Genomic DNA, 141,008 nt, shown 5'->3' with positions numbered 1-141,008 from the left:
TTCTGTAATTACCCCAAAGATTCATCTTCCATATTCCATCTTTCATATTCCTTACATCATTTATTTGTGTCAGTGTTTGGGAAATTGCAAACTACTTCAGGCTGTTAGGATTTTCAAAAAGGCTACAGCCCTATGTGCAACAGGATTTTCAAAAAGGCTACAGCCCTGTGTGCAACATATCCCTTATCTGTGTCTCCTGTGACTTAAATCACACTAGACCTAGTTTAGGATGCGTGTGATATGGGCCAAAGAACTAAGAAAATTGCAGAGCATTTAGGATGTCAGCTACTTTGTAGTCTAGGGATAAATATTGACTATCGGAGAGACGGGGGTGGTAAGACACATTCAAGCCTGTCTAATCCAATTTGGTCCTGATTGTCTTTAAATGGAACAGCAGTTAACTTAACTCGGAATTTCCAGGCTCATACCAAACTTCCACACTTCCCTCCTCCTTTTTCTGCCAGTCCCTCTGTGCTTTATGCCGCGCTGTTCTATACCCTTCCATCTTAATCCAGTGCTGTTTCCTTCACATTTCTGAAGCTCCTTTAAATGAGTCATTCTGTAACATTTTGCTGTACATCCTTATCTTGCAAAGGTTGAACACATTTGTCCCTACCTTGTGAAGCTTTGGCGTAATGTGAATCACCCAGGGAGCACTTCAGGCTTTCATTTTCTCTGTGGGAGCTCGTGCTTAGTTTATCTTCTTTGCAGGATTCCATGTGAACAGCCAAGTCCATAATTGACACAGGAGGCCTGAAAGGGCTATCAGTGCAGGAGGAGCCTATACATATTTCATCACATTGGCAGGGGTTTCTGTAGGCCTTGTGATCTTTGCAGGGATCCTTATGGGAAATCCAAAGAGGAGAGTCTAGTGAGGAGCTGGAAAACCAGATGCACAGGGACAGCTTTGAGGTGTTTGTGTCAGCAGTGGAAAGGACAGATAATGACATTGAAAAAAAAAAAAAAAAAGAAGCAGGGGGAAAGGTAAAGAGATACAAAAAGCCGCTTTTGAGGTAAAGGATTCTGCAGGAAGGAGCTTAGCTGAAAGATCTGTGGGGCTGTGGCTGGAGAAAAGGAAATGGGGAAGAATAAGTATATTCAAAGTGCTTGTTGGGGGGATAATACCCCAGCAGCAGTGTAAGGAGTGTAACAAATGAGATAATAATTAAGAATAAATAAAAAAGTAAGATGTGGGAAATTAAAACGTTGTTGCAAACTGTGAGAAAGTAGCACTCAGAAGAGTTAAGCGAGCAAGACAGAAAGGAAAAGCCAAAAGAAGGGAAAAAAGGAGAACAAGAACAATGTAAAAAAATGTGCTGAAATACATGCAGAAGAGAGAGGATTCTGTGATTCTCTCATTTCTTCTGGAATTTCAGCTAACATACATGATAAAAAGCTCCACTTTTCCCATCCACATCTCATTGTTTACATATTTGTGATAGCTTTTCCAGGAGGGCTTGACTTAACTTTGTGCCCTGTTCCTCCTTGCCTTGCTCCTTCTGCAGGAACCTCGGGCTCACTGCAGTGAAGGGGAGGCAGTTTCAGATGAGTGTCACAAAACTGGCAAGCTCCCCTCACAGGGCTTTTACTTGCCTCTCTCCAGTTCAGTCCTGCCCTAGAATTTTCCAAGACACCCAAATGTTTTCAGATGATTTTAAACATAAATCATTTTCCTCTGCCAAATCTATTTTACATCTTTATGTAGTCCAAATACGAAGTCTCGAGTCTCTTATTCTCCGAGTTGTTCCCTGTGTTCAAGTCAAATGCTCCCTTTACTAAAATTATCATCCCAGTTCAATCATCTTTCCACCCTCCCTTCTAATCCCACCAGTATCATAGGTGGCTCAACCTCTTATCACCAGCTGAGCCTCCTTCTCTGTTAGGGGCACAAGTCCTTATCATGGAGGAAGCTGCTGCTGAGAACAGGAGAGGAGCTTGGGGTGCACTGAACTCTGCACAAATGTGAGATGGAGAAGGCTCTCCTCAGCTCTCTGTGCTCTTAGATGTGTTTCTGGTCAGTTTTGTAGCTCCTGAGAGAACAGAGAAGGAAATCTTTCTTTCTTTCTTGAATTGGCAGTCAACTAGATGGTTAGGTGGGGAAAAGGTGTGGCTGCATATTAAGAAATAAATGAAAATCTGAAGTCACTGGAATAAAGTTGCATAAAGCCAGAGACTGAGAGATAGAGATATCAAACTCTTTTCTTTATGATTAGCTTTCACCATGATAGAAAATAGGTTTTTCCATTGTGATATTTAAAGTGTTGGGCTTCAGCAAACACATGGTTCAACTGCTTGTTTCTTCTTTCTGTCACAGAGGTCTCTTTCAATAGTAAAATAAATTATCTCTGGGAGAGAGCTTTTATGTTGTAATAATTAGGTTCTTAAATTATTCCTGTAAACTGTTAGTGGGGCATCGATCTTTTCTGTCAAAAAGACTTGCCTCTTCTGTAGCACTAGAAGTATAGTCTGTAAAGGGATCCACAAGCATAAGGAAAGCATTTGTTGGTTGGAAGAAATGATAGACTTTAAAGCTTTTATACATAAGTTACACATTTTCTCCACTTATGTGAGCTGGTCTATTTATTCCTACTAATCTTGTGTTGCTAAAATTACCTGTGCTTTGATTAGGGTGTCCAGTGTGCTTCAAACACTTCTCCAGGATGTTTCCTTGTTTGAATCACCACTGACTGTCTCTTTTGCCATCAAAGGAGTTCCTTTTGCTAGTTTTTGATATAGGAAATGCATTACTCTGGAATCAAAGAAATGTTTACCTCATCTCTGAGCACCTGGAGAAAAACCTTGAACAGCAGTTACTTGTTAAATGTAATATACATATTTATTAACAGCTGGGCAAACTGAGTTATATGTTTGTACATATCTGGTTTGTCAAGTTGTGTTTGTATTGCTGGAAGACTACAGCAATTTCTTTTGTGTATTCCAGATTTAAGACATGCTATCTTTATTTTTTTTTAATAGAGATGTTAATTAGAAAAAACTAATGCATAGAAAATAAAATGGATTTCCTATTATATAATACCATTCAACTGAATGTCTCTAAACATCACAAAAGCATACATTAGTGCTTACAGTGATCTTGTGATTATTATTGTAATTATTACTGGTGAAGTGACAAATGTCACAGTAAAATATTTTATATTAAATATTAAATTTAATATAATAAATATTAAATATCAAATAGGAAGAAATAAATTGAAAACTAGTGCCCTCTTAATCTCAGTTCAATCAGCTTTGCAGCCCCTTCCAGAATTTTTATAGACCTCATTCACTCCAAACCCAGTCAACCTTCTCTGGACTGTGGTGGTCAAAAAGTTGTCTTATGTACATGCACCAATATAGATCGAGTTTGCATGGAGAATCTTCAGAGCTGTCTCCACAGTCACCCTGTATGGCTGTCAGAAGAAAGTTGTTTCCTATTAAGAAAAGCATAGGAGTTCAGCAGCAGGGTGAAGAGCCTGCTGATTCAGAGATCAACCCCTCATTAGTGCCCATTCCAGGAAACCTAAGAAACTTGTACCCATTAGAGGCTAACGAGACAAGCTAGGGTTGCTCCTGGAGACATTCAGAAGAAATCGTCATGGATAAGTCATTGTGAGAAACAGCATTGCCAGGTTTCTGGCTACCACAGCAAACGCCAAAACAGATATCCTGTCTGGGGAGATCTGCTCAGACGTCCACAGCTCAGACACCAGCGAAGGCAGAGACAGCTCCAAACTGCTCCAAGGTGGGAAAACCTGCAGCTCTGAACACCTTACCAAGGATTTTGCCAGAAAGAATTAATTCAGACCTCTTGATTCTGTGAAATAGATAATCTCACAGTAGAAGTTTGTATATTTTGTTTCTTAGGATGACATTGCCAGTGAAAATGTCTAATACTATTTTGAGAGGTAGGATTTGCACCATGTCACTTCACCCACCTGAACGCAAGGTGTCAAGTCTAACTTTGTCATCTGGGCTCCCTCTGCTGTCGGTGAAGAGACACAGGCGCGAGCAGAGGGCTTGGGCACCCTGGCAGGGTGGCTCTACCCTGGAGGTGGCCGTACCTCGCGCTAGCTGCAGAGGCAGCCCAGGCAGATACCTGAGCATCGACACACGCATGAGACTTGCATGAGACGTCTGCAACGAGACGAAGCGAATCCCACCCTGGACCGTTGCCCTCTTGCTAAACTGCACCGTGTGCAGATTGAGAAAGGAGGCTGAATTTTACCAAATGAGAAGCAACAGCACCATTCAGAGAGGAAACATCTGAATTATTATGAGCAAATATAAACCACCACACTGTTATCCTACAAAAGGTTTGCTCTGCTGCTAAATGAACCACAGCTGTTCTAATACTCTAGTGATTTTTTATACTCAGCAACTATTGTGGTGGATCAGCAGCGAGTAGGCTAAACCACATTTTCCTAGAAGAAAAATAATGAAAGAGAAACAGAGAGACAAAGATGTAAAAATGGAATGATAAAACCTGCAGCACAGCAGGAGAGAAACGAGGAGAAAATGGAAGTTTGACAGACTGGAAAGGTTAAGCTGCAGACACAACTCCTGGAGAGGGATCAGGGGGTCACCAGCCCATTGGGCTGGAGTCAAGGGAAGACAAGTTGAGAAGCAAAGTGGAATGATTTAAAAGAAGAGGAATAGTGAGGGGGGGAGATTAGGACAGCAGAGCATACTACTAGAGTAAAGATCTGCCTGATTTGTGTGAAAGGAATTTGGTAGGGTTGTTACAGTCCCAATCTTCTGACTAACTGAATCATTACAGAAGGATGCTGATACACACTTTGAAGAGACATGGTATCTATTTGCATTGAAAACCATCTGAATCTGAGGGGATATATCTCAAGTTAAAAGATATTAAAAAAAATGAATCCTTGGACCAGTACACGCTGCTCTGGCTTTGCAGCCAGGGCAGCTCATCTCTCTTCTCTACTGTCAAACAAGGGATCACTCGGGCACAGCAGAGATGCTGATCTCTGTAAGCACTACTGCTCTTTGGAGTCGCCTCTTAGAAATGTGCCCATCCATGTGAGTAAAGCCTTGTGTGCATGTGTGCTATGCTATACAAATATGCTATACATACCTAAAGTCTACAAAACGTTGGTGGGAATCCTTTTATTTCCCCCATCTACCTTTTTTAAATCTTCCTCAGATTCTTCTCAGCATTTCTTTTTACCCACATCTGTTTTGTTACACAGTTCCCAGTACAGAACTCAGTATCAGTTAAGTATCGGTTAATCAGTGGAAAAGGATTTAAGGACTTTTGATGCATGTTTAATTGATGGAGCATAGATGAGTAATTGAAGAAGTGTTACTATATGCCTACTCCTATATTACATTCTTCTCTCGCTATCCATTAGCAGCCACCGTTAAAGTTGGGAGGTTCTTCTTCACGCTGATGTGATACAGCTTTTCAGATGTTCTTCCCTGGGTAATTGCTTTCCAGAAAATCCATCATTTGGTAAAGGACAAATGAAACAATCATCTGGGATTCTTTTTTACTAGGGAAACAAAAGACCATGTATGTGACATTTTGTTTGAATTAAGACTAATCATATACACACTGCTGCAACTGCTATGTTTTATAATACGGTCTTATTATTTTCTGCACTTTTTTTTTTTTTTTGGTGTGTGTGTGTGTGTGAGAGAGAGAGAGGGAAGTTTTTTCTTCCTAATAAATTGCATATCCATGGAGGATTTTGGGGCACTCAGCCAGTCAATCCAATTTAGAGTGGGATAGCAGTTATTGTAGGCTAAGTCTCTTATCTGTCCCCTTCAGCTGTTTCACTTTTCTGCTATTCACGGAAACATAAAATTAAAAGTGGAAACAACTCAGAGACAAGAGCCCAGCAAGAGACTTAGGAGAAAAAAGTTAAGAGGAGAGATTCTGACTAACTTCATGCAGCTGGGATAATGTGCTGATGTTTCTCTTTTTAAAATATGCATACAGTAGATTTGGTATTTCGCAAATATTGCTCTTTTATTTATCTTCGTGGGTATCAAAGCAAGTATCAGAAGAAAATTGAAATCAGATTGGTAATGAGCTGTTTTTTTAAGAAGTAGGATTTGTGAAATTCCGCTTCACCATGTGCTGTGCAGTGAGAAATGATCAAACTACAGGGAAGAATAGGAAGCTTGAAAATGGATTAGCTGTTCCTATAGGAATAGAAAAACAGTAAAGAGGAACAAGTCACCATATATACTTGATTCCATGCATACGTCGTATTATGTGCACACTAGTGTGAATCAGCAGCTCAGGCTTTTGAATTCAGTGGTTACCATGTTGTAAAACTGATGTAAATATTCAGTCTGATGGAGAAGGCTCTCTGTCATACTTCATAGGATACATAACTGTTTGGCACCCTCTGATCCTGGACCAGAGAGGGCTTTGCATTTCTTCTTGCTTGCTACTTACCAGTGCTTTAAAGGATGAAAGATTTGTATGTCTCCCGATGACCTAGATTGCTGGAGGTGGAGATGAGTCTGGCCAGGCTGCCTTTTTCAAGCAAAGCACTCTGCTGGGCTTCTATTCTGGGGATGGCATTAGGTAATGCACACTGACAGATAAAATCTCTTATGTAAGGAGTTCTCTCAAGGGAGGATCCTCTGCCCCTTGTATCACAGCAATATACATGAAAAAAAAAAAAGAGAGAGAGAGAAAGAAAACTTGCATCTGCTGCTTTCTCAGTCTGGCAGGTCCTTCCCACAATGTAAGTAAGAGAGACCAGCACCAGGGTTCAGGAGAGAGCTCGGCACCCTCACAGAACACAGAGTGCTCGTGACATGCAGACAGTGCTTTGCACTATGCAGCAAAGTGCCTAATAGAGAAATCTGCAGTAAAGGCAGGAAAGAGGAAACTCTGTAGTGTCTGCGGGATAGGTAGGCAAAACCTCTTTTTATTGGATATGATTGTCTTGCCAGGGCCAGTACAGAAGATTTATGGAAGGAAAGATAAAGTGAGCTGGACCTGTTTAGCCTGGGGAAGAGAGTATTGAGAGAAGATCTGAACAATATGTAAAAGTACCTGAAGGGAGAATGTGAAGAGGATGGCGCCACACTCCTCTCGGTGGTGGCCAGTGACACGACCAAGGGGTAATGCGTACAAGGTGAAACACAGGCAGTTCCACCTCTATGTGAGGAAGAACTTCTTTCCTGTGCCCTGGAAGAGGCTACCCAGAGAGGTTGTGCAGTCTCCTTCTCTGGAGATCTTCCAAACCTGACTGGATGCCACCCTGTGCCACGCGGTCTACGTGTTCCCAGGGGGGATGGACTACAGGATTTCCAGACCTCCCTTCCAACTATAACCATTCTGTGATTCTGTGATTCTTGCTTGGCACCCAAGTCAGGCTCTCCCATGCTCAGGAGCAGCCCTGGGTTAGAGTAAGCACATGCCAACGGACAGGCTTCCTCTGCCTTTGGAGGCTCTCCAGAGCCAATTGTGGAAGAGGCTCTTGTGTGGTGTCCCGGCCCCACCAGCTGCCCTCCCACAGCACCCCATGGAAATGCAGAGGTGCTGGGGGTGCAGGGTGGCTGGAAGGGCTCCCCTTTCCCTTCCCACAGTCCCCAGGTTGGGACCCGCCTTGAGCTGCCCCTGGATGGGGACCCCTAGGGCTGTCATCGGCCCGGCCAGCGCATCACAATGTGCCCAGGGGCTCCCGCTGTGACCTCAGCCACGGCCAGCGGTGCCCGTCCCTCAGTTCGGTGCTGTGCCAGCGGGGGAGACACAGGCTCCCAGCTTTGTGGCACTTTTTGGTACCGAACGCTGGTGCTTTCACCAGTTTGTTCCTGCCTGCCCGAGTCATCATGGGTCAGGCAAACTGCTGCGGCAGGAGGGCCGCTCGCGGCCCCGCTCCCGACCCGCAGCCAGAGCCCGGGGCGCCAGGCGCCCGCCACGGGCCACGCAGCAGGAGAGCCTCTGGGCCCCCGTCGCCGCTGAGCCGCTGCGTGTCGCGCAGGGACCCCCGGCTCCTGCGCAGCGACCACGCGTGGGTGATGCGGCACCGGCGGGCAAAGCCCAGGCACCTGCTGCTCTTCCCAGAGGCCGTCGCTGTGGCCAGCGCCAAGTAAGAGCAGCAGCCCCTGCCGCGCTCCCTCCCCGCCACAGCCTGTTCCCCCAGTGCCCTGGGGCGCAGGGCCTGAGCCAGCGTCGCTGCCTTGCTGCCCAGCACCGTGCCGGGACTCCTGGGGCTCCTGGGCGCGCAGGAGGATCCCTGCTCCTGCCCCAGGCTCTGACCCTGCCATGGCTCTGCCCTGGAGGCTGCCGTGGCCACCCCCGCCACAGCCCCCTCCATGGCAGCCCCTGCTCTTGCTCCCGGCAGGTGCCGCGCTGCCTTCTGGCTCCAGCACACGGTGCTGCTGAGCCAGCTGTGGCTGCTGTGCGGCGAGGACGAGGCGCCCAGCGAGCCCCGGGGCAAGAGGCCGCAGAGGAGGCAGGAGGATGAGGAGTGGCAGGAGGCCGAGCCGTTCAGCCTCTCCCACCAGAACACCCTGCTGCTCGTGTGGCCGGGCGGCGCGCGCGTGGTCACCTTCTGGTGAGTGCTGGGCCCTGCGCTGAAGGCACAGCCTGTGCGGGACGGAGGCAGGGAGGCAGGGAGGCAGCCTCCTGCCCGGGAGGAAGGGCAGAACTTGGCCACACACCCCCGGGAGCCCAGGGCGCCTCGCGTGTCCTCCCGGCTGTGTGAGCGAGCCCCTGTCTGCAGCCGAGCGGAGGCGCTTGCTCGCGGGGAGCTGGGCAGGGAAGGGCGCCCGAGCCCCGCGCAGGGCACCCAGGCCAGGCTCCTGCACCATGCACGGCCTGTGGCTCTGCTCAGCCCAGGGACACTGCTGGGGGCAGAGGGGGGGGCTTGGGGGCATCTCAGCCCTTGGGAGCAGTGCCCCGCGGGCCAGACGTGCTGGGGACTGCGTGTGCGCAAAGGGGGAGCCCCAGCCGGGCCTGAGGCTGTTTCTCCCGCGCTCTGCAGGTCGCGCGAGGTGAAGGAGCGCTGGCTGCAGGCCATGCTCAGGTGAGCCCTGCCAGGGGACGCAGCTGCCCGTGGGCGGCACCAGGGCCTGGGGGTGCTGGGGGCTCCAGGGGCAGCTGCCCCCAGAAATGTGGCCGTGGGCTGGGGAAGGGGCCAGCCAGAGCAGAGCCGAGCTCCGAGCTCCCGGGCAGAGCGGTGTCGGGCTCAGTGCCGGGGAAAGAGCTCCAAGGGCACGGAGCCGTCCCCACAGCTCCGTGCGGCCATGGACGGGCAGCCTGAGCTGCCGCTCCGCATTCCCGTGTGGAAGAGGTCTGGAGGAGGCAGGAGCGGCACAAGGGAGTCGCACTCCTGTGCCCTGAGTGTGGCGGGAGGCGCTGGGCGGGCGGCAGGGAGGGAGCAGGGAGGCCTGGGGCTCACAGAGCTCTTCCCTTGTGCCCGCCGGGCCCAGCCGAGGAGACGAGGGGCCCAGGGTGACGCGCCTGCCCTCCCTGCGCTTCCTCATGATGGCCGTCCGCTTCTCGAGTGCTGTAAGTGCGGCCGGCCTCTGCGCCCTGCCAAGAGAGCCCCTGGCCCTGCCGAGAGCCCCTGGGCCGAGCTGCTCACGGCGCCTCTCTGTTCTCTTGCCTAGGGGCTGCCTGCCGAGGCGGTGAAGAAGCTGGTCTTGGCGGATGTGAGCAGAGGCTCCTTCCCGCCGGCCCTGGCCGGCTCCTGGCGGCAGGGAGGGAGGCAGGGAGGGAGGGAGGTGTCATCGCAGGCTGGGGGGGCTCTGGGAGTGCAGGGGGGCCCCGCGGGTGCCGTGCGTGGGAGCCGCCGTGCTGACCACGGCTGCAGCCGAGGCCTTGGCCGGGAGCAGCGCCGTGGGGCACAGAGGCTCTGTCCTCGCTGCACCAAGGGCCTCCTCCGAGGGCAGCTCTCTGAGCAGCTCTGGCTTCTCCCTGCTTGCACACGGGGCCTGGCTGAAGCACCTTGCTCAGGGCCCCTGTGCTGCTGAGGGCGCCTCTGTAACCTGGGCCCGTTTCTCGCAGGCCCAGGCCAAGCAATACCAGGTCCGGCTCCCGGACTTTCTTCAGGAAACAGCAGGTGGCAACTCGACAGGTGAGTTTGCGAAAGACCCTGTGCAGCTGCCTTCTGCCGTGGGAGATGCCTGGTAGCTTGGGTCTCTGTGTGCTCTGTGCCCTTGCCTAAAGGCCACTTGCCAAGTTGTCCTAGTGGGGGTTTGCTGGGGTGGGGTTTCTCCCTCAAGGTGGGCTTGCTGAAAGCTCCTGGGGTAGCCCTGGCTGCTAAACGCGCTGCCGGGAATGGCCTTTTGGGAACCACTGCCCCAAAAGCACCGCAGACATCAGTGAGATTTGGGGAGCCGGCCCCATCAGAGCGGATAGCCTAGGGGCTGCTCTCAGCTGCCTTGGAACGTTTGGTGTTGTCCTTCTGTGAAGTCCCTTTCCTGCCCATTCCTTGGCTCTTGTTCTCCCTAGAGAAGTGTCTGGCTTCAAATGAGGACTTGAAGCCAAACAGCGTGCAACCTCTGGCTTGTCCTTTCCAGAGCTGCCTTCAGACGAGCACCCCCAGGGGACAGCGGAGCTGCAAGGGGAGAGCCAGGAATGTGCAGATCTGGCAAGGTCACCCTCTCCCTTCAGCCCCATCCCAGAAACCTCCAGGGAGGTGGTTGTGGAGGCAGCACCATCAGAGGTGAGGGGCAACGTGGGGGCTGTGGGGAGGGTCCAAAGTTGTCCCACGTGTTCTCGGCCCGCGGTTGCGCTCCTGGGCCCCCCGCAGCACAGCTCAGCACTGCCTTGAGCACAAGTGCTTTGCTGCTCCTTCTTTCTTGCTGCCCTGTTAAGAGGGATGGTGACCAAGGGCCAATTATCTTTCTCTGACCGCTGTGCTCACTGACCACTACGCTGAGATCACTGAGAAAGGTGTTTTATCAAGAAAAGAAGCCTAGGTAGCTTTTCACAGAATCACATGATGACAGAATGGTTGAGGTTGGAAGAGACCTCTAGAGATCACCTAGTCCAAGCCCCCTGCTCCAGCAGAGACACCTAGAGCACGTGGCACAGGGTGGCATCCAGGCGGGTTTGGAAGATCTCCAGAGAAGGAGACGCCGCAACCTCTCTGGGCAGCCTGTTCCAGGGCTCTGTCACCCTCACAGGAAAGAAGTTCTTCCTCACATGGAGACGGAATTTCCTGTGTTTCAACTTGTACCCATCACCCCTTGGTGGTGTCACTGGCCACCCCCGAGAAGAGTTTGGCCCCATCGCAGGATTCCACATTCTCCTCTCAGGTTCTTACACATATTGATCAGATCTTCTCTCAGTCTTCTCTTCTCTCCTTTTGGGGAGTGAAGAGGGTATTTGAGCTGAAAGTACAAAAATGCGCTTTCCTTCACACCTCCTCAGGTTACAGCAGTCGTCAATGGACTGTGCAGCATGCCAGGAACAACGACACACCAGGGGACTGGCAGCAGACACCATGAATGCTGGATTGTTTTATTTTTCTTCTTTTTTGTTTTGTTTTGTTTTGTTGTTTTGAAATACTGGATCCAAGGAATCTAGTAAAACACTCTGTCTTGCTGAAAATTTGGGTGATGAGAGACTGTTTAGGGTAAAGATTAGCTACTTCCTCTCTCCGTACATGGAAATTCATAAACATTCAGGAAATTCATCATCACTGCTAAACGGGACATGGACACAATTAACACTTTTATCTCTAATGGAACGCCAGCGTGAGGAAGTGCATCGGAATGAGAATGCGGCGTGTGTTTCAGAAGTGCATTCAGCAGGCACCACAGAGGTGCACACCCATTCACCATCTTGTTGTGGCCTCCCCATGTCCACAAAGTCCTTTGCACTTTGCGAGAGGACCCTCTCTCAGGCCTTCTGTGGCCGGAGGGGCCCCCGCTCATTGCTGGAGGGAACATGGTGTCTAGTTGCAGCGTGCCCGCATGCTCCTTCTCCCAGGCACTGCTCCTCTCTCGCCAGCTCCTCTCCTGCCACGTCCCTTTGGCTCGTGGCAAGAGCCAGGAAACATCCCACCGCTGAGGCCTCGGTGCCGCTCTCCTAGGAAGCCACCGCTAGAGCAGCAGCATCTCTTGGGAACTTCTCTGCGCGCCCATTGGGACCTGTGGTTGTCCGGTCTGTGCCCTGACTCCCGGCCAGACACACATTTCTTCCCCAAATCCAGCTTGCCGGCTCTCCCAATGGCAACTGCAGCCGCTCTGCTGGGCAAGTCGCACCCCTGCTGCTACGCAGAGATGTCTGCTCACTCCAAGAGAGCTGCTGTGCCCATAACACACTGTAACTGTAGGAATAACACGTGTTGTGCCAAGGGTCTTCAAGAGAGACCGGGAGCCATGGCAAAAAGTGCTTTTTGCAGGGAAGCTCTGTGGGAGTGGATGAAGGGTCTCCCTGCTGTTCCTCCCAGCCTACTCTGATCCCTAACTAGGGGCTCAAGTGCTAAGCAATGCAGTCCCGCTTCCTGCACATACAAGCACATGGCCCTTCCAGGCCTTCTGGCACGCGTAGGAGGGTGCTGTCAGGTTCTTTCTTTTCTATTGATACCATTTTTCTTTCACCAATGAGGAGCTGGCTTAGTTCTTGAAATCTGGAATCCAAGTGTTTGCTTAGAGGATTTTATGACTCAGGTGGTCAGTGTTCTGTAGCTTCTTCATAGGTGTGCGACTTTCCAGTACTGCTCTGTTCCGCCTGGCAGGCTGCACTTCATCAGCCCACCCAAATTGCAGCCTTTCCTGCTGCCCCACAGGCAGTGGTTTGTTCTCATGGCATCTCTTTGCCCGCACAATTCTGCTGCAGAACTGCCTTTCATTTTGCTGTGACAAGAGACCTGGGAGCTTGGAGAAAGCTGTCACTTCCAACTGCCACATGTCTCCAGGTCCCTGGCTTTGGGTTGGTCCTAGAGATTTCCAGTGGTTTGCAAGACAGAAGGCCATGGAGTGCTTTGGGATCTCTGCTAGGGGTGCTGCTGTCCTCTTTGGGCTTGCTGGAGAAAGACTGGGGCCTCTGTAGAAAGGATGTGGGGGTCATTTGTGAAGGCCAGACGGTGTGCCCTTTCTCCAAGGCCCTGTTCTATACATTTAAGGCAGGAAGCTTGTAAGCAACTTTAGTATCTACTGGCAACCGTAGTACCTATGGGCCTCCAGAATTGAGGAAAGAGTAGCTTTCCCTTTTGTGGTTCCCACACCAGGGACATGGACTGCCTTTTTGTGCACTTGGGAAGGACAACAAAAAGGGCTTCTTCAACTCTATCAGTAGCAAAAGGCAGACAAGGGAAAACTGCTGCTGAATGGGATAGATGCTGTGGTTACAAAAGACACAGGAAAGGCACACTTCCTGAACGCCACCTTTGCTTGAGTCTTTCCTAAGGCCAGCCCTCTGGAATGCTAGAGCCTACAGACAAGATATAAAGTCTAGAGAAAGTAAGAGGTGCCCTTGGTTGCAGGAGATGGGCTTAGAGATCACTTATGTAAACTTGACCCCACCAATCCATGGCCCTGATGGGATGTGCCTGAGAGTGCTATGGGAGCTGTTGGATGTTATTGCTAAGCCACTCTCCATCATCCTTAAAAGGTCAAGGAGAAGACGAAGTAAGCCCATGTCATGCAAGTCTCCAAAAAGGGCAAGAAGCAGGGTACAGACAACTGCTACAGACCTGTCAGCCTCACCTCCCTCCATGGACTCTGGATGGAACAATTCATCCTTGATGTTGTCTCTAACATCACGGAGGAGGATATGTCTCTAACACGTGGAGGACAAGAATGTGATCATGAGGAGTCAGCATGGATTCACCAAGGAGAATTTATGCTTTAACCAATCTGATCACTTTCTATGATGGAATAGCTGATGGATTAGATAAGGAGGGGGCAGTGGATGTTGTCTCCCTTGACTTCAGCAAAGCTTTGGACATTGTCTCTCATATCATCCTCATAGGCAAGCTCAGGAAGTGTGGGTTAGATGAGTAGACAGTCAGGTGGATAGAGAACTGGCAGAATGGCAGAGCACAAAGTGTTGTGAGGAGTAACGCAGAGGGAAGTTGGAGGCTTGTAGCTAGCGGTGTCCCCCAGGCATCCATATCGGCTCCAATTCTGTTCAATTTCTTTATCAATGAGGTAGGGGATGAGACAGAGCATCCCTTCAGCAAGTTTGCTGATGATACCAAACTGGGAAGAGCGGTTAATGCACCAGAGAGCCCTGAGCAGGCTGGAAAGATGGTGGTGAAGGGCCTCAAGAAGCTCAACAAAGGCAAGAGCAGGGTCCAGCCCCTAGGGAGGAATAAGCCCCAGCACCTGTACAGACTGGGGCCTGAACTGCTAGAGAGTAGCTCTGCAGAGAAGGATGTGGGAGCCCTGGTGGACAACAAGTTGACCATGAGCCAGCAGTGTGCCCTCATGGCCAAGAAAGCCTGGGGTGCAGTAGGAAGACTGTGACCAGCACGTGGAGGGATTTGATCTTCCCCTTTTCTCAGCGCTGGTGAGGCCATGTCTGGAGAACTGTGTGCAGCTCTGGGCTCCCCACTACAAGAGGGACATGGAGCTACTGGAGGGAGCCCAGCATAGAGCTACAAAGGTGAGTAGGGGACTGTAGCATCTCTTCTATGAGGAGTGGCAGAGAGCTGAGCCTGTTCATTCTGGAGCAGATGGAGAGGGGATCTTACCAGTGTGTACAAAGCCCTTAAGGGCCTTAAGGCCAAGAGGATGGGGCCAGAATGCTTTCAGTGGTGCCCAGCAACAGGAGGAGAGACAACAGGCACAAAGAGAAGCACAGTAAGTTCCACTTGAATTTGTGGAAAAACTTAACTGTGACGGTGACAGAGCACTGGAATGCGCTGCCCAGAGAGGTGGTGGAGTCTCCTTATCTTTAGTATTCAAAACGCACCTGGACATGATGAAGCGCAACGTGCTCTACGTGACCCAGCTTGTGCAGGAGGGGGTTGTACTGGATTCTTCGCCAAGGTCCCTTCCAACCTTAAGCAGTCTGTGATTCTGTGACTGCCAGGCCATGGTACCTTCATTGTTCTCACATGAAGAGCTGTGGTTTCCTTTTCGGGCTCTTCCCAGACTGCGGCAGGGAGGCCAAGGCAGCAGGTCCCCCCGTGTAACCAGAGGCCCATGAAGCTCTGCAGGGGCTGAGTCCAAAGCTCTGCTTCCATCACGACTGCTCCCTATTCCTTAGGATGTGGCATGGAGAATTTTACTTCCCATTTTCCTTCTGAGGAGTAGGGTTTTGCACAGGTGATGGTGCAGAAATATTAGAAATATTCTATTCTTCATACCTCCTCAGGTTATACCACTCATAAACTGAGCATGCAGCATGCCAGGAACAAGGACAGGCCAGGGGACTGCACACTGCATGCGTTTGTTGGCTCGTTTATCTGTTTATTTCTTTTTTGGTGTATTTTCATTTCTTTCGGTGCTTGGAAACAGTATAATTCTCAGCTCTTTACTGTCTCTGTACATGGAAATTCATCAACATATACAAAATCATCATCACTGCTAAACAGAACATGGCCACAAAGGAAATTAACACACAAGAACACTTGCAACTAACAGAACCCCAACGAGAGGAAAAGCATCATAATGAAAATGCAGTGTGTGTTTCAGAGGTGCATTCAGTGAGCACCACCGAGGTGGACACGCATTCACCATCTTGTTGTGGCTTTTCCACTTGGTAGATTTCAGACTCTTCAGGCATTTCCATCACAGTCTCTGAAGAGCCACCAAGAGAAGCAACCGAGGGCTTCTCCTGTCCTGGCCCACAAGGAAGCAGACACAGACACTTGCATTTCCTGCGAACCCCAGGAGGTGGCTACTTGCTGCACCTTGTGAAGGAGTGGACTCAGTCCTTCTGTTCCTTCGTTAGGTATCAACCTGTAATTCCCAGCCATTTACCTCTTTTCTTTCAAGAGGCTTTTAGTGCATGCACAAAGGACGCTTCCTTTCAGCATGATCCTTATGCTTCCTTTCAACATGAATCCCGGAGTTCCCCTGGGCGGTGCAATCAGAGGGACAGCTAGTCTTTGAGCCCCACGCTGGGCGCCATTTGCGGGCGTATTGAGGAGCAGGGTCTCTGTGATGGGGAGCCACAGACCTTTATTGAGGGTTAAACACAACGTATCCAGTTTCTGATCCCGGAGCAGCCCCCGCCCTGCCCGCCCCACGCGGAGCGCAGCAACCAACCAGCCAATCAGGCAGGGGATCACGCACCGACCACGCACGAGGCCGCCCAATGAGCTGCCTGGTCACGCGCGGGCCGCGTGGCTGCAGCTCCCGCCTCTCCCGCTCAGCCCCCATCTGCCGAGGAGACACTAGGTGGCACTGGCACAGGCTGACTGTGGGAAGGAAATGTCCCAGTCCCCTCGTGGCTCTTGAGCCCAGCACAGCCACTTCTGCTGGCGGCTGCCATGGACAGAGCCCTGCGCAGCGGCAGGAGCTCAGCTCCAGCACATCCAAGGCTCTTAAGGCAGACGAGGGGCTGCGGCCAGGAGCCACTTTGCTGTCCCCACCACACGGGGAACCCTGTGGGAAGCAGCGCAGCGGCGCAGCCGGCTGCACAGCCAGAGGCACAAGAGGTACTGGAGGAGGGGAAACAACAGGACAAGGAGACCAAGTGACTCTTTTATTGAAATTGACTAACAGAAGCTGGGGAGCTGATTTCACAGGTTCCTGTTGCACACAAGCATGGTCCTTGCCAGTAACATCTCCTCCCCTGCTTCTTGCATTACCTCTGTCGGCCAGGGAAGGAAGGCTGCGCCTGTACCTACAGGAAAGGGAGAGAAGAAAGACATGAAGAAAGAGGAATCTTTTAGGAGCCAGGAAGGACAGGATCGGGGAGTTGCTTCTCCCTTGCTGCCCTCCAAGGGCAGGCTCCAGGGAGGCACACAGCAGTGCTGTAGAGGAAGCCATGCCGAGCATGTGCAGCTCACACCAGCTTCTGCTCTTCTCTGAGGGCAGGCCCCATCCCTGATCTGCCCAAAGGCCTCGGAGCCTCTGACTAAAGAGTTCCCTCTTATCCTCGTTTCCCTAGGCCTTGCTCTTTGCTCTCAGCGAGACCATTACACGCTGGATGGCCTGGAAGATGCTTTCCTGGGTCTTCTACCTGCTGTATTTGTCAGGTGACACAGGCAAAACACCATCCACACCAGTCAGTCTCTGCTGGCTCACAGGCATCACAAGCTGATGGGGAGCACTGGGGGAAACGGAGTGGGCAGGCTGAGGTGACCGTACCCTCTGGGGCAAAGCTCCCATCTTCTACAGGGCGCCTTTCCCTGTGGCAAACACTTTTCCCTCTTACCACCAGCATTCACTCAGGCTCCCGCGGCTCTTACTCCCTCCTACCTTCTCCTCTTGGAGGTTCCCCTTCCTGCTCCTGCAGGCATTTGGCCACCTTGGCCTTATTGGCCTCAAGATCCAGGCACTGCTCCTTCCACAGATGGGCCAGCTGCTCTTCTGCCTCAGTCACCAGACAGGCTTGCCCCAGCACTGTGTCGGCAAGGAGCTCCAGCAGTGCCTGCAGCTTCTTCTCAAATTCAAACTCCTTAGCGTGGCAGACAGGAAAAGAGAGACAAATGGCCCTTGGTCTTTTGTCCTTTGCCAGCATGTGGGCATGTGGACATGGGGAGGCCACAACAAGGTGGTGAATGTGTGTGCACCTTGTCGGTGCTTGCTGAATGCACTTCTGAAACACACGCCGCATTCTCATTCCGATGTTTTTCCCCTTGCTGGCGTTCCGTTAGAGTTACAAGTGTTCATTGTGTCCGTGTTCGTTTAGCAGTGATGATGAATTTCCTGAATGTTTATGAATTTCCATGTATGCAGACAGGAAGTAGCTAAACTTTGCCCTGAATGGATTTTCATCACCCAAATTTTCAGCAAGACAGAGTGTTTTACTAGATTCCTTGGTTCCAGTATTTCAAAACACCAAAACAAAACAACACAAAAAAGAAGAAAAATAAAACAATCCAGCATTCACGGCGTCTGCTGCCAGTCCCCTGGTGTGTCGTTGTTCCTGGCATGCTGCACAGTCCATTGATGCCTGCTGTAACCTGAGGACGTGTGAAGAAAAGAACATTTTTGTGCTTTCAGCTCAAATACCCTCTTCTCTCCTCAAAAGGAGAGTAGAGAAGACTGAAAGGAGATCTGATCAATATGTGTAAGAACCTGAGGGAAGAATGGAGAATCCTGCGATGGGGCCAGACTCTTCTCAGGGGTAGCCAGTGACACGACCAAGGGGTAATTGGTGCAAGTTGAAACACAGGAAATTCCGTCTCCATGTGAGGGAGAACTTCTTTCCTGTGAGGGTGACAGAGCCCTGGAACAGGCTGCCCAGAGAGGTTGCGGCGTCTCCTTCTCTGGAGATCTTCCAAACCCGCCTGGATGCCACCCTGTGCCACGTGCTCTAGGTGTCCCTGCTGGAGCAGGGGGCTTGGACTAGGTGATCTCTAGAGGTCCCTTCCAACCTCAGCCATTCTGTCATCATGTGATTCTGTGAAAAGCTCCTTAGGCCTCTCTTCTTGACAGAACACCTTTCTCAGTGATCTCAGCGTGGTGGTCAGCGCAGCGGTCAGAGAAAGAGACAAATGGCCCTTGGTCACCATCCCTCTTAACAGGGCAGCAAGAAAGAAGGAGCAGCAAAGCACTTGTGCTCAAGGCAGTGCTGAGCTGTGCTGCGGGGGGCCCAGGAGCGCAACCGCGGGCCGAGAACGCGTGGGACAACTTTGGGCCCTCCCCACAGCCCCCACGTTGCCCCTCACCTCTGATGGTGCTGCCTCCACAACGACCTCCCTGGAGGTTTCTGGGATGGGGCTGAAGGGAGAGGGTGACCTTGCCAGATCTGCACATTCCTGGCTCTCCCCTTGCAGCTCCACTGTCTCCTGGGGGTGCTCGTCTGAAGGCAGCTCTGGAAAGGACAAGCCAGAGGTTGCACGCTGTTTGCCTTCAAGTCCTCATTTGAAGCCAAAAAGGGAGAGAGGGAGAACAAGAGCCAAGGAAAGGGCAGGAAAGGGACTGCACGGAAGGACAACACCAAATGCTCCAAGGCAGCTGAGAGCAGCTCCCAGGCTCCCCCCTCTGATGGGGCCGGCTCCCCAAATCTCGCTGATGTCTGCGGCGCTTTTGGGGCAGCGGCTCCCAGAAGGCCAATCCCGGCAGCGCGTTTAGCAGCCAGGGCTACCCCAGGAGCTTTCAGCAAGCCCCCCTTGAGGGAGAAACCCCACCCCGGCAAACTCCCACTAGGACAACTTGGCAAGTGGCCTTTAGGCAAGGGCACAGAGCACACGGAGAGCCAAGCTACCAGGCATCTCCCACAGCAGAAGGCAGCTGCACAGGGTCTTTTGCAAACTCACCTGTCGAGTTGCCACCTGCTGTTTCCTGTAGAAAGTCCGGGAGCCGGACCTGGTATTGCTTGGCCTGGGCCTGCGAGAAACGGGCCCAGGTTACAGAGGCGCCCTCAGCAGCACAGGGGCTCTGAGCAAGGTGCTTCAGCCAGGCCCCATGTGCAAGCAGGGAGAAGCCAGAGGTGCTCAGAGAGCTGCCCTCGGAGGAGGCCCTTGGTGTGGAGAGGACAGCGCCTCTGTGCCCCACGGCGCTGCTCCCGGCCAAGGCCTCGGCTGCAGCCGTGGTCAGCCCGGCGGCTCCCACACATGGCACCCGCGGGGCCCCCCTGCACTCCCAGAGCCCCCCCAGCCTGCGATGACACCTCCCTCCCTCCCTGCCTCCCTCCCTGCCGCCACGAGCCGGCCAGGGCCGGCGGGAAGGAGCCTCTGCTCACATCCGCCAAGACCAGCTTCTTCACCGCCTCGGCAGGCAGCCCCTAGGCAAGAGAACAGAGAGGCGCCGTGAGCAGCTCGGCCCGGGGGCTCTCGGCAGGGCCAGGGGCTCTCTTGGCAGGGCGCAGAGCCCGGCCGCACTTACAGCACTCGAGAAGCGGACGGCCATCATGAGGAAGCGCAGGGAGGGCAGGCGCGTCACCCTGGGCCCCTCGTCTCCTCGGCTGGGCCCGGCGGGCACAAGGGAAGAGCTCTGTGAGCCCCAGGCCTCCCTGCTCCCTCCCTGCCACCCGCCCAGCGCCTCCCGCCACACTCAGTGCGCAGGAGAGCGACTCCCTCGTGCCGCTCCTGCCTCCCCAGACCTCTTCCACACGGGAATGCGGAGCGGCAGCTCGGGCTGCCCGTCCACGGCCACACGGAGCTGTGGGGACGGCTCCGTGCCCTTGGAGCTCCTTCCCCGGCACTGAGCCCGACACCGCTCTGCCCGGGAGCTCGGCTCTGCTCTGGCTGGCCCCTTCCCCAGCCCACGGCCACATTTCTGGGGGCAGCTGCCCCTGGAGCCTCCAGCACCCCCAGGCCCTGGTGCCACCCGGGCAGCTGCGTCCCCTGGCAGGGCTCACCTGAGCATGGCCTGCAGCCAGCGCTCCTTCACCTCGCGCGACCTGCAGAGCACGGGAGAAACAGCCTCAGGCCCGGTTGGGGCTCCCCCTTTGCACACACGCCGTCCCCAGCACGTCTGGCCCGTGGGGCACCGCTCCCAAGGGCTGAGATACCCCCAAGGCCCCCCGCTCTGCCCCCAGCAGTGTCCCTGGGCTGAGCAGAGCCACAGGCCGTGCAGGGTGCAGGAGCCTGGCCTGGGTGCCCTGCGCGGGGCTCGGGCGCCCTTCCCTGCCCAGCTCCCCGCGAGCAAGCGCCTCCGCTCGGCTGCAGACAGGGGCTCGCTCACACAGCCGGGAGGACACGCGAGGCGCCCTGGGCTCCCGGGGGTTGTGGCTGAGCTCTGCCCTTCCTCCTGGGCAGGAGGCTGCCTCCCTGCCTCCCTGCCTCTGTCCCGCACAGACTGTGCCTTCAGCGCAGGGCCCAGCACTCACCAGAAGGTGACCACGCGCGCGCCGCCCGGCCACACGAGCAGCAGGGTGTTCTGGTGGGAGAGGCTGAACGGCTCGGCCTCCTGCCACTCCTCATCCTCCTGCCTCCTCTGCGGCCTCTTGCCCCGGGGCTCGCTGGGCGCCTCGTCCTCGCCGCACAGCAGCCACAGCTGGCTCAGCAGCACCGTGTGCTGGAGCCAGAAGGCAGCGCGGCACCTGCCGGGAGCAAGAGCAGGGGCTGCCATGGAGGGGACGGGGGCAGGGGCTGCCACGGCAGCCTCCAGGGCAGAGCCATGGCAGGGTCAGAGCCTGGGGCAGGAGAAGGGAGCCTCCTGCGTGCCCAGGAGCCCCAGGAGTCCCGGCACGGTGCTGGGCAGCGAGGCAGTGACGCTGGCTCAGGCCCTGCGCCCCAGGGTGCTGGGGGAACAGGCTGTGGCGGGGAGGGAGCGCGGCAGGGGCTGCTGCTCTTACTTGGCGCTGGCCACAGCGACGGCCTCCGGGAAGAGCAGCAGGTGCCTGGGCTTTGCCCGCCGGTGCCGCATCACCCACGCGTGGTCGCTGCGCAGGAGCCGGGGGTCCCTGCGCGACACGCAGCGGCTCAGCGGCGACGGGGGCCCAGAGGCTCTCCTGCTGCGTGGCCCGTGGCGGGCGCCTGGCGCCCCGGGCTCTGGCTGCGGGTCGGGAGCGGGGCCGCGAGCGGCCCTCCTGCCGCAGCAGTTTGCCTGCCCCATGATGACTCGGGCAGGCAGGAACAAACTGGTGAAACCACCAGCGTTCGGTACCAAAAAGTGCCACAAAGCCGGGAGCCTGTGTCTCCCCACGCTGGCACAGCACCGAACTGAGGGACGGGCACCGCTGGCCGTGGCTGAGGTCACAGCGGGAGCCCCTGGGCACATAGTGATGCGCTGGCAGGGCCGATGACAGCCCTAGGGGTCCCCATCCAGGGGCAGCTCAAGGCGGGTCCCAACCTGGGGACTGTGGGAAGGGAAAGGGGAGCCCTTCCAGCCACCCTGCACCCCCAGCACCTCTGCATTTCCATGGGGTGCTGTGGGAGGGCAGCTGGTGGGGCCGGAACACCACTCAAGAGTCTCTTCCACAAGCGGCTCTGGAGGGCTTCCACCAGCCAGAAGAAGCCTGTCTGTCCTGTGTGTTTGCTCTAACCCAGGGCTACTCCCGGGCACTGGAGGGCCTGACTTGGGTGTCCAGCATGTGAAAATAAAAAACTCTTTTTTTTTTTTTTTTTTGGCAGAGTGCTCCAAAGTGCATTCAGGAAATTTGTTGGTGATATGTAACTGGGAAGCTGGGTAGAGCAGGGAACCCAGGCCATATAGGAGCACTAATGCAGACGGTGTTGAGCACAGCTTCCTGCAGCCTCCTCCTCAGTTCCTGTAGGTGCACATGTGCTAGAGGGCTGCCCGCACTGCACTGGCTGCTGATATGTAGGCAGCCCTCAGCACTCCCTGTGAAGGCCAGCCACAGTCTCTGTTCCTTTGGCATTTGAACACAGAGGCCTTTTGTGTTTAGTGACACTGCTGGTGGGTACAAAATGAAGAGTCAAAATCTTATCCCTGCTGCAGTACCTATTGCAACTTAATCAGCTCTGTACACATACTAGCTTAAAAAAAAACATAGTCAAACTTGCAGGAGGTTTGTATAACAATAGTGTGTCGAAGACATCGATTATGATTCCGTACTTAATAGGCTCTGAAACAGGTTTAGAATAGGGCGCAGTTTCTTATATTTATTTATCTGTAGTTGTTCAGTTTCCAGCCTTTATTCTTGCCTTTCTTAGTCTGGATTTTAGCAGAGAAGGAAAGGATCTCGCTTCACTGCAAGAACAGCAGCACAGGGAAGGTTCCTCATAAAGCAGAAAAGACGAAATGCAGCTGGAGTGTTCCAGAGATTTGCATTTCCAAGGGGTTTTACAGCATCACAGAAACATGGGATCTTATTCTTCAACATATTAACGTATTAATTGTGAGTTAGTGCCGTGTGTGTTTTCTTGTGATTTAAAAAACCAAAATGCATAGAAGTATTGAAAAAAACCTTGTAAAAACCTGTTTGTGACGGCCTCCTATTCTTTGTTGGCATGTATGCTTAAAAGGGTATTTTTCTTTATACCAAATTCCATAAATAGATTATGGAAGTAGATTTAGCCATGTGAATATGTCTTGGGAAACACATTTAGGATCAAAGTTTTTTTTTGCCATTTTACCATGATAACAGACATATACTCAGCAGACAGTCTGGATAAAATTCCATTATATGGATTTGGCCTCAGTTTTGCATTGTATTTTTCTGGCAGATTTAATCCTCTGATGGAGAAAATTCAATATGTATCTGCATTTATAACACAGATACAGTCTTCTGCTAGCCAACAGATAAGCTTTTATCAGCAGCCGTGCTTCTGTGGCACTCTGCTGGGCTTCTGCCAAGCTCTGCATTCACTCTTTCATGAGCAGATCAGTGTGCAAGCATTTGAAAACCCTAAATAACATAATAGATACTTGAATACATGCTCAAAATAAAAAGATTTTGAAACTGTTGTTTCTACATGAAGTACCTAATGCAAATCTACAAAAACAAACAAACCAGGAAAAATGGTATAAACGTTACACTTCCAAAGTGCTCCGCTCCACAGATTATATATGTATTACCTTGGTTCTAACCTGCCATGGAGCCTCCTGCCAAGCCCACCTGCCACATCATGCTTCAAGCAGAACATAAACCAGTATCTAGTAATGGTTGGAAATAATGGTCTAGGTAAAAAGTGCAGTGAAGAAACAGAGAGACCAGACCACAGAGTGACATAATTGTTTGTTATGTAAACAAACAGCAGTGCCAAAGCATGAGGGGTATGTGTGTGTATCAAAACACATACCCACTCATTAGTATAGCAGTCTAAAATTCAGAGATGATCAGCAGCTGCAGCTGCTGTGTCCTCTGTGGTTGCTGAGGGCATCCTCCCCCGATAATTGAGTCACAGGCGTTTGTAAGGACACAGCGAGACTCTTCACCTTACACCGTAACACAAGCTGCTGGCACTCGCCCAGATACACTTTGTCTTTTCTGTTTTGTGAGCAATTCCTTTGTAGCTCTTTTTTCAATGGTATGAGCACCTGTGGAGATAAGAACTTTTTTTTTTTTTTGGCTGTTACCCTTGAAACCATGAGATGTGCTTTGAGGGATACCAGTTAGCAGGAGTGATGCTGAAATTCTGGAATCAAAATGTTCCCCACTGGCGGGGAAAAAGAAAACCGAAGAAAGTGATGTGAAGTAACCTTGGTGGAGAGTTGTTGAGGAAAAAAGCTGGAAAAGGGAGGGTAAACTAGTAGGAAAGAAGGTTAATATGAAGACAACCTAAAATATAAAAGAGTGCAAGAAAAGGAATGGGAAAAAAAACAAATAAAGAAGTTGACACGAGCAATGAAGTAAAGGAGACAAAAAGATGAATCAAATTGCTCTTTACTGAGGGGTTGTATTGCAATATGACTTATCTTTTTTTAAATAAATGTATAAATAAACTCCATTAGCTTTTTCTCTTTCATGCTGATATGCAAGATGCTAATAAGTTCTTGCAGAGGGTAAATAGTTTAAGGGGATGATACTAGTGATACTGAAGCATTATAATAAAGATCAAAGCCACGACTGCCAGAATAGGGTTTCTAGGTTATCCATATACAGCTACAGTTCCAGCAGATTAAAGACTCGTTTGAACATGAAAAAGAAGAATCATACGGATCATCTCCATTTTAAGAATGGCTTCATTACAAAACATAATGAAGGCCAGATTCTATCAAGCTCAGAGTGAATGCTGCTTTATGAATAGCTCCATTGAAATTACTGGGATCTACACCATACGACACGCTCCTTGACAAAAGTAAGTGTGTCCAAAGTTAGTCTTTGGAGTTTACAGGGATCACTAAGTGCCATTTTTCACTACTAACATCGGTTTCTATTCTGGACTCTGAAGTAATACAGGTGATAGCAGCATTTTGATCCTTCTAACATCAATAATACACTTAAAATTAAATAGGCAAGTATTTGCCATAAGAAGGAAAATCTGTGCTCTACAGCCCACTAGAGCATTTACTATTTCATCAGCAATCCATGATGCCAGGTTAAAATTGCATTCGAAGTCTGCAGTTATTTGGAAACCATAACTGTTCTGGGACCAGTAGGATAGGTAAAGTGGTGCATTAGACTACACAGCTCTTCTTCCTATAAAAGCCATAGGTTTCCTGAACACAAACATTTGAGGCAAACTTATGAAATATGTGAAAAAGATCCTCAATGAAGTAAAAGAGACACCACAGGGCAGAGAAGACCAGACTAATTTTCTACATTGGTTTTTGGTTCCACAATCTGCATTTCAAATGTCATCTGTTACGGAAATATGCTCTGAGGTTGTAACAGGTGTGTGGAAAGGATACATAAAGTTCAATTTGAAGGAGAATGGTGTGACTGATCGTGGTTGTACTTCAGAGATGGTAAAGCCTGTTTGGCTTGCTTCCCTGCCGGTTGCCTTTGTGGTGAGGGACAAGCAATATTAGAGTTTTATGTATACTATAGTGTAATGGTCAAAATGGAAATGTAAAATTCACTGTATTAAAGTGCCTATAATGATGAACTGTTTGGATTTGATTTGCCATTCATTTTCACCACTTCCTATCCAATTTGTCCATTTTTATTTGTATCTCTCAGAATTAATAGCACGATAATATACATTATAATCACTGGCACTGAGCACACAAGGAAAGAAAGCAGGCAAAACTCCAGAAACAAAGCTATCATGCCCTCTAAATTATCTTTAGGATTAAGGATTCCAACATTTACTATTAAATTTGTAATTCAGATTCACCTATACACATACAAGAAATATTCGGCATACCTCCACTCCCACTGCTCACAGATGGTGCAACAGAGACCAACGGCTATGAACATAACAACATTTCACCCACAGCTTTTTTCTTACTACATAGTAGCATACGGTGGCTGTGAAATCGATGCTATTTAAGAACATTGCTTGCACTGCTGAGTTTTCTGGGTGGAGGTAGCCCAAACATGCAGTCATTCTAGAAGCTCTGAAACTTGGCATAGAGGTCACAGCAAAGGAAAAGACGCCTGCCGAGCATTCGGCCATTGCTACTTGCCAGAATAGTTTATGTGGGTCAGTGTGATTTCTGTAATGTGCTAGAGGACAACCTTGGACATTCAACCTTGAATTGTGAACTACAAAGCTTTAAAGCCACCCTGGACTTTCCCCCCACTCCATAAGAAAGTCTAGGCAAGGCATTAGAAGGCAAACGGCAGTGAGGAAAGAACAACCCCCTCCCAGAAACCTTGGATATGTTGATACTCTCTGACCCTGATCTTGTTTTTTATGCATCAACAGTTAACAATCTGTCAAGAGCGAAATCTGAAACTGGAATGTTTTTTTTCTACCCAGCGTGACAACATGCTCATAATGCATTAAGAAACAGTATTATGAGAGGTGATGTATTCAATGTGGTTTTTTTTCTTTTTTCATTTGACACCAGTTAGTGCTGCATTTTTAAATAGCAGCCCTGAAGCCAACAACTTGCATTTTGAAACAAGAAGAAAACTTTAGACTCCGTGGATGGCAATGAAGTTAATACAGAAAAGGCTTTTAATCAAGGTACACAAAAAATAAAAAGCCTGGTGAAATCACTCCTATTTATAATCTCATCACTGTGAAAATAAACCACTGTTACCTCCACGTTAAGCATATGGGGAGTAAACAAAACAGATGGGGGATTTCCTACTGCTGGTTTCTTCTGAGGATACTTATTTTCATCTCACAAACTCTCAGCTGTCATCCTCGCTTTATTTTCACAGCACATTTGTATTGGGGTCACACGGCTACTATCATCCGGGGTGATGCGGCCCATTACGTGAAGTCTCCCTGCCCACATTACGCTCATTCGCCTCCTTTTTACCCATGGAATTTGCAGCTGAGATTGGTGCTGCTTTCCTTAACCCCTTCATCCTCCTGCTCTTGAGCAGGGCCTGACATTTGGTGCCTCTCGCTTGCGCTGAGGCCCGACGAGAGACGTGCCGAGACGAAGCACGCTCCGGGTTTTGCGCGGGTTTGCCAGTGGCAGAGGATAACGACATCCCAACACGCTCCCGTAACGTGCAGTGGATTTATTTACACACTCGGAGGCATGGCCGGGTAGAGACCCTTTAAAAATAAATAAATAAATAAATAAATAGGAAGCACCATGTTTTCGGAGCCCCCAGCCCTGCGGCGAGCCGTCACCTATTTGCTGGAGAGGGCTCCTCCCGCCGCTGCCTGCTCCTCCCCGCCGCCCTCCTTCGCTGTCTCCCCCATATATCCCCACCGCTCCGTGCCATGAGCGCCCGGAGCGCCGCGCCGCGCCGCCCGCCCGAGCCGAGCGCCAGCGCGAGAGAAACCCGCGCCCCCTGAGCGGCCCCGCGGGGCGCTGCGCGGCCCGGCCCGGCGCGGCCCGGAGCTGTCTGGCCGCGGCGGGTGCTGAAGCCGCCCGGGGCCGCGGGGATGGGCGCAGGCGGCGCCGCCGCCGTGCCCGCCTGAGTCCGGCGGCGCCCGCACACAAAGCGGCGGCCATGGAAGAGGAGCTCAAGTGCCCCGTGTGCGGCTCGCTGTTCCGCGAGCCCATCATCCTGCCCTGCTCGCACAACGTCTGCCTGCCCTGCGCCCGCACCATCGCCGTGCAGACCCCGGAGAGCGAGCAGCACCTGCCGCCTCTGCTGCACCCGCGGGGCCCCGCGCTGCCCCCCGCCGCTCCGCCGGGGCCAGGGCCTGGAGCGGCCGCTGGCTCTGCAGCCTCGCTGGACGCCGAGAGCGCGGCGGGCGGTGGGGACCACGCCGACAAGCTGAGCCTGTACAGCGAGACCGACAGCGGCTACGGCTCCTACACTCCCAGCCTCAAGTCCCCCAACGGCGTGCGGGTGCTGCCGCTGGTGCCTGCGCCCCCAGGTGCAGCCGCGGGTGCCCCACGCGCTGGCAGCGCCGCCAGCTCCGCGCTCACCTGCCCGCAGTGCCACCGGAGCGCCTCCCTGGACCAGCGCGGCCTCCGTGGCTTCCAGCGCAACCGGCTGCTGGAGGCCATCGTGCAGCGCTACCAGCAGGGCCGTGTTGCGGCCGCCGCTGCCAAGTGCCAGCTCTGCGACCGCAGCCCGCCCGAGCCGGCCGCTGTGCTGTGCGAGCAGTGTGAGGTGCTGTACTGTGCTGCCTGCCAGCTCCGATGCCACCCGGCCCGCGGGCCCTTCGCCAAGCACCGCCTGGTGCCACCACCTGGGCACCCGGGAGCCCCTGGCGGCGGTGGCGGCGAGGCCGGTGGGAAGGGGGCTGGTGGCAGCAGCGGCAGTGGCCGCAAGGTGCCGACGTGCGCGGAGCACGACCTGGAGAACTACAGCATGTACTGCGTGAGCTGCCGCAGCCCCGTGTGCTACCAGTGCCTGGAGGAAGGCCGGCACGCCAAGCACGACGTCAAGGCCCTGGGCGCCATGTGGAAGCAGCACAAGGTAAGGAGCGATGCCCCAGCATGAGGTGCCTGCCATGGCCCCTTCACTCTTGGAGCTGTCAAGTCTGCCCCTGCTGTGGGCTGTTCACAGAGTTCTGGGGAGGCCTCTCTGGCCCCCCCGTCCTCTTGCAGGTGGCTGCAAGCACAGGGAGGGTACAGGATGCTCCTTCTGTTGTGGCTTCACTCCACTTCTACTTCTGTCAATGATGGAGGGTGGCCTCGGGCCACCAGAAACTTTTAGGTGTGAAAGTGTGAAAGGGATACATTGGAGGCTTCCTGACCTCATGTTGTGTCACAGGGCTCTTTGAGGATAGAGGGAGAGGGAAATACTCAAAAGAGGAGAGCAACAGTAGCTGGAAGGTCCTGTCATGACAGAAAAATGTACCAGGAAAAGTAGTATGGGGCTTGGGAGCAGATAAAGCACTTTCTGGCTTACCTAATGTGGTAGTTCAATTCATCCTGCCCTGACACAGGGGCTCCTTTGTGATCCCTGGAGCTCCTCCAGCAGATTGCAGAGTGGCTCACTGGGCAGCAAGTGCAGTTGGCCAAAACCCAGTGAGGTTGTTGGGCTGTTTGGGCACAATCTCCTCTTCAAAAGTCAGACATTCAACTATTGAGTAAAGAGCAAGGCAGAATAAACTTAGAAGTTAAAAAAAGAGTGCAGAAAGTTGGTTCATTCTTGTTAAGAATAGTGGACCCAGGGGCAGTTACCTGTTATTGAATATGAACATGGAGAGGAGACTCCAACACCTCAGTGCCGACGGGGGCTCCGTGGAGCTCCCAGCTGCCCTCTGGGAGAAGGACTTGTCCTACAGGCGGTGTCAGGAACTTGGGTGGCTCTGCTGCCCACAGTGCTGCTTCCTTTTCGCTCCATGGGAGTTGGCAGAAAAGGAAACACTGAGACACCATTTCAGACTCCGCACGAAAGGCCAAGGTCAAGACTGATCCCAGCCATCTTCAGCAACGTACTTCTTGAGCTCAGTTTAACCCAAGATAATTGGCAAGGAAAAATGGCTAAATTTTAAAGCTTTAATTTTAAAGAAAAATAATACCACTTGGTGTGAACTGCACTGTTTGTCCGTCTGAGAAAGATAAACTACTTCAATGTGTTTTTTAGTTGGAATATTTTCTGCCAAGGGCTTAGTCATCTCCTCACCAGCGTGTGATTATTACTTGTTTAGAGCAGAAATTCTCTTGACTGATAAGCAGCAGATCACAAATTCACAGCTTTTGCTACTTATGCTAATGGCAGAATCCAATACTGAGCAGAATTATTTTAATGAGCAGTGACAGAATTCAATGTTCAGATATGGCTAATCTCTTGCAGATTGTGAGAGACCAGCTGGTGTTGTGTTAAGGTACAGTTTGAGTTAAAATAGTTTAATGCCTTTTTGAAGAATGCGATAAACTCTGGGGTAATCTGAATGCATAGTCAATCATTTTCTTTTTCCTTCTTTTTTCCTATTGTCAAAAATTGTCAAAAGAATGAACGATACTGTGCTGTTTTATATTTTCCTCATATTTTTTTCTGGGAGTACACTGTCACACTGTCACAGAATGTGATTTTTCTCTTGATATATATATTCTCAATCTTAATGTGAAAATTCTAGTGAAATAAAAAAAAAAAAAACACCCAAATTAACTAATTTTGTGACTCAAATTGTTCTCTCGTGGTCATAATTTTTTCCCAGAACAATACGCTTGGCAGAATAAATATAATGGAGCCATATAGACAGACAGCCTAAATGGTCAGCTCACATCCCTTCAGATAAATTGCTTTGAAATTAGATACTTGTGCTTGGCAATAGTTCTCACAGACAGCAATTTCTACAAGTTCATTACCTGTAGCAGTTTTGGCCAAGCCGTCAATTACTTACGTAGAAATGTTGTACATTGAATGGTATGCCAAATGTAATTCAGGTTTTCTGCATTCTCGCCAGATAATCCAGGTATACCTGGTAAAGAGGCAAGTATAAAGGCTTGTCCCTCACAAGCACTCTTAGTCCAGTAAATTTAACAGATTGACATTTTTCTGTAACAATATAGTTGGTGATCAGCTGATAGGCATCTGCTTATCGCCTGCCAAGGCAAAGCGACCAGATTTCTTAACCTCGAGAGGGCTTTCAGTACAATTTCCACCCTCCCACAGGGCGCTATTATGCCACAGCACCAAACTTAACAACACAATTTTACTACTGACTCTAGACCTGTTTTTGACAATTGTTGTGCCTGTCCTCAGCCTTTGGAGCCTTTTCAATGCCATCCACCTCTGCATTAGCCTATTGTAGAAACTGTTTGACTACTGCTTTGTCTGAGCCTTATCTAATAATATAGTGGTATATTACAATGTATAGTGGTATATCACAAAGTATGTAAGCTCGTCTGTTTACTGTTTTAGACCATGCAATGAGAAGTGCATTTACACCCTCAGCTGTAGTATTGGCTTCACAGCTGTACAGGGCTAGCTGACTCCTGTTAATGCCACAGGTTTCCCCATTATGCTGCTGTATGCCAGTTCTCTTTTAGAGAAACTAAAAAATGATGCAGATTGGTGGACATATCTAAGCTCTGTCCACTCCATATGGATATATATATACACATATATATATACACGCACACACACATACATGTATAAATGCTGGGAAGGAATAGCATCAGAAGGTCCATCTGGATAGGCCTGTAGAGGTCTGTGAAGGGCAGGCAGTCTAGCTGTCAAAGAAAAATATTGGTGCCAGAGTGCCTCTGTTTTATGCTGACCTCAAGCGTTGTGTTCCCAAAAACATGAAGGTTGTTTCAGGACTCAGCACCAGGATGAGTTTATCTAATCAATAGTTAATCTGCTGCCAGAGAGAGGTGGAAGGAAACAAAGTTAAATGAGCATGAACTGTTTGTTTGAAAAAGTGCGATGGAATTATCTGGCTCATTTTCTAAAATCAAAGGAAGCATGAGTCTTCCATGCCTATCGGGATTTAATTACTTGCTCTCATTATCTCTCTGTCCCTGTATTTGATAGAAGTAGAAAGTTTGTGTCCATCTCTAGAACCGTCATTTTCTGTTGTGATACCAAGTATTAAACTAAAGTAGCAGTATGTAGAATATTGTTTGTCAGGAGTTATTAATTGTGTTAGTCAGTGGAGCTTGCTTGTAACGTTTCAGTTTGGCTTCAAGTAAATATTTTTTCAGCATGGGAGATTGTTCTGAGTGTACAGGGCATTTTTTATGCTTTGCTTGGTTTACTAAGGGCTTAGTCATGTAGCTCCATTTGATTTTAATGGGAAATACATGACTAAATTCCTCTGCTTTGTAAGGTATCTTTTACACATGCTTAGAAAAACAAGGCTATTATCTCTAAGTGGGTTTCATAAATGGAGATCTGGTCTTCTCCTTAGTTTCATGCTGCACTTGCATTAGTGCAACCACAGCTTTTAACGAGAGTGGAGGTTCACTTAGGAGCCCTTTGATCAACGACTTTGTCAGGACTTTCTATTCCAGTTCTGCTGAACGGTAGTGTGCCAGGAAATGAGGGTGACTGTGCTCACTGACATTGGTACCTATGTTGGTTACAGTTCATCTGCGTGGACTCAGATTTCTATGGCTGCTGTCATGACTGTACACATTTTTTGACTCTTTTTATTTTTTTTTCTGGTAAAATAAACTTTGTATCTGATTTCAGAGTGAGGGTGGACGTTGGAGAGGTAAAGTTTTACATTTGCTGGTCCAGTGATTGTCTTCAATGTGAAAGACAGGAGGTCTTGTCACACTGGGATGATTCTGGTGGTCCAGTCACTGGAAGAACATAGGATGCTTTTGCCTGCTATTTCTTTCTCTCTTCCTCCCCTGCTGCTTTGTCATATTCTAGTTTCACCTTGTCATATGCCAGTTTGACAAACCAAACACTCAAGCATGCCTTGTGGATGGAGGGGGGCTGCAATCCAGAAGAGTATGCTTTAAACCTCAGTTAGCTCATGGGGAGCTAGTTTAAAGTCTTGATGGGCTGATCTGGCAGAAAATAAGGACTTTTTCAAGGGATTAGGGTCTGATCCAGTGAGTCCACTAAGCTTTCAATCAAATATGATTGCTTTCCTTTTTTTTTTGTGTGTGTGTATGTAGTGGTAGGAATTTGTGCAAGAGAACATTGAATAAATATTAACAGACAAACACAATAATGGACAATCTTCCCATTACATTTGTTACAAGTGTGTTGTGGTAGAGCATGTTATATATTCAACTTTAGCGCTGATGTACTACCTACAACTGGGCCTAAAGGGGAAAGTTTGTGCAACTATGAGGAAAACAACACAAAAAAAAAACAAGGCTGGCTTCTTTTTTTTTGTAATTGAGTTCTGGTTCACCGTAAAAGTGAGTATATACCTCCTTATAGCACAGCTGTACAGAGTTACCCAGGTCCCTCTTTGCCTGTATACTGCTGTCTACCTTAGGGGCTGAGGTGTGAAACGTGCATTAGGAGCTGCCACACTCCAGTCTTCTTCCTCCTACTCAAATGAGCGAGAGCAAGAGAGGATGTGGAGGAGACATCCAGACTGTCACGAAGCAAGTTCAGTCTTGCCAGCATGAAGAAGACATGAGCTGTGCCCTTTGCAGAGATTCAGTTATTTACTTCCCTTCAGGAACGAAAGGAGGGCAGAGAGTGAATGGTGATTTACTGACTTTCAGTTAGGTCCCCTCTTAGAGGACTTGTAACCTTTGTGCCTTCCCACATACAACATCCTGTCTGAAGGTGCCTTCTACACCTAAGGAATCAAGAGGAGACTCTAAGGTTCTCAAAGTCTGACACTAGAAAAGATGTTTTGCTTTCTGTTTCCTGATGTCAATTGTTAGATCCATTTGCTGTGGATAATTGACTGAGCTTTGGCAATCTGGTAGCTGCCAAGTCTGGCTAAGGAGTAGATGCAAGAAGAGACTAAGTTTCTAACCTGGGACTTAGCACAAGAGTCCAGACCTTGTGTTAGGTGTACTCTGTGTCAGCAAAGCCAGGTATCACAGAGCAAAACCAAAATGGTCTCTTTGACACTGACTGATGAGACTTATCATGTCACCATTAAGTGTATTTTTATAAAGAACTAATGTGCAGTCTGGACTTGTCAAGGGCAGGCATGTGGAACCACATGGTTTCTGAAATCCTCATCAGGCTTGGAGGAAAGCTATGTGAAGAACGGCACTGCTCAGGGGATAGGAGCTCTGGATGTGCTCAGGAGCAGAACGTCAGCTCCCTTCAGATCCTTACAGGCAACTGGGAACCTGCCACTTCAGTCTGGAGATCTCAGCTGCTAGCTGAGCAAATGAAAAGTTTGGTCTTCAATGTGAGCTTACAACAGATACGCTCCTTATCTCCTCGCATCAGGAGATAAGGATGCCAAGGAGATCAGGATCCCAAGAAGGCCAATGGGATCCTGGTCCGTATGAGAAGGAGTGTTGCCAGCAGGTCAAGGGAGGTGATCCTCCCCCTCTGGTCAGCTCTGGTGAGGCCACACCTGGAGTATTGGGTGCAGTTCTGGGCTGCCAAGTACAAGAGGGAGATTGATCTTCTAGAGAGGGTCCAGCATAGAGTGACAAAGATGATTAAAGGACTGGAGCCTCTATCTTATGAGGAAAGACTAAGCAAGCTGGGCCTGTTTTGTCTGGAGAAGAGAAGACTAAGAGGAGATTTGGTCAACACATTCAAGTATCTGAGGGGTGAATGTAGGGAGGATGGGGCCAGGCTCTTCTCCATGGTGGCCGGTGACAGGACAAGGGGTAGTGGGTACAAGTTGAAACATAGGAAGTTTAATCTCCACGTGAGGAAGAACTTCTTTCCTGTGAGGGTGACAGAGCCCTGGAACAGGCTGCCCAGAGAGGCTGTGGAGTCTCCTTCTCTGGAGATCTTCCAAACCCGCCTGGATGCCACCCTGTGCCACGTGCTCTAGGTGTCCCTGCTGGAGCAGGGGGATTGGACTAGATGATCTCTAGAGGTCCCTTCCAACTTCAAACATTCTGTGTGATTCTGTGTGTGATCAGGCAAAAGTTATCCAAAGGGTTCTTTTTAATTTTTTATTTATTTCTGTTTTTCCAGAAATATTCACTCTTTGGTTAGGCTGAGGCATGGAAAACTGGAGCCCCTAGGGGACACATTACTGTGAGGCTTAAAAATGTAGATTTGTCTTTGAGGTTCTAATATGTCTTAGGTGTGGTTGAATCTACCACACTGATAAGGACTGCAAGCTTTGATGGAAAAAAAACACTATTTTGATAAGCTTGGGGATTTTTCAGCATGACAGATGTTACTGTGTAAGTGTAAGACTATTATTTCCTTATATACGTGGGTAGTTGTCTTTTTTAAAGGTATTTTGACTTATTAAGTCATTGCAGTAAAGTGGAGTGTGTAGACACAATAGTTGACCGCCCCCACATGCATATTTCACCTTTATTAAATCTTATTACAATTAAAATCTTAATTATTCTTTTCTAGCACAAACACTCTGTGTGTGTAAGAGAACATGTGACAGCAAGTAAGCCTTTTAGCACATTGCTAATTGTCAAAATCAAGGATTAGTAAGAAACACATTTGCATTTTATCTCTAATATTACTTTTTTTCTTGCAGGCACAGCTATCTCAGGCTTTAAATGGCGTTTCAGATAAAGCAAAGGAAGCAAAAGAGTTTTTGGTTCAGCTGAAAAATTTATTGCAGCAGATACAGGTAACTGTAGAATATTAGTGCTTTGGGTAATACAGTGATCAATAGAGCTGAGTGAATAATTTATTTGATGACTTTGTCTTCTTTGCTGTTCTCATATTTCCTGGAATCATCTAACCTTCTTGAATGTATTTGCTAGACAAAATTATTCATCAAATAATGTCTGCAAATCTCTCTTAGCTTTTAGACCAGTTGTTTTCTGTTTATTGCAAGAAACTGATACTTCATACTGAACATCTGAGCTGTGTTGATTAGTATTTGATTGAATCCATTGGCCATGCTCTAGGCTCCTGCCTGACTGTAATTCCTGAAACTGGGCACTTAGTATAAATTCTTATTTTTACACATTCAGAATTAACTTCTTGTTTTTCATGTAGCATTTGGCTATAAATGTGTTTGTTTCTGGATAAAATCCAGTCAATCTGCTTACCAGAATATTTATAGGAAGTCAAAAAAGAAAAAAGAAACTAATGTTGCCAAATCAATTTGGTCACTTAATGAAGAAGAAGAAATTTTCATGCATGTAATTGGACAGAATTAATAATCAGAAAAGGACTCCTGGTTAGTGCGATAATTGAAGACACAAAACCAAAATGAAACAGATTTCTTTTTCAACTAAATTTGGACTCTTCTGAGTTGAGGGTCAAATGATCTGCAAGTCCCTTCTCACCCTACAGAGTATGACTGAGTTGGAGCTTCCCCACAGTGAGCTTGCAGGGTCCAGGATGTGATGCTTGTTATCTGCAGGAGCACTCTGCTCAGTATGGCTTCTGTGGAATATATATCATCTCCTCTACTGTATGCCTGCTCTGCTGGTTGTCCATCTCTCATCGGTGGGCAAGCCCTGCTTCTGCCACTAACAGAAAGCCAAAACAGAATTTTGAAAATCTGTATTTGGTTTGGAATTTAATCACTGAGAAGTTCCTCTTAACACTCCAGACTATTAATTCGCACCACAAATGCTGCCGAAGTTCTCAAACTGCCTCTCAAACAGAGGTGGCACAAGCCACCCTCATATTCTTCTGTGACACTGCCCAGTGAGAGGGAGAGAACAAATGGAATAAAAGCACATCCTATTGAGAGAAACCAGCATGAGGCTACCAACACGTACCTGCTCCATGACATGTTTTGGAAATGAGAGATTTCTCTACTGACTTTAAATATCTAAAAGTTAAATAGCTCATCTAACCTAGTCACTTAGGCTTCCTCCATTATCCTAGGCTAGACACTTCTATAGAATTCTTCTTCCTATATGCATTGACAGCTATTTTAGGATGGGATAACTCATCCCAAAACAATAATTTGTCACTAATACTTTCCTGAGTCACCTACCTCCATTAAAAATGCATTTTTTTTCTCTCCTGAAATCTAAAGCTGGCCTATTACATCTGTTTATGACTAAGCTGTAAAATCTTTTAATGTGTTTCAATAAAATCACTGGCAAATTGCTCTGCATAAGGGAGCTTCTACTATTAGATCAAAAGACCAGGCAATTCCTTTTATATAGCTCATTGTTTAAATGCTAGAGAAGAACTGAGAAGAGGAAATTGTATCCACTGATTACCCTCTAGAACATAGGTATGTCTGGATACAAAGCTAGATATGAACCTTACATGCTTAGCCAGTCACCAGCATGAATATGAGTGAGGACATGAGTTAATGAGGACAACAAATTTTAGCAAACCAGAATGTAAGGATTAATCTTCTGCACATGTATTATTAAATAAAACAGAGCTAGGGCACAGCCCTGAGTGCTGGATCATGATTGTCCAAACAGTTTAACTCTTAATGAGGTCGCTGGCATAACTTTGTCCCATGACAAATGTCCTTCTTCCAGGTGATGTCTGAGCAGGATTAGGTGATAGCACACATTGGGAATTACTCTCACTAGACAGGTTGCATACAGCCATGCTACTCTGGGGAGAAGAGTTTAGATATGTCACAAGCTGACGTTTGCCTTTTGGCCTATGGGCCAGAAAACAATTCATGGACTGTTTTATGTGGTAGAATGGATATATTGTGTGTGTGTGTAGATTTATATCCAGAATCGTGTGTCTCAGTTCAGGTTAGGACTAATAGATATCTTATTATGGTACCACACACACATACAAACATTTAGCCCTCAGCAAAAATGCCTTAAAAATGTATGTTTACACAAAGGAATGATTCATATATACATTTTATTATCTTGTTTCAATGCAAAGGACAGATAGCCATCCACAGCCTTTTCTCCTCTCTCTGATCTTGCCAGAGCTGCCAGGAACTGTGCCTTTATGCTGCCTGGAGCAATCTGCAAATTCATAACCTACTTTTCTTTTTTTGAGTTTCAGAGATCTGATAGTTTCTGCTCATTTTCCTTCCTTTTTTTTATGAGTCCACTTTTAAAGCTCTTGGTCTACTCTTTTTAGAAACTTCCAGTTCCTTATTGCCTCTGTTGTTTCCTTGTTCTTCCTTGTTGCTGGCATTATCCGATTTGCACATTTTCCCATCTGCTGTAGCAATTTCATCCTTTCTCATTTGAAAAAGGCATACTGCCAAATACCCTGTTTGATGTGTGAATGGAAAACAAGGAGAAAAATGCTGCATCACATCCACTTACTGATTTAGCTTGTACACAGACAGCAGTGCTTCAAGAGTTGCTCATTGGAAGGAAGCTTTAGGGGGAGTCAGGTGTGATGCAAGTGGAGAAGGCAGAGACACAAACATGAAGAGTCTGCAGCAAACCTGTAAACAGTAACTCAGCTCTCTGCTTCCTCCATGCCCCTCTCTCCTCTTGGTGGTAGGTGGTAGGACTTCCATGGAGGCCAGGTCAAGCAGTTTCCAAGGGAAAATGAGCCTTCTTCCCTCAACTGCAGAAAGGGATGCATGGATCATAGTGGGGCGGGGGGAAGAATACGGTGCTGAAAAATTTACTCTCAAAAGAAGGCTAAAGCAAATGAACTGAAAAGAGAAAGGCATACACAAAAACTAGAAGATAATTATGAGTTGGAGGTGTGTGATGGCTTGCCATAAAGATGCATTCTCCTCAAGCATGTGTTTAAAATAACCTCACTTTTAATGCTTTTTTTTTTTTGATATGGTGAACTGTGGGGAAAGCTGGGAGGAGAATTGAAGGTCTGCTGGAAAAAGGAGCCTGAAAGCTTTCTCTGTTTTCTGGTCTCATGAGCAGACAAGGCGAGGAAGAGCCTCTCATTGAGTGAGCGTTACAGTGTGCTTTCCACGGTAGTGAAAGTTGTCCCTAGTAAGTGGGTCAGTACAAGACCTTTTGGTACCATTTACCCACACATCTACAAGTGCAAGCGGGATTCTGTGGCAGCACCATTTTTTCAGAGATTAGATCCCCATTTATGGACAGGTCTCAGCAGGGACCAAAGTGGAATGTACCTGATATCCTGCTGTCTACCTAGCAGGGAGTTTTGTCACAGTGTGAGTAACAGACTGTTTGGTATTTTTCTTTTGAAAAGTTAATCAAATATGTGTTTCCAGAGAAGACACAAGCTAGCTGCATTTGACAAGTGCTGGCTATCTTTTTTTAAAGTACTTGCGACAATAGATACAATCTCAGGAAAAATATTTGTACCCAAGTTACTTCCTTGTAGTGAGACTGTAGATCAGATTCTGGACCATAATTCTGCTAGTTATGTCAAAAGAGTTACAGTAAGGTAATTAAGCAAAATAGGGCTGAATTCTCTTATAATATATATACATACAGGTATGCACTATGTATGTCAGGTTTAGATTTTAAATTGCATTGCATTCATGTGTCTTCCAAGCAACCGTTGTCTGCAAAGTGCCAACAAGTGAAGGTTTTATATAATCCTCTTTTGTAGTGTAACATCTTACAATTTTACTTAATAGTAAGCCATTGTTAAAGGTGCAGCTATAAAGAAAACAAAAAGGGAACAGAATATGCTAAGGTTTTGAAAGGAAATCTTTTCTGAATGGAAAACAGATAGGAGTGACCAAGAGCTTCAGCTGTAAAATACACTTTCCTGGATGAATATGACTCTCACCTTCTTCTAGGAGAACGGGTTGGATTATGAAGCCTGTCTTGTTGCTCAGTGTGATGCCCTGGTTGATGCATTAACTCGTCAAAAGGCAAAGCTGCTCACAAAAGTTACCAAAGAACGTGAGCACAAGCTAAAGGTGAGCACCACTCTCATGAACTGTGAGTATTCAGGTGACTAAAGCTACTGATAACTGGTATTAATGGGCATTTTAAGTCTCCAGTCCTTTGTACAGTGAAAATTCCTCTTGACAAAATCGTAAAGTTACTCAGCATGTTCAAGCTTTGCATTTCCGTAGACCTGTGTTTTTACACTAAAGATTAGAGATATGATTCAGCAATCTGATGAATTAGGCCATTAGTCTTTGCTTGTATGATGTTTTTGGCAACCTTTTAAGGGATGCTGAGCATTGAAACCTGTGTGTGATTTACATTCTCACTACTTCCAAAAGCAAGGAATCCCTCTGAGCAGACTAAGAATACTTGTTCAAGTAAGGTTTTGGATGTCATTTGAAATCTTATAAATCAGACAAGCCATCTTCAGAGATCTTCTACTCAAAAGAAATAAAGAAAATGCAGGAAAGGGAGGGAAAAGGAAGATATAACTGTCTGAATAAAATGACAATAAAGAGATCTCTAAATGGACAAAAATCCTTGAAATATGGAATTTCTTAATATTGAGGTATTATAGTGCTGGTAACAGTAATATCTTAGACATAAGGAAAAGCTGAAGCGAAAAATCTGAAGTGAAAATCGATGAATAAAATTGAGTCAAGATCAGCATTTCAAAAAGCTCCATGCTTAACAGGAAGCAGTATTTGGGATGGCCTGCTAGCAGCACCCATTTATCCTCCAGCTTATGCCTATTAACCCATTATACTCAGGAGATGTACTATTTTACGCAGAACTACTAGGTCTGTTTTCAGTCGTGTAACAGCAGAATGAAATCCCAAATCTGGAAAAGTGAAATATATCTGTCTCATTTCTTAATCCTAGTAGTGCATCCTTAAATAGAACAGTATCAGTTGTGAACTGTGAAGAAAATGATAGTCTATGATTTGCAAGAAGTCACCCCATTATCTTCCTCTACAATACTAGTGTTTAGGTCAAAGATTTATTGAAAGATTGAATTTTAGTGAAAATTTGATTACAAGTGTGAATATTGAAAATGTAAAAACATGTTCTGTGCTCTTTCTGCCCCAAGCAAACGTGAGCTCTGAGCAATTAATCTGCTCTGAAAATTGAGATTCGCTGTGCACAACATTTTGCCAAACTAATTATCGGTATTTACAATACAGAGCAAATGAGTGTGGCTGATGGAGATGTGGCAGTGCCCATATGGCAGCTAAATCAGGCATAGCTTTAACACTCTCTCCCATTTGTTGCCTCTTCTGAAATAATTTATGCAATTAAATGGAAGCTGAGGCAGTCACCAGAACTGTACTGATATTTGTTTTCCAGGTTGTTTGGGACCAGATAAATCACTGTACACTGAAGCTACGCCAGTCAACAGGGCTTATGGAATATTGCCTAGAAGTTATCAAAGAAAATGATCCCTCTGGGTTTTTACAGGTATTTTCCTTTCCAGTGTTGTGGGGAGAAAAATGTAATAAAGGCTTCCAAATCTAAAAATGGACTGCTTGGCTAGTTAGCCTATTCCACCTCTGACACAGGTTCACCTTAATCCCTGTTAGTAATATCTAAAAGTCCATCTAGCCTAGTGATTGTATGAATTTCCAGTGAAGCCAATCTTCAGAGAGACTGGCTGAGATGTGGAATTAGCATGACTGGCTGAGGAGGTGGCCACTTGGTACAGTACGTGCTCTGTTGGCCACTTGATGAAGTGAAATGATTCATATAGATCACATGTATGTACAGTTATGCTCCTGCTAAATTGCTGAGTTTTGGGGTGCATAATTCTGGGGAAATATGGTATGTAATAATTACTAAACAGTGTGTTTGTTGTATACTACACATATATACATACTTTCTACTGCTGTGTAGTATACAATATTTCCATGCTGAGAATGTGTGTGGTCTGAAGCAATAGGTGGTTCAAAGGCAACATCGGAAGGAGAATAAAATGCCACAATGCTTATGAACTTAATGATCTGTAAAGAACCAATTTAAAAAATGCAACCATCAAGTAAACCAATGTTGAGAAGATTCTATGGATTATCTATTTTGTAGTCACATAACATATAATTCATGCCAAATTGAGAAAATCTGTACATTAACTTCTAAGGTAAGAGCTCAGTTCTTTAAGCACATACATAAATTCAGAATGATCCTGGAAATTGTTTTAGATGCTAGTTTCACCATGTAGACTTGGACTTGTGAACATTTCTGTTCCAATGGATTGGTTAGAGGTAACCGCATAAAACGTGTTGTTGGTGTGCCAAGAAAAAAGAAAAGCTCTACCCAGGTAATTAGGGATTTGCAAAACAAACAGCTTTGAAAACCACTGAATTAAGCATCCATTGAACTTCAAGCCCTATTTTATTCTCTGATAAACTTCAGTAGAACTGAAACACATGTTTATGTGAATAAGGACATTTTCTTGATTTGAGCCCAAAATCTTAACATGGTCATTGAATATGACCCATGTGTAACTAGTTGAATCAGTGAGAAACAGACACTTTTTTTCTGAGAGAGTTATATTTTTTTCCAGAGCTGTTCACACAGAAGACAATTTGAGCTCTTTGAGACAGACAGATACTTTGGGCAGCTCCCTTCTCTGCAGAAAACAGCTTACATGATAGCAGCACTGCCATTTCCTCATGCTCAGAATTTGTAGAAGAAATATCTCATTTAGGCAAGACAACAAGTGAAGCTGTACAAAAGGAAACAAAGACATGTTTTTAAACATTAAAATGGCAAGGGATGTCTGTGGTAATCTGCCTAAAGAGATAGAAGCAGCTGGCAGAGATAGGGAAGATCTAACCCAGCAAGGCAGTAGTGCCTTGGTCTTCTGCAGAATCTGCAAGAGCTCCAGGTATATAATGTACACCAATTTAGCTCACATAGCTGGTTGTAACTTTTGGGAGATAGATCCCACCATCTATTGTGGAAGTCTTTCTTCTTGCCAGCCCTTAGTTCTGATCCAAAATGTTATTTTCTTCCTATCTCAAAACCTGACACAGGGCCTAATTCCACTTCTAATTTATTTGAGAATATCTGTGACTGAAAAGAGTAGCACTTCTCTTCTTTGCTTCAACATGAGAAAGAGTTCTTCCAGCATCTCCTGTATGAGGAAATATAGCCTTAGGACCTTGGGTGTAGCTTTGTTTCATGGAAGTAGTTGCCCCTTATAGGGCTACCAGGCAGTTTTTGGAGCAGAAGTTTCCAAATTGCAGGATATTGTTACTTATGTGCAAACTTTTCCTTTGTGTACAATTTCAATTGCATTATAGCAGCCTACTCATTGGTGCAGTGTACTAAAGTCCAAAGAGTTTTTAAATGTGTGCCCAGTGGAGTCTCTCAGTAAAAAATGAGCAAGATTTTAGGGCTAGGTCCCATGTAAAACTGCAGCATGATAGTTGGCAGGTGTCTCTTCTTTACCATTTGCCTTTCTCTGACTCGGTTCCAGTCGCTTCTGAGTCTAGGTTCCAGACAGAAAGCTGTAAGAAACTTTCATGGCTACCATTACGAAAACGGGGGAGGAGGTGGGGCAAGCAATTAAGTGGTCAACTGATGAGGTAAAATATAACTGTTTTACTGCCTAATTCATTTTGCTTAATTAGTTTAATTAATTCATTTAATGAATAGAATTAATTTATTTTGTCCTATTATTTTAACTGCCTTATTAATTGCCTAACAAGAAAGGCACATCAATCAAAATGATGTGTATGTGGCTGTCAGGACCTGCTGCACATCTGAATGCATGCTAAAGGGTTGTCACAATACCCCTAAAAACAGGATGAGAGTTAGTCAACTTAAACCTATTATCACTCCAGATTGACTTGTTACTGTCATATCTGGTCTCAAACAGGAGGTAGGAATGTGTGATGTATATTAATCCCAAGACTAAAAAGTATTTTAACAGCTTGCCATCTGGATGTTACAGGGCAGGTGAAACCTTACCTTACCTACATGCTAGCTAGAGATGTGTTTAGTTTTCATTTCAGCTTACTTTTCTTAAAACCTTTGTGACTTCATTCTTTCCCTTCACATTTGATATTGAAAATACTTTTGGTTTTTCTTTTCCCTGGTTTATCTAATGATGATTTCAAGGTCACCAGCAACCCTGGAGCTATCTATTACTAAGAGCAACTATTCTTGCAGCGAGGGTGCTGAGATGCAGCCAAGGGATCCAGCACCCCTCTGGCTGTGCTCCTCCACTTAGAGTACAGACTGTTTAGGGGCCTGTTCCCTGTTCGGGCCCTGTTCGGCCCCTGTTTGGACAGGGGCCCAGACAAAAGTGTATTCCAATAGGAGGAGCAAGGGAGGATATCTGAATTCCTGAAATAAAGAAAAAAATCTTCTCTCTGGCCTATAGAGAAGAATATTCTGCTGTGATATACAGGACACTCGTTGGGAAGGATTCCAGATACCCAAATGCTTCACTGAGCTCAAGGACAGCTGAGTTGATTGATTTCCACAGAGACAGGATTTCACTTGCAGAAGAGCCCCGTTTTAGTCTGACTTCTGGCCTGACTGTCGGAGCAGAGTGGAGGTAGAGTGGAGTGTGAAAAGTGGGACTCAATCTTGATGCGATGGTAGAAAATCGATCATGTTCTTTGGCAATCAGTTTTGACAACTTTTCTCTCTCTCACTCAGATACACCCATTCTTTACCACTGTTTTTTCTTGGTTCAAGCTTTCGTCCACTGCCTCATCTCTGCTAAATGGAGAGCGCCTCTAATGTTTAAGCCTCCCTTTATGCAACTGCTTTCTAAACAGGAGAGCAAACCCAGACTCTGCAAATCAGAGAAGAGAGTTCATAAACATATGTGGCATTCAGATACATGATATCTAACACAATCTTAAAATGCTTTATAATTACAATTTTTATTTTCCTGCTCTTAAATTGGGATTTGTTTTGAAAAGTTGTAACAAAAGGATATGAGATAAATGGAACTCACTGCAAAATTATGATATCCTCTTTCAGCTACACTATCATATTCCTAATCTCCTTTTGCTCTATCTCACAGACATTGTGTCTCTTTTAGTGTGTTGTGATGTGCTGCTGCATCTGCAGTCTTACAAGCCTGGTATTCTTTTTCAGATCTCAGATGCTTTAATCAAGCGCGTTCAAGTATCTCAGGAACAGTGGGTCAAAGGCGCCTTGGAACCAAAAGTATCTGCTGAGTTTGACCTGACTTTGGATAGTGAACCTTTACTGCAGGCGATTCACCAGCTGGATTTTATTCAGATGAAATGTAGGGGTGAGCTTCTGTGATTCTTTTTTTTTTTTTTTTTTTTTCTGTTTTTCATGAGTTGTTTGAAACAGCGCAGGGAAGAAGGGGGCTATAGAACCATACAAAGAGGAATGAGGAATGACTTGTAATTTCAGGATAGTTTTTCAGCAAATGCAAGTTGCATGTGGTTGCTAAAGGGATGTGCTCACCTTATTTGTAATGACCTGAACAAGCTCAGACAGTGATATCAGGTGCAGGTAAAAATTTCGAAAGACAAATTCTTCAGAGCAGGACCATCTGGCAGCTTTGAAAATGAAAAAGACATTAGTTGCATGAAACTTTATCCCATTTTGTAGCATTCTTAGATTTGACACAGATAATTCAAAATACCAGTTACTACTGTCATGTCAGGAATAGCTGAAGTGTTAAATAAATATTTCCCTACACAAATATCCTTGATCAGGGTAAGAAGCTCTATTTCCTGTATCCAGACTGTTCTGCAAAGCCTGCCCAGGTTAAAAAGGCAACTGGGAGACAGAGAGTTAGAAGGGGAAATAATAATTTCAATAGCTGCACTCTTTCTTGATTCCTAAAGGCATCCTGACAGATAGGCCACAAGAATTGCTTCTCCTAGAGCTTCTCTTTGCTCTTTCCTTTGGTTTGACCAAGGAATGTCTGATATATGTCCCACTGGGTTGGTCAGTACTACCGGCTAGCCCATGAGGAGGACAAGCCCAGCTGTACCCACTGTGCAAAGAATGGTGGAAGAGCAACGGTCATTTATCCTAGCCACTACTATTGCAAACCTGGTAACTCTTGCAGTTGCGTAAGGGACTGCATTTTAACTCTTAGTCCTTCTGCATTCCCAAGCAGTAAAAAACACAGATTTGTCCTAAGCTAACATTTGTCAAAAATGAAGAGTTTAATATATATTATTTTTCAATCTAGGACTGCAAATCCCTTTGCATTTAAATCAGTCTGAAGCTTTGACTTTTTGTGTTTTCCTGGATTTTGTATCTGAGATGTTAACCAGCTTTGCATTGTCTTCTCGCAAGTAGTGTCTTTGCATCTGAAAATAAGGCTACTACAGAGTAAGAAAGTTTCACTAGCAGACACCCAGACGCACCAGGAACAACACTTCAGAGACTCTGAGAAGCTGGTCTTGAAGGGTGATATTTTGCTATATGAAGCATCAGCACTTGGTATACTTCTGAGCCTCCAGTTTTGCAGAAGCATGTATGTGTCTCTTCACATCTGCTTCTCTTCCTCCAGTCCCACCAGCCCCAGTGCACCAGGGACATCAATCTTTGCCAAAGTTTGGTGAGGGGAATGTTACCAACTCAACGTACTGATTGATGTAACAACAGTAGATGCATCAGAGCTAATCTGTAAAGGGCAATTAGAGAGATCCTAAGAGAATAGGGCCAGCACGGCTCTTCCAGCTGCAGGTTGTTTCATTCGAATGCTTTGCGACATAAGGTCTGTACTATCATTATCGATGCTTACTGCATGACTGAATTTCTAATATTTTTTTCAAACTCTGGCCTCATTCAACCTCATCGAGGTTGCATGGGTCAGTTAGAGGTGAAAGCTTGCTTGCAAATAAACATTGATTCACTATGTTAGACAAAAATGAATGAAAATGAGAACAAATTGCATTGAATTTGCTTTGATGACTTGTTCATGTATCTTACTGGCGTTTTCTGTATGAGCCCCTCTCCAAAGCTGACCTCACTTAATAATGATCAGGGATTGTTTCTTCTACAGAAAAAGTTACTCAGAATCAATTTAACTGTGCAGGGAGCAGAAAGGTGGTATGTGCATAAGCGATGCTTAATCAGTCATGTAGACAGAAGTGTTTCACTGATAGCCTAGAGTCCCACACTCCCTAGGCTGGCTCATCTGCTGAGAGACACCCACAGCTCCAGTATTTGTTGTCTAGTATTAGACCCTCTCCAGCCACAAATGTGTAACACAAATAATAAAAGAGTAACTGTTTCATAACGGTCTCTAGCCCAAGTTCCGACTTGTTTCCATCCTGAAGATGGGTCTTTGCCTGTGGGCATCCCTTCCGTCTTAATAACTCTGCAGTGTGCTTGTTACAGCAGGGACTCCAGATTGATGTAGCCAGTTTTGGAGAAGATCAAAGCTTCCATGCTTGTAATGGTCTTGTTCTTTCACTGCATATAGTCCTCTAAAAATTGATTTGTGTGGGAAAATGGGGAGCACAGCTTCCTTGACAGGCTGACAGACAGTAAATGAAACCTTAGCCTACTGTACCCTGAGAGGAGAGTGACTTTGAGCTGCATTCAGCGATGTCTTCTCAACCTGCTGAGTTGACATGAGACATCAGTATCACATTTTTCACAAAGGGTGACCTGCGTGAAGCACTTTTATAACAGCAGGACTTTAATCAAACTCATTAATAGGTCATGCTATGCCAATGTAACATCATCCTCCCCTTATATTTTTAATCCTTTCTTTCAAATACTCTCTAGACGACACTAAGTTGTACAGGAAGTGGGACAATGCTATAATTTAACATCTAAATCTTCATTTTTGTTCTGATAGTTAGCCTATATTTTCCTTCTCTTCGTGTTGTCGCACTACTGTTCACAATGAAGCACATCTCTGTGTCCTAGTTATTCATCTCCCCTTACACTTTCCTTTGACTTTTACAAGACTTCACCCTCCCCACTCCCAGAGGGAATCTGAGCTCAAGGTGAATCTCTGTCCTCCCTGTCCGGCTGCTCTAGGAAGGAGGCAGGATTAAAACAGGAGCGAGCGTAATCCAGCAAAGCTGGACAGCTGCTCTGTGGGTGTTTCTTACCCCTCCGTGCACTGCTGCGTGGCCGGGCAGCTCAGGTCCCAGGCTGGCCCAAAGCGAGTAGGAGGCGCCTAAGGATTACTCACACAAATGCACATGTCTACAGGGTAAAGCAGCCCAGGTCTTCCCCATAGCATCGGATGCGCAGGGCCAAGTTTCGTGTTCTCTTCAGGAAATGGGAACACACGCGTTTTAAAACATGAAAACATATTCTAATCTTGCATGACATTCCTACTTTAAGCATTAAAAGAGACTTACAAACAAGTTACCTTCACTCAAGGATTCTACTCCTTTTTGCACCTTTTTACCTTATGTGAACAAACTCTAAAAATGTCCCCTTGGTATTCCCAAGAGCGGGCAATTGGAGAGGTGGAATTTGGGCAAATTATTGAAGACATTTCAGTGTATATAACTTTTTAGAAATTTTGAGAATTAGGTCTTCATCTATTTTTTTCCAGAGGCAATCTTAGAAACAGAGAGGACCTAGTGATCGCCTCCTGAGAACCTTAGCAGCTTTAAAGAAGTGATAGGAATGTGGATGGCTGACACAGCTGTCTTCTCCAAACTTCACTGAAATTATACATACTAACAAACACAGAAAAAAAACTCCAAGTTGAACATTTCATTTAAAATTCTCATTTGCCTCTGAATTCCCCACTTTCCATTCTTTTTTACTCTTGTCACATTTCTGCTACTTCTCTAGTACCTTCTAGAGAGAGAAAAGTCTGAACTTGTCATGTGAAAAAACAAGCAGATTTTTATTTATAATACCTTCTGAATCATCCTTAAATACAAAGGAAAAGCAACAAGACTTTGCTTCTTTTCTTTTTGCGGAAAACAAAACCTTCAAGAGATTACTTACAAAGCTCTTTCCTTTCATACCACACTCTTCCTGGGCTACACAACATCTGAGTTCAATGCAGTGCTGGGTAATGCCAAGTATGATGATGGACTTCTATGCCACTTTCAATGTGGGGGTAGCAGTTTAGCCTCATGGCACAACAATAACCATTTTCCCACAGAGTACTTGTTACACAGAATGTAAACGAAGAAGTAGAGTAGGACCAAAAGAACAGCTCAAGGGCTTGCTCTTACACAGACACAACACAGAAAATAATCCAGAGGCTCAGAGTAGAGTAGATAAAAAAGGAGCAAATTGACATTTTTAAGAACTAAGTCAATAAAAATGTTCAGAGCACTACTCAGCCCCTTGCAAGAGACCATGCAATTTTGCAGAAATGTCCTGAATGATGAAATTCAGCCTTGGGCAGAAGACCAGGCTAGGGCCAGTGCATCACTTGTATCCCACTTAACCTCTGAGATTTTGTTACCAGTCTACCTAATGTAATAAGTGACCAGTCACAATCTTGCTCAGAGTACAGACTAATGGGTTAGGGCAGAGTTACACTAATCTGTACTCAGTTCCTGTTACAGTGCCACCCGTCCCATTACTGCAGCTGGAGAAGTGTTGCACCCGAAACAACAGTGTGACATTGGCTTGGAGGATGCCACCTTTGAGCCACAACCCAGTGGAGGGTTATATCTTGGAACTTGATGATGGAGATGGTGGCCAATTCCGAGTGAGAAATTCATTCAGCATTTATTTGTGTGTCTTTGTGTTGAAGTTTCCTTGGGATATGGATTTATGTTTGTCTGAAGTGGGAAAGAGGGGACAGGGAAGGTTGCCAAAGCATCTCTGCTTCTGCTGCATGGATCCAGAAAGCATGTAAATGTTTAAATGTTTTAGGAAAGGAGTACAAAAAAAAAAAAAAAAGATTTTTTTTAATGTTATAGTGTATTGTTGTATCCCCCTAGCTTTATCTTACTGTGTCCACTGCTGATCTTCCTTGATGCCTCCTCTGCTGTAGTTGTCCATATTTAACTCTATATTCTCTGAAGCAACAAGAAGCTTTTTATATGTGGTTTATATTTAGATGTTTGACCATGTGATCATGAGGTGATCAGAGAAACATGTAAATGGTCCTCCTCTCTCTTTCTCTTTTGTGTTGCTTAGGAAGTATATGTTGGCAAGGAGACTCTCTGTACTATTGATGGCCTTCATTTCAACAGTACCTATAATGCAAGAGTCAAAGCTTTTAATTCATCAGGAGTAGGTCCTTACAGCAAGACAGTTGTTTTACAGACGTCAGATGGTGAGGTTACTTTTTCTTTTTTTTTTCCAATTTCTAAATGAAAAGCTGCAGGTCTCAGTGGCAGGATACTTGCACCCCATTAAATCCACTAATGTATTTGGCACCAATTAGCATAGAGAATTTGGATCCACTCAGTGGAGAGATCAGGGACTGAGTATGCACAGACTGAGCTCCCCTCCTAACATGAACCTCCAGGTCAGAGCTGGAGAAGGCAGAGCAATAAGGCAGGGCTGTGCTGCTATGTCCCTGCTGTGTGTAAACTGGAGCACAGACACTCTCAAATTACAGGCATCTTTCTGTGCACATGCTTTTCCAGTGCTGATTGACTGGATCTAACGCAAATATAGATGATCAATTCTGCCAAGAATATCTGCAGAAGCCAATACCCAAAAGCATATGCAGCATATGTATCTTGTTGGCTGTTGAAGTGCACTAGGGCTAAAGACTGAACCTACAGTAACTGGGGGGAACAATGCAGCCCAAAACTCACTGACCATAAAATTAAATTTCTTTAGGCTTTAGAAGATTTTGCATTGTCAGTAATACTTCAACTTTCAAATCATGCCATTTTATTTGGTGGTAGAGATTTGGGGGTTAATTAAAGATCCTGATTTGTTTTAGCATACAGAAGTAATTATACAACACACTGAGCATATTTGTATGCCACTCCCTGTCTCTACTTCTCTGTCATTCTTTGGCACTTGTGTTCTTCTTCACTACTGATACAATTTCACAGTAAGGCTTGATGAGACAGGGATGGGAATTTGTGCATGTTCCTGTGTAATTATACTTGACATCCATATGAGCATTACAAGAAGTTCATCTTCATTAATGATATTGTAACAAATTCAGAAGCACATGCTGGGAATAATCACTTCCGCTTTTATGCTATATTGCCAAAAGAGGCCAGTATAAAATATGTATACTTTAAGAGCTTTTTCTCATTTTTATTTTTGTCCTTTGATAATCACAGAATCACAGAATCCCAGAATGGTTGAGGTTGGAAGGGACTTCTAGAGATCATCTGGTCCAACTCCCCTGCTCAAGCAGGGACACCTAGAGCATAAGCTAGTGAAATCAGTCCTAACCAACATGGACTGAAAATCCATTTCCATTAAAGGCAGTCCTGAACTGATTTATTTATGTGAGCTGTTGCTATACTATGTAGAAGCCTTGGTCTCCTCAATGACTATCGTTACTGTGAGAGAAGAAAGTCTCTGCCCTTAGAAGCTCACATTGTAAGAGACAAGAACAGATAATGTAAGGCACATGAGTAATTTACACTTCCACAACATCTTTATGCTAAATGAACTGAAAAACAACTTCCAAGTTTTATGGGCCATGCAGATTGTATGAACCCTTCCTTTCTTTACCTCTTACTAACCAACAATCACTTCTGAGCTGAGAAGCAGCTGGGAAGCAGTGCAAAGCAACCTTGTGTAATGTCTATGGTAACAGAGAGAGACTGTTACTTGAAGGTGCAGTAAAGTCCTACCTGAAGGTGCTTTAGGAGGGTAGAATCTTATTCTCCTAATTGCAGCAAGGTGACACTTCACCGCAGCCCATTCTGCCGTAATGCTGCCTTTCTTTCTCTTCCCTGCACAGTGGCGTGGTTCAGCTTTGACCCCTCCTCAGCCCACAGAGACATAGTGCTGTCCAATGACAACCAGACGGCCACCTGCAGTAGTTACGATGATCGGGTGGTTCTCGGCACGGCGGCCTTCTCCAAGGGAGTGCATTACTGGGAACTGCATGTGGACCGGTATGATAACCACCCGGATCCAGCCTTCGGCATTGCCAGGATTAACGTAGTCAAGGACATGATGCTAGGCAAGGATGACAAAGCATGGGCCATGTACGTTGACAACAACCGCAGCTGGTTCATGCACTGCAATTCTCACACCAATCGGTAAGCTCTGCCTACACGCTTCGCTCATTACTGACTGTTTTTTCCTGCTTGCAGTTGAGGAAGGAATCTCAGCAAGCCCATCTCCCTGCTAATTATACCAATTTTATTAATGACAGCAGTCTGTTCCACCTGTTCTTAAAAATCACCAGTGACAGCAACATCATAATCTTCCAGAGCATTCTGTGTTGGTATTTCTTATTCTCACTTATTCTCATTAGCAAGTTTCCCCTGAGATCTAGCCTAGATCACCCCTGCTGTGATTTAAACAAGTTCCTGTGTGTCTCATCCAGTGTGACAAAAGCACAACACGATCTGAAATGCTGGACTTCTCTTCCATTGTTGGAGAAGTGCAAGCAGAAAGGTAATTGATTCTCCTCCCCAGGAGGATTTTTGGCTGCAGGGTTGCATAATAATTAGGCAAGCACACTGGTGATTTCCTGTCTTAACGTAGGTTTTTGTTGCCAGTCCTGAAAGCTGATTGATCAAATGTAATGCAGTAGGTTACATGTAGCATGATTTGGACACAAGGGAATGTTTCCTGGTGAGGACTAAGTGACAGCTTCCATCTGACTGAGCCATGCTATTGAAGAGCTTTGAAAAGTGTCTCAGCAAGTACAGCCAACTTGTAGAAGAAGGATTTGAGAAGGCCTGAATGCCCTTTAGCCATCATTACCCAACCCATTTTTCATGATGAGTGGATCTCTGTGCTCTGTGCAACAGAACAGTGTTATAGATGGGGCTAAACCAGTAGCTCCAGGGCTGGGTCACAGAGAGATGATACCTGTTAGAGTGAATGTTGTGCTGACATTGTTGCATGGCTTTCAGTGCTTGCAATAGTTAAATCAGCTAACTCTGCCTGGCGCTGGCTTTTCTTTGACATGATGCTGCACTGTGTAGGGAAACACTCAGCCTTGCTTGGAGCCCTGTTGGGTATCATCGCTCAGAGCTGCAACGTTCTTTATCAGTTTTCCATAAGAGGGTCAGGCCCCAGCTGAAGATCAACTGACTACTGAGGGAACCAAGAAAGGATCTCGGCCAAGGAGTGTGATTTAGAATGCTAAGTCTCTGGTGTATTTTGGAAAATGATCTAAGTATTTGAATGCCTGTTCTATCATGATGGGAAAATGATGTAAAAAAAAAAGTATAGGCTCTTCAATTATGAGTTACTAAAAAAAAAAAAGGAGGTTCCAAGAGCAGCAGGTGACATCTACCAGACTTCCACTGCTCCAGTTCATAGCTCAATTTTATGGAAGAACTTCATAGCTGGATCTAAAGCTTTCTGAAGTCAACAGAAATATTTTCACTGACTCCAAAGGCCTTAGATCATGTCCTAAATTAAAACAGAATAAAATAACTTCAGCATGATAATCTCTGGAAAGGTTCTCTGTCCCTTTAATATCTTGATTAGATTTAGAGCGGAAGTAATGCTAAGCTGTATTAATTTTAATGCTCTGTGAAACAGCTTATGTTTTCTGGAAAAATGCTGGCAAACCTTCTGTGTGCTACTGTCCCAGAAACCTATTTTATGGATTTGGTGCTAGGCATAGTCTTTCAGGCAAGCAGCACAATAGCTAAGCAAAACTGGGAAACAAACAATGGAAACACTTCGGATTTCCAATCATTCTGGCTAAACAGGAGGACAAAGTTATTTCTGTTGATGGTTTCCCATTTTTTGCTAGATCAAACACAGAACTTGTACAGGCACGTGCAAGGAACGGCTGGACTAGTGGAATGTTCTTTCAAGGGAAGTACACGCTTACCAAGGGCACGGATTCTCATGGAATCACATGCGCTTCAATGAATTTAGGTCTAGGCGTTATATTTTTAACCATGACAATCAAGTAGGTCAATCTGTTAACTCATTAGATGTAGTAGCCTTGTGGGAACATTTGCCACTGCCTGATTATTGTTCCACATGGGAGATAGGCACATAACCGAGCAGCATCACTGCCCGAAGAAGATGCATTAAGCTGTTAGAGTCTCAGATGTTACGGTGATGGAGGCCCTGTCTCAGTAGCCTTGGTAGCCTCGTAGCAGCCTTAGTAGGCTTGCATCCTTCTGAATCTTTATGAGAATAAACCAGGGCGATGGATCTGTTCCTTGGAAATGTTCCCCAAAGCAGGAATACCTTGTAGTATAGGTGATATTTTAGCCACAATGTTGTTATGTAGGGAGAGGAAAAACATTAAAATGTTTTATACTAAAATAGAGTGATAAGCACTCTCTTGGGAGAAGTCAAAATCTAGAGATTTTGGAGTGTCATCTAAAAGTCCACTGTAATCAGGAGAGGTCTCTCCACTCACTGACTACAAAGGTCTTCAGAGCAGGCATTGATAAACAAAAATATGACATTGGATACTATTAACATGTGTAATTAAGCCAATTCTTTGTTTTATTAAACAGTACTCATAAATTGTTAAGATTGATTTTTCAATAGGAGCAAAACTTATTGGTGTTCTCTATTCACAAAGCCAATGCATTCCTTCCTCTTTTGCAAATTTTCCGAATTGCTGCTGAAAATGTGCTTAAAATCAGAGACTCTGCTGCAACAGACAGCAGCATTTTTACAGGAGCCAAATTTCTTCATCTTTACTCAGGCCTTCCAGACTTATTTGCAACACTTGTGCACAGGCAGCACCCAGCACTTAGTATTACACAGAGAAATAAATTAATATTTGCAGGACTGCTTGAAAAGAGGTATGAGAACTGAGGTTTATTTGAAATGATAAGAGAGTAGTGCATATCTTCAAAAGTTGATTATCATTTAATAAATGCAAAGCATTTCCTGAAGAAATATTGTAACAAAAGCTTGTATTTTCCTTTTGGTAGCCTGCAGATTATGAGCCTATGGTATAGCTGTTGTAAGCAGTTTACAAATGCATTACAGTAAAGCAGCAGTTCTTTTATATGCTGCCATGGAAGTGCATCATGAGAGAGCATTATTTTGAGCCTCTTCATCTAGCTATTTTTTGTTGTTGCAACTAGGACTAAACTAAAAAAAAAGAAAAAAGAAATCTCGTAGTGATGTCCAAGTGATGTATAGTAGAGTCAGGAAATGCCTTGTGTAAAGTTTCCTTGTGGAGCTTTCACTTTCCCATCTTTGCTCCTTAAGGAAGCGATGTGAGAGCAGTCCCAAAAGCAGTGGATTCCTCCAAGGGAACCATGGTGGGGCTCCGAAGAGCCGCTGCTCAGCCTCCGGAAAGGTCCGGCCTCCTGGAAAAGCATCACCCACCCACTTTGCCTTGGCCCTGCCACAGCGTGTCGCTGGCTGTGGCGAGGTGCAGCTGGAGGAACGGGGCAGCCGGCCTGCTCACGTCCTGCAAGAGCCGCGGCCGGGAAGCGGAGCAGGCCCCGTCCTGGAGCCTCCAGATGCCGGGGAGAGCCGGGCTGGCTCCCGCGGCGCAGCCGGCTCGCTCTGCAAGCGGAGCCATCCAGCCTCCTCCCCCCGCCGCCCCACGGGCTGTGGAGGACAGTCATTCAATGCCAGCATTTGGGACAGGCAGCTAATTAGCCCCCAAGAAGCAAATTAGTTTACTATATAGGAAAGAGCATAATAACCTCAAAAAGGCAAAGTTGCCATTTCTGTTGCCTGAGAGAATCAATGTCATTTAAAAAGATGTCATAAAATCTATTTAAAACCCTGCAGGATATAAAGCGTGGGACACCACAATCAAGGTTGTTCTTAACGGGGAAAAAATAACCGTTGTAAGTGGGTCTAGATCATAACACTGCCATTCTCACAATATCATCATGAGTTTTATGATATTAGTGAGTGTTTTTAATAAAACTAATCTAAAACAGACACTGAGGATAAGTAAGTATCTTAACCTTTTTGCAAAACCATATGCTTTATGGATGTGGAGAAAAGTTCAAAGGCAAACCTATTGATACTTAAGGTACTAGAAAGCAAATAAAGAACTTCAGAACTGCATAGTTTTTAAATCTAACACATCTGAAGGCAAAATGCATGATTCTCAGCCATACTGTTATTCTCTGAAGAGCTTGAAATAGAGAAGTTAAAATACTGTTTTGCTCACTGGCATAGATAAAAAACTCTATTTAATTTTGGAGGAAATAGGATGTGGCACATAAATTAGTCAAAAGGCAAACAGTTTCTGCCACCTAGTGGATAAGATAAAAAAATCCTTACTCTGCACTCTATTCCTAGAAGGATTTTGATTTTTCCCCCTTTTTAAAATGTTTTGATCTATTCCTACCGACTCTGATGTGTTACGAGAAGAATGCATTTATCTTATGAACTGTGTTTGCCTGAGGGAAAGGCACGGAACAAAAAACAGGTTGCTTCTTCCCCTTCTGAGTTGATTTTTTTCAATCTGATTTACCCTGAAGAAATTGTGTCAGGCTGTAATTCTGCTGCAGACCTCCCATGATATCTGCAAAGTGCCAGAGCTTCTGGTAGAAGCTGCCCATCTAGTAGATTTCTTGCTCACTGCTTTTTAAAGTAGTCCTGGGTTTCTCTAACCCCCAATGGGAAGTGCATTAATGTCAAATTATTAATGCCTGCAGTAGCTGACTGAGGGTATCATGCTCTGATACAGTGACAGCTCCAGCAGCTGCTCCTGACACAACCAGTTATGACTAATAGTAATAACAGCACCCCAACACTTGAAACAGCTGCTAGTCCAACAGCTGGACACCTTGTCAGTCATGAAGCTACACTTACCCATAATCAGTCCCACTTTCCCTTCCTCCTCAGAAACAGTATCTGTTACATCTGTTCTGGCTTTGTGGCCTCTGAAAATTTAGGTCTTTTTAGAGAATTCCAATGTGAGCACGTCAAACTGGAAGTGTGAGTCTAGAGGTTTTAGCAGAAATAATAATTAGGAATGAATGCCCAGAAAAACAAGTTTCCTGGTTGTTCGTTCTCTGCAGTGCCTCACTCCACTCCTGCAGGGAGGGTCTGAGGAGCAGTTTCTCCTGATGCCTGTCCTGCTCCCTTACCGCTGCAGTGCTCTGTATGCTGCCCCTCTAGGAAAATGAGCCTTGCAGTTTGGGACACCCTTTTCGGTCCTTAGCTCGCACTTGGAGATGAGACGGGCTTAGTTTCTCTTAGGAGCCCCCCAGTTAAGCTCTGATGAATGTGGTACCTGTGCTTCAGGAGAAGGTGCGCCTTGGCCACTCTCAAGTCCTGTGGCAATGATCTTTTCACTGGGCTGCTCCATTTTTCCTTCACTTCAGTAAGGCTGCTTTGCCATGGGGAGAGCAGCTGCAGCGTGCGGCGTGCCCTCTGCCTCCACTAACCCAGCACCCCACTAAACCAGCGCTCCTTCTGTTTCCTAGGACCGAAGGGGGAGTTTCTAAAGGTGCCACTGTTGGTGTGCTCTTGGACCTGAACAAGCACAACCTGACCTTTTACATCAATGGGCAGCAGCAAGGGCCTCCAGCATTTGAAAATGTCGAGGGTGTTTTCATGCCTGCATTAAGCCTCAACCGAAATGTCCAGGTAAGTCTCCTGCAGCTCAGTCTGTCTTCTCCTGCTCATCTAAGGGAGAATGTATGCTCACCACTGCTGCTGTGACCGGTAATATCATTCGTTGGCAATTAATGTGCATATGGGTTCTTCCCAAATTCACATCTGGGCTACTACTGCTTTTTTGAAAATTTTATTTAACATTCTGTCTTGCCTCCAAGATGTGAGAAATCGTGTTGTAAAAACAAGGAAAAGTACCTACACACACGCTAATTCCTACACTTATGTTGCTGCAATGGTGCACTTAGAAAGAAGCAAAGTGATAAGACTTCCTCTGCCAGATTGACTGAAAAGCAGGAGTATCCTAAATACTCTGAGATCTCATGTTTGGTGATGATTAACATGAGAAAGAGAGAAATATCAGCAGCATAGTAGTAAGCAGAGCAAAGACAGCAGAAGTCTGAGAATTAGTCCTGCAAGAAAAAAACAAACAACATCATTCTTGTTGTTCATGAATTTTGGAGATTTCTCCCTGTTCTCAAGAGGATCTCCCCTTGGAGGAGCCCTCTTTAAATATAATGTGTTTTTATTTCAAGATCACTGCTGATGGCTAGAAACAGGATTTAGTGTAAGGGGGAACTAGGACCTGTACCTACAGAGACATCCAGGAGCATAAGGACTGAAGGAGGCCCACTTAAGTCAAGCAGGATCAAAGCAGCCAGGAGTGGAAGAATTAGATAGGATTAAAAACACCTGGACTGAAATCAGCGCTGTCACATGGCCTTGTCATTACATGAACATTTAATATCAGTTCCTAGTGGCATCCAAATGCTTCAAGAAGCTTTCATGGCATTGTTGATGCACCAATGTGAGAGACACAGATACTTCTCAGGGCACCTCATTACATATTTCCACACAGATTTTTCACTCACAACTCACCTCTTATTTTAATTATCTGTATTTTTAAAATATCTCTAAGTACATGGCTTAAACTGTTTTATGCAGACAAGGGTGAGACGGCAGACAAGGGGGACAGGGAAACTCCTGTTTTAAGCATATGTTTGCTCTTAAATGGTGATGTGGAACCATGGCCTCGTGGAGGCATGAGGTTATAGCAGAAGCACTAAAATGCTCCCTTTTCTGTCCTGCCAGGACATCAGAGACAACAGGATTTTCTTGTATTTAATACAGGAGTTTCACTGTGTGATCTCTTTCTGGAATTACTCAGAATCCCTCCTATAAAGATGCCACCCACTTCGTGGCTAGTGAACAGCACTGCTGGAGACATACAGTTGGTGACTAGATTTGGGAAGAGATGAAAATGGTATCCAGATGAAGATGGTTTCTAGACCATGGGCTATTGAAGAGAGAGGGAAGAAGGGATACGTGTTAGTTCAGGGGTTCAGTGTCATCTCTATAAATGTCCTTGATGTCTTTAGCCTTGATCCAAAGAGCCCTTCCCCTGGCATTTACTTGCTCTTAGCCTTCACATACGCTTTCTGCTGGGCCTGTCCCAGTTCTCATTTTAATTTCTAAATGTTACTTCTTCTTTGTGCAGGTGACTCTACACACAGGACTGGAGGTGCCACAAAGTATAAAACAGCCAAAGTTGCCCAGCAACTAGTGAAGCCTTTGGTGCCTCAACACAAGCTGGATTCTGTAAGCTCTCTCAGTGTGATTTGGCACTTCTCAGTAAGTCAGTATAAAAGCATTCTCTGCCCTAACTTAAGATATTATGCAGCGTGCTTTTCACCAAGTAAACTGCTGGTTACAGCTAACCCACACGATTTTTAACTTAACAGCCATACCAAGCATTCTCCCAGAAGTGGCACTTGCTTGCAAATGGGTACCTGAACATATCTACACAGCATTGCGTACATGGGTGTATATATGTGTGTATGTATATATATATATATTTATATATATATATAAAAGGTGAAAGGTAAAAATAAGTGTATTTTCTCTATCATGGCTGGATTTATGCTCAAAAAAATACTAGGACCGCAGGAAAAATATGTAAGAGTAAGACTAGGGAGCAAACAGCTGTTTAAATGATTTACCAGGGGATAAACTGGATTCTTTTTGTCCCCTGAAGTCCTTAAATCAAGACAGCACATGTTTTGACAGCTGAAGTGGAAGCTGCAAGGTCAGTGGAAGAATTTCTGGTCAAGATTCCTTTGCCCATTATATCCAAGAGCTCAAATGACCATATTTATCCCTTTTTGCTCTAAACTATATTAGTCTATGGATTATATTTCCCTAGATTTAAGTGTAGTGTCAAAGCTTGCACTTATCTTCAAAAACAAAAAGAATGCTTTCCAAATGCTTTCATAGTTTTGCTTATTTTAGATATCACCGTAATATTTACAGAATTCACATACAAGAAATAGAAAAATATTCTCAGTGTATTTTAGTGTTTCTTATTTAAGTATGATTGTGGATACTGTCACAAACAGAAGATCTAATTGTGGTCATCAGCACATCTTTTCAAAAGAGTGCAGGGAAGAAGCCTTTGAATTGAACTGATAAGACATTTCTTTAAATATTGTACTTGCAAGTATTCTATGCTGCTTCCTAGCCTTGATCCTGATAGATCCCAGGCAGCTGTATTTCCAATGCAGTTTTGAGATCAAAAGCCTTAATTTTCTATTAGACTAGGGTGAGCTAAATAGTATCTGATGCTAATGAAGCATTTGAGCAAGAGAGGCTCATAGACTTAATGATAAATTATTTAATGTTACAAGTAACTTAATGCTAGAATTTTTCTGCACTGGGACATAAACCTTTTGGGAGTTTTGGCTGCCTTGCATCTCCCATGAAAACCAGAAGCCATCTCAGCTGCTGTCCCTGACAACTTGAGTCTGATTGGCATGGAACACCCCATAACCATGGTCCTTTCACCTGCATGTTGTTCCCGGAAAATACACTGATTTGTTCGTGCGTGTCTTTTCCTCTGACCAAATTAAGACACGAGGGTATGTGCACAGCAGTCGTGTATGAGCAAGCTGCAGCAGGCAGCCTGAGCCCGCACCACCCAGGACTTAGCCATTCTACTTAAGCGTGGTGCTGCGAAGCAGGAAAAACAGACTCTGACATGTTATTGATGTACTGTTTCCTTTTACTAAACCTGCTGCTTGCATACGTTCTGCTCTCCAAGCATATGTATACACGTACACACCCCTGCTACCAGATGTGTAATTATTAATCCTGAAAGCAAATATTCTAAGCAAAATCCAGTTTACTGCCTTGCTTAAACCTTTGCCACAGGACAAACAGCCCGGGGCTCTCCTGGGACAGCCTGCTGGCCATCAAGCATATTGCTGCATATTGCTTTTGTCCCAGCCTGAGCGCATCCCTCGGTAGTGCTGAGTGATGGCAAGGCTTCACTGTGACAGAGCAACCTGGATCCTCACTGCTGTCACGCCACCTCTCAGCCCTGTGGAGAGGGGGAATAAAGAAAGAAGGCAACCCAGAATGAGATAGGCACAGGCTGTTTAGCAATCAAAAAATAGTCTGTGAGTAACCAACTAATCATCTTATAGCCAGCCCACTTCTCCTACAGAGCAGCAATGCACCTTCAGGGATGTCAAGACTGGCATAGGAAAGAAAATCAACAGCAAGAGAAAATGAATTTAAATGCTTAAGTGGGAAAGCAACTGCACTTTCTTCCAAGTCTTAAATGGATTGTACTAGTAAGCTTTTAGACATTGGAATAACTGTGCTACATTCGTCTTGATTTCTTAACAGCAGAGACCAACTTTTAATTTCTGGCTTTGTTTAATGCCATATGAACTCGTGCAGGATTTTCTAATTCAGTGGGTCTGCTTTAACCTACCTCAGCTAAAATGCTACTGGACCCTGAATTTCCTCCCGAGTGTGCTTGTTGTAAAACTGTCTTTTACAAACATGAAAGTTGTAATCATAGCATTGGCTTTGAGAACTGCCTGTCAGAGCAGTATATGGCTATACTGTACATAAATTGCATATAGTTTTTTATATTAGAAACTTCCTTTGATCATTTTAATACCAGAAGGCGCTCCACTTTCACTTTTAGTATTAAAAGCAAAAGAATACCGTCTTGAGTAAAAGGACTGAACCTTTGTCTATCCTCCCAGCTTCTGTGAAGAACATTCAAATGAACTTCAGTCTTTCCAATCTTCAGCCATTGCCAGATGTTAAAATTAATCCTGAAACGGTTGTAGAAGTGTTTTAGAAGTGTTTGTGGTACTTGGTTTTAGTTTTCATAGTTGCTTTGGTACCAGTTCCTAGAGTGTGGTTCCCTTGGGAAAATGCAGCAATGCAGGTTACTAAGCTCTAATGAAAGTAAGGACGGTGGGTAGGAACACACTTTGGATATGTAGAGAAGCTCACCAAAGCTCATTTTTTATTCTCTACATATCCCAGCATTGATAAGATGTCTCCTTTCAACACAGTGCAAAATCAAATCAAATCAAAGGAAGACAGCTAGATGTAAGCATCCTGTATTAGCAATATTTACATAGCCTAGGTCTAAACAAAGTCGGTATGTTGGTTGTGTACACGTTTAAGGGCTTGGATTCAGTCCACAGTGATAAACCAAGTTACCCCGACAGAGCACAGTCTCACGACTTCAGATGGGTGCATTTTGGCAGTCTCATTAACAGTAATAAATGCTTAGTGCAGTTAGAACTATGTTAGGAGGCTTATTATTCCCCACACAACTATTTATGTAGAGCATCCACATGTCAGTGGGAGCCCCCTGAACATAGACCAGCAGAGATTTTTCCCTTTTCAGAATTGCATCGGGTGGGAGAAGTGGGGAGTATCCACCTCTCTGCTCCAGCTGGAGGTAGTTTGTTTCTCTTCAGGTAACTCCCCAAGGTCTTTCTAGTTATGAACCGCCCAGTCTCCTTGTTCTTCACCTCAGTGTCCATGTGGAGACACTGTCCGCACTGTGCCAAGTGACACGCTCCTCTGCTTCTCTCCTCTATTTCTTCCCAGGTCTTCTTTAGGGCTCCAACTCTGCAATGGCTTGAGGAAAGAGGAGGGAAAGAAACCCACATCACTTTCTACAGCTTCTCTTGTGCTAGTTTTTGTTATCTCCAAAATCCTTCTGTAGGAGGGAGGGAGACAGCTTTCAGTATGGTCCTTGCAGCAACCGTGTTGCTGACTCTCCAGGAAGAACCCAGGGGCTTAGATACTGTAGATAGATAGCGTAGATACCAAATGGGACAACTTTGGGTGTCTCTTACTTCCTCTTGATTCCTTGGGAGATTTGTGCTGTACTCTCTGACTTCAAGCACCCCGTCCTGCTTCCCAAACACCAGGACATCTGCAGAGGTGCATTTTGTGGGACTGCTCTGCTCCCAGAGGACAGGTTGTTCCATGTAAGCAGGAGAGCAGAGCCATTTGCACCAGGATGAATCTTGTCCACTACAACCCAGACTCCATGGGATAGAGTTGGGTGAATTGACTTAATGCTTAAGAACAACAAACCCTTCCCAATAAACAGAATCCAGTCTGAGTCCCCGATAAGTCAATTTGAAATGTCCCTAGAGTTGCTAAATACAGTTGGTAAACTTTCTGTCCTGGGGAGCAATAAGGGACTTAGCTTTCGTCTACTCTTGTATTCAAACAATATCCTTTATGAACCTTCTTCTTGGCTCCTTCCTCTGCAAACTTCCCTGTTACCTTTAGTGAGATCAGTTAGAAAAATTGTGCCATCTGGCACCCCGTCAGCCCTCCCACGGAAGGTACTGCTATTCTGCTTCAATTACATTTTCCCCCTGTCATTAGTTCAAAAGAGTTGACAGGGCAGGCAAGGGAATACTAAAATTTATCGTCAGTATGAGCACAGGCCTAGCTGACAATCCCTTGTTATATTTCTGATGTTGAAAGGTATATGCTATAAAATGAATGTCAGTGAGGACAGCAGGATACTGTGATGCATCTTGAATTTGGAAAGCGATTTAGCTTGTAAAAGAAAAGACAGGCAAACAGCACAAACACCTCCCTTGCCTATAGAGTTAAGATATATAGAGCAAAATATATTGGACTGCACAAAATAAAAAGCATGAGCTTACATATATCAGAGTTTAAGAGGAAAGGTATTAATGTAACTTATTATATGCATAACATTCCATTGTGTTGTAAATAATGTCATTGTAGTGTACTGCTGTAAATGGTTCTTGGCTGGTGATTTCTGTCGTAGTGCTGTATAAGGTTTCATTTTTTATTTATTTGTTTTCAAAGTGTAGTAAGGATGACAGAGAACACCTAATACTCTAATTTTCTAGTTCTAAAGCAAGAAGAAATGTGATACACTGATTTTTCTTACGTAATAATATTTAATAAACAAGGTTATAGGGAGAGAGAGATCAAGCTGCCACTAACACTATATGGGAAACACTGTGTTTATGATAACCAACAAGAGGTGGTGCATTTTGGACCACAACTCATATTACCTATTCCTGTGAGGAGGGATAAGGAGTTAAAAGCCTGTTAACAGCAGCACATTCTGGTGCCTTCTAGTACATCCTTTGCTCAAACAGAAAGATGAGCAAACAGAGTTGCTAGACCTAACCTCAGGCCTTACCAGCTTTCCAGCATTTTTTGCTTAAATAGCAAAGCAAATGATTAACTTTTGAACCAAGCCGAGCAATATTAAAAACCCAAACATCCTGGCTAGACCAGCTTTGAAAGGGAGATTACAATTCCAAGTCCTTCAACAGGCTATGGTAACAAATCAAACACATTGCAAAAGTAAAGGGCACTCATCACTTAAAATTACCAAACAAAGATGGAGAGTCTTTTCTTTCTTTTTCTGCTGTGAACTGAAAGTGAGCTGCTTCTTGTTTTTATTGACAACATTTCCATCAGTTCCTCTGTTCGGTACCACTGATTGCTGCACACACAAATGACTGGAGCGGCAGCCTGAAGCACAAGTCCATTCCAAGTAACACACACTCGGTCTTCCTTTGTGCAGAAGCCAGGCAAGCCACAAAAGAACAAATAAATGTGCAGGACATCTGCATGCTTGCACAGCACAGAAGGCAGATGCATGGTTTACTGAAATGGGTACCCAGCAGCATTTTCCCTTTCTGTTAAATGATGTTATGTTATGTATTTGTTATTGCAGGCAAATCCAAGGATCTGGGTTGGAAGATTTCTAACATTTTCTTGCAGAGTAACATACACACATATATATGCATATATGTATGTCTGTATGTATCTACCGACATTCACCTTTATAGATGCAGAGTGCATTCTTTCATCATGGTGGCTGTCACTACCACTGTGTTAAATGTTGTCAATAAAAATAGCAAGCTTTCTAAGTAGTTGAATGAAAGCATGGTGAGAAGTCATTTTGTAATGAATATTAGAATAAATGCATGAGGTAGAACTGCTCTTAGTTTCTGATTGTTGAAGCATGAATAACACTAACTTAAATGTTGGCAACCAAAAAAACGTGCAAAGGAATAAGATAATGGTGTTCACTCCTTGTTAAATGAAAGACAAGAGCTTGTTTCTGTGTTTTCTTCTTACCATGACATTTGTTCTTTACCATCATTTCCCATAGCTTATATAAATTTGGAGCTGGTGAAATATACATCTCTTCTGTATGTGTCTGTCACCAGATCAAGTGGAGAATATCAACTTTTTATAATTTTGTACCCATGGCAAAAGTTTGTATTTTTTGAATTGAAAACAAAATGCTTTTTGTCTTTTGGTCAGAGTAAAACTTTGTGTATTATTATTACCCTTTTGGAAAACCTGACATATGAGTTTATGCTGTTTTACAGTTTCTAAATAAATTATTAATACATTGCCAACAAATTTAGCATCAGTACTCTATTTATTGCTACTATTTCATAATGCATATGAGGCAGTCATGCAGGATGCATACATCCAAGTGCTGATATGTGCTTTGTTACCACTGTCCAAATAATCTGCTAGCTGGAGAACACTAAGATGTCTTCCCAGGAGAAACCATCAATTTCTGGGCTTAACGGGTACCCTGGATTCAGTGGCATGAAACCTCTCTTTCCCTCCCCAGCACTCCATTATTTCTGGCCTGTGTTGGTTATAGAGTATACTGGGATATGTTATTTCTCTCCACCTTGTCTTACAGGCTTCGGGCCTGTGGAAGTTTCCGGAAGTTTCTGACATTACTTTCCAGCTCTGCTTACTCCAACGGTGTCACCTGGAGGATCTGACTGCAGAGGCCTTCGGGTCAGCGTACAAGTCAGATGGTGGAGGCAGAAGGCTTGTCTGGGCAGGAGGGCAAAACTTTGCGAGACAGTTAAACTACCCATCGTATTGGAGCTGCACACCTGCCTCGAGCAGGTCCCTTGAGGGGACTGAGCAACGCCACAGAGACAGCACACTCAGCCCCCGGAAAAAAGCTCACTTAAGCCAGGCAACCTTGACAAATCTCTGTTAATGAGATAATGACAGTAGCTTTAGCTTACGGGGAAACAAGAGCCAAGCTTATTGTTACAGTATAAAAAGCCTGATAGAGAACAGATGGGAAGAAAACAAAGATTTATTTTCTCCCTCATTCCCCTATCCTGCTGCTGAGAGAAGACAAAGTAAGTTGGTCTGCACTGTCCTTTGCTGATAATTACTTACCTATCCAGTCAGAACTGGCCTTCACATGCACCAAAAGTGACACAGCTTGCTGGCTGAACATACCCTGTTAATTAATAACATATTTCAGTTCAGAGAAGCATTAGGTGCGTAGAAGGTTCTCAGCAGTTATGTTTACCAAATGACAGTGCTTATCATGGTGTTTTAATGTATCTAGTAATAAAATTTGATTAAAGCTACCATGTTTAACTGAGACCAGCATGCTAGCAGGATGTGGTGTGGCCAACTTAAATCACCATGGGAGTTCGCTCTTAAAAAGCTATGCATCAGCATAAAACAGAAAACTTTTGTAATGCATACACATACATTTTACATGGGTGATAAAAATACAAAATTCTTAGCAAGTTTGTTTTTAATCTAGGAACCTAATTTCTTGCAACCCCATTCTGTAGCAGAGCTTATAGAGCCTGAGACAGGAACTGCAATGAGGCGCTCCATTCTAACAAAGCTTAATTCCTTAAACAGCTTTTCTAAGTTCTGAAGGTAGAAAGTGAACATACTCATTTCCCAAGATGATTTGGGGACATAACTCCCACAACACACTATTCTCAAAGCCAGATGAACCAACCCTATCTAAGAGTAAGACCAGAAAAAGCGACCACAAGGATTAGTCAGCAATGAGGAGATACAGGCTAAGCTTTGGATGTTACAGTACATCTATTTGTTGCCTCAGCGACTCTGGCGCCTTGTGCTCAATCCTGCTTACTGATTACACCTTTGCATGCAATAGTGATTTGACATTTCTTTAGTCTGCATACTCCCAAACCAAACAGGACTGTTAATTCTGGTTTGAATCTGCAACCAATACTGAACAAGAAGAAATCCAATTAAGCAATTATGAAATGTTGTAACAATATTTAGCAATCTGTCCCTGCACACCCATCCCCTCCCATGTGGCTACAGGAACACCCTAACCCTTCCCCTCTTCATCTGGCTCCACTTTCCCTCCCGGGCTAGCCGTCTGAGCCCTCTTCATTTGCACAGCACTTTCTGGATGGGACAGGGGGAAGGAGCATGTGAGAAAGCATCCCTCTCCACCGTGCAGGTCTCCCTATCCCAGAACACTATCTTAAACTGAGAAAAAGCAGCCTGATGCAGCCCTGTCAGCAGGGGAGACGGATTACGCCAGCTGCAAGGTGACCCAGACCTCTCTGCTCACTTTAGTATTGCCTCACTCTGACCCCAAGACAGCAGCCAGGAATCGTGCCTCACGAGCCCTCCTGCAATTGCTGAAGTTCACTCACACACCAAAAACTATCCCTGATAAGGGTTATTTACCTTCTCAAATACATCCGTTTCAGTGCCAAAGCTGTTCAATCAAGCTCGAGATAACCTCACATGTAAGCAGCAGAGCATGAGCCTTCCTCCTGTCTCTTGATAGTTAACACTATTTTTGTCTCCCCATAAAACACTCAAGTTTCTTTTGGTTGGGGTAAAACGGCGAGGACATTTTGTAATGTTGCTAACAACTGCCATTTCTAATGGAAACGTATCATTCAATGACAACAACGAACAAAAGTCCCTCAACTCTATGGACCAGAACTACAAGAAACACCAAATTGTTGAAATAATGATAACTGTTGAAATAATAATAATTTTAAAAATAACACAAAAGCTTTAGATTTTACAGATTTTATAGAAAAAAAAATCACACCTAGTATAGAAACACTGATCACAACAAACACGGGTTACCAATGAACTGATAACAGCAACTGGTTGTCTCTGTCTCACTTGGCTCAGGACTTGAAACAGGTCCTGTTCTCCCCACCACGACCTGGATTTTGAAATAAATAAATAAATAAATTTGAGGTCTCTGCACACATATACAAGTTGCATCTGCAACTCTTACCTGCGACAATATTTTTAAAAAAAAATCATTCCAAAGCAGATAACTTTGAAATCTTAAAAAGTTTGGAGTTTTGCTGTGTAGTCCCATGAATAGTTGAGATAGTTACAGAAACAGATGCATGTCTGAGAGGTGCTTAGGAATACTTACTTTAGCTTCTGGGCAAAAAATGCATTGATTTTTCACATATTCCTTCTAGATGAAATCAAAGAACCATGTATTTTTACTAACTTATTTGAAGTAATGAATTAAACCAGTGTTTTCCTCGTAGCCAATAAATGAATTCTAGAAATAGTAAAATGGTTTCTTTAGTATTTGCTAGCTACTAAAATAGCAAACAAAAGCATCTTAATTTTTATTGAAAAAAAAAGAGAAAAAAATGTGAGGTAGATTCTCATTCTCACCAGAGCAGAAGAGAAGATGGGAAATTGTGAAACTAAAAGCCAAATAAAAGAGTTAGGATGTGGTGGGAAGGCAAGAATATTTGTAGATGTGTTGTGGTGGCAATATATCATGTTTTTATTGTCCATTTCATTCTGTGTTGTAAGTTCATTTGATAACGTTAGATGATTTAATTTTCTTTATGTCACTGCTATGCAGAATCAAGGTCCCATCTCTGAATTTTCCAACTTGTCCTGCAGGCCAAATGCTGGGGACCGATTTCTTCTTTTTGGCCATCCTGAAATATAAGTAGGGACAAAGATATTAAGAGAAAGACTGGAAACTCCCCTAAACGTTCAATATGGTGAAAAAAATTACAATCTATTTATGCAACCAGTATTTGATATTATGTGATACTAAGTCATAGCAGATAATGCACTTTCAGACAGAGAAAGAAGATAAGGAATGCATTTCAGTGAGCCAGCTGCACTATAATTAAGAACGTCGCTTTACCTTTCAAGCCTCTGCATATTGTAGCTTGTTTTGCCAGAATTATTTCTCACAGCAAATGCTCACCGTAAAAAAGGCAAGGGCCAGAGCCTGGGTCCGCCCACAGGGATTTCCATCCATCTCCCTGACAGCTGCGGCCTTAGACACATCAGAGGAGAACTGGCCTATCCTCAATTAAGCCATGTAACCAAAACCCTCTAAAAGTGTTGGACACAGACCAAGATTGCCATTTTGCATCTAATAGCTCATCTGTAGGCGGAAAAGTTCCTCCCCCTCTGGTCTGTGTCACTTTTGGTATAAGACTGCGCATACTTACACAGGGGCAACAGAGTGGGAAGGCTTAAGCAAAAGCAAGGTAATTTTTGACATGTTGAAATGGCTCACCTCTCCTTCTTTTCTTTCTTCCTCTTCTTAAGAGGGCCTCCTTTATGTTCCTGCTTTTAAAGATAAATATTTTAATGGAAAAACCACAGAGCATCTTGGCTAAACAACCACGTGCACGCAAAGCAAACGTAGCCTCCTCCTCAGGCTAAGCCCTGACAGCACAAGTGACATGAGCTGTTGTGGAGCTGCTGCAGGACCCCACAGCCCTTGGCCTCACCTCACGCAAGGTGCAGCCCTCTCAAGACCAAGATGCTGCCCTTGCCACGCAAGGAGCTAAATCTAATGACCTGAGGGGACAGCCCTGCATTCTGGGTTTGTGACAGGTCCTGGTGTCAAGATACTGACTTCCTCCCGGGCCAGCATGCCTCGCTCCCAGCTGAGCGTGCCGCTCAAATGAGAGGGTTCAGCTGCACCCGGGCTTGGCTTCCCGTCACGCGACAGAGGAGAAGTAGGTTCCCCTGGATGGAAAACAGGGCGGCTGGGAAGAGGCTGACAGAGGAGCTCGCTGCTCCCACCTGCATCAGAGAGCTCCTGGGGAGGATGGCAGCCAGATGAGCCTTGCCGGATGGGTGCAGCACACACCTCACCCTTGCTTTAATTAACAAGGAACATCCTAGATGGAATGGTGCTGATAGGAACCCAGCTAAACATCCGGCTCCCTCTTGTTAGATAACGTGTATCAAACATCAACAGGAAGCGTTTCTTTTTTCTTTTTCTTTTTTCTAAAAAAAAGATGCAAGAAAAAAGAAACACTGCTTATTTTGTGTGGTCAATCGATCAACTTCAAAGGATGAGGAAGTGAAACCTACCACCACAAAAGCCCAGTTCTGAACCTTTCGTACTGCACACAATCAGCTTTTACTGATGAAATTGGTCCTAGGAGGGAGCGACTCAGAGGAGCAGTAGTTGTAGAGATCGGGCTCTCCTCCTGTGCCTCGGGGCATTGCGTGTCAGGCTACTGGACTAGCTCCTACATGCAGCCTTTCTTTTCATGGAGAAATTTCACACACACCTTTCCGTTACTGTCATCCTTCATTGTCCTTTTCTCTCTCATTTTCTCCTGGTAAATCTTGTAGTTCACATGTTCTCTTTTGGGGGGCTGCAAGAAAGAGCAGAAGTGGCATCACTGCTGAAATGTTCAAATAGTTTAACAAACCAACAAAACCAGAAACAAACAAAAAAAATAGATAAGACCAAACAGGAAATTGGGTCAGAGCAAAAGAGAAACAGCTCAGAGAAAGGGCAGGGGGAAAGGGATCTCATCTTTTAAAAAAAAAAAAAAAAAAAAAGGAAAATCCCAAACCCCACAGGCCAGCACACAACAAGGCAGCGTTACCTTGGCCCCCAGCATGATGGCCCGCTCCCGCTCCAACACGCGTTGCTCCTGCTTCTCGTAGCCGGTGATCCCAAACCTGTGCACTTCCAAACGAGCCTAAAGCGGGACGGGAAGTGGGAGGCATTTTGTAATCATCCAACAGGCATAACACAATGCTTGACAGACTGAAACAAAGCTGTACTCCCAAAGAATGCCAGGTGATACCCCAAAATCTGCCACTGCAAAATCCTGGACTGCAAACGCAGTGCGTGCAGGCGCTGAGGTGGTTTGACTACACAGCCTGCGTAGCTGACAATGCACAGGAAGACCCTAGCAGACGCAGGGATGAATTAGGACCTTTTCCAAGGTTGTGGTTAAATCTCCAACATTTTTGGCAATAAAAAACATGGCAGAGAGCCTCCAGATTTCACTGGATCACAGCACTTTCCTGGGCAGTGGCCAGGCAGATAACCTGCACAAATCTGAAACCCATCAGTACCTAGGCAGCCCAACACTAGTTATGCTTATGTAAGAAGAGTTTGGAGCAAAAAGACAAATGAAAAAAATCACATATCTCTACCCAGCTAGCACACAGTGACCCTCCTCATATTATCACAGACCAGAAAGAAAGGCCACGAGCTGTAACACGCCTCCCGCTCCATACTGCAGACTCCTCCTCCAGCATGGCCTGCAGCCAAAGCTAAGTCTTAGGAAATGCTCACCTGCAAAAGATAACCTTTCCTAGAATTGCTTTCCTAAGCCTATAAATACACCCTTCTGCACGCAGGAACATTGAGGTTGGATCCAGGTGACTTACTTTTTCAAAGTTGAATTCGTGCTTGTCCTTGTTCACGTTTTTCTCTTTGGATACTTTTTGGGTCTATAAAAACCAAAACAAAATATTTCTGTTCAATATAACAAGCAAACCAAATTTAAATGCTGATTGTGACAGTTTTCCAAAAAGTGGTAAAATGATAAAATGAGCAGTAGGGTGCTGTACGCAGCTTTCCAGCAGAATATTTTCCTATATTTATGACCTTGATTTATTAAAAAAATGAAGGTCTCATGGCATTTTTAACATACAGATATTGCAGGGTCTTATTGGAACAACCCTGCACAGTATAGGGTACCATCAAGGCACATAACTTTCTTAAAAATTTTCTTCCTTAGGTCATTTGATAACACAAAGAGATTAATATTTGAGAAAGACAGAACACAGTCAAAATAATAGCTGCAATTCATTTTTGAAGCTTCAAGTTTAAATTACGCTTTCCAAAAGCAGTTCTGCATGTGAGCTATGTATCATACAGCTTTCTCTTCTAAGTCCATACCAAAACTGCTCCTGGAGGCTAGGACACGAACTTAAAGTCATTTTGTTTCACCCAGAGAACAGTGGTACTCGTGTACGCACTGCTTGCTGTGACAACACAAAGAACAACACTTAATTCATGGCTGCATGCAAATACATTAATGCCTACATCCTGGTTTATTAATGCAATATAAACAGCCCCAAAGTGCTGTTCAGCAAATGGAAAACCCAACAAAACATCTGTCACCGAGCAACAGATGTTCAAAATGGAATCAGTGAAAGCATCTTTTCTACTAAGCAATGTATATGTAGACCTTCCCCCAGCAGTTCTCAGGCTGGAGAGGAGTTTTCCAAGGGACCTTAGCCTGTAGCCTGGGGAAAGAAAATAAACAAACACCCATCGGGAGCTCCATGTGTGCTTGCTGTAGGGAAGCGTAGTGGCTGGCAAGGCCCGTACGCACCTTCCTTTTGCTCCTCCTAGGAGGCATTTGGGATGTTTTCCCTAGGGACCCTTCCACTGCCCGGGACAGGACAAGATGAGGAGGGAACCCAGAGAGCTCCTGCCTCAGATCTGCCCCTCTCATCACCAACTCTTCCCGAGACGTTTCAGGACACACACGTCAAAGCCAACACTACCTGGCAGTCGTAACTACCACATTTTAGTGGATAAAGCCTTTGACTACCTTCCTTCCTTCCCTCGAGCTGTATTCTATGCGGGACATTTCAAAGCTGTAATACATCTCAAGGTGATTTAAGTTCATGCCTGATCCCCAAATTTGGGGAGCAGGGAGTTTGGCAAGCGGGATGCTGGAATATCTCTCTGGGTTCAACAGACCTACAGCTACACTGCAGCATCCCCCCACATTCATTAGAACCACTGGTCAGCCCCATAAAAGCCTTTTTGGAAACCTACTGCTTCAAACATGTGAAAAAGTGGTTATTTTCAGAACATTTTATAACAGGCCAATCGCCAGGCTTCTCAGGCAGGAAAAGAGAAGTTGTAAAAAGCATGAGAAAAAAAAAATCTGTTTAAACAAAAAAAAACTGGAAAAAAATGTTAAGGAGAATCTATCAGAAAAGTATGAAAGTTTGACCGATGCAACCAACTGCTCGGTCCCTCTTGAAAGCTGAAACAGCCAAACCCTGGATATCAGCAAGCCTCACTGAATCACAGACAGCCAGTTTGGCCCATCAGAGATGACTTTGGATTTGGGCTTGCGGTATCAGGGCCGTGAACTCTGCTTGAAGAAACCCCCCGCAGAGCCACGAAGGCCGAGCGCGGGTGAGGAGCCGGGAAGGCCGCTCCACGCGGTTCGGCTCCCCGCTGGCTCCTCTGCCGGGGCAGCCTGGGGGCAGGTTTGGGGGGCACAGCGGGTTTCAGCGCCTGCTGACCCCCAGCCACGCGTTTGGCACCAGGCCTGACGGCGGCTCTCCGGGCTGCGCTGCTGGCAGCGGCCCCGCGCTGCTCCCAGGCCAGGCGAGGGCAAGGGGTCCTGCTGGAAACCTGCCTGCGCGCCTGGAAGGGGTTCCCCGCACGCCGGGATTCGCACAGCGCGGTCAGCAGCAGCAGAGGAACTGGCCACAGCGTGGGGATTTGCGGGAGGCGTCTCAGAAGCTGGGGACATGGCTGACCCAGGCAGCAAGAACAAATGTGTGGGTGGGTCGTGTTTCTCCTTGAGCTGCCGCAGGAGGGGGATGCCCTAATCATGGCGAAGAGTCAAAAAGAGTAAAAAATCTGGGAGCCTCTAGTAAGGGCTTGGGAAACAGGGAAAAGGGCCTTTAATGAACTTCCTATCCAAACCCTTGGTTGATTGTCTGACTGAAATAACAGTTACTCGCAGCTTTCCTTTTTACCTTCAAGCCTGCGGTATATAAGGAGACGTGAAGACAGCCAGGAAACACGCTCCCATGACACACAAGCAACTAGACCGGTGAGGGGCACGAGGCTCCCCCGCTCCTGGCGCCCCGGGCCGTACCTGGGCGGCGCGGTGCCGGTCCCGGTCGCGGTCCCGGTGCCTCCGCGGCGCGCTGAACACCACGACCTGCGCGGGGGCGGCGGCGGGCGGCGCGGGGGCGGCGGGGGCGCCGCGCAGCTCGGCCCGCAGCTCCCCGAAGAAGCCGCGGGCGCCGCCGCGCGCCCGCCCGCCCGCCCCGGCACGGGCACCGGCACCGGCATCGGGATCGGCCTCCGCTGCCGCCGCCGCTGCCGTCTCCTCCTCCTCGCCGTCCGGCCGCTCCTCGCCGCTCGCCTCCGCCGCGCCGCCCTCGTCACCTGCGCGTGGGAGCACAGAGCGCGTCACTCGCGCCGTCACTCCGCTTCAGAGTGAACGGCCCATCCCGCGGCAGCTCGCACAGCGGGTTTATTCCCGCCTCCCCCCGCCCGGGGCTCCCCAGCGATCCCCCGGGGAGGGAGCGAGGGGCCCCGCGCGCCCACCCAGGTCGTAGAGCGCGCCCAGCAGCGCCTCCAGCCGCCGGCACCGCTCCCGCGGGCCCATGGCCGCCGCACGCGTGCGGAACACAGCGCGGGGGCGGGGGGGCGTTTGGTCCCGCGCGGCCGCCGTCGCGCCCGGGGTGGCCCCGCCCCCGCGCGCGGCCCCGCCCAGCGCGCCCCGCCCGCTCCGTGGCGGCGGCGGCAGCGCGGGCCATGGGCGCCGCGGGCAGTGGCCGTTGCGTGGCCGTTGCGGCGCGTTAGGGCGGACGGCGGCGGCCGTTGCGGCGCGTTAGGGCGGGCGGAGCGGCGGCAGCAGCGCTCACACCATCACCACCATGGCGGCGGCCGCGGCGGCGGCCGGGCGGACGCAGCGCGGGGCACCCATGTACTCGGTAGGCGGCGGGGAGGGGCGCGGGCCGTGAGGTCGTTCGCTCTGGAACGGAGCGACGGCGCCTCACATGCTGCGCCCTTGTCTTCTTGCTGCGCTGCCGTGGCTGCAGGAGGAGGGCAGCTCCCGTACTGCGGTCGGGACACGGTGGGGAGTTCCGGGGCTCTGCCCGGGGCCGTTAGCGCCGCAGGGCAAAGGCCTCATGTCCCACCCGTACCAGGTCGTGCTCCGGCCGTGGGCCGGTTGGTAACGACGAGTGCCTGGGAGGTCTGCTGAGGTAACCCCGGGCAGGTGGTTACCCGGTATCCTAGCCTGGCCTCTGCAGGCGCTGGCCTCTTCCCTGCTATTCCGTTTTATTTTATTTTGGGGAATTCAGATGGAAAGTTAGGTCTGGTCAAGTGGATATTATAACTGGAGAGTTTAGGGAAAGATTCATCTTTTGCAGGTACAAAACTCGCAAATACAGTGGGTTGGGTATGAAACACACAGAATTTGGTCACCTTTGCATCATGTCCAGATTTAAATTAACTAAAGTTTCTGATCCTGCACAGGTGCCTTCTCAGCAGAAGTGCATTGTAAAATACTAGTCTTTTCTTAAAAAAAACCTAGGAACCCTGGAGCTTCTATTTAAACAGATCTCTTGCCAAAGGCCTGTGTGCAGCTCTGTTTAGCTCCATAACTGTAGCAGGTGTCTGCAGAGCATTTTAGAAGCCAGAGCTTGCGCTGCCTTGCGGAATAGGAACACCTGTAATGAGAGTGACTCACTCTCCTTTAACTGCATCTTTTATCTCCAGTGGATGTGTCTGTTGTAACTTCTTGGCCAGCGTATGCACAATGTGCTGTTGTTCCTAAGTTTAAAATTAAATTTGCCCTGAGAAACTTGTCATCAGGTTGGAGTTGACAAAACGAGTTCTCTCGTGTGATACAGTTGGAATGACTTCACTGACCTTCGTTTTTATTGCAGCTCCTTTACCAGCCTCAAGCAAGGAGGTTGGGCTGTGAGATAGATACTAAACCTCGCTGGATTTGAATGGTAGAAGGAGGTAGGGAGAGGGGAGGAAATAATCCCTGGTTGCAGGGAACACTCCTGAACTTCTCTGCTGTATATCCTTGACTCTCTGCTGGTATCCCAAGTGCATCATTTTATTGTTTTCAAAGGAAAAATCTGAGATCCTGCTAGATTTATTCTTGTAGTTAACCAGTTCCATAGCAACCATGAACCTACCTGGATTTTCTCACTCCTGCATTTCCCATAGTGTATTTTCTGAATATTTGCTCTGTCTGTGGTTGGAGCTGAAGCAGCAGTTTGCCTTTGTATGAGGGGGGATTCCTCTCCTTTAGTGACAGGTAAAGTGTGCTTGTTTTGGTTCCCGCCCGTGCAACTTCAGGGCAGGACAAGAAAATAATGACAGATACGTGAAGAGATTACGTACACGTTAAATCTGGAAAAGTGAAGGAAAGTGGCAGAGCGGTGGCTTTTCGATATGCTCTGGCCTTTGAAAAAATCCTTGTGAAAGGCGTGTTTTGGAGTGGCTATAGCAGGCGGTGGCTGCTGATGTGGCTAATAATACCAGAGCCAAGGGCTGGGTTTCTTTGCTTTTCACGTACTTGCATGTAACAGGGTTTAAACTTTGGCAATAGAAATAAGCATAGCTTGGATTTCCTGAGCGATTTCTTATTGCAGACTGGCAGAAGCGTTTGTATAGGGTAGAACTAGGTGATATTTTTTTCATACTATTCTGACTTAGGATGTGATTTTTTTTTTCTTTGCTGTCTTTATTTTTGATCAATGGGGTTGACATAAGATATCAGTGGCAACAGAAGAGTTATACGAGTTATTTCCAGTCTTCACATGTGCTCTTAGCTTACTTGGCTCTTGGAGAACATCAAATGATTTAGCTGCAGAAGAAGAAACGTTGAAAATAATAATGCAAAACCAACCTGAAAAAAGCCTGACACTTTTAAATTAAGAAACGGATTATTTTTGAAGCCCTTGGGGAGACTGGTTCTGTAGTTGCTGCAGGACAGTTTTCTCAAGTGTAACAGTGGAAGGAAAAGCTAGATGGCTAGAAAGCTAGAAGCCATCAAATTCTGCTATGGTGGAAAGATGGTGTCCTGATCTGCTTACACTCTGTAAAGCAGATGGGGAAAAATGAAAAAATGGGGAAAATATGAAAAGGTCACACGTTGTAGCAGGAATTGTGTTCTCTCAGAAAACAAAACTGGCTTTTGATACAGCTGAGGTTTTGAAAGATTTCTTTTGTGGTTCTTAAGTGGTGATATTTCTGCACCAAATCTTGTTGCCAATGACCAGACAGGAACTGAATGTTTGCTGTATGCTTATTTTAAACCTGTCAGCTGTTTTTAGCATTGCTGATATGGCCATGGTCAGCTAGCAGTGAAATGTGACTCTCTCCCAAGGCTGAGTGCCCAGCTGCTGCTGCTGGGAGTATTTCTTATCTGCTTCCAGTGTTTGTGTGCATTAGCTGGCCCGGCCCTTTAACTTGGGACCAGAAAATGTCACTATAAGAGCCAGTGAAATAACATGTTTTGTCCCTCAGTGTGTAGGCTGGGACTGGTTCTGCGTAGGTTGTTAATAGGAAGAGAATGAATGGATGGGAGGGAACGCCTGTGCTGCCATTCAAGATGGGGGAAGGCAGAAGCCTTTTTATTTCAGTGTCTTCTAAAAATGTGCTTAATCAGAACAATTGCCTTTATATTTGTATTTCACTGAGCCTGACCTATGCAGTTGCCTGTGGCTGTTGCTATTGTGTTGGAGTTTAGATGAATGCCAGTTCAGTTTCAGAAAGACTATGGAGTTATTCATGTACACTGTGGTGTTAACACACAGGAGATAATAGGAGACCTCTCTTTCCAGTGTAGGAGATACTAGTGGAAGAGTTTTATCATGGAGATCTCTGCAGTGGGATTGATCATGGAGATTTCTGCAGTGAGATTGATCCGCCACTAGTTCAGGATATGCCGCTAGCTTTTCTGCTTCGTAGTGACGTGGACTGCTGGGGGCTGTGTTCTTTTTTCATCTGTTTTTGTACTGTGTTGCAGTATGGTAGGACCTAGCTCCAGGTGGCTGTATGAATCACCTGTAGTTAGCCTGGTAATTGCCTTTTTGTTGTTGTTTTGTTCCTATCTGGCTGTGCTTTTATACCTTATATCTGAGCTTGGTGAAAGCAAGCATGGACCACCCATGTGCCAGATGCAGCTTAAAGCAGCATGCATCATGATTTTTCTTTTTCTTTTTTTTTTTTTTTTCTTTGCTATTTTCATAATGCCATTCATCTCATTGTCATCTTGCAATTGCAATGGTTGGAATCAAAGGTTCTTTAGTTAGTGCTTCTTAATCATGAAGAGGCTGGAGGCGAGGCATTTTAACTCTGAATGTGTAGGTATTCTCTTGACTTCTTCCTGTCGGACAGGATTAGGTAATGTGGTATAGAGTGAACTGGGGATCTTTGCAGTTGGAAAGTTGATTTTTTTTTTTTTTTGGCTGGACTGGAGGTTAATTTATTTCTAATTGCAGCATTGTTCGAAGCAGGTAGTGTTTGTTCATGCCCTCGGAGTGTGGGATGCAGATATTTTGGAAATCTAAAAAACGAACATGGCAAAAGTATTGCACACCATTGTTTTGCTGTTTTAGCCAAGCAGACCATTGAATAGCTCAATACAGTGTCTCATTCTTTATTTGTATGTTCCTAGCAGAAAGAGCTCACATCAAATAAAAGAGATGAGTTTGAAGACATCTTGGAGGAAAGACGGGTCTCCAGTGACTTGAGATATGCAATGAAATGCTATACACCCGTGCTATACAAAGAGCTTTCACCGTGCAAACCACATGTAATTAAAAGTGCTGTTCTCCAGTCAGAGCAAGTTCAATATGTCATCAAGCAGGTGAGTCTGAATGCTGACCTGTAAGAGAGCAGAGTGAGCCCAGGCAAACTTTGTGTGATAGAAGTGGGGGAAAAAATTATTGCTGACCTTGTTAGACGTGATGGCTCTAGGTTGAAAGACAATCCAATAAATCAGTAACTTGAGAGCTACGCTCTTCGGGCAGGGAAAACAAATAGTGATTTACCACAGAGCTGCCACTGAAGCTGCTAGATTACTCATTCATGTGGCAGTGTTTTGAATATATGACAATTCACTCTGTAACGTATCAAGGGGGCTTGACTTTTTTCCTCTCTCCTCCACAATCCTTGAGATAAAGCAGCCTTGTGAAGGACATAAGTATCTTCCTTGTTAGTCGACATTTATGTACTTCAAGAGTGTCTTGTAGTAATTTTATAAGCTGTTACATTTATGAATCAGTCATAAATGCTTCATCCTCTAAAATAAGAATTAAGTTTCACACAATTAAACTTCACTTGATTTCTTTGGCTTATAAACTCTAATATATAAGCATGTTTTAACATTTAAGATTAAGGATAGGTACTACTTCATAAAGAGTAAAACATTTTGTATTCAAACTGTTTTCCACTGAGTTGAAATGAAAGACATAAGTGTGTTAATTAGCAGAGTTGCTATTTGCAGTGTTCTAGAAAAAGTATTCCAGGTCAGCAGAAGTATGTAAGATGGTTAGACATGAGTAAGTGACTGCCAGAATCATTTTTATTTTTTTTTAACAATCAGTATTACATCTGGCATATCAAAATTTGTTATGACATGACAAATTAAAGTGTTTTTCTACAAAACAGTCCTATTGTCACTGTGAAAAAGAGCTAAGTAATATGAAATTAAAAAAAAAAGACTTTCAACTTTGGAAGCAATAAAGCATTTGTTAGAAATACTTTTTTTTTTTTTTTTTGAAGTGACATTTTTTGTCAAAAAAAGATGGGAAATTTTCAACTAAGCACCAAATAGTTGAAGGGTAGTAATAGTCCTGCCATTGCAGTCTAATTCTCAACTTTGAACCTGAGATTAGTGCAAGTATTTAATAAGGACTATATTGGGCAACATGCCCAACCATGTACGATCAGTATGCCTCCTGTCTGGGCTGTTTACTTAGCTTACACAAGCATCATAGAGTTTATTCTTGTGACAATGTGCTGAGGGTGTTCAATGTGTGAAATAAAGTGCATGTGTTTGTTTTAGCTTTTGTACATGGCCAGTATGATTTCTTCATCCCAGGTTTTAGGGAGTGAGTGCCTTGCTCTGCAGTGCCTGTGCGCTTAATTCACAAAAGATCAACCAAATGATAAACCTTTTACTGATGAATGAGAACAACCTCTTCCCCTAGTGAATAACAGGAATAATTTATTGCTTCCTAAGAGAGACTGATTATCTTAGGCTTAGATGGAAGCAAAATTTAGCTTCTTTAAAATAATCATAGCTACACATTAAAATATTTGGGATGAAAATTTATGCACTTACTAAAACAGATATGATGGTAAAGTGGTGCTTGGAAATATGTGGAGGCAGCTGTAGGAGATAGAATTTCTTATGTGTTGTTAAATAAAAATAATGGGTAAGTAGTGCTGGCCTCTAAACCGAGGCCAAAACAAATATTTTATTTAAAAGGTGTTTTTTTTTTTTTCCCCTTTCATTCCTGTTCCCTCCTTCTCCTCCTCAATGGTTAATGAAATACATATTCCTCATTACAAAACAGTAGATGAACAGCTTTTTCAGTTAAACGTTTTTAGATTAAGTATCATGAAAGAGAAACGGCCATTAAGTCCGTTTTAAGAAACTTAGAAAGAAATGTGCATAGCAACAGTAGGAGAACATTGATATGCAAAGCTGGTAGGGGCAGTGTTTTGCATGCATTTCAGCTAGACATTGCCAAAGTAATGCATTATAAAGAAATTCAAGCGTGATAGGGTTGAGATTCTTTAGGCAAGTCTGAAAATGTAGTTCAAATGCACTTCTCTGTTTTACCTTGTGAATGGCTTTGTGAATATGGGCTTTGTTTTATTTACCACTGGAAGAAAATTGCATACAACCTTCTTCACACCAAAAAAAAATATGTGAAACACTATCTTAAACATCCTCTGAAGTTGCTATAGGTTAAAACATTTGGTGGGGAAAAAATGTGCTGCTCCGCTGCCCCATCATTGATATCTAAGTTTTTTCTTGACTTGAAACAGATTTAATTTGTCTATCTTTTGTTGTTTGATGTGGAGCAGATTGAGTAAGGTAACGTGCTTGTCTGTCACATAGAATAAAACTTACTGTTGCATTAGTTTCGCTGTAATCGCTGTGGCACATGGAGCAGTGTGTGTGGAGGGGGGAAGCAGGGGTTGACTTCTGACCACTTTCTTGTTTTTCTTTCTCTTTAGTTAGCAAAAGAGACAGGAGAGTCACCTGATATTATTCAAGAAGAAGCCATGGAAATTCTGGATGAGATGGGCCACAATATGCAATTAGGAGCAGTCAGATTCTTTGCCTTTACTCTGAGCAAAATATTTAAGCGGCTTTTTCAGAGAGTTTGTGTGAATGAAGAAGGAATGCAGAGAGTGAGTACTGCGTAAGAGGGGGGAAAAAAAAGCTATAATATTTTCCTACTAGTTGCTCAGGGAAAGACTTCAGTCTTCACTCCAAATAACGAATATAAAAATGTAAAGTTCACTAAAAAAAAAACCCTTATTATTGTGTTATTATTAAAAAGATTATCTTATTGCACTGCTTAGAAAACAATAAAGGAGAGAAAGGTAGTTGCTGTTAAGTATTTTGGACACAAGTAGTCAGCAAGATTTCTTGTACTATTTCCAGATGCTGCCTACAACAGGGAGGCATTATTATAGAAAACATCTTGCCTCTTTTGCAGAGGTTAGATAGATCTGCACTTGCAATATGTTTAAAAATGAATGCAATATTTGTAAGATTAAAAAAAAGTTTTTAGTTTTTTATTTTAAGAATGCTGCTGTTCATTTTGGTGCTTGGGAACCCTTTCTAAGACTTCTTGATAGGATTGAAATAATTATGGTCTTGCAGTCACAAGCAATGTGAAAAGTCCTATTTTCGTCTTCTTTTTTTTTTTTCTCTCTTGAGTTGCCATTAAAGATAATCAGTTGTCCAAAAGAAAAGTGTAATTGTTTTGCCAGCTCTGTAGGGGTTGATTTCCTTAGCTCCCTGGGGAGCTGTTGTCCCCTTGTTTCATTTGCAGCAGGGTGCAATGTTCTCCCTGGAAGACTTAGTGGTCTCAGCCCTGACAATCACCGTGGGGTTTCTCCTCCCACAAAGGGGTTTGAGTTGTGCTATCATGCAATGAGGTGGCCCCTGCGTGTGAGTCCTGTGGTGCTTGTGAACCACACACACATTGCAGTTATGGAAACTGTAGCTCCAAAATTTCCTGTGACTATACTGAACAGGTTTTAGAGCATGCAGATGGAGAAGTCTCCCTCAAAAAAAAAAAAAAAAAAAAAAAAAAAAAAAATCAACCTCTGTTTTTCCTGAGCCACGCAGAGGTCTGTGTTTGCAGATTTCAACAGTTAGTCTGTAAGTATTGGAACGATGTTGTGTTTGGGCTTATTTTTCAGTTGCAACAAGCCATTCAAGAGCATCCTGTTGTACTCCTGCCCAGTCACCGAAGCTACATAGATTTTTTGATGCTGTCTTATTTGCTATATACATACGACTTGGCTCTGCCTGTCATTGCTGCGGGAATAGGCAAGTATGTTCTCTAACAATGTTTTCAGGATCCAGAAAATCTGTAGCAAGTGATCTAGTAGCCAGTTACTCTAAGTAATTGTCTCTAATTTGTTTTCCAAATATGTCTTTGAATATCTCCCTTGGATTCCATTGTTTTCAGTGGAAAAGCTTTTGAAAATTCTGTTGCTGTCCATATCCAAGTCGCTATCCATTTTCAGTAAGGGCTGTTTGGCACAAGGAACTTTGCTTTGAGCTTGCATGAAAATGCCACAAAATTTGGGAGCTATCTTTTATTAAGTAAGCACCTGTAATAGCCAGAAGTTAAGGGTAGGTTTTTCAGGTGCATATTAAGCCTAGCTTTTCTCTCATTAAAATAAATGAGGACAGAGCTGATTTAGGGTTTACTTCTGAAATTAACACTCTTTTGATGCTCTAGAATAGATTGGAGCAGTGGCTGAAAAATTTTCAAGGGTGGATGCTACACTGTATTTTTCTTTTGCAAATGACAAGTTAGGTCTAGCCATAGAAAAATAGTTGAAGCTGGAGGAATATGTTAGGTGGAGAAGACAAGATTCTTCTGATCTGTGAATTGGTGGTATTTTGTGTTTGCGTGGTATCTTGTCTTTCTTTACCAGAATATACATTAGCTTCTGATAAATTCAGAAATTGCTGTCTCACATCTGCCTTTTTAAGGAATTTGCATCTGCTGACCTGTCACGTCATTGCTTATGTGCAGTTGTAGCTACCACTGGGCTCCTCAGCTGATTCCTGCTTTAAACGAATACCTGGTTTAGTTATGTGCCTCAAGACTCTTTAAGATACTACTGAGCTAGCTTACAGAGATCATATATATGTATATATATATATATATGTATGTATATATGTATGTATTTTTAGATGTTTGGGGTCAAGATTCTTCAGAAATAGGGTTTTGCAGCCTGGTTACATTGCTGCGTATGTGCGTCATTTTTAGAGTCCTCTGTCTGGTGGAAACACACACAGCACTTCCTGATCTTATTTACTTACTTACTAGTCTTATTTACTGCCTGGACTCACAAGATGTGGTACGCAAACTCGCGTTCAAAGTGGTACTTGTGCCGAGTGGAGGGATACCCTCCTGATCTCGGTGAAGAGTGCCTCTTCTCTCTTAGGTTCCTTGACTCCAGGGGAGTCTCCATACAAGCAGAAACTTCGGGATTGGCTAAAGTGGGGTAAATAGTTGCTGGTGTTATGTTACCACCATGTGGTGCTGCGTTAGCTGGGACCCAGCTGGTGCTCATATCTGCATTTCTGTTGCACAGCCTGGAACGAGGAGCAAGTGACGTTCAAGGCACAGAGGAGCTGGGGTGGGCTGGGCTTGAGGTATTTGAGGTGGAAGTTATTATGTGTGTTAGAAGAGCTATATTTACACACAAGAACATGTTGCTCTATATATGCAATAACATACTATGTAAATAATAATAGTGTGCATACATATACACACACATATATAAAGCACGTGTGTGTATACCATAAAATTGTATCAGATTGTCAAGGCAATTGTGTCAGTGTTGCAGCTGGAAATAGACATATTTACCAAGGGAATCTCTGTTCTCAGATATTTCACTGTTTGAGATGACAAGAGGCCTGAAGCAGCAAATTGCAACTTCTGGGTAGACTCTTGTTTTAAGTGCATTCCTTAAAAAGTTGTTGGTGTTGCGTGGTTCTGGCAAGTTAAATGTTGACCCTGGCCATGTGAAACTAGAAAACTGCCAGAAGTTTAAATGATTTGATTTGGTCTGCTTTCCACCACCACTCAAAAGATGCTGAGACAGAATCTGAGTGCTGTAACTGTATTCAATGTAGTTAATTGGTTAACTTCTGTGTCTTTTAGGATGTATTGAAGGGTAATCAACATTTCTGAAGATAAGTGAGACAATGAACTAAATGCTGTCTTCATTAGGACTGAAATCCAACCATCTAAATTACCCAAATAAATTGTTTTAAGTGTATGCTGTGTACAAAAAGCTTGAAAACATATTATATATCAATCATGTCTAACTATGTATTGCTTGATATTTTGAAAGCACGTAAAGGCATTTATAACAGTAGAATCCTTGATTCTCCTTTATTCTGGTAACTAAATCAGTGTTTTAGGGAAACTAGTTGTCCTTGCTGGCTGATATTAATCAGTGGATTTTGTTTGTGTGGTTTTGTTCTTTGTTTTTTTGCTTTTTTTTTTTCAGATTTCCTAGGAATGAAAATAGTTGGTGAGCTGCTGCGAAGGGGAGGCGCCTTTTTTATGCGACGTTCCTTCAGTGGGAACAGACTCTATTGGACTGTTTTTGCTGAATATGTAAAAACGATGCTAAGGGTAAATAAATTACTGAGCTATCAAAATATATGTTTAAGAAATACTCTGTTGCAGTTATTCTTGTGAAATATTCATGATGTTGTAGGTACATGAATGAAAATTTCACTGTGGTCTAAGGAAATGAATCTTTCCCTTGGAATCGATGCAAGCAAAGACACACTTGAACTCAATTATGCAGTTCAACAGTAGATAGTAACCAAATCACAGCTCATCAGTTACTTTTAATTTTGTGCCCATAGGCAAAACATGTCTGTTAATTTAGCTGTGTGGTGCAGCAGGTATATGGAATGCATATAGACTTAGAGATGACTGAAATTAGATGTGCATGACTTCCATTTAAAAAATTTAACCAAAAAAAAAGGGGGGAGAAATAAAGAAATATTGTTCTGACCTTTTTTTTTTGTGTCTTGTTTTATTTTTGAAGAATGGCTATGCCCCGATTGAATTTTTTCTTGAAGGGACTAGAAGTCGCACTGCCAAGACTCTAACTCCAAAGTTTGGTAGGTTGTTTGAAAACTCAGAGCTGTTCATGTTTGAGTATTGTCATTTGTGGCTTATTTCTTCATAAGTCCCTCAGACAGTGTGTGGTGTTAAAGTGGCGGGAAATGGGTGAGGTCTGTCAAGAGTAGTGGAAATCACTGTGGTTAGAGTTTCAAGGCCATAACAGATGGCAATACAAGTCTGTTGCACTCTACCTCTTGCTCTCCTGGTGTCCCAATGTGTACTTGACTGCAAGGCATTCCGTCACTAGCAGAGATATATTTTAAATTAACCCTTAGAAATAAGGAATCCCTAGAAGGAAGATAAGATACTTTGTAAGTGATGTATCTGAATGCATTGCTTACGTTACTTTGTGTTTTAGAGCTTGGAAAGCATCTTGTGCTTCTGCTTGCTGGAGGAGAGAGTGAATACAGTGCGTGTCAGTTGTTGGCTTTTAATCTTTAATTTAGTTTTTAATTGTCTTCAAAATTAAAGGGTAGTTGCTGGTCTCTGCTCCAAAAAGACAAGTGATTCACCTCTTTTTTTTTTTTTTTTTTTTTCCGTTTTTGCAGGTCTTCTCAGTATTGTGATGGAGCCATTTTTTAAAGGTGAAGTCTTTGACACGTACCTCGTTCCCATCAGCATCAGCTATGAGAGGATTTTAGAAGAATCTCTTTATGCATGTGAACTTCTAGGAGTCCCAAAGCCCAAAGAATCTACATCTGTATGTAAAATCCCGAAGAACAGAATGTGGTTGGATGTATGCACACCCTGTAGCTTTAAAATTTGTTCTGCATTCTCTCCATTTTCTTAGGGCTTGTTAAAAGCCAGAAGAATCCTCAGTGACAATTTTGGGACGATACATGTTTACGTTGGCCAGCCAGTGTCACTCAGAACCTTAGCATCTGGGAGGATCAATCGATGCCCCTATAATTTGGTTCCCAGGTACCACATCTTTAATGGCTTATACACAGGAAAGCATTTGTTTAGTCTTCACCTATATAAAACAACTACAATAGTACTCTTGAGTCTCTCTGTTCCCTATGATCTGATGGCTGTACCAGTTATGTATGAGCACAGGGTTACTGTGCATGTGATAGGGTGTTACTGAAATAAATTGTTACCTGCTGCAGCTTTGTATCATGTTGAGAAATGTCATTTAAAAAATTACAATGATGCCTGAGCTATGCAAAACTGAGACACATTTTTTTGAGAATTTAGTGTTTTTGTCACTTAAAAATTCCACTGTTCTCTCCCTTTTTGCTCTGTTACTGCAAGTTGTTACTTGACCAGGAAGCTCTAGCTTTAACTGGATTAGGCGGCTTTTGCAATTTGATGCAGGAAAGTAAACCCTGGTATTTCTTTCTCTGCAAACAGCAGATGTGCAGTGCCAGTACAGAGTTCTATGTTTTAAATACTGTCATGACGCTAATGTAGTTTTGCTTTGTGTTTCAGTTCTGTGGTGCAAACTACATGGATAGAATTACTCTCCACATGCTAGATACTGTAAAGTGGTTATGGATTTGGGAGCAATAAGGAAATATGCACATGAGTGGATATAACTTAAATCCTACAGTTCAGAGTCTTTTTTTTTTTTTTTTTTTTTTTTTTTTTCAGGCATCTGCCCCAGAAGCCATCTGAGGATATCCAAGAATTTGTTGGCGGTGTAGCTTATAAAATGGAGCTCATGCAAATAGAAAACATGGTTTTGAGCCCGTGGGTGCTTGTTGCAGCTGTTCTGCTCCAGAATTTGCCAGCCATGGATTTTGAGCTTCTAATAGAAAAGACCCTTTGGCTTAAAGGCTTAGCACAGTCTTTTGGAGGATTCATTGAGTGGCCTGGTAGGCTGAGAAAGAATTGCTTCTATTACCTTTGGTATTTATGAAAGTTAAATTACATTTATGTCAAAGCAGTGTACGGTGACTTTACAGTATAATGTTTTCCTTAGTAGTGAATCATAAGTGGGTTTTAAAATGGAAAAACGATGCTAAAAGCTGAAGGTTAAGGTAATTATATTAAGGAGTGCTGAGATTGACCTAATGTCTGTTTTTTCGAACCCTACCTTTTAAAATGTAACTTATAGGCAATTACCCAATATGCAAAAGTAACTTAGTAGAATGCTGTTTCTTGATATTAACTGTAGTATAAATTGCTAAAGTGGCAAAGAACCAGCCCAAAGGTATATGTGAAATAAAATCAAAGCTATAATTTGTCTGTTTATTTTTGCACTCTGTTTTATCCTCAAAAAGAGTGATAGGCAAGAAGTTTGTTTATATATAGCTGCTGAAAGGTTGATTCTCCTTCCAACTTTCTAAATATATATATACATATATATTTAGTTTCTGTCTGTGAATGAAAGTGACACTGGTAACTCATTGTAGAGCCTCGGGATACAAGTGATAAAGCAGGCAAAGAAAAAAATCATTATATAATGCAAATTGTTTAGCTTTTCACTGTAGATGTGTTTAAACTACAGATCTGTGCTTCCATAGTCATATTTATAATCAAGGTTCTCTCTCACTGCTGCCAGAAAGAAATATAGGCAGGCCATGGTTTGAACAGAACTTTGTCACAATTTCTGGAAGGACCACAGCTACTTCCAGAGATCTTGACAGTAGTGAATATAGGCAAGGTCTGCTCCTGCCAGGCTGGTAAAGGGAAGAATTTCATGGGGATATTTAAGCGTAATGTGGTATGTTTAAAGTAAGATTCTACATTAGAGTTGGCCTAATTATTTTGCCTTTTCCTGACAATGATGATTAAGCTTTTGCTTTAGTTGAGTTTTGCAGTCAGGGTACAGAAAATAGACATGGTGATGAAATAGAGAAATGACAACAACTAAGTAGATTTGAACCTCGCATTTTGGTTCTGCTGTAGGCATCATTTGCATAGAAATAGACTTTTTTATGATTTTGGGTAAGATTATTATTAAGTTGAAAGAATAGGTAGATTTTAAAGGTTTGGAGATGTCACATAGTCAGAAGCTACACATACTCTGTGTATTTGCCTGTCTCCAAAGTGCTAGCTAGTATCTCTTTTTTCATGCTGGTTAGTTGATATAGGCAGGATATCTGCTGCATGGTTAGAAGCTTTCATTTTAGAAACAGGAACTGCAAAATGACTTTCTCATGCTTCCGCTTATTACACTGAGGAAACTTGAGAGCTCTGGCAAAACTGGAACAAAACAGGCCAGAGGAGCAAATGAAATTCAATGAGATTTTGTGTGAAAGCTATGTTAAGATGAAAGAGTATGGAATACGTGATTTTTCTCCCCTCCTGTCATCAAGGCTTGTACTGATTTGATAAACTGTGTATTAGATTCAAAAATTACCATGTCAGAAATGCCTTTGGTCTCTGTTTCCTTGATGATGATCATGGCAAAGTTGTCCTTAAAAAGCTGACATGCCAGATGACACTGGCTTTATCTATTAGACTATTTCAGCTTTCATATTTACTTGTTTAAGATATCCTTGTATGATTCTACCGGGGCAACTCTTCTCAGATAATTTTCCTTCAGTTTGCATGACAACATAGATGTTCTTGAAAGCAGAATCTTGCCCAAAGTTGATTCAAGCATCTTGCTGATACCTGTGTACTCAGGTTGGCTAATGCTGGCATCAGTCCCCCTTCAAATAAGGGAATCGTCTAATCTTGGCTTTGCCATATTTTGTTCTTTTTGTGTGCATGGCTTCCATTCCTACTACGATGAGGCTCTTATGTGCACTTCAACAGAGATGTGTTCCCTTTTCCAGCAGCCTGAGTGTTGTTGTTTCCTGCTAGATAACCTGTGTGCCAGGAAAGCAGTCACATCCGGCCTGGCCCTGCATTCCAACATCGCTCGCCTTGTCGATGGCCATGTGGTCCTGAACGACACAGGAGCAGAAGATGGGGCTGTGGGGGACTTTGTCTTCAAGCGAGCCCTGGCCATCCTCATGTGCGCGACCTACAGGAACCAGCTGCTGAACGTGTTTGTGCGCCCGTCTCTGGTGGCAGTGGCCCTGCAGATGACACGCAGCTTCCGAAAAGGTGACTGCACAGCCCAAGGAGCGGGCCCCGCTGGCGTTGTTCCCTCTGCAGCCGTGTGTGGGAGCTGCCTCCGAGTTACCGCAGCACACGGAGGAGGGCCCGCTGCGTAGGGGGATGTGGTGTGCCGAATATACTCACATGTATGTTAGTGTATTTCCCTGAGAGGGCAGAATTAAGGGATGGTCATCCTGGCTCCTGTTTACACAGGTCTGGAATACAAAACTAGGATGGGTTAGAAGTAGATGCCTTGGAGCATTTATGTTGCTTCCCTTCTGGGGTGCATTGTGGAACTGCCGGAGGTTAAAACAGCAGCCAAAGTGGCATAAATCACTTTTTGTATTTCAAATATGTTAAGTGGAGCTATACTGGGAAGTGTGTCCTGTCTCTCTAGCCAGGTTTCATTTTACAGGAGTGTGAAATGACTTACTCTGGGTAGGTGTCTTGTCTTGTCGGCAATTAGTAGGCCTGCATTTTAGGCTACAAACTACACAGAATTTATACGTGCATGGAGTGCAGCTGGTTCCCCATTTTATTCTACTTCTTCCTATAACTGATTCTGAAGTATTTGGGTGTTTTCCAGAAACTGCTTGTGAAAAAAAAAATTATATATATATATATATAGTTTGCATGGCATCCAATTACGTAGCATGTCATAGCATGTGCTGAGAAGCTACATACACAGTTCTTGAGTTCATTCCTTTTAGAAACAATTGAATCAAGTACTTGGAGTAATTGTTGCCCCACTGTGGCATGTCCTGGTCTATATTTATGCATACTTTAATGCCAAGTCAGGTTTTCTTTCTTAGAGGTAACTAGTACCTCTAAAATCAGGAGCAAACTTACATAGTGGTAAATATATTTTTAAATGATTGTACTCCACAATATTTCTTTTTCAGAGGAAGTCTATAGCTTCTTCAGCTTCTTGAGAGATATTTTTTCTGATGAGTTCATCTTCTTTCCTGGCATTTCACTGAAGGTAAAATCATCCTGTGTGCATAAATACTGATAGTTCTTATCGACCTAAAAGAGTATGTAATTTCAGATGACATACTCCCTAATGAGTGTTTTGTGATAAATACTTCCAGAGATATCAGGCTGATCTGTGAGTGGGCGGGAGAATTTAAAAGGGGATCAGAATGGAGGTCAGTCATTTGTTGCCAAATATTGTCTGAATCCACAAAGTTGCATGTGCATTTTTCTCCCTTCCTGCCTCCTGTAAAAAGCAAAGTCTAAAATTGCCCTATTCTGAAATATTAAAATAAACTGCAGCAGAAGCTTGGTTCTCTGTCGCCACAGAAAGAAAGTAGGGATTCTCATTGAGAGCAGAAGAGGTAAGTTTACCTAGAAAGTGTTGCAGACTAGTTAGCAAAAAGACACTATAAGAGCTACCTTCAAAAAGTTAAGCTAAATTTATTATACCAATTAATGATCAGCTATTGTGTGTCTTCATTATCTTCGGCAAACAGGATGTGCTTTCCCAACTTTAAGTATCTATTGTCCCCTAGGTAATTACAGTCCTACCTGTGCAGGCTGGATTGGTTGCTTGGTGCAGCCCCAGGCATACGCTCAGGGGTGACAGGGCTAACAGCACTGGGGCAGCACCCAGGGCCCCATATGTTAAAATACATCTCCCTGCCTGCCTCTCCATGAACCCACAGTATGGCTGCATGTATGTAGACACTGTAGGGTCTGTATAGCGCCTAAGGTGGTTCTAGTACCTTCAACTCTGAAGGCTTCAGTGTTTCTGCCCATAAGTGATTGTGTGTGTCTGTGTGTGTGTATATATATACATATATAAAATATTGACTGTGGACTAACCAGCTTGAAATGCAGGCGAGCACAAGTTTACTAGTAAGACTGTCACAGTTATACCCAATATAGACTAGTATACCAGTCCAAGTTTTTAGTTAGATTTTAAACTGATTTTTTTAATCAAATATTAAGGCCAATTATATGATGATGGCATTCAAATGTAACTTTACCTGCATGAACAAAGAGATTAGAATAATTCTGAAAAAAAATATGCAGGGCTTGTGGCCATATCTCAAATATTTTTGTATGGAAGAGAATTGAGACCTTTTTAAAGGCTGATTGGCATAGTTGCTGATCTGAAAAAACTAATGTAGTCTTCATTATTAGCAATTGTTGCCTCTTGTTCTATATTTGGTTTGGGTACCTTAAAAAAAGCTACAAGGAGGTGACCATGACTGACTTCACTAATATTGAATGGAGGAGGGCTATGTTATTTCAAGAAGAGATCTTCAACCGCTTCTGCTCCCCTCTTTCCCGCTGCTATTGCCAAGAAAAAGTTTTTGTCACAGATGTGGCTCTAATTTGTAATTTTTGGCCATTGCTTTGACCCTTATGCAGGCAGCAGGGCAGTCAACTGCATTATCATTTATCAGAACCAGGGGCATAAGATAAAAGCAAACACCAACTCCCCAAAAACAAAAATCCCCCATACAATCTGTATTTTTCTGGAAAAATCCTGAGGGAGCTCAGGAGGGCAGTTATGCTAGCAACTATGACCTTCTCTTTCTGGCCTAAGAAGGCCTCTTGTGCATCTAGGGTCATCTGTTTTTTTTGAACACATTTCCACTGCTTTTTTAGGAGTGGATTTCGCATATGGGAAAAGGTTGGTTCAAGTCTCTTAAACTGATTTCAGAAACAGAAGTGGTGTTGTGTTGTGAGTTGTTTTTTCTTGGGGGGCTGGGGGGGAGGCGGTGCTGCGCCTACTGTAGATGTTAAAATATCAGTTATGCTTTCCCTTTCCCAGGATTTTGAAGAAGGATGTTTTCTGCTTACAAAATGTGATGCAGTTCAAACAACCCAACAAGAAATCTACCCTACTGACAAAGGAAGTGTTGTAATATCTTTCTTATCAGCTATGTTCAGACCCTTTCTGGAAGGTTATCAGGTACTTTTTTTTTTTTTTCAGAGAATTGTCATCTTTTTTTTTTTTTTTTAGAAAAAAACATGAGAATGGAGATTCTTCTGCAATCTAAATAGTTTTTCAGAGGGAGAGCAGGAGTTGAGAAATAGCAATTAAAACTCTCTTAAACACCATCTTTAATCCAGGATCCCAATTTCAGGTTATGTCTCAGACCTTTCAAAATGACCAAAGTAAACTACACTGTAATGTAGTTTAGGAATTCGGCTGTGGATTCCTAAGCCTCATTTCTCAGGGAGTGTGTGCAACAAGACTCATTTTTATTTCTTTAGGAGTTCTTGCTTAATTCATTTGATGTGGGCTGTCCAGCCAGGTGCAGAAATTCGTTTGCATCCTGTATCTGTTAGGCTTAGGGGGAGTCTTTTAATTCGTTCATTACCTATTTTTAATTCTTCAGCTTTCTCCACAGATTTAGTTAAGATGAAACCCTATGACTTTGAAATAATACTATATGCAGCAGTTGGAGGCTAAATTGTCACAACAGCATATTGTTGGGAACATGAGTGGATTAGAGAGCTGTTAATGATTTGGCATATGGCATAAGCTGGACTGCACTCATTTCCCATCTGTGAAACATGTATTCTTTTAAAAACATACTGATTTTGAGAGTATGGGAATGTTAAGTAAACATTTAAAGATAGCTATTACATTAATACTAGTAATAGTATTACAGAATGTTACTCAATATTAGAGTTCTCAAGATTGCCTGTTAAATAGCAATAAAACATTCAGGTGCGTGCTCTGTGTAATGCTATTTTTGTGTCCACCACTTGCACTTTCCAGAGTGTTAAAATGATGTTGTTATTATATGAGAATGTTGCTTGTAATTAATAGAAAATTGACAATCAAAAGGATAATAAGATGTTAACTTTTTTTTTTAATGTTAGTTAATTTTCAGGTACCTCTCAAAGGAAGCAAAAGAAGCGTTTTCGGAGAAGCAGTTTATAACTGGAGTCCGCAACTTCATTTTTCAGCTGCTTGAGAAGGGTGTGTTCAACCGTTAACTAATATGATTGCTTTACAAGCAGGGCTTTTTTATGGGTGGCTTTTAACTGTGTTTCTGCTTCCTGTGTAGGGCATACTCAGTGTTATGAAGCACTGTCTTGTGACATCCAGAAAAATGCTTTGGCAACTCTTGTGCAACTCGGTGCAGCAAAGAAGAAGAAAATGTAAGTAACATTGGCTTGTGGTCTTAAGACCATGTGTGGTCTTACTGGAAATGGTTAATGATCGGGCTATAGGTGTTAAGAGGTTTACCATAACCCTGACTTCCCGAACACCAACTGACAGTTGATCAGATTTACCTGAGCCAGAGTGAAGAGCTGGGGAGCTGCTTTCTATGCATGCTGCAGAAGCAGACCTTACAGTGTAGACAGTCCTGTGGGACCAGTGACAAATGTCATTAACCCACGAGTATGCTTCCTGTTCTTTTGACACTGCATGCTTTGTGTTTAGATTTCCAGAGTTTCTCTCCAAGCTTCGTTAAGCAAACAGAAGAGAGACCGGTTTAATGATTAACAAATGGCTGTTGCTATACACAAGTATGATAGCTTGCACTTTGTGTAGTCCATTTCATTGTGTTGCGGAGCTTCCTGCTATATTTAGGTGTAGAGCTATGGGAGACCGTGGTATAACAAGTACCCATATCATCTGACTGCTCCACAGAACTTCATTGGCAGACTGAAACCTTGACTGACTTTCTTATCTCAGGCTAAGGTTTGTAGTGCTCTTGGAAAGCACACAGGCAAGGTACTCTTGTTATGTCTCCTGCTTTGCCAGTGTGCTAAATACATGCCTAGAGCTAAATTTCCCTTTCAAGTAAACTGAATAATTAGCTGAGCTCCCTGATTTTGACACCAGCTGAAGGTTTGGCTCAGTTTCACAGAAATAGTCTTGAAAATGATCCATTTAAAAGTAAACAAGCAAAACTTGGCCTTCTGCAGTTGGCCTTAGTAATAAAAATTAAGGGAAGAGAAAGGCAGGGCATCTGAGCAAGAGAGGAAAAAGAAACCTTCACCCTCCTTGAGCACAGTTTCTTTAAAAGGCTGCCATGCTGGAGTTGACCCTTAAAATTGATATAGATGCTCATAGGATGAAAAACTTTATGAAATTATATTTTATTCAGGTTATATAGAAATGAGTGAGAAATTAATTGAAGAGAATTTATTTTAAATTCTAGGACCAGTGGATTCTCTTACAGTATAAATCAAGAGGCTGTTAATAAAATTCTGGACATGTTTGGTAAGTGTTTTGAATGATTTCTAACTCATTTAATGAGTTTCTCCATTTAGAAAGGAAGTTGGGCATTAGCACTTGTTTGTTGTTTCTAATATCTCCTTAGTTATCAGTACAAGAATACTAATGGTATCCGAATTAAAAATTATTTTTAATTCCTTTCCTTGTGTAGTTGACTATCCCTTCTTTGCTATATTGAAACCATTTACAAACCCCATGACCACAGAAAAGAAAATGATCAGAGAAAATAGCGCAACAAATAATTTAATGGAAGGGTATTTCCAGTTTTGATGCCATGGTGTTTATTTTTGTCAGATTCTCGGATACCTGCACAGAAACCTGTGGTGGCAAGATTGTGAGAGGTCTGGATGCCGCCTGGGACTGTTGCTGCCGCTGCCTGCGGGGATCGCAGAGCTGCCCCAAACCTGAGCGTGGGACCAGGGTGCCGGAGCTCAGGCCTTGCCCTTGGGTTTGGGAGCTGCCCTAGCGGAGGCTGGGATGCCTCTGGGAATGGTGTTGTGCAGCAGGAGCCTTTTGCATTACCACTGAGACACTGTCACTGCTGATGGTTAAAGTTATATTTGTACCCTCCCTGTGTTTATTTCTAAAAACAGAATAAGCATCTTTCTTTTGGATACGTATTTAAAGAGAAATGCACGGTTAATGGTTACTGAAAATACTTTTTTTAGTGGGGTAACAAGGAATGTGAGTGATTGCACATAATTTCATTGCTGTGAAACTGTTAACAGGGACTTAAAGACTTAACATTAAAGTTGGTGTTTAGGGAAAACAAAAACAAAAAACCAACACGTTGCTGGCTGGCTCTACTTAAGCTCTAAGGCTTCCAGTAAGGAAGAGCGCAAAAGGAACCTCAGGCAATAATCAGAACTGCTAACTGTGTTTGTGTGTGGTGTATTTTTTTTCTTCTTTTTTTAAGCACCTGGCCTTACTTGGGTTCCTTCATCTCCTTACTTATAAAAACGCCCTTCAAAGCGCAGCGCCTCTCCCGGGTGGTGCCTCGATCAAGGGCGCGGGAGGGCAGCGCCGCCCCGGCAAGGAAGGGGGAGCAGAGAGCGGCGCCCCGTGCGGCCCGGGCCCCGCAGCCGTTGGCCGGCAGCCGTTGGCGGTGGCGGTTGGGCGGCAGGCGCGGGATGGGCGGGCGGGCGGAAGGGCGGCGCGGGGCGGAGCGCGGCCTCTTCCGGCGGGCGCCATGGCGGCGGCGGCGGTGGAGCTGGGCTTCGCGGCGGCGGCGGCGCCGTGGCGGCTGCGCAGCGCGCACTTCCCCAGCAAGGTCGGCGGGCGGCCCGCGTGGCTGGGCGAGGCCGGGCTGCCGGGCCCCGCCGCGCTGCGCTGCGCCCGCTGCGCGCAGCCCTGCGCGCTGCTGCTGCAGCTCTACGCGCCGCTGCCCGCCCGCGCCGACGCCTTCCACCGCAGCCTCTTCGTGTTCGCCTGCCGCGGCGCGGGCTGCTACGGCGCGCCCGGCCCGCGCGGGCCCCTGCGCGGTGAGGGGGCGGCGGCGGCGGGGCCGGGCGCGTGCGGGGCCGCGGGCCGCGCCGCTCACGCCGCCTCTCGCCCGCAGTGTTCCGCAACCAGCTGCCGCGCCGCAACGACACGTACCCCGAGGAGCCGCCGCCGCGGGAGCTGCCGCCCGGCGCCGCCGCCGCCGCCGCGCCGCCCCGGCGCCTCCGCAGCGGGGCCGCGCTGTGCCGCGTGTGCGGCTGCCCCGCGCCCCGCGCCTGCGCCCGCTGCCGCCGCGCCAGCTACTGCGGCGCCGAGCACCAGGCGCTCGACTGGCGGCGCGGGCACCGGCGGCGCTGCGCGCTGCCCGCGGGTGGGTACCGCGCGGGCCGGGCCTGCGGGGAGGCCGGGCGGCAGCGAGCAGCGCCTCGCACAAGTGGGCTGCCCTGGAGCCAGCCCCTCTCCCAGGGCGGTATCCTCGTAACTCGCCCCTTGGAATCGGGGTCTTATATAGAGCTTACAGCCAGACAGCTGCTGTAATTCATGGTTTATTGAAAGTGCTTCTCTGGGCTTTACAAGTACCAGGTTAACAACGGCGCGGTGAAATTTGGTGCGCGAGGTGTCTCTGCTTAGAGGAAGAGACCTCTGCCCTTAAAGACCCTCTGCCCCTAAACATTGATTATGAGAAGTGGAAAAAAGCAGTAGGTGAAAACTGGAATTAGGTAAATCAAGTTGTGAGGCAAATGTGTGAAACATTTCTTTTAAATAGTGACAATTTGAAACACAAGAGTGTTTAATTATTCCCTCATTCTTATAGCAGGTACACTTGATCTGTTAACTTTGCTCACAAATAAAAAGGAAAAGTAGGGAAAGTGGTATGGCCATAAGGTGCTGGTAGCATGCCTGTCTTCTTTGAATATACTAGTTAGAATGAGCTCTGTGCAGGGCTGTAAAACTGCACTTTTTTTTTTCCTTAAATGCAGCTCCTAACTCTGTTCAGTCTGTTCTGTCATGTGGATTTACAAAGGTTGAGGGTAACTTGTCACCTATTACAGTTTCTGCTCTGCCTGAAACAAATTCTGCCTCCTTTACTGTAAGCTCAGAGCACTCTTAGCGGTGAAGTGAATCCTTTTTCTCTCGCAATGTCTGTGCTGTATTTTGAAGGAGGGATGACATTGTGAAATAGTACCTGCTTTTTGTTTTTGCAGATGATTTGGAGGATGCAATTCCAGAACATAATGAATTCCTTTTTCCGGAATATGAAATTCTGATAGAACCTGAGGAACCAGAATCTCCTTCCGATACCAGCATCGATGCTGACGATGAAGCAGCAGCTGCAGATGCATCAGAGAACTCAGGCAAACAAGAGGAACTCCAAGATACGGGCAGTGCGAGTAAGAAATGTGTGATGCTGTCTGACATTTTTCCAGGTGCAGCCTGCATTGTGTCTGTACAATGTAAAATACTGCGTTGAAGGGTTCATTGTAAACTGCCTGTGATGCGAGGCTCATCTGTGGTCATCCGTGATACAAACAAAATGCAGCTTCCATATCCAAGCTATTTCTGTTAACCATTGCTGCTTGTATATGTGCTGCTGTCTTGCACAAGTCTTTTGTATGTATCCTGTGACAGAAACTGCTTTTGCAGGGAGACTTGCTGGGCAATGGGTAGAAGAATGGACGGGTAGAGGGGGGAGGTTGAGTTAAGCGGGTTTGGCTTCATCTGGTTAAGCCTTAGGAAAAAAAATGCTGGAGGAAAGCTGCTTTGAGAAGGCATTAGTCAGGTAGTTGAAGTGTAGGCCCTTTCCCTAAAGTACTAATCATGTGTCTTCAGCTCCCCACCACAGAGGCGTTGCATGGAGATGGGGTGTAGGAGCGTGGGGTGTTGCAGAGAAAGCTGCTGGGTTCCCAGCTGGATCTTATGGAGCTCTAAAGCTGTCTAGAGACTCCACAGGGATGTGAGCAGGGATATGCTGTGGCAGGGATGTCACAGAGAAGTGTTTCAGTGGTGGGAACTTCCCCAGTATGCGCAGAGCTCAGGTGTCTTCTCCGGGTGGGATCCACTGCTGCGGTAGCCCGTAATCTCTCGTGGGCTTTTCCTTGCTTAGGTGGAGGACTGCTATCTTTAGATGAAGAGACATTGGAAGCAATGGCAAAACATGAGACTGAAGATGACAAGATCTTCCAGAAGTTTAAGGAGCGAATAGCTGCAGAACCAGAGCAGGTCAGAAAACATGTGAATTCCTCTCTTCTGAATTCACATGTTCTGTGAAAAACGTTTCACTGCTTCACATACCTCCAGTTAGAGATGGCTGTGAGGATGCCTCATCCTCCTCCACATGCTTTAACCAATGTCTTTAACCACCCTTCTTTAGATGCAGAACTTGATCCATGGTAAAGAATTTGTCAGGATGAGCAGCACAGGGGCATTAAAGCCAAAATGAGGGCAGCAGCTGCTCTTCTGTAAAGTGTCCCTTGCAAAAGAAGAGGAAGTACCACTCTCCTCCCGCCACCTTCTTGCACTTTCCTTCTCACCAGAACTGCAGGGAAGAGCTGTGTGAGTCCCACCGTTTGGGGGTGAGGCTGGTACAGGTGTCATCATCTGACACGTGAGAGTTTGGCTTTTGAAAGGCTCACCTGAGTGAGGGAGCTTATGACTTGATGACTCAATTTTTCACGCTCCCCTTGCCCACTATCTTTTGCCACCACAGAACGTTTTAAAAAAATCAGAGTAAGAGAAAATACAGGTCTAGATCTACAAGAGTGGTGAGGAAAGAGATTCTTGCCTCCAGGTAAGAGACATCTTGGAAGCTCAGGGATTAGGGTGCACATTCAGAAAGCAGATTTTCATCCTGGTCTCTCCTCTACCTGGGGTGGGTTCATCGCCTGCTTCTTGTGATCCACATACTAGCTGATTTCCACCACTGTCCTCTTGTGGTTAATGCCCCAGTTTCTATATTAATATTTAAATAGTAACCAAACAACAGAGGGTATGAGTGTCTGAAAATGTTCATCTGCATGCATCTTACAGCTTTATGTATGTCAGTAAATACCAATTTTTGTACCGAGGTGAAAAAAGACAGCCTTGAGAACCTGAATTCCTGCTCCATTTCAGATTATTAGATACTGCAGGGGAGGAGAAGGCCCCATCTGGGTGTCAGGTGAAAATATTCCTGAAGAAAAAGATATCCCAAACTGCTCATGTGGTGCCAAAAGGATATTTGAATTCCAGGTATGTAAATTCATCTAAAGATAATCTAGGTAGTGTAGTTTAAATGTGACAGGTTCTAATTTTATAGACACTAGCTTATATAATGAGAGTGAGATAAAGTCATCACACAGTAACTACAGTTGCCTGTGTAATGACTGTTTACTAGTGTAACTGCTCTTGTAGGACTTTCACATATAGAGAGTAGGTTTTGATGCTGATAATTTGTGTGATCCATAAAATGGCGCACTTGTGGCTATGGAACCATCTTGTCAGTAATAGGAACCTTTTTTTTTTTTTCTTTTTTTTAAGAGAAAAAATATTTCAGGGTGTGACGTGGAAATATGTCTAGCTGGAAGTATCCAGGAACTTGGATACTAGAAGTGTCCATACAGGGAATACACTTCCTGTCATGAAAACACACACAAAAAAATAGTTACGAAGATATTTTCCAATAGAAAGATTTGCTTCTAAATCCGACAATCCTTAGCCAAATGGAATTTCTATGGGAGAGTGCTTTAAAATAGATGCATGCTTTTAGTATGGCTGGTTGTTGCTCCTTAAATAAATAAGCAGAGCCATGCCTTTGATTTCTTGTGCACTGAGTACACTGCTTGAAGGAATCCAAATATATTTAGTTTGAACAGCCATATTATTAAATAAGTTTTGACTTACTTTTTGCACATTGGTCTGACAGAACAGGAATGAAGGCAGGGCTTCCTTAGGAGAAGGGAAACCCCTCAGAAGTGGGCAGTTAGTTGTGGCCTGTCTCTAAACTTGTGCGTCTCCCTGCAGATCATGCCCCAGCTCCTGAACCACCTGCAGGTGGACAGCCTTGGTGAGAGCATCGACTGGGGCACGCTGGCCGTGTACACGTGTGCCGAGAGCTGCAGCGAGGGCGGCGGGTACGCCGAGGAGTTCATATGGAAACAGGACTTCTCTGCAGGCTCCATCGAACTTCCATCCTGCCGCTGAGCTCAACCATCTGCATGTAATCCTGCTGCAGTGCATCCATGCACTTTGCAAGCAGGTAACTGGGCTGATGTCACTGGTATCTTGTAACAGTGATTAAGAAAAAAGAAAGAAAAGTGGACCTTGGCAGCTGCTTTCCTGGGCCCCAGTGGAACATTTTACTTCAGCCCGCTACCAAAAGCAGGTGCTTTTATTACAGTAAATTTCACCTCAAATCTTGCATCGTCTCAGACTGCATAGTTCTGAATGTTTAAATAAAGATGAAGCGTTCTTGGATGGGTGGAAGTGTCCTTTGTCAGTGGCTGGACTTTTAGAACTTTAACTGTTGTCTGGCTTTGTGCTGCTCAAAAATCAACTCCCAGGGAAAGCAGATTACTGTGAGATCACAGAGGGCTCAGGATGTGTAAGGTAGTCCTAGCTAACGTAAATCCAGGGTGCCTTGCCTTTCAGTACATAACTTAAATCTGAACTCTGTGCCTCAGAGTTAAATGCATCAAAACTGTTCCTATGCATGTTTTATCTGACTTGGGGACCAGTAACGAAGTCTTAGCAATCTACTTCTACCTGGGATTGTCTGATGAAATAGTAATTTAAACCAAGGTTGCTGACGTAGAACATGGTTGTTGTTGCTTATTAGGTGTAGCAGCGTATTTTCAAGCTGAAACATCTGCCACCACTGGTGAAGTTGAAAAACAATTCTCTGCAGAGGTTGCTCTGGTATTTGACTGCCCGAGGGCTGAGGAATGAGAAAAATAAAAGCAGAACATGGAATTTATGGGGACTATTGCTTAAGGGTTCATACACCTATAGCTACACTTAGTTGAAAAGATCAAGCTCTTTTTCTGGTCTCAGTGTAATATCTATTTACATCAGTTCCTTATTCTCTTACCCTGCTCATTCCTGCTCACCAGTGATTCCAGTACTGATTTTACATAAGTCTTAGGCCCACTCTTGTTTTATGACTGTTTCCACTGTGACTTCTAGGTTGTTTTATTTCTGTCACTTTAGATGGTGCAAATGCCCCAATGAGCAGGCAGAGGATGCTTGCAGCACAGGCTGTCTGGTCATCCTAAAACTTGCATTTCTAAAATGGTGGTTTTAACACACAGTGCAGTTAACAGACATATGTAGCTCTACCACAGCTCAGCTGACTGTGATGAAAACCAGCCGCCAGCTACTTAAGGCTCAAAAATTTCCTGGCAAAGTTTGCAAAATTTTGCGAATAGTTGGTTGCCATTGTATTGGTTAACATTTGGAGTCCTACAAAAGCGGGGCCAGACACTATTGTCATGTTTATCTTCACTGCCTCAAACAGCACAAACTACTGCAGCACCTGAATATGCATCAACTTTGGTGTCTTGAACTTATCCTGCCAAAGGTAAGTCTTTAAACACCACCCTTCTGGTGGGATCAATGCAACCAATTAAAAAGACCAGTTCAGAAGCCCAGTCACATCTGTGTATGCCACTGCAGGAAAGAAAAGGCAACTACAAGAACTAAGTTCCCTCAGGGTTTGCAAATAGAGGGGGTGCTAGGTCAGCCATAGCTTCACCTTGTCTGGGATAAAGCACAAATTTTGCAAATTAAAGAGTGTGGTTACATTTGGGTTAGTTCTAGATAAAAGCTGAAAGAATGTGAAAGTCACAGAAAGGTTACTCTTACTGGAAATGCACTGTAGGGGGAAAAAAAAAAAAAGAAGAGAAAAAGGGCTATTTATTTTTAGTTCTCAGCCTGTTAGGCTTCAAGCACAGATCGAAGGGAAGATTATGTACAAGCTGACTGTTTGTAAGGGCTTTTGACATTTTACAGGAACACTTACTATACTGAGATTGCCATAGTTTGTAAAATACAAAGGCAGTAATTTAAAGAAATCCTAGAAGCTAAGCAGAAGTCCCCTGTTCCAATTCAGTTACACACAGCTATTTATGACTTGCATTAATCCCTCTGTTGAAGCAGTATGTACTTAAACAGCAAACTTCTTGATACTTTAATCTCCTTTACTTCAAGAACTGAGAAATTTTCAAGCTAGATGTTGCCAAGGATATGACTGCGGGTAAGCAAGCTGGGACACTGTTAAGGTCTTCCCTAAATGACAAGTCAGTTACAATAGTGCATGTGCTATTGAAAAAAAAATCTGGATCAAATAAAAAAATGTTCAAAGTATTTCACTCTAATATTTTAAAATTCATTAAGACAGTTCTGATACTTGTATAAACAGGGTTTATTGTACATGTGGGGCTGAAGGGGTGGGGGGAAGAGGAAGTATATATATATTATATATGTACAGTGAACCATTTTCATTAATAAATTTATTCTGTCTTGCGTAACGCTGGAAATAGGGAATGTGTCTGGCACCCAAAAAGATTAAAATTGAAAAAATTTAAAAACTTAAAATTCTGAAAATTATAAAAACGATGGTTTTACGGAGGAAGTTAAAACGTATATACATGGCAATTCAAGTGGTTTATATGCTGAGTGACATGGTTGCGTTTGTCTTCCAAACCAACTTAAGGATTTTCTATTAGAACTGGCATTAAAACTATTTAAAAGCTAGATTATAAATAAAACTTGGAGGGACTGCTCCAAGAACAGCCCTGTAAAGCAACTCACAGTAACTCAGTAGACGTAATCGATAATACAATTCCCCTAGAGTACCAGGGAAATAGGCACTAACTGGGAAACAGTCCAAGTCCTGGTGTTGCAGTTTCAGTGAATGTCCATCTCTTGTTACTGCTGTGCCATACGCAATACCTTTTAAAATGTACCCCCGCTTTCTCCAAAATTTGTAGAAACTGTTACGTTGTCTTTCTGAATCCCTTTAAAATAGGATAGATGTTTTCAAACGCTTCATAGATTTCTGCTCGGACTTTAGCACCTAGAGAAAAAAAGGGAGTGAAGTTACTCCGTACCTTTCTCCAGAGTCAAATACTTAATTTTAGTGTTCACAGTGCTTACCTGAATGCTTCATCTTAATGTAAACCCTATACATTTACATATGTATAAACACAGACATTTATATGAGTCCCTGTTTTTACTGATACATTGTCCACTCATTCTGTACAAGCCATGCATTATCAGCCTTCTCACTGTGTTTACTTTGATTTCACTAGCATTTTGGTGTGAATGCTGCACTTGCAAATGCCATGTTCTTATGCAGAAGTTCTCGAAGAGCCTTGACTACAAAGCGGGGCCCCATGGGATCTTTCCAAAGAAAGGCCTTTGACCTGTGGAGGTTGTTCCAAGAGTACGAGCATTGGGAACAACATCTGGAAACAGAGGTGGTGTCAGAGATGTGCGGCTCGCCCTGCTCCTCAGCACCATCACTTCCAAGGGAAAGCAACTAGCAAGACACACACTTTAGATACTACTGTGTAATATAGTCTAAATCTGACCTACTGGAATAAGATACTGCCGACTTACCAGTTAAAACCACTTTTCCAGAAACAAAAATAAGCAGAACAATTCTCGGCTTGATCATTCTGTAGATTAAGCCAGGAAACAATTCCGGCTCATAGCTGTAAGAGAAGAGAGCGACATAAACCCGCTAGCAGATAGATGTCCCAGCCACCTGCTGCACTACAGCAATGCACAGAGCAGATGCAGGCTACAGAAACATATGGGTTCACATTGGCAACATAATTGCACCAGATGAAAGGCAGTGATGGAAGTAATGATGCTGATTTCCCTCTGGTGCAAGGGGACAGTCTGAACAGATGTCGCCTTCTAGATGACCAAGCATACAGCAAGAATGAAACATAAGCAAACCTTTATTTACCTGCTGAACTGCTGGTGTGTAAGTACCAATCCTTCTAATCTGATGGGAAATTTTACATCACAGCTCCCCACCATGTTCTGAATTTTAAAATCCAAAAATTTTGCTGGAAAACCCAATTTCTGGACAACTCTAGCATACTTCCTTGCTGCCAGTCTGGACTGCTCTTCACTGAAGGGAGAAAAGAATATCCATTTTATTCCATTAGTATTACTTGAAACAAACTGCATTGATCTACAAATATTTTACTCTGTTAAAATGTGATCCTCCCCACTGCACTGCTCAACAAGCCAAGTTTTTACATTTAAAATTAACAACTAGGACTGATTCGTATTCTAATTTTGATACTAAGATCCTGAATGTATTGTAATCGCTGTCTACATTGTATACGTATACACAGATATATGTCTATGCAATAAGGTACAAAGGCATCATTTACACTCTTTACGCTCTTAGAATATCTATCTGAGTCCCTCTAGTAAGCCAAAATGTTTTCTTCAGTGTAGAACAACCTTGAGCTACTGCTGGGAAATGCATGTTCCTACAGAAAAGCTGTGGACTCCTCTGCCTTTCTCAGGCGAGGCACTCGAACCCAGTTTATCACAACTGCACGGCCTCACTGGCTTTGGCAGAATTCAGTTTGCTTCAGTTTTGTAAACAGCTGAAAAACTCTGCTTGGTTTTCAGCAGCACAAGATAATTTAAACTTCAAGAGTCATCAGGGAGAGAAACTCTATGGCCCTGTTCATTCCTCATAACCTCTGCTCTGTTCCTTTTGGATGCCTGAATGAATCCACGTGAAAGGAACAAGGATCAGAATTTCTCTCCTGCCCACTGGAGTTAAGTTTATGGTTGGCTTTCAAAATGCTTCACTGATCATGTTAAAAACAGATCAGACTACAGGGACCAGAGACTTGGATCTCCTGACAAAGTAATGAATTGGGAGGCAGCATGAGCACAAACAACAGTGTTTCCAAACCACCAGCCACAGCAGAAAGACAGTCTGAAGGCAGCAGCGTTCTTGTAACAGGCTATGCATACCTTTTTGCTCCCGTGCACACCATTTTTCCAGAGCTGAATATAAGTGCAGTAGTACGAGGTTCTCTTATTCTCATGATAACAGCAGCAAAACGCTGAAATGTGAAAGTTGACACTATTAGTGATATATTGCTGCAATCATTTGCATATTCCAAATCTGTATATTTTCAGTAGCATTTGATATTGTATTTCTCAGAAATACTAAATCCAAACATACTTAATGGATCATGTATGACTGGAATATTTCAAGTAGCTTCCACTACACACACTTTGAGGTAGGGTCGGACATGACGGGTATTTCCCATTACATTCCTATTTTACTAAGCTCACTTCCCATTATTCTACACACAACATATACATAATGCTAGGGTCTGCAACATAGAGAAGACATCTTGAGAAGCCTTTCTCCCCACGTCCTGAGATTTGTTGTGTTGTGAGCAGGATGAAGGAGTACATGCAAACGTCTTACGATCTACTCTGTGTCTTAAAAAACTGGGCAGTGCTACAACACTGCTAACAGAACACCTGGAAATGAAACTCAGAAGCCACATTCATTGGAAAAGGAAGCCACTGGAACTGCGGCAGTAAAACACAGCAGCCCAATTTGCTTCAGTTTTTTTTCCACTTTAAGCATCTCTACCTCCATTTATTCTCAAACTCAATAAAAGCTGGAGATGCTAAAAACGAAGCTGGGTGTATACACACACACACACACACACCCGTTTGCCTGTTATATTTAACGTAGACCAGTTCATCATGTAGCCCCATAAACTCTTCTGCTGACATAATTATGACAGTAACGTGGGCTACCTAACACCACACTTGTCAAGCTATGGCTCAAGTGATACAGTCAAGCAGCATCTTTTCGACAGCTAAGTGTACTGACTAAAAGTCAGGCGTGCATTACATAATCCTTCTCTCCCCCTGCTGTGGAAAACAACGTTTCATATTGATCATTCAGACTCGTTCTTTTGCTGCACTCAAATCTCCCTCACATTCCATTATGTAACAGCATCATTGATATAAACTTTATGGTACGGCACAATTATTTCTTACATACACCTGCATGCAGGCCCTTAATCATTTGAGGTGAGTTCAGATAAACTGTAGCAAGATCCTACATTATTAAAACTAAATAAAACGAGAAAATAATCATACACCCCAAAAAAGGCAAGCCAATTCGATTACGCAGCATCTAAACTTTCATTAAAAACAATGTCTAATAGCTGTGGCTGGAAATGTAACTATCCAAAGAAGAACCAAGTGAAAGAAAAATGAAGCAACATTATTTTCTTGATTCAATTCTCCAGGGCCTCTGCTGCTGCTGACTTCTACACAGTTAAATTTACCCCCTCGTCAGTGGGGTTTAGTCGTCAGTGCTCCAAAACCACCGTTTGCAACAGTGGACACCTTGGAAACAGACAGGCCAAGCCCAGCTTCCTTTTGCTCCTGCGCCGAGCACAGCCGCTGCGGGAGCGCTGCGGGCCACACGAAGCGGCGCTCAGCGGCGAAGCCGGACTCACAGCCGGGACCGCGCTGCAGCCACCAGACTCCCACGGAGCCGCCCGCAGCAGGAGCCACCGCACACCAAACAACCCTGGCTCTGGCAGGAGAACAGAAACCAAATTCCCTTTCTCCTTTTTAGGAGGTAGATAACTTCAGGCATTTCAGGCTGGTATGAACCGTCTGACCACAGATAACAGGTTCATGTGAGTAGCAGGTGAGGTGAGCTCTGTATCCAAAAACTTTGGCTATGTATTACACTGTCAGTTAGCTTCTTCATAAATGCATTATGTTCTTTCTGCTTCCTACTAATTTGAAGAATGGTCTAAGGTTATCAAAGATCTTTTTTAAGCAGCAGTACAAAACTACATTCATAGGAGGATGTTTTTTCAATCTAGCTATGACAGCAAATTATGCTCAAAACCTATGCCTTTGCCATATCTGCTATAGGGGGAAATTCTTCTCTTACCTTGGGGTTATATTCAGCATTTCGGGCACGAAGTGCAATGGTTTTTAGGTCAAGTTTGCAACCAAGATTAACCGTGGACACAATATTCCTGAAGACAGTTCAGAGAAATGTATTAATTAATAATTTTTTTAAAAAAATATAAGCTTTTTACATTTTTAACCATGTACAATTTGTTTTATCCAAGTGCGAGACTGGGCAGTCTTTTGGCTCAGGTTGTACACCTTTTCTAAAGCATTTGCTCCTGAAGCACAATTGCCAATCCCTCCTGTTCTGCCAACTATTATTAAAAGTGCCTCGTGAGACAAATCTGCACTTCCGTTTGGCAAGAGAAACTCTTGAGATTGAGAATCCCCATCACAGTCAGGGGGGTTGCTGGGAACAGGAAAAAAAATGAGGCAGCCATAACATTATCTGAAAATTTCCTTGCTATGCTCTTTAAAGGGGAAGAAAGTCAGTATCCTGAGGGGTGGAAGACTACAAAGGAATGAGTAGCCTTGAGTCGGGTTGACTACACAAGCAAGGCCCATTGCTGTGTGACACAAATATGGTCTCTAGGAAACCTAAGATCTTTGGAAAATCATTTTCTAAGTAAACTCTGCAACCTAAAGGTCCTTAGTGGAGTAAAAACTAGGGACCACTCTGCCACTGCAAAGCTGAGCCTGACTGTCTTTTGGCCTTCCATAATTTGACACACAGGTCTCTTTATAGCTAAAGCTCAGTGAAAATATTTTGATAACTGAACCTACAATACTAGTTCTGGTGCTTTTCCCCAATCACACAGCTGTGGCAATGAACTAGAAAGCAGTGTGGATTATTAAGGACACTTTCAGCTCTAGTTGCTACACGGTTTCTTCCCCTCTACTCTTTCAGCTTTTCTTCAACTATGATCGCTCATGTATTCAGTTTAATACCTAGAGTGCACTAAGCTAAAGGTCAGACTCTGCTAAGACCTGTATGACATTCCACACTTGGGCATTTAAATAAGGGATATCTTACAAATCGCTAAAAAGCTGCTTCGATTACTAACCACCTTAGTAACAGACGCTCAGCTTAAAAAAAGTACTCATATATTAAAGCAGACCCATAAATGACCTCTGAGGACCTTTCTTCCTGCCAAGACACGGTACCCAGTTCCTGCCAGGGCCTGGCCCCAGGTCCTTAGAGGGCTACCGAGCAAGGACAAACCGCGCCGGGATCCGCGGCACTCACTGCAGCTGCGGCACGATGCCGGAGCTCTCGGACGCCGGCGTTGCAGGAGTTATAGGAGTCATGGGCGTCATGGGAGAGGGGTAGAGCGGGGTGGTTCCTGGCAAGGGGGCCGTGGTGAGAGTCTGTGAATGGAAGAGCTGGGGCGCCTGGCCGGCCGCTGCCTGCGCGCCTTGCTGAGACGTGGACTGCTGCGCCGCTTGCTGCTGCTGCTGCTGCTGCCGCTGCTGCTCCTCCAGCAGGGACAGGCTGTTGGTGCTCTGGACAGGCTGCGGGGTCAGGCCTGTGCCGTACGGCATCATCGGGCTAAAGATTGGAATTCCCGGAGTCATGGCGCCCTGCCGAAGATAATGTTAAAAAATAAACTACGGATCCTAGGGGCTTCACTTCGTCTGCAAGAGAAAATAAGCTTGCTGAAGGAGTCTACGAATACATCGATTTGGTTGATCATATCAAAGCAGAGGCACAGTGATTCACTAAAAACAAAAAGCCCCTAAAAATACAGTTCTTGCATAAGATGAAACCCTACTTCTGCTGATCTCACCAATTCGGTTACTGCTCTCCAGCAGCCGGCAACACCGGTGCATTCCTCACTCATACATACTCCATCCTGACCCACTGTTTTTACTTGCAATTGTTTGAATGAAGACACTACCTATGATACCAAGTGTATCCATATCACAACCACATGCATAGGAGGCTATGTCATGGACCTAACTGAAATGGTTTCATGCCCAACCACCAAGATCAATATTTCTAACTTCTCACTCATGTTTCAGCTCAAGGAAGTCCCATATGCTTGCACATTTCTTAAAACTCTGACTACATGCATTAATGGTTTTAAATTTTGGTTTTACACTAATATCATTCTGTATCTATGCTTTTTCAGATCTATAAGCACAAAAGTTGTAGAGATTACAAGCAAGAAACAGACACTTTCACAAAAAAATTCAGATCACAATTGCATACTAAGTCCTTCACTTTTACCTGAGGGGAGGCTAAGCCTTGAGCATACGGTGGCAAGCTGTTGTTCTGATCCATGATCCCAGCTATTTCTTTGGTGATGCCAGAAATATTTCCTTCAATCAATTAATTACAATTGTGGCAAACCCTAAAGGGTTTTAACCCTTTAAAGCATTCCAGCAAAGTCGGTTTTCAGCCAAGCTTGAGACGTTAGGAAAACATCTGCTCCAGAGAAACTTGTGTTGACAGTTTAAAATACTAATCAAAACCTGGAAAGAAAAAGTAGCACTGTGATAATAAAAAGCAAACTTATCAGCTGCTATGTTATCTAAGAGATATCCATGTATGTATATATGTACACCAATATATATGCACATGCAATTTGCAGAATACCCTCTTTCTGGAACATAAATGGACCTTTGCAATCTGCTACTATTGCAGTCCCCAGGAAGGTAACCTGCCTCACATGAGCAGACCCTGAGGATCCAGCAGGACACACAAAGGTTTGTGGAGCTGAACCCTCACCTCCAAACAGCTCCAAGCATCTCCAAACACTTTATTTGGGATAACTGCATGCACTTTATAAAAAAGAAAACTGAAAGTCAATTTAGGGCGTACTTGTGACACACGCATACTTTTTGTATTCTTTTAAACATGAATTAACTTCTGCCTCCACTGCAGTACTACAGAAACAAACAAGAGACATGGACAATTTAAGAGTTATATCTTGCTAGGGATATTTTTTCCATTAACTTTTAGCTTTCTATTACACAGAAATATTCAAGGTCATTCTTAGGTCTGACTTAGACCACTCAAAACTCTGGAAAAAAAAAAAAAGAAGGGAAAAAAAAAAGGAAAAGACAACTGCTTCCTTTTTTTTTTTTTTTTTTTAAGGTTCGGAGCTCACAATTGCATTAACAGAGGAGCATAGCTAAAAATACGAGATTTTTTCCCAACCAGGACCCCCCGCATCACATTTACCCGCTGAAGGCGCCACCAGCGCGGCCAGACCCCCAGCGCGGCGGTGGCGGCGGCGGTGGCGGCGGGAGGGAGCCCGCGGCGTCACGGGCCCCGCGGCGCCAGCGGCCCCGGCGCTCCCTCCGCGCAGGCCCCCGCGCTGCGGCCCCCGCCGCTTTCCCGCCCGCGCCCCCTACGCGAAGGCGGCGGCGGCGCCGCCCCGTCACGTGCGCGGGCGGCCGCGGCCCCCCTGCAACCGCCGTCCCGCGCCCAGCGGCGGCAACGGCCGCCGCGGAGCCCCCCAGGCCGCGCCGGGGCCTCCCCGACGCTCGGGCCGCAGCCTCCGGGCCCGGCGGCAGCGGCGCCCCGGGCGGGCGAGGGGCGCGCCCGGCCCTCCCCGCGCTGCCCGCTCCCCACCGCGCCGCGTCGCGGCCCCCCTGCGGGCTGAGCCGGGCCGGGCCGGGCCGGGCCGGGCGGACGCGGTACCTGCCGCTCCCGGCGCCGCCCGCCGCTCCGATCCGACCCGAGCTGCGCTGCACCGCGCCGCCGGCGCGTCCCCGGCGCGTCACTTCCGCCGCGCGCCGCCCCCTGCCTGCGGCTGCGCTGGGCGCCCCGCAGCAGCCGCGTCCGTCCCGGCTCGGCCCGGCCCGGCCCGGCCCTGCGGCGCTGGCGGGTCCCGCCCGCCGCTCCGGGCACACGAGGCGCGGGGCCCTTCCCCGCGTGCCCACAGCGCGCGCACTGCGCAGCGGCGGCGCCGGCCACTCCGCGGTTCCGGTTCCGGTGCCGCCATCTTGCCGTGAGACAGCAGCGCCGCGATGCTGCTCTCCGCCGCGGGCTGCGCCGAGGCCGGGCCGGGCCGCGCGCTCGGGGCGCCCCTGCAGCGCCGCTTCTCGCCGTACACCTTCAACGGCGGGTGAGGAGCCCCCTGCCGCCCCGCCGCCCCGGCGGGCGCTTCTCCCTACGGGCTCCCGCTGGGGCCCGGCGCGGCTCCGGGGCCGCTGATGCCGCCGGGCTCCTCGGGCGCCTTCCCTGCCGCCCCCAGCAGGGCCTCCGCTTCACAGCGGTTTGGGAACCCCGCGGAGCGGCCCCGTCACTTGCTTTTAGGCCTGTAGCTGTGTTGGTGGCTGCTTGGTCATGACCTCTTTATGGGCAGGTGGTGTTTTACTGCACGTGCCCTGGGGTGGTGTCTGCTGTGGTCAGCTCGTCCTTCATTTATGTGTTTATTTCCACAACGCTTAACTGCTTCCTGAGGAATAGTCTAGCAGTAACTCTCATACAGCTAATTATTTGGGAACAGATAATATAGGGTAATGACAGGTGGATGTCTCAGTGGGGAGATTTGTGCATTAGCACCTGGCTGGACTTTCTCTGCTGGGAGAGCCATGGTCCTTTGGGAGAGTGAGGCCTTCCTCGTTGGAAGGAATCTGAAACTGCTAATCTGTTGTTGTTGCCCTTGTGCTATAGAGAAGGTTGGACATTACCAAGTTCTCCCTGTGTATTGACAAAGCATGAGCCACGGTCATGCAAACACTTCCTTTCAGGACCGTGTTGGCGATTGCGGGGGAAGACTTCTCTATTGTCGCCTCTGACACGCGGCTGAGCGAAGGCTACGCGATTCACAGCCGGGACAGTCCGAAATGCTACAAACTGTAAGTCGGGGTCTTGTAAGGCCTGAGGCCATTCAAAGGTCTTGGGTATTGAAAAGAACCAGTGCTTTTGTTAGGCAGACCCTTCAGAGGAAAAAAAAAAAAAAAAAAGGATACTGAGTAACAAACTTGATTTGTCATTAAGGGGAGTCTTTTGTGATACTGTAAATGTGACTGGTTTTCTTGTTGCATGCTCTTGAATCAAGCTGACGACAGAATTTTTCAGTACTGTGTCGGACTTCAGCTGTAATTCTAGCTAAGTGTCTCTTTTTGGCTGGATAATCCCAGGAAATGACATCTTATTCCATATAGTAAATAGTTCTGCTTCCTCAGGAGACCTGGTCTCGGTTCACAGATGTGCCCACACTTTCAGCACAGCAGTTGTACTCTCGTCCTCTAGTCAACCATCTGGCACTTCAAAGAGCAGTTTATTTTAGGAGAGGTAAAACTGTCAGTAGTTCCATTACTGGGCTTCTTATGTTCCTCCTGTCTAGGTAGCGTTGCCTTGGCTTAGCAATACGTATTATTTACTTACTTCCAAATGCAGCTGCCATTAGCTGTGTTAGTGAACTTCTTGGTGTTGGCACAGGTTCATATGAACTCATGTTTCTCCAGGATAACTCTGTATCTTTGGCACTGAGCTACTTCGGAAATTACTGTGGTGCAATCCGTGTGCTGCACATGATAGGTGGCTTTGGGTAATGCTAGCAACAGGCTGAGAGATTTCAGTTTACATTGTTCGTAAATGACTTAGTCTTTATCCTATAAATAATGTGTGAATATTTATTCAGTCACGTGAGCTCACTTGTGTTTTATTACAATTTAAAATTCAGGTGTTCGTTCATGTAGCTTTTCCCCAATCTACAAACACTTCATGAGAGTTGACGAATCTACCATGCAGCCAGATAACCTCTCTTGTCCTGAGATGGAAAAATCGCAGGAAATGTAACATTTACATTACCATTTAAAAATACTAGTGCAGTCTTCTGGGCGGATGGAGTAAAACCGGGTTTGGGTTGTCTTGCGCAGTGGGTTCCTCGCCTTAAAACGGTTCCCCTGACAAGACTGTTTCTGACAGTGCTAGAGAAACTGAAAAAAAAAAGATATTTTCATAATAATACCCTATGTTTAAAAGGTGTAGTTCATACTAAATCTAAATCGCATTAAAACTTTACATTTTACAGGACAGAACAAACAGTCATTGGATGCAGTGGTTTCCATGGTGACTGCCTTACTCTTACTAAAATTATCGAAGCAAGATTAAAGGTAGATAAGCATCTTAATGGATTTAGAAATTGGTAATAGCATCACATCTGAGGAGTCTAATAATATGTATTTAAAAACTGATACTGTTTTTCTCAAGTGTTTGTATCATAATTATAGCTATATTGCTAATGAAGGATCAAGCAGGGGAGGTTGCTGTGTTCCTACTGAATGTAACATCACAGATTTAACTTTAAAAATGGAATCGTTAGAGGGGATTAATGTTAACTGAATGTTAATTAGACAGCATCTAATATTTATCTGAAGTTTTACAAAGACTGGCTTGCAAGAAGACTTTGTTTAGACTAGTATATTTTCAGTAATCACTTAGGTTAGCATAATATAATAATGCTTAGCATTAATATATTTTGTGGTGAGATTATAGCAAATGATTACAGCATGATTCTGATTATTTTGAGCATAAAATTTAGTGTGTGATTTTCTTCTTGGGCATTTGCAGATGTACAAGCATTCCAATAACAAGACCATGACCACTAAAGCTATTGCAGCAATGCTGTCCACAATTCTGTATTCTCGGCGCTTCTTTCCTTACTACGTTTACAACATCATCGGTGGACTCGATGAAGAAGGTAAGGCTGGAAACACCGTGGAAGAAGCTTACATCTTGGATGTACTGATGGAGTAATGAAGTCTGCACTGCTGTTCTTAAAACTTGGCATTAGGCATTACTAGACTTGCACAGATCAAACACAGCATGCATCTAACTTGTCTAGTAGTTTTAACTTAATCTTTCATTTCTGAAGAGTCTGAAAGTAAAAACAAATATATATATATATATATATAGAGAGAGAGAGAGAGACAGAGAGTAGGTGTTTGATTGCAGGTGAAATCTGTTACTATAACTTACCTTTAATATTTTTATCCAGAGAAGAAAGCTTTGTGATTGTTTTGCAGGAATTACAAAATGTCTCTTTAAAGGACCTGCTAACAGTAAAATTGTATGTATTTTATTATTTTATTCAGGTTTTTCTTTGTGTGTTACAGGCTGTTAAATATGAAGGGCTGTCTAGAGGCAAGGCTCTATAGAGAGATTTTAAAATGTCAACCAATCTCTTGAAAATCATAGTTTCTACTTGGACATTTTAGTTCAATGTATTGCCGTTTCAGGGCTGTTGAGTGCTCAGCTGAATTGCTAAAAGCCTTTGTTCTGACTGTCAGTAGGAGCTCACAACTGGCCCCGTTTGGATAATTTTGACCATTTTCCACAGTTTGTTGTTAACATGTCCACACAATATAGAGCCTAGAAGGTGTTTAGCCTGCCCTGCCTAGTGTTGTATCTCGGATTATGGGGCTGCTGTAACATGTGATGAGACTCAAGAGTGCAGGCCTGCCTCCATGGTCTTGTTTTGAGTCCAGCAATATTGACCAGCTCTGACTTAATGCTACTTTCTGGATCTTGGCTAGCTTTCTTGGGCTGCTCAAGGACCTGTACTGTGCTGCCCAGTGTACTGGGCACTTTATTAAATCAGGGGCAGCTTTTCTAAACAAAAGGGATGAGCTTGCCGTGGTGCTGTGCATTAACTAGTACTTCCCCATGAAACCCTGATGCTGCAGGGTTACAGCACAGCCTGCATTTCTGCTTGCGTGGGCTACGACAGCTTGCACAACCTGGCCTTACTGCAGAGGGGCAAGTGTGTGAAAACTCAGGGTGTGATCTGTGGTGCTGCGAAGCAAGGAGGAGGTCCAAGAGCCTGTTCTCTGGAGGTAGCTCAGCATCAACTGCCTCTTCATTCGTACCTGCTACATAACCAGTAGAACTGTTTGTGCAGCACTGTGCTGCAACACATTGTGCTCCTGCTTTAGTTGTTCTGCGTCAGGAGGTTTTTTTTGTTTTCTATGGTGAGTACTATAAAAATGTCTTCTAGAGCATGGTTATAGCTTAAATGATGAAGGTAACTTGCATACTTGCATATAATGTCAGACCACAGCCACAGTGAACCTTCTATACAAAATATGTCTGAATGTGTTGAGGTATGATTTTGTAAAGGATTGTTGGGACCTCTGGAACTCCAGAGAGTACCTGCTTATGGAGGTGAATAGTTTATGTAATTTCTTACCAGTATTGAGAATCTTTCTGAGTTGTGACTATGTGTGTGTTTGTGTGTGTGTGTTTGTTTTTTAAAGGGAAAGGGGCAGTTTATAGCTTTGATCCAGTAGGCTCATACCAGAGAGATTCTTTCATCGCAGGCGGATCAGCAACTGCCATGCTGCAGCCCTTGCTTGATAACCAGGTATCTTTTTTACTTTTTTTAAAATGTTTTTTAATGATACTTCCAGGGCATATTATTGTACATTTTTGAGAGAAGGTTTAAATGTATTACGGATGGGATTATTAATCTATAAATTTACAAACTGGGTGGCTCTGGTTATCCCTCAGAAGGTAGAAAGTGTTGCCTTAAGATCTGTTTAGTGTGCTACAAATGCTGGATCAGCTGTTTAAAATAAAATTAATTATTTAAATTGTGAAATTTCTTTGCATGTGTGCAGTTTTGATACTGCTTGCTCTTTGAGTTTAAAAAGTGGGTGGGAAGCTTCTGAAGTAATAGATTAATTTTGATCTCAGTGTTGCAATGCCTCACATATGCTGACTATTAGCTGACTCTTGCTTTGCATTGGATAAGCTTCTAGTTACTTTTAGGGAGGATATCAGTATTAAAGTTCTGGTTATGTAGCTGTATGCCACTACAGCAGGAATATTTTTGGCAAATTTGGGGTTCTAAAACAGACCGTTTCATCTTTTTAGGTTGTCTAATTGTGTTCATCCAATGCAGAGACTAAAGCAACTTTCCAGCTAGCAAATTTCATGTTAGCTGGAACATGACCTCTTTAAAATAAGTTTTCATCTTTTTCTAGATTGGCTTCATGAATATGCAAAATGTGGAACATGTCCCTCTGACCCTGGAGAAGGCTTTGCAGCTTGTTAAAGATGTCTTTATTTCAGCTGCTGAGAGAGATGTGTACACTGGTGATGCACTTAAGATTTGCATTGTCACAAAAGAGGGAATTAAAGAGGAAAGTATCCAATTACGGAAAGACTAACTCGGTTCGCTTACAAACATGTAATCGGTGTTGTGTGACTACCTGTATTGTGAAGACATTTGTCTTATTAAATTTTTTCAAGAACTTTGACTACTGTCATGATGAATGTTTTCTGTCTTTGTCACAAATTATAGTGTGCCTTTAGAAACCAAGGTGAAGGTGATAATAAATAGAGTTAAAAATAGAGAGTTTGGTCATTTCATTTTAATCTGTTAATCTAATTTCCATGACTGTTTACTCCCCTGTTCACAGTATCTTGTGCTACAATTCGGGCAAGTGTAAATTTACAAAAATTAGTTTGACAAACTTTTGTGGTAATGCTTTGAAGTTGGCCTAGGTGTAGCAAGAAGAGCTTTTACTGTGTTCCTTTTGCTTTCTCTGCATGTTATAGCTTGTTTTTCCTATTCCCTCCTGCCTCTCTTTCACATGCTGTTGTTACATTGACCTCCCTGCCCTTACTTATAGAGGCATTTCTATGTGGTAATGCTGAAAATTTAAGGCATCACACTTTTTTTAGGCTACTGCTGGGAAATAACTTAATAAGGAGATTGCTTGGATGCCTGTTAATGTCTGCATGTCTTTTTTGACATATTACTGTTCCACTTTCTTGGGAAAGTGCATCGAGTGCAAATGTCTCGTGCTGTGTAGCGCCCATGGAAACTGGCCTGAGTACGAGGAGCTTCAGGAAAGCAGGGCTGCATGATCAAGGGCAAAATAAGCTTCTCTTGCCCAGGCCTCCTTCCAGTCTATAGCCATTTATAAAAGGACATAAAAAGCATCCCTGTGCTTGAGGAGTCATGCTTCTGGTTCCTAAGAGGAGTTCTGCTCATGTGTTAGACCCTGCAGTAATCCTTGCTGACTGCCTTGTGTGCAGCATTTCACATTGCTGTTTCTCCTAGCTCTGGCTGGTTTTCACCAGTGGTGGTAGTTCCAGGCAGTTTAAGTTACAGGTAACTTCTTGAGCCTCAGTAGTCACCCAGCTACTGCGTTTAAAACAAGTTTAGATGTGTTTAGGAAAGCCAGGGAGTGGGAATTTAAGCAGTTGCTTTATCTTACTGTTTATGAAAACATTTGACCACCGGGTGCCGCTGTTGGTCCACGTGAAGATCAGACCCCTCATCTATCGGTAAGGAAGGAGTATGCCAGTCTGAGTAACGCTGAGGCTGGAGCCACTGGATTGCACAAGTCAGGATTTCCAAGCACACTGGCATAATTTACAGGAATATTTAACGTTATTTGCACAAGCCACCTTAAACGGACAAGGTTAGTTGTATGCATGACTAGTAGTTACATGTTCTTTATTGAGCATACCAAACCAAACACAGTAATTCCAAGAACTGAAAGTTTGTGTTTGCCTAAAATACAAATGAGCTATACCCCCATAAACTCATATCCTGGTAATTCTGTAGAATTCAATTAAAGCACCTTCAGCTTGGCCATCTTTGCTAGCAAGTTTATTTTGAGGTGTTCAAATGCCTTCACAAGTAGGTCGTCAGGGCTTTGTGCAAAGTTGGTGAAGACTGGGGAGACCAAGTAGCGTTCAGGTCCGCAGGGAGACGCCAAGAACAGCGGATGGTAACAAGCTGCTGCGCTTACCTTTAGGGCAGGCCTGTTTATAATACGCACAATTTAAATATTGATGAAGGAAAGGCAGCAAAAAGGGTAACTACCTAATTTGTACATGAGTGGATTTAGTGTTAAAAGATGCCAACAGGGTGGGAGAGTTGCAGTGATTCAATTAAAAAATTTAGATGCTCTCACACTTGAAGTTTATATACAAAGTAAATATGTGCTCAGTGGATTTCTAAGAATGAGTTGTTTTAGGTTCAAGTGTCCAGAACTGTCTCTGTAAGTTGTTTCAGAGGAAGTAGAAGATAATTAGAGTGATTTTTAGGTCTCATTGGTGATCTCAAAAGACATACAACAGCAGCTGGTGGGAATACAAGTTTTTCAGCGTTATCCTGTTCCAGAAGGAGCACTTCTGCAGCCAAGAGGGCCGTTTTGCATCCTCTCCTGCTCTCCGTTTGCTTGCACAGTATGTCCTGCTGGAAGAAAACAAACAAACAAAAAACAGTGCAAATTGAAAGCTTTTTTTCACAGGTCCATTAAACTGAAAATACTGAATTTCTTTTACGGAAGCAGGTAAAAGAAGGTAGCACTGCATTCTCAGGGCGGGCAGGGTTGGAACCAGTGGCCAAGGAGGGTGTTTCCCAATATAGTTGTGGCTTCCCTAATTATATCTGTCCTGATTTCATCAGCACTCATGCTCAGAGTTGGAAGTTAAGGAGAGACTGAAGAAAGGTAAGTAGAAGAAATGTTTACAGGCTTCTCAGCTGAAGGTTGCTTGCTCATTAGTATTAAAACATTCAAAACTCACAGATGTCAGATGTTACTTAATCCATTTTTTTTAAATGATTGTCCTCAGCTAGGCTTACAAGATAAGAGTAACCTGACTTTCTGCAGTGCTGCTTAATTCTTAGCCTCTCATTACTGTACAAATGCGAGGCAGTATGCCTGCAATGTGTAGTATTTTATGAGCACTTTGAACAATATTGAGGGATACAGAAGTGTCCACGTTGCTGCATTATAGAGGAACAGCTAGGTAAAGCAAATATCAGATTACCACTTCTGCATGCTGGAAACAGAGATCTTGGTTTAACAGATCTATTGGGTTGGGGATTAGATATCTTTAACACAATTTTACGTAAGAGAAAGGAGGGAGAGGTAAAAGCTTATCTTGCCAAACTCCTTATATTAAGCAAGTCACAAATATGTGCGCTTTGACCATGAGCTGTACTGGAGAATTTCCTTGCTCTTGGAGCGAGCAGTTCTGGCCACTTGGTCAAGTACTTGCAGGTTACAGGGTCTCTCTAGAGCAAGTGCCTGTTGCACTAACAGCTCTCGGCTTCCCGGGGAGCGATGCTAGAGGCCACCATAAGATGGCAATAGTTAGTTGCTCTCACGAGCTTCAGCATAATTACACACTATGGGGGTAAAAATAGTCATACATACTTTACCAGTTTCCCACTATAACGTGCTTTGCTGAGCTGTTTATTGAGGAGATGGGAGGCTTTATTTTGAGCTCGGCCAAATGGCAGCATGCTGCCGCTTAAATAAGGGCCTGTGCAAGGTCAGAATCGGCCGTAGGGGCTATGTTTGTAATAAAATAGACCTGGCTTTATTTTGGACACATTTTCAGCAATAAGTTTATGTGACAAATATGTTTGGTTTACGGGGCAGGGGCGAAGGTTGTTGTTATGGGAAGTGACAGTGCTTGGCAGTGCTTGTACGCTGCGTATGTGCTTCTGAAAATCAAATTCATGACTCAGTTATCCTTTTAAGTAGGTATCAAAAGGAGTTTGATTTTGCACTAACTAAGGAAGATTTTCTTAAGGCTGAATCATAAAATGTTGGTTTTATAACCCCAGTATCAACCTCTTTCATTTCAATATGACATATTTTCTTTATACATTGAGATAAGTCCGTAACACTCCATATGCCTCTGTGGGGTGGGAGACAGGGTTGGATTGCTTCTGTTTTCTTGCACTTTCCTAGGGAAAAGTAGCTATACAGGAATTAAAACACTATTTGAGGTAGAGCAGTTTGAAGTGATCCCCCTGCAACTCACTCCTTTATGTGATTTATTTAGAGTATGAAATTGTAATTCCCACATCAACAAAAGTGGCCTTTTTTTTTCCCCTCCCATATTGGAAACCAAGAGAAAGGCATTGCAAGTGATTTTGAGATTCAAGGTTGTACAAAGCTGAAGCTTGGGAAGAAGTGGCAGGAGCAAAAAGGGCATGTTTAGAGAAGCATTCACAAGAATCTGAGGAAAATAAAATAGTACTGATTCTCCCAGGGTAGCAGGAAATAATTTTAGAAGCAGAAGGTAATTGCTCTCTAGTTCAGAATTCCTAATGCTGAGTCAGAAACCGACTTCAGAGTAAGAGGGTTTTGGAAGTGACAACTTTCAGATTCCTCTTCCTTTTCCTTTCAGTGATTGCTTTTGTCTAGTGCAAATGCCCTTTGCTTTTAGGCCATCTGGGGCAGTTGTAAACCAGGCAGTATGGCACACGGGGCCTGAGTTAACGAAGATTTGTATCCGCTACTGCCTTCTCAAGCCAAATTCCTCCCAAGCAGAAGTTTTGTCTGTGTGAGGGCAGCAGGGTGAGACTGCTCTATATTCTTTCAACTGTTATATGTAGTTAGCTTAATTGTATGAACCATTTTATGTGCACTTCCTTTTCTAAGCAACTTCAACAAAGTATTCATAATTACAAAAACATGGCTTACCAGAAAAACAAACAAAAAATTCTCAGTATCTTTCCTGTTAGACTGTTCTTGGCCCTTTTCCTAACAGTTGCTGGCAAAGTTCAACTTCGCTGTTGCTTTCAGAGGATCAAGCTGGGGGTAGGGATGGACTCTGTCAAGCTGCTCAACATCACTGTAGCCTACAATAATTATATTCCTTGGCACAAGACAAAGGAGCACCAACAAGAGAATTGGATGGTACCAAAAGTAAGTTGAACCACTGCCTAACACTTTATATCAAAGAGCTATAAAAGAAAGGTTAAAACCACGATTTGTGTTTCCCTGTTGGCTAAGGAAGAAAAACAAAAGGTGCAAGATGGCAAGTTTCACTGCAGTGTTGAAGAAGCTTCACTGACAGGGTAAAGAGCTTTTGGCTTTCCCAAGCTGTGACTCCCCCTGAAATGTAGATTTTTCCACTACTGAGCTTCCTCCAGCCACACAAGTGTTTTGTGCTTCTATAAGAAGTCATCAACGTGCTGATTACCTGCGTACCTACCAGCAGGGCTGCAGGTACCCGGCATCTATGGTATCTGGCCCACTGCGGTGGCTTAGCCTAACAGCATTTACAGTTCCTTGAGTATGATGTTCTGCTTAACCTGCCTCTGTTAAGAAAAAAAGAAAGCAACAACAACAGCACAGCCTCAGTCACTCATCAGTCAGGTGTGGTAGATGATCAATCTGTTTATCCTTCCTGGTCACAGAGATCTTGTATTTCAGGCTTGGGAAGTCTCACTTGGCTGCTACTTACCTTGTTGCCCCCAAGCTCCCCGGAGCAAAACTGGGGTTACCCAGGAGCAAGGGATGCTGCGGTGCTTTGGGGCAGCTTGGCAGCGTGTCCCTGCTAGGAGCCCCCACTCAGTGTCCCATTTCTGTTTGCAGCTTTCTTGCACAGCTTTTGCAAAAAAACACCTCATGGCCAGGGATGTCAGAAAGTTAAAAGGTCTGATGTTGGGGGGAAAAAAAAGAGGGAGAGACCTTCCCTGAGGTTTTATATAAGCCACCATTTTAGCAAAAGCTGCATACCAGTGTCACTGCCCTATGTTTGATCTGAACTTCTCTTGACATGTACCCTTGAATGCAGAATGGCTAACACAATCTCCATTAAGTCTCATGGCAAACAGACGTTTTGGTGCGGCTGGTATTTGTTTGCTAGTTGCAGACAAGTCAATCTCATTAGAACTACATTTACAACTTTTGCCAAGAGTTTTGAAACTGGTTGACATTCTCAACAGCTGCCTGAGCTGAAATGACATTCCATTCCCCGCCTCCATCTTATTAGCACAGGGGATGGCTTGATTAATGGGAATTAGATGGGATTTTTAGAAATGCAAGATAATTTGTCTTTGCAAGAGTTCTGCGTTGTGTTTTCATTCTTTGATTTAAAATAAACCACAAAGTCTGTTTTTTTATGGTCCTTAACAAAAGTCATGAGATGCACTCACTCTGAGCTAACTCACAAAATTTGAAGTAAAAACATTTTAAAGAGTGGTGCAAAGTGTTTTCAGCTGCTATTTAGTGCAGCTTTTACATTAAGCTGCTCTTTAAAGAGTGTAACCAAACAAGAAGATTTCAATGGCGACATTAGATTTTTCTCATACACCTCCAACTTCAGGAGCACTGTGGAAAGATACAGACAGGAAAACCTTGCTCTCCACAAGGTAATCAGTGCATTTGAAGAGATGCTGAACAGGATTCACATGAGCCCAGTGTGAAACATGACTCAAGCTACATAACATGTTAGACTGGTGCACAGAATAGTTTATCTGCATCCCCCTTAGCTCTCAGGAGACGTCATCTGGGCAGCCAGTGTGTCCTGACCTTCAGCCCTGTTTCAGCCCAAGCACTTACTTGGGTCACAGCTGAAGTCATCTCCACAGGCACGTGAGGACCTGTTTTTTTCCCCCTGCTCATTTCTCCAGACCCTTAGTACAGGAACTACGGGGCTTACAGCTTTGAACAGCTATGCTGTGGACTCAGAGTGGTTCATTATATCTAAGCTATCAAATATATTTCATTTGGCTATACAGCTTTTGCAGTCATGGCCATACCAATTACTGAACTTAGCTAAGCACCAAAAAGCCAGGATGCAATTATTTGAGCAGTTCAGACACAATGACTGAAAAAGCATCTATATACAGGCATTCACATGCTCAACCAGTAAAAACTCCAGCACAAACACTGAAGGGAGGTTTTTAGCAATTCAGTTTAAGCTCTGCTTCACTGAAAATAAGAAATTGGATTTCTGATAAGAGAATGTGCTTGCAGTGCTCTAACAAGCATTTTGTTCTGCACGGGTAGAGATTTGTTTTTTAATTGACTCTTTCTCTCCAAAGTAAAAATCCCAAAATTTAGTTTCTATTAGACTACACAAATCTGTCCTTTTCTTACAGCATTTTCTTCTTACTCATGCTAACAAAACAAACAAAAAGTTCAGACGAGGAGATTCAGAGAGGTCTGCGCTGGCTTGTTCTCAGGTGTCCAGTGTGAAGTCCTAGAAGGAGTCCTGACTCTGAAAAAAGGGATTAAAAGTCACCTCTTTGTTTATTTTAACTGCATTGCCTCAGTTGGCACGGGATGGTCGGATATGGTCAAACTTCCTATTGGGAGTGGGGGGCTGAGCATGCAGACTCACCATGCATGTTGATGTGGCTCAGCATCCACATCCCAAGCCATAGGTAGGCACCTGGTCAACCAGCGTGGATTTAGCTAATGTTGGACTACAGGATTGCTGCTTTGTAAGCGTTGATTGTGAGTTTTAATGAAACCCCCCAATTAGGTGGCTTGACAGACCATCACAACAGTGACGCAGCTGAGCTGAAATCCCCATTACTGAAGCTGAAGTATTTCAAAGAACTGCTTTAAAAGAAAAGTCACAGAATAGCTTGCACGCAGCCACCAAGCTGCCCTGCAAACAACAACATCACCCAGAGGCTGTACAGAGCCAGGAGAAGGGACATGGAAGAAAAAGCAGAAACAAAACAAGTCAAAGGAATTAATTCAAATACTGATTTCCTTTTCTAACACTCAGCATGGGTGCACCTTCGGTTTCATGTGCTGTCTACAGCTACTGCTCTACATAAAGCCCACACTGCTGGTCTCCTGGTGCCTCCAGAGAGGTAGGAACGGCCTTTGTAAAACGGGCTTGAGCAACCACGCTATCGCCAGGCCCTGTGTTGTATCTCCCAACCTGCTCCTCCAGGTACCTCACGTCAACATTCCCAAACCCATAATACATTTTATGATGGAAAGCCAGAAAGAACATCTATCATCCTCCGCATCACAACTTTAGAGGATCAATAGATTTGGGGATTTTCACTCTGTTTCAACCTTCTGTTGGGAATCATTCGGGAATCATCCGCTGTCCTTCCTGGCTCAGATTGAGAGTCCAGGCCACTGGTACCACAGGGACTCGACAATGTCATTCTGGCTTAGGTAAGGGCCCGTACACACATCCCACCACAACTGCATGACATACACCAGAGCCTGCTCTGGTTCTGCGAGCAGCTTTCGCTCCTCTTGCCTGCCAAAGCCATGGGGAGCTGCCCGGCGCTTCCATACGCCGGGAAGTTCAGGCAGATGCAGATCTCAAGAGGTCTGCCCTGACTTACACAGGCCACCCACGTGTCTGCTCCCGCCCTGCTGCCACAGGTTGTTCAAGGCAGCGTTACACAGAGGCGTGTCCCTGCCATCACCCCATACAGCGCTAACCCCGGGCACAGGCCCAGCGTGGTGTCGCGCAAGCGGAGGATGAGGGCAGTGCATCTCGGCCCTGAGGCACCCAGAGCTGTAATGCTGGGCACCAGGCTCCGCTCCTGACCTTGGTACAAACCCGTCACTGGAGGTATCGCCGCCAGCTAGGGCGATCTCTCAGGAAAACACTGCCAAATATTGCACGTCAACTAGAGGTTTGCTTTAACAAGCCCGAACGGAGCCAGCCCAACCCTTACACCCCTGACAAGCAAGGGAACTGCAGGGAGAGGACAGATGAACTCTGCAGCACTGTAAACTTGTCTGTATTTGTTTCTGTACAGTAAAATATCCTGTCAAGCAATAGGCCATTAGCACATAGCTAGCTAAGTTTTCAATACACTGGTGCTGAACTGCTGTGGTACTGAATGGCAATTCTGTGCCCAAGAGCATCAATGAAATCAAAGGAAGTCCCTCTCCTTAGCACAAAGTTGTCACTGCGCTGGAGGCTCTGAGGTGCGCAGTGATATGCGATGCACTTTGGGGAGCGAGGCAAGGCATGGGAACAGGACGCAGAGCAGACCAGAAGCTGATCTGCAGGCACCGACCTTGCCACAGGCAGCAAGAGGTGAGAGGGCTTAGCAAGGCGGGAGATACCCACCCTGGAGCTGCACAGAAACACACACCTCATCTCTGCTGCAAGGGATTCGCACAGTGAATAAGGCCCAGCACAACCTTTACCCTAAGCCTCTAGAAAACCGTATACGCCTCTGTACTTCGAAAGCATGTCCCCCCGAATGTGTGTTTTAGACACCAGCAAAGAGCTGCTGTTACAATTATCCGGGTAGGACGTTAACCAGCAACTGCTTTCTAGGTAGCATAGGCTCACAGAGGGAAAGAGGCAAGGGCAGCAAAACAAGCACCTTGTTTTTCATAGTTCATCCAGAGCAGTAGGTCCAGGGGCAGTTCAGAGTGCTACAGATATACATCAGGGAGAGGAACCTGAAGTACCACAGGCAGCAAAGGCAGCCACAGCTGCGCTGCAAAGCGCAAGCGGCTCTGCAGTGTGCAGCGCTCACACAGCACCTCCGCTCCTCTCTGCTGGCGGGTTCCTCATGCCATCACTCAGGAGGCAGAAAAATCAATCTCAAACCATAAAGACAAGTGGAAGAAAAGCATCATGAGCAGGTTTCAAGGCAGTTGTTGCAAGGTAGAATTCTTCTCACGTGTAGTGGGTGTCTCATTAGAGCGGTCAATTGAACTCAGAGCAACAAACAGATATGCGGTAAAAGAGGACAGGGGCAATAAGGTGATTTACAAGGTTCCCCTCGCTGCACCTTTGATCCTCACCTCCATCAGTCACACGCTTGAAATAGGAACTTGCATTAACACATGGAGACAGCAAAAAACTGAGACCTTTAGGCTGTCAAGCTTCGCCTTCCCTGCGCCTGCCCTGCAGCAGGTCGCGACATGCCCATTGCAGCATCCTGCCTTGAGGCTCCATGGGGTTTTTCCCCGTGCCCTTCAAACCTGCTTGGCTCGGTCACAGGAGCGCAAGAGGGAGGAAGGCCGGCTCCCCATTTGTGTCATTTGATCACCCCATTTGTGTGCAAGGGAGAGGGGCTGCAGCCCTGGAGCCCTCGCATCTGTAAGAGCTGGTGACAAGCAGCACAGATATGCAGAAATCAATAAGCTGACGGATCACAGGGCCCAGCGACTCAGCGGAGGAGCTGCTCTGTGCACACGCACGGGGCCGAACATCTGTCAGGCAAACAAAAAGCAACCCAAGCGGAACAAAAGAGAGGATTATTTTCACTCAAGTTCTTCTTCAGTCGCAGCAGGCAACGTTCAAGCCGTCCTAGTGTTCAAACACTAAGGCCTTATGGAGTACGGGCTGCCCGGGAAATGCCAAACGCTGTTACCAGAAGACAAAAGAGGGAAAAAAAGGACAAAAAAAAAAGTAAGAAAGAAAGAAAGAAAGAAGAAAAAAAAGTAGATATGGAAAATTCAGAGTGTCTTCTTGAGTTGCACTGAGCAGGGGGGAGATAAAGGGGGCACCGATAAGGGGGTGGAGAGCAAGGAGGGAAAAACAACCTTGTGCTGCACTAAAAAGCAGATGGCAAATCTCTACAGCACTATTTGAAAATGACACTGACAACATCAGATGTGCTACGGGAGCAAGAAAAACTGGAGCACCGCCGCTTTGAATATGCAAACCCTGAGGTTTTGCTTGTGACCCCCACCCTTGCATCAAAGGGCAAGGTAGCTGCAAAGCGTCTGCTCACCCAAGCAAACCTCAGGGAGTCAGTGTAGCTGGTCCCGCTTCCCTGACATGCTCTTCACCTGGAAGCGCCCTGGCTTCGCCCACAAGCCAGGGGAGTTCTGGGGGAGGGAAGCCTTGAGGATAAGCTCAGGAACAAGGTCCCCTGCCTCTCCCTTGTCCTTGTATTTTTAGATCAGCAGACACAGCTAGTTTGCAGCTTGATTTCTCCACCACAGCTGTTTCTCCTAATTAGCATGTGATATACTTCCTAGAAATAGGTGCGAAAGAGTGAAGCCATGATGAAACATGTTAAGTAAGATCAGATCTGGGATTATAATAGCAGAAAACTTTGCCCTTTTCAAAAGGGAAAAAAATATATATACTCTGAAACATTTTACAGTTTAAGAGCTCCCTTTATACACATCCCTGTGCTGCTGTTCTAATGTCTTCATATAGCTGTTGGCAGCTTATGTTTTCAAGCTTAATTTTATTACAGAAAAAAAACCCTCTAGGTTTGGGTTTTCTTTGGCACAGTGACAGTTTTGTTGTGTGTAAGCTGCCTTCCTTGCTGGAAACCAGAGTTCTTCTGGCTATAGAGGAACTTATTTAGTTGAAAAGTCACATTTTGATCTTGTAGCTTTGTGCTCATGGATCAATTCACCTGCCAAACACCAGCTATATATATACACACACCAGCTATATAACCACCAAATGGATACACATCTCAGCCTGGAGGATTTGCTATATAAAACACAGGGTCTTAATGACATTTAGGGGAATATCAGCTAGTCTGAGTCCAGCTCCATCGTATTAAAAGGAGCATGGGCAGACAGGGGAGAAGTAGAATGTGCATGTGAAATGGAAGCTGGTGGGGGAATGAAAGGTTTCAGTTTAGGAGTAAGAATTAGGAAAGCAAAAATAGTGACTAAAATATATATATGTGTGTGTGTATATATATATATATATGTAGCCGCTTAGCTGCTGCCTAATCTTAGAAGCTCCCAGGTTTCCTTTGCCTAATCTGCAGACCCAGAAGAGCTAGGTCAGTTGCCTTAGTGAGTACAGCAGACAGAACCAAAAAAAATCAGAGCTTACTATTTTTAAGAGTCTTTTTGAGAAGTGAGGGAGAGGGAAGGCCTTACTTCTTGCTAAGAACTGGACTCTGAAACCCCGCTGGCTGTACACAGCTTCCCAGACCTCTTAAAGTCATGCTCTACATGCCAGGAAATGGCACAATGTTGTCCGCTTTCCCCCGGTCTCTCAGGCTGTGATTCAGCTAACGTTTTCACTACGCCTTAGGGACACATAAGCTCCTTAACACTCTTCTGCATAGAGTCCCTAAACCCCATTGACTGGGTGCCAGACACCCCAACACCCAAGTCCTCTGCTTGCCAGCAGTCCACCCTAGTGTACATCCATTACTTACCTGAGGCCTTGCTGTACTTACCAGAGGCTTCTACCTCACATATAGACTTCCTGCCCGGGTTTTTATCAAATATTGTTTTCTACCTCTTTTCAGTCATATTAAGGAGGCAATCTGGTTTTAGGGCTTTGTGGGGCTTACTCCACCTGCACATTTTATACACATGAAAAAAAAATAAGGGGCAGCAGCTCTGTCAGCAGGCGGGACAGGCACAGCAGCCTGGTGCCAGCAGCACATTCCTCTGTCACCAGCCATCCAAGATATCTGTCATAGACATGTCACCTCATTTTCCCAGGAGCTTTGCTCAGACAGAGTGTGAGAGTTTCCTACATTTGCTGGGATTTGCAGATGGTTACCTCCACCAGGCAGCCAGTGCAAACACTGATGCGATCACCCCACACGCACCAGGAGGCTCCTCAGTGCTCACAGAGGAGCTTTGAGCAACAGCAGAGGTATCATTCACATGCTGCAGAGCTAGTCTGTGCCCATAGGACTTATCCAGCCTCCCTGCACACATCCTGTGCAGATCACACACGTGTACCTGGCCTGTCTCTCTCCTCTCCTGGATATTGAAGGGCTCACAAGAGACCAGAAGAATCAAACACTCTCTTGAAGTAAATCATAAGCCAGCTTTAGGCTTTACTTTATCTGAGCTTCATTGATCCTTCCTCTTTTTTTACTCCCTCAGAATTACTACCTGTTTTGGAGGTTGTAATGCATCTGATACAGCCTGCCTCCTGGAAAGAGACCCATTACCAAGAAGCAGAGATCTGCTTCTTGTTGGTGCTTCAACCCACCTGCTTCAGCAGTTATTCAGCTCCCCTGCAGCCTTTCCTGGGTGTTTTGGCTCTGCCAGGGCTGCAGTCTCATGACAACTGTTTCTAATTGACTGCTTAGGCACATCTCAGGAATTTCAAGAGTCCCCTATTTACCTTTTGCAAGTACATCTCATAAACGCAGCCAATACCAAATCAATATGTTCTTATCTCATTGTTGGGATATTACTGATATTTATCCATAGTTAATATTTTTCCTTAAACCCAAAGCACTGAAGTTACTCTTTTTTTAATGTTATCATTTGCAAGCCTTTAACCATGTGCAAGTACTATTTCAAGTCATGCAAGCAACGTACATATATCAAGCTCTGATGTTTTTGATAATATTTTGATAAATATTAATAAAGAGTAATCTGAAGTTGGTCATTTATAGGAGAGAAAACTGTCTGCCATGAGGAGCACTATCATAACAAAAAGTTCTGTGGTAAGGAAACACTATAGTAAACTCTGCACTGAAACACACTGCATAACACAATGCAGGAGAATTTTTCCTTTATTTCTTAACACAGAAATCTCTTCTTGATTCTCCCTGCACAACAGCTCCTCCAGAAGCTGCCTATGGAGCAAAGAAAGGGACGTGAAGGAAGGTAGTAAAAGTAGTAGATGACTGGGCATTTTTTGTGTGACATTTTGCAACTTCCATTTTGGAAACCAAGCATGTTTGGTCTGGTAGATTTTGTCCTCATCCACCTGCAATGAAAGAGAAGACATCTCATCAAAAGGATCTTTTTAGAGGGGATTGTTTTGATTCAGTCTCACTGGAACCGTGCTTGGATCAGGAGTCTCTGGAGTCTAACACGGGTGGTTCCTTCAGTTTTCTGAGTTTATCTCATGCCTATGAATTTGCTTCACCTTCAAAGGACAGATCTGTAGGACACAAGCCAGGGACGAGCAGCATGGTCAGTCACAAGATCACCTGGGAGCAGAGTTTGGCAGAGATGTGCTCTAAGAGCAAATTTGGCTTGTAAATTTGATGATTTTTTTTCCCTTTTTTTTTTTCCTCTGCAGCCCCAAAACATCCTGTTGTTTCCTGCAGTCTCTCACATTCCCCCAAGCACTTTTAATCAAAGCAGTAGAAAGGCACTGTACGTGGTGTGATGTCAGCTTGGCTCTGTGGAGGCAACACGGCCTCTCGGACGGCAGCTTGGGGACTCCTGCTCCAACTGCCTAAACGAGAGACGGGACTAACCAGCGACTCTCCAGCAAACAGCTGTGACACGTGGCCTCACAGTAAATTCATAGTGGTCACAGTTTTGACAGTTTAAGTCAAAACAGAACTGAACAATCAGAGCAAGTTTTTGTCTTGCGGCTGCTCTAAATTCCCTGGTGGCTGCATGCAGCCACTCTTATTGTCTTTAAGAGTCACTGCCCTAAGAGATGAGTTCTTTAACAAGCGAACAAATAACTCAATTATAAATTAAAGCAGCACATTCCTGAGAGGAGCTCAGAAGCCTCCTCTCTAGTTAGAAACAGGGGAAGCTCCCACAGTCTGCCTCACCTATTCGACCGCTAGTCCCAAGTAATGGCTATTCTCTCTGCAGCCAACAACACTGTTGTATCTATGAGAAAATGCAACCAATTTCTTAACAAAGTAATTTCAGTTCGCCTCTTCTGGGTGCCATTTGTTGATATGTGGAAAGGCTTTCTTTTGCGGGAGGTCAAGTTTCAGCCAACAAAAACAACAACAAAGAAACCGTTACACAAAACAAAATGCAAAAGACAAGGAAGAAAAGACCAGATTTATGGGCTGATGAGTGAGATTTTTTGTTAAAAAATAATTGAGTACTCACTTTGTGGTTGAGCCAGCCCCACCAAGGAGAGAAGAATATTGGTAGTGCTTAACTCTATAAACAGACAAGAAATCAAACTCAAGCAATTGAAGGATGACAGATTGGCCAATCTGAATTATGCAATGAGGATGAATGTAATAACTTTTCTGCAAGGTAGGAAAGGGAAAGAAAAGCACCTTAACCAAATATTCTCAACTAAAACAGAGAGCAGGGGCCTCCTGCAAGAAAGAAATTGTTCTCTCAAAATATGACATGGTAGTGAGGTACTGAAAAACAGGAGGGGTGTAGGAATTGTGAGCAGCTGGTAAGTGACAGTCCTATGCCAAAAGAAGAATAAAGTGGAGGAGGGAATAGAGTAGTTTAAAATAAATAGAGCAAAAAAAAGGAAACTCCTGGTTTTAACAGGAAAATAAATACCAACACAGAAAAGCAAAACAGAAGTGCTGGGTGGTATTGTCGAACATCAGCTTCCCATGGATTGTAGCAGCTACAGAGGCTGTTGTTTCTGTTGGGGATGGGAACCATAAAAACCAACAAGCTGGTCTGGGAACATAACTGCTGTGTGCTCTCACTCAGGTTTCTCAAGTGAAAACCAGCACAACTCTCCCTACTAAACGCAAGGGATCATCCACAGAGAATGGGTGCATGCCTGACTAGCTGGAGCTGCTCTTCTGGGGATGGGACCTGTGAGCACTTAACTTCTTTTAAAAAGAGTCCCAGCAGATAGAACTTAGTCCTTCATAAAGCATCTCAGGTAAGGAACAGGTAGCAGCCACATAGCAGGGTGGCGGGCCGGGGGACGAGGACCCACAGGTAAATGTAGAGTGCAGCCTGCTGCCAGCCTGATGCAGCGGTTTGGGCTGGGACTATCTCAGGTTGCAGCATTGGCTGGGTCCAGCCACACAGCTGACATGGAGCTAAACATCTGGGGACTTACAGTCTCTGAGAACTGCATTTCTGCTGGGAAGGTGGGGGATGTTTGCCTTTTGTCTCAGGCAAGGCACCTGGCTTTCTCGGAAAGCTGGCCATACGGCACATCGTTACGCAAAGCTCTAGCCAATTTTCTTAGAAGTTTGGGTCCTTGTGCATTATGAGCCAAGCCAGCTCAGGATGGCAATTCTGTGAACTTCTGACTGCTGGGGGCTTGCTCAAGGGTGAAGTGAGTTTAACATATGCCAAAGGATAAGTGCGCAGTGGTGATTGCTCCATGCTTACTCTTTGGCCACAGGGAAGCCAAATGAAATACTGTGCAGTAAGCAGAGCAGGAGCCTCTTAGTCACTTGCTTGGGTGCTTTCAATTCAACTCCCTGGTGAAGATGTTTCTTTCACCATGGTTATACAGAGCAGCTTTCCACCCTTCTCAGTAAGCAGGTCCCAACAATCTTCCAGGGAGGGTACCAGTGCTGGATACTGAACTGAAGACGACTGATGGCAGGCTTTCCTAAATTACTTTTTGTAGACTTCTTATGAGTTACCTATGACCTCTAGGTATCCAGAGACCACCACTTGAAGGCCACGTCTCTTTAATGGGCCTGCAGAGGGTTTTGAAAGCAATCCAGCAAGCAATACCTAGCACATTTTAAATTCAAATCCTGTTTGCTGAATACCCATTTTTCACTGCAGACCAGCTCTAGATCAAAAATGCTCAATAAGTTCTCACTGAGCAGTCCAGCCCAGGCAGGAGGAGGAATCCTCTGCCTCCTGCTCTGCTGTGTGCAGTCCCAAGCAGGGTAGGTGGCTTATAAGACTGCCCTGCTGTAGACCCAGGCACAGTATTCATTCTGATTTGCAAGGTTATTGCAGGAAGGATACCCCAGGAAAACAAGGGATACACAAAAGAGAGAAAGAACATACTCAGAGATGCTTAAAAGCTGTGGAGCAAGCAGAGCAAATAGAGCTTAAACAGACCAGGACCATAGCCAAAGGAGCTCAGAACATATGTTACACTCTGATTGATAAGGAGAGGCAATGAGGGAACAGTTGTTCACCATTTCTCACAACACAAATATTAATGAGATTCAAATAAAACCCTCTGACAGCAAGTTGTAAAATACAGAGAGGAAGTACATCTTTTTATAAGGCATCAGGTATGAAACTTATTGCAGAAAGATATTGTGCATACCAAGTGACGAATTAAGGAAAAAACACACAGTTTTAGAGAAGAAAAGTCCATAAACATAGTTCAAAATACAGATATGGCTACAATTTCTAGTTCAAAAGTTCTCAAACCAGACTACCTGATACAAAGAGGAGATACCAAAAGAATTGTCCTCGTTAGCTAGCCTTATTTGTAGATATCATTATTCAACAGGATACTTCACTAGAAAGATCTTTGCTTATATATCTATAGGTATTTTTTTTCTTGTATTTTTATTTCTCCTTTAAAACTCAGTATATTCACTGATTAAAAAGTAACTTGCTTTTGAAGCAAATGCATTAAAATCACAGGCATCCAAAGACAAATGCTAATTTCAATGCCACATATTTTGACATTCAGACCTTCTAAAAGTCTGCTGATGGATGAGCTCCTCATTCTCTGTGCATGACTGACAGGACTCTATGTCTAAATACTTATCATGAAAACAAAGAAAGAGAGAGAGAGTGACAGAAAGAAAAAGAGGGAGTAAAAGAGAGAGAGAGAAAGAATGGGAGAGAGGAGAGGAGAGAGAAAGTTGGCAGGCAGGCAGAAAGAAGGAAAGAGAGAGAAAGAGAGAAAAAGAGAGAGAGAGAAAGAGAGAAAAAGAGAGAGAGAGAAAGAGAGAGAGAGAGAGAAAGAGAGAGAGAGAGAAAGAGAGAGAGAGAGAGAGAGAGAGAAAGAGAGAGAAGGAAAGAAAGAAGGAAGGAAAGAAGGAAAGAAAAAAGGAAGGAAAGAAGGAAAGAAAGAAACACCTTACTGGTGAGGCGGGGAATGACAACAACAGATAAAAGACCCCATTGCTTTTTTTGCTTTTCAGATCTGAAGATAATATACAAAACTCCATTCTATTACTTCTTCAAGCACAACATTTTCTCCCCCAACTCCACGCACACCTGCAGCCTGAAGTTCTTTGTAATCTGCATAACAGCTGTTTCATCACAGATTATTCTTCAACTCCAGCTTAGTCTGCCTAAGGTGCTGTGGAAAGCCCCTGGGCTGCTGAGTTTACTAACATGAACTCAAGATAAAGCCTAAAGTTACTGAAACAATAGGATAAATAATGGTCAAGTGTTATTTGATGTTTGGCTTGGCTATCTCTAGCAAATAGGTCTTTACTTTGAAAGTACTGGAATCTTTTAAAAATCTCACAGAATCCTCTAGTTCTCTCATCTGATTCCTCTATGTTTTTATTTGGCTTTGGACAGCAAAACTTGAGAGCAAGGAGTATATGCAGTCAACAGTGAAGAAGGTATGCCCTTCAGAGAGATGATGCGCAGGAGCAGATTTTGCCGAACAACTGTTTAGCTAGTATTTCAAGTTAAAAGAAAGTGGCTGAAGAGATATGTGCAAATCCAACCACTTCAAATGCAAATGCAGCTTGATCTTTATTTGGGACAGAGGAAGTCAATTTTTTTCCGTCTTTCACACTTGCTGTGGAAACCACTATTCAGTATGAACCTCCTCCCCAGGTAATTCATCTTTTTGGCCATCTTCCCCTTCAAACCCCATGCTCCACTCCTACCACTCCCCAGTTACCAGTGTTCATATTCCCACATGGGTGCTAAATCCCATCAGTCTCTGCCAGGAGGATAAGGATGGAGGAGGATTTCTTTGATCTTCAAACCTCTTTCATGGGTCGTTTGAGAGGTGAGGATGGAAGAAGGTGAAGATTTCCAGTTTATCAGCAAGGTGTTGATGGCCACCTGATTGCTGGCAACATAATAGGGAACATTCTTGAAAAAGAAAAAAAAAAAAAAAAAGGTGCTTTGCAGCCCAGCACTAAGTTGTTAATGAGCTCCTGGTGTAAATACATAGGGGGTGCAGGGGCTATACCTAAACAGGTGGCTCTGCAGTGACAAGCAGGGCACTGGTTTTCTGTTTTTGAGTCAGTTGTACACTGCTGACCCTGAAATATCTGGATACTCACTGTGTGAGCTTAGATTGGCATTAGACATTAGAGTGCACGATGTGCTAGGCATTTCCAGAAACACGAGCCCACCTTACAGGCCGTGTAACTGAGAAAGCAAGGTTTCTGTGGGTGCAACAGAGGAGGCATTGGCTCTTCTGCAGAGCAGTGACTCCTTTGCTTCGTGGCCAGCTGTAAAACGGGCTGCTCAGACGAAACTGCCCTTTGGTCTCTACAAATGTAAAGGTGCTATACATGCGCAAATGTGGGAGCTACCCTCAGCTTGCTCTCCATAGTAAAGGGTACTGTATCTCTAATACAGGATATGAACATGTAAGTTTACTGAAATGATCACAGAGGGGTAGTTAAAGGTACATATTCAACCTTTGTTCTGTACTTCCTGATTTAGTTGCAAAATCAACTTTTTTTTTTTTCTTTTTTTTTTCTGTGCTCACAGCTCATTTTTTATCTTTTCCAGGCTATCTATATCACACTCCCTTGCAATTATACCACACTCCCTTTGTCTGTGTGCCAAGAATTTGTCCAGAACTTGCAAAATCCTCATGCTTGATTGTTTACCTGTTTTGTACAGCATTTCTGTCTTTCTTCAGAAAGCAATTCTATTACCGCCTCCTTCTGTTAGACAAAATTATGCAAATTGCATAGATTAAATTGCTGTGTAATGGTTGATCAGCTTTTCCTTATTGTTTGCCATTTGTTACACAGGATTTGCGTGCATTTAAGAGTTTTATGTGTTTAATAGTTATTTAAGAGGCTTAGCATAGCTAATACCTTCAAGCAGTTCTGTGCCTGCAGACTACAGAGAAGTAAAGGATACTTCGACTTCCTCTGGTTTTGTTTCTGGGAGTTTTAAAGTTATTTTAAAAGCCTGCATGACAAAGGATGTGGGGAGAAGAAGTAACGACTGCCCACATTTTTTTCAGAAAGTGCTGATACTTTCCAAAGTGATACCAGGGTCTTTGCTGCTAGAAGGATCTACAAAGAAGATCCTTCCAACTGGAGGAAAGGCCCCTGAAAAATTCCCATTTCCATGCAGCCTGTCTCCAAATCCCAAGATGATCCATTATACCCAGCTTCTATTTGTGTACATGCAAAAGCTTGGATTCCCTTTCGCACGAGCAAAGGCTCAAATTCCAGCTTGAGGCTCACTGCGAGCAAACACTCAGGCATTTCCTCCAAGTCGCCAGATCCTGTTCTTGTTAACATGCTGCCAAAGCATTAATCATATCTCGAATCTCCTGTGCCCGTCTCCTCCCAGATGCCTCATCCCCATTCCTTGACAGACAGACTTTCATCTCGCTCCCACTCCCTACACATCCTTGATCTGTTCCCAAGTGCCGAGGCCCAGCCGGGGCGGGAAGGCCAGGAACAACAAGCAGCGCCCTGCGAGCGAGCTGCCTTTCCCGCTCCCTTGCCGGTAGCGGGTCTGAGGCCACTCCAGGGCACTCAGCAAAGCACACAGGCTATGGGCAATACCTACAGTTTTTCTATAAGCAATTAACTGAAGAAGTCAGGTTTGGTTTTCTTAAACAAATTAGCCTTTTAGTATTGAGTTATACACACCATTGAGAAAACAGAGAGTAAAGTAAATACGTTCTTGAAAAGCAACCCTTCTCCCATGCAGCCCCAGAGAGCAGTACTCACACATTTGCCCACTGCAAACAGATGGGCCATTTTCTTGTGTCTCTATTAGGTAATAGGCTCAAGCTGTGAACAAATAAAGCAGAAAACACCCAATATGCCAATGTGTTAATTTTGTCTTCCTGTAGGTGTCCCTGTCGATTGCAAAAATGAGTCAGGCCCAACTTTTTCATTTCTTATTTTTTGTTAACAAAGAAAAAGGCAAGTTATAACCTTTTTCCCTGAGCAAAATAAACTCTGATAATTTTTCACAGTAACATTCTAGTATGTAAGGTGTTGATTAAACCACATTTAAGAAACAAAGAAATTAGCCCTAACCGCCTGATACGCCTGTTTGAATAGGTATTATCTTTTTAGATAGTTGGATTATCCTTTAAACCTGTATTTGTGACTAACCTTAAGTTTTAATGATATGCCTAGAACCACTCTCCCTGATGCACATATGGATATACTCGCTACAGATAATTACATCTAATTTGTATGGCCTCAACTGAATGTAGCATGAAATCTAGACCCGACTGAAACCATCCTATTTTTCTGACTGACTTTTGTGGGAACAAAATTGCATCTGGCTAGTCAATTCCAACTCTCATTTCTACAAATTCATGTACTTCACTGGGATATAGCTCGGGACAGACCCTGGTTTGGGCTGCACAGACCTTGTGAACTAGTAACACATGTGGCTTGCTCTTCATCGCTTCCATGTACAACATTGCTTCCACCCTTGCACTGAGACTGTCAGGACCTTTCCCCAGAGAACAGAATGGAAGATAACCGATCCCTAATTCAACACTTCTAAACATATCTAGAAACCTATAAAATTTTGTTGTCAGGGGAACAAAGAGACAATATTATTGCCTGGTCCAAATCTGCAGTTTTGCTTATTTTGATCAGAAAGTTTTTGTTCTTTCAGGGCTGAATTCTTTGCTCCAAGGAGGAGTAAGTGCTGTCACATGGATTAATGTACTTTCTAACACAAATCAACAGTTCTTGATGCAGTCAGTGCCACCAGACCTTTTAGAGTGAAATAAAGGTGCTTCTCTTTCTCTAAAATCTAACCTGATTAGAGTCACTCCTATGTCTCTCAATTTACCTCTATCAAACTACCTATGATCTTTCTTTCTTTCATGAAGGCTCTCTGGAAGCTTTTCACATACTTGTTAAATGCTCTCGGCCACAAAGCTTGCTCAAAGTTCCCTTGATCATGTCATTGCTATGGTGTAAAATTGAATTACTTTTACAATGCATGCTGTACCCTGGCAAAGTGAAGCTTTTTCCCACAGTTAACAGAGGTAGAAGGCCTCAAAAAAACAAATGAATAAAGGAGCGGGGGGGGGGGGGGCGAGGGGGGGGAGGGAGAAAGCAAATTTTCATTGAAGTAAGAAAAAAACTTAGAATTTTGCTTACTTTTTCTTGAAATACAGGGAAGGCAAGCTCAAATCATTCACTAGTGCTTGTCATCTAGACAAATTATCCCGCTGTTTCAAGACAGAAGTGGACTGACTTTTGAGGATGTGTTAAAAATTGTGAAAAGTAAAGCATTTGCAGAAGAAACACAGAAGTCTTGTCTCTCTCAATATCAAGAACATGAGCAATCTCCTAGAGCCCCATCATTGTTGGAAATGGCTGTGAGATGTTGCAGGGTTGCAGGCACTTGTGTCCTCTTTATGAAGTTGGGTATCAAATGATGAAGGTTATCCAAACTGCAAATAAATAGCACACAGTCATACTCAGAGCATGATCTGGGTTCAGCTTGAAGCAAATAGCTTCTGAAAAACATGGTCAGAATTTCTTTTTACAAATATGTTTTGTATATCATGATACTTTCTATGGCTTTAACGGTGTGTATACTTGCCCCAGATTCCCAACCATCCCACGCACCCTTGCCTGGAAGACAAGCTTTTTATTCCTATTGTTTTACTGAAACAAAAGGCTTTGACTAGCCCTACTTTTCCTATTTTCTTTGTATACTTGTAATATAGTATAATAACAAGCCTGCATGTATTGGCAATCCTTTGCTTCATCCTGGAGATAGCAGAATATCTCTTTGAAGACCAGAGCCTCTACATAGGAGAGCTTGGTGGTGCTACAACTTCTGCAAAGTATGAAACTCAAGCCACAAAGCCCATGGACATGTCTAATGTCTTTCCTGAGCTCAGCACAATCCTTCAGTAGATATCATCCTAATGACCAGCTATTCTACTTGGTGTTGAAAACTGGCCAATTTCCCTCTCCCTTTACTTTCTTGCGCACAACCTATTCATTGCTATTATGCCCGCCTGGGAAGCTCCTACTCCTTTGTAGCATAACTACAATGTCTTCCTTCAACTTCAGGTCTTCATCCTGTGCTTGGCAGCATGCTCAGCCTCAAGCCACTGGGCAGGGACCAGCAGGAACTAATGGCTGTGAGTACAGGGTCAGGTCCTGGCTAGTGGAGGATCTGGATGACAGAGCAGCTTGGCCACATAGACTACACTGTCTTTGACAACTCAGGCCTTGTCCTGAGCGCCCATGATATCCTACTTGCGTTCAACACAGACTCAAGTAATTTCAGTCCTGTCTACTCTGTAAAAGGGGCCGTGCTGCCATGTCACGGGGTAATCATATTTGACTGATGATAGTTATGTCAACTGGGGTATGTTCTGCTAAACAGGCTTCCACGGCGACAGCTTGGGAGACTGTACACTTAGCAAGCACTGAAGGTGGTAGTGGGGAGTAGCCTCCCCGTGGGCAGTGCCACACCGCTCTAGGATGCTGGGGGAGCGCGTTGGGAGAGGTGACCTTTCTGTGCTCAGGGGGATGATTCCTGGGTGCCAAGTGGCAGAGAGAACAGTGGCAGCTGCGCCCTTTTGACTTGTGCGCCTTTCACATGCCTTTTCTTTCTTGTTTCCCTTGAATTTTCTAAGGCAGGCTGTGAATATTAAAGTGTCACCACTCGCACTTAAAGACTTTTCAGGTGATGGTGTGATGCTTGTTCACACCAATCTGAAAGGAACCCCCATCAGGAAATCAGCTTCTTTCAGACCTCTTTAGAAATGTGTGAGGATGTTATAATGCACCAACACTTTCTCCTTCCTGGCTCTCCCAACCTCTAATTCCTCTTAACAAGGCTATGTTAGTCTCTACGTACGGATGATGGGGCTGCAGCTAGGCTGCACTTTGATACTGACATAGCTCTGCTTTCTCTAATTTGCCCTATTTCACACTTCGCTATTCCAAACCACTGCACTATTCAGTGTTTTGAGGCAGTTTTATGTATCCACCCTGTACCCAGCCTGCTGTGCTCCACAGCACTTTTTTTTTGCCACCTGCTTTGGAAGAGTGATAGATGGTGTGCACATCTATCTGGTAATCTGGTGACGTGTACCTTCTTATATTCTTTCTTTTTCTTCTTCCCTCTCCTGCTCTGCCTTCTATATAAGGTCGGGTCCATATTTACATTTTGCACTTATGCTCTTACATTTCTACCTGTGTTTAGAGACGGCCTTCTCTATTTATTTATTTATTTATTTATTTATTTATATTACAAATAGTTTTTTTTTTCTTTTTTTGGCCAAACACCTGAATTCAGACTACAATTTTCCAGGAAGCAAAAGTTCCAGGTTCAACCTTCTCAATTAAATGAGTTGACAACAGTTTGAAGGTAAATCCACATCTTATATTAGCACACATCATGAAAATTATATCTATTCTATGTATGTGTTTGTTTCAATTATAAGTCTAACAAACAATCTTTGAAAAACTATTTTATCTTCATATATAATAACAGTGCAGGATCTGAGAAAAATTTCCTGCCCAGCTCTATTTATATCACTGTAGTATCTGAGTGCCACTCAGATGCTGATTAATTTGCTCATGTGATCCTGCAAGCAAGGCAGTAACATATCAACCTGAGTTTATAGTTGAGCAACAAAGATACCAGAACAGGTTAAGCAATTTGCCCAAGGTCACACACAAAATACGAATGTGCTCCCCCACAAGACTTCCTGATGTCAAGCTGATCCTTTCCCCCGCAAAACCATGCTTTTTAGTTAAATGCCCAGCAATATTTATGCCGGGACCTGGTATGTGAGCACTTACTGAACTCACTGAACTGTGCCTGTCTCTAGTAACAGTCACTATTTTCTCTCCTCTGTTGGCTGTGACACTGAAGGATGGACCGGGCGGTGACATGATGAAAACAGTGTTGAGAATCAGCAGGAGAAGCCCTGTCGTCATCCCTGTCTGCCTCAGGCACACACTGGGGGCCCTGTGGAGGACACCAGGATCACAGGGCTCCTTTTCATTTGGTAGAAACATTGGTTAGTAATATTTCTGTGTATCTTCTTAATCCTGGTGAAGAGAAGCATTTCTCCTTTGAACGCAACTGAGGAGCATTAAAAGTTGTCAGAATTTACGCCCCACATGTGGGCCTCTCCTAAGAAGCTCAGCTGTAAAAATAATTCTCCTCACACCTTACAAAGTTGACAGTGATGTTAAAATGTAGCAGACATTTGGTGTAGTGTGGTCCTGGACAGAAACAAAAGTTGTAAAGCATGCTAAAAAACTGTTCTGTTCTCTCATTCAAATGGGGGCCACCAAAATGTTTTTTGAATAAGAACTCACTGAGTTTTCTTCACCCTTTCATCTTGTCAGGAAATCTCTGTGAATTTCCCTCCTCTCCATTTGCTTTCCTTCCCCTTTCTCTGCTGTCATTTACCAGCTGGGCTATTTTCTTCAAAGTACCCTCTAAATGTCACAGCCACCAAAGAACCACAGCAAGTAATGGAAATGCCCTAGTAACCCTTCCCAAAGCACTGATATACCAACACCAAATAATCTGACCTACTCTCATTCTTGTGAGTGTGTTTCACTATAGTGATAGAGGAATGGGAACACTTTTAAGATTTTGTTCCCTTTTCTCTTGGTTCTCTTTTCAGCGCTCAGTAAGAGCGCTATAAACATGAACAAGGAAAACCCTATAAACCAAACTGGATGCTCCTTGGAATGAACATGCCAGCTAATACAGAGTGAGGAACATTCCCATTCAAGTGCTGTCACACATGCATCAATAGTTGTCCCCTTGATTTTAAGAAAATTACTTAGAAGACCTCTGAGGTCTCTAATGCAGGTAATCTGTAATAACAAAAGGCTGAGATATGCAAAGCTGTGCACATGTTTATCCTTGAACAACTTTTAGTGCAGGATTTCGGGCAGAATTGCAACTCTTATTTTGGATTTAAAACACAGACCTTTTCCAAAGAGCTGTGAGAAAAGTGTTTTGTTTTGTTTTGTCGCCTGATTCTTTCTAAGATATCAAAAGACATTTGGCCTAAAGACCCACACTAACAGGCCTTAATTGTATTAAGATGTGCTAAGTCACTCTACTGGACTAGTCTCAGGATTTCTATATAATCTTATTCAGTTTTAGTTAAAAATTTCATTTTCCAAACAGCTTATGATTCTGTGATCTGTTTCTTGGATCACTGATAAATATGAATTTTATGATATTTTGTATATAAGATGTTCCTGAAGCAGTATGCCACAAATCAGCTCATCTTCAAGATCAGAAGACAAGTATTTAAGTCAGAAGCTAAGCTTTGAAGATGATCCTACTGCTGTTCAAATAAGACTTCTGGATCTAATCTAGATCTGAGCTTTGGCCCCTTTTTATTTTACAGACACAAAATAATACCGAATGTGGTCTTTATCATGATAGCTTTCCCTCCTTCCCCGCAGGCCTTTTTCAGTATTTAACTTGCCTCACCCTAAATAAGCAACACTGACCTTATCTACTGTTACTAGATGGATACTTCAAATCTAATCCAAGGTACTTTGCCTTACAACCCAGGAGTGAACAGAAGTGTTCAATTAAGCTTTCAGAGATGTTGGTTTAATGATACACTCATCTGTTCACACAT

At 44.6% G+C, this 141,008-nt stretch overlaps 6 protein-coding genes across 9 annotated transcripts; 4 read left to right on the top strand and 2 right to left on the bottom strand.

Moving 5' to 3' along the window:
• The first annotated feature begins 27,442 nt into the window (after positions 1 to 27,442).
• TRIM67 (tripartite motif containing 67) lies at positions 27,443 to 58,919 on the top strand. Of its 4 annotated transcripts, XM_088534880.1 has the most exons (11): positions 27,446 to 27,564; positions 27,652 to 28,366; positions 34,965 to 35,060; positions 39,081 to 39,203; positions 40,525 to 40,635; positions 44,290 to 44,449; positions 48,684 to 48,829; positions 49,264 to 49,402; positions 51,008 to 51,311; positions 56,613 to 56,775; positions 58,301 to 58,919. In XM_088534880.1, the coding sequence occupies exons 1-11, from the start codon at positions 27,446 to 27,448 to the stop codon at positions 58,364 to 58,366; spliced, it is 2,142 nt and encodes a 713-aa protein (XP_088391006.1). In that variant the 3' UTR covers positions 58,367 to 58,919. The 4 variants fall into 4 exon arrangements, with proteins under 4 accessions (XP_088391007.1, XP_088391006.1, XP_088391005.1 ...); XM_088534881.1 differs by having other exon boundaries at positions 27,443 to 28,366; positions 48,672 to 48,829; XM_088534879.1 differs by having other exon boundaries at positions 27,446 to 28,366; positions 44,290 to 44,443.
• Positions 58,920 to 67,711: 8,792 nt separating this feature from the next.
• Positions 67,712 to 73,680, bottom strand: FSAF1 (40S small subunit processome assembly factor 1). Its single transcript, XM_088534836.1, has 9 exons — positions 73,550 to 73,680; positions 73,286 to 73,387; positions 72,970 to 72,977; positions 72,534 to 72,815; positions 70,624 to 70,686; positions 69,828 to 69,923; positions 69,504 to 69,590; positions 68,492 to 68,541; positions 67,712 to 67,895 (listed from the first exon to the last, which is right to left on the bottom strand). The coding sequence occupies exons 1-9, from the start codon at positions 73,608 to 73,610 to the stop codon at positions 67,766 to 67,768; spliced, it is 879 nt and encodes a 292-aa protein (XP_088390962.1). The 5' UTR covers positions 73,611 to 73,680; the 3' UTR covers positions 67,712 to 67,765.
• Positions 73,681 to 73,846: 166 nt separating this feature from the next.
• GNPAT (glyceronephosphate O-acyltransferase) lies at positions 73,847 to 93,973 on the top strand. The gene is made up of 16 exons (XM_088534890.1): positions 73,847 to 73,938; positions 77,649 to 77,840; positions 80,225 to 80,401; positions 81,425 to 81,554; positions 83,762 to 83,889; positions 84,314 to 84,389; positions 84,942 to 85,093; positions 85,184 to 85,314; positions 85,987 to 86,210; positions 88,150 to 88,395; positions 89,292 to 89,371; positions 91,172 to 91,312; positions 92,233 to 92,332; positions 92,421 to 92,514; positions 93,525 to 93,586; positions 93,896 to 93,973. The coding sequence occupies exons 1-16, from the start codon at positions 73,882 to 73,884 to the stop codon at positions 93,937 to 93,939; spliced, it is 2,034 nt and encodes a 677-aa protein (XP_088391016.1). The 5' UTR covers positions 73,847 to 73,881; the 3' UTR covers positions 93,940 to 93,973.
• Positions 93,974 to 94,790: 817 nt separating this feature from the next.
• Positions 94,791 to 99,493, top strand: PDCD2 (programmed cell death 2). The gene is made up of 6 exons (XM_088534838.1): positions 94,791 to 95,082; positions 95,160 to 95,411; positions 96,247 to 96,432; positions 97,146 to 97,261; positions 98,153 to 98,269; positions 99,041 to 99,493. Exons 1-6 carry the CDS (start codon positions 94,791 to 94,793, stop codon positions 99,218 to 99,220), a joined length of 1,143 nt encoding a protein of 380 aa, XP_088390964.1. The 3' UTR covers positions 99,221 to 99,493.
• A 1,930-nt stretch (positions 99,494 to 101,423) lies between these two features.
• On the bottom strand, positions 101,424 to 108,467 carry TBP (TATA-box binding protein). The gene is made up of 7 exons (XM_010216337.2): positions 108,192 to 108,467; positions 107,208 to 107,542; positions 105,999 to 106,086; positions 104,030 to 104,121; positions 102,993 to 103,160; positions 102,638 to 102,732; positions 101,424 to 102,092 (listed from the first exon to the last, which is right to left on the bottom strand). The coding sequence occupies exons 1-7, from the start codon at positions 108,243 to 108,245 to the stop codon at positions 102,013 to 102,015; spliced, it is 912 nt and encodes a 303-aa protein (XP_010214639.2). The 5' UTR covers positions 108,246 to 108,467; the 3' UTR covers positions 101,424 to 102,012.
• Positions 108,468 to 109,892: 1,425 nt separating this feature from the next.
• PSMB1 (proteasome 20S subunit beta 1) lies at positions 109,893 to 115,190 on the top strand. The gene is made up of 6 exons (XM_088534822.1): positions 109,893 to 110,037; positions 110,666 to 110,773; positions 111,955 to 112,036; positions 112,494 to 112,623; positions 114,179 to 114,285; positions 114,908 to 115,190. The coding sequence occupies exons 1-6, from the start codon at positions 109,940 to 109,942 to the stop codon at positions 115,091 to 115,093; spliced, it is 711 nt and encodes a 236-aa protein (XP_088390948.1). The 5' UTR covers positions 109,893 to 109,939; the 3' UTR covers positions 115,094 to 115,190.
• The last annotated feature ends 25,818 nt before the right edge of the window (positions 115,191 to 141,008 follow it).

Source organism: Tinamus guttatus, unplaced genomic scaffold (assembly GCF_059628265.1).
Source record: "Tinamus guttatus ecotype Peru unplaced genomic scaffold, ASM5962826v1 Tinamus_guttatus_pri_ptg000601l, whole genome shotgun sequence".
NCBI lineage: Eukaryota > Metazoa > Chordata > Aves > Tinamiformes > Tinamidae > Tinamus > Tinamus guttatus.
The sequence above is the reverse complement of the archived record's forward strand: the minus strand, read 5'-3'. Positions and strand labels throughout refer to the sequence as shown.

What these genes read in the sequence shown, in the direction of transcription:
- PSMB1 (XM_088534822.1), top strand. Translation starts at nt 109,940, where the DNA reads ATGCTGCTCTCCGCCGCGGGCTGCGCCGAGGCCGGGCCGGGCCGCGCG. An exon ending in AGTCCGAAATGCTACAAACT is followed by an intron (nt 110,774 to 111,954) that starts GTAAGTCGGGGT and finishes TACATTTTACAG; the next exon opens with GACAGAACAAACAGTCATTG. An exon ending in TTATCGAAGCAAGATTAAAG is followed by an intron (nt 112,037 to 112,493) that starts GTAGATAAGCAT and finishes GGGCATTTGCAG; the next exon opens with ATGTACAAGCATTCCAATAA.
- FSAF1 (XM_088534836.1), bottom strand. Translation starts at nt 73,610, where the DNA reads ATGGGCCCGCGGGAGCGGTGCCGGCGGCTGGAGGCGCTGCTGGGCGCG. An exon ending in GGGCGCGCTCTACGACCTGG is followed by an intron (nt 73,388 to 73,549) that starts GTGGGCGCGCGG and finishes TCCCACGCGCAG; the next exon opens with GTGACGAGGGCGGCGCGGCG. An exon ending in ACGAATTCAACTTTGAAAAA is followed by an intron (nt 69,924 to 70,623) that starts GTAAGTCACCTG and finishes GTCCCGCTTTAG; the next exon opens with GCTCGTTTGGAAGTGCACAG.
- TBP (XM_010216337.2), bottom strand. Translation starts at nt 108,245, where the DNA reads ATGGATCAGAACAACAGCTTGCCACCGTATGCTCAAGGCTTAGCCTCC. An exon ending in GGCATCGTGCCGCAGCTGCA is followed by an intron (nt 106,087 to 107,207) that starts GTGAGTGCCGCG and finishes AACTGTCTTCAG; the next exon opens with GAATATTGTGTCCACGGTTA. An exon ending in GTGTGCACGGGAGCAAAAAG is followed by an intron (nt 103,161 to 104,029) that starts GTATGCATAGCC and finishes TTCTCCCTTCAG; the next exon opens with TGAAGAGCAGTCCAGACTGG.
- PDCD2 (XM_088534838.1), top strand. Translation starts at nt 94,791, where the DNA reads ATGGCGGCGGCGGCGGTGGAGCTGGGCTTCGCGGCGGCGGCGGCGCCG. An exon ending in GCGCTGCGCGCTGCCCGCGG is followed by an intron (nt 95,412 to 96,246) that starts GTGGGTACCGCG and finishes TTGTTTTTGCAG; the next exon opens with ATGATTTGGAGGATGCAATT. An exon ending in TAGCTGCAGAACCAGAGCAG is followed by an intron (nt 97,262 to 98,152) that starts GTCAGAAAACAT and finishes GCTCCATTTCAG; the next exon opens with ATTATTAGATACTGCAGGGG.
- TRIM67 (XM_088534881.1), top strand. Translation starts at nt 27,446, where the DNA reads ATGGAAGAGGAGCTCAAGTGCCCCGTGTGCGGCTCGCTGTTCCGCGAG. An exon ending in CCATGTGGAAGCAGCACAAG is followed by an intron (nt 28,367 to 34,964) that starts GTAAGGAGCGAT and finishes TTTTTCTTGCAG; the next exon opens with GCACAGCTATCTCAGGCTTT. An exon ending in TATTCAGATGAAATGTAGGG is followed by an intron (nt 44,450 to 48,671) that starts GTGAGCTTCTGT and finishes ATCTGTACTCAG; the next exon opens with TTCCTGTTACAGTGCCACCC.
- GNPAT (XM_088534890.1), top strand. Translation starts at nt 73,882, where the DNA reads ATGGCGGCGGCCGCGGCGGCGGCCGGGCGGACGCAGCGCGGGGCACCC. An exon ending in AGCCCAAAGAATCTACATCT is followed by an intron (nt 85,094 to 85,183) that starts GTATGTAAAATC and finishes CCATTTTCTTAG; the next exon opens with GGCTTGTTAAAAGCCAGAAG. An exon ending in GCAGCAAAGAAGAAGAAAAT is followed by an intron (nt 92,515 to 93,524) that starts GTAAGTAACATT and finishes TTTAAATTCTAG; the next exon opens with GACCAGTGGATTCTCTTACA.